General features: G+C 41.9%; 1 protein-coding gene across 3 annotated transcripts; it reads left to right on the top strand.

The window, feature by feature from the left end:
• Positions 1-43,480: 43,480 nt before the first annotated feature.
• On the top strand, positions 43,481-143,610 carry slc8a1b (solute carrier family 8 member 1b). 3 transcript variants are annotated; one of them, XM_061689739.1, is made up of 11 exons: positions 43,481-43,883; positions 55,755-56,648; positions 58,988-59,152; positions 61,600-62,390; positions 122,828-122,940; positions 128,999-129,159; positions 131,712-131,811; positions 136,807-136,992; positions 137,069-137,158; positions 143,060-143,163; positions 143,303-143,610. In XM_061689739.1, exons 2-11 carry the CDS (start codon positions 55,806-55,808, stop codon positions 143,573-143,575), a joined length of 2,826 nt encoding a protein of 941 aa, XP_061545723.1. In that variant the 5' UTR covers positions 43,481-43,883; positions 55,755-55,805; the 3' UTR covers positions 143,576-143,610. The 3 variants fall into 3 exon arrangements, with proteins under 3 accessions (XP_061545723.1, XP_061545724.1, XP_061545725.1); XM_061689740.1 differs by lacking the exon at positions 122,828-122,940 and adding an exon at positions 122,556-122,662; XM_061689741.1 differs by lacking the exons at positions 43,481-43,883; positions 55,755-56,648; positions 58,988-59,152; positions 61,600-62,390 and adding an exon at positions 122,679-122,719.
• Positions 143,611-144,179: the final 569 nt, after the last annotated feature.

Genomic DNA, 144,179 nt, shown 5'->3' with positions numbered 1-144,179 from the left:
TGCTCATATTAATCGCGCGCCACCGGTTGCCTTAGCGACGGCCGCCGCTTCTGCCACTCTGTACAGCGGGCTGCAGGTACAATCACATCTCCTCTGCCATATAATTTATATTCAGTACTACAGTACTGTGCAAAGGTCACCATTAGATGCTGCTTTAGCAGTGCTGTAATGGTCCTATATTACCAGATTGCCACTGTGTGCTAGTCTTGTCTATTTCTTGGATTTTCAACTATTTCCTTGTTGGAGGTGGACAAGGCGGTATCGAAGTGATGGGAAGGATGGACACTTTCATTGACGGTGAAAATAAATTCCGGCACTGTGGTTTTTCAAGATACGAACTGTGGTTTGGAAGATTTGTGGCTTTGACTTGTGAGCAAAAATGAGTGCCGCACGGTGGCGGTGAACTCAACTCATGTCACAACAAGCAGCAGTTTGCCAGAGAGTCTACAATTCGTCCAAAAGAGCCTTCAAGCCACTCCCGGTTTGAAGCATGCTGTCAAACTAAACGTACAACAAAGAGAATTACACGTTGCATATTTCCACAAAAAAAAAAAAAAAAAACACGTAGCTTTGGTTTAGATGAATTTTTCTCACTTAATGCCAGCAAACATTGTAAAACGCCGTAGACCACCTAATGAATAAGGGCGTTATGAACCTTTTAAGTCATGTAAATTTCAATGCAAATGTTGGAAAAACACATGTTTACAGACAATATGGCAATAGTCACAGGCATACAGTATATTCTTTATCCTCTGCGAAGAACGACTGAGGTTACTGTGGCCTCCTAAGCAAATGTGACCGTCTCCTTCAAGTATATCTCTTGGCCTGTATCATACTGCCCCCAGGTGGCAAAGGTGTGTTCACCAGCAGGAGCAGCACTCACACTAAAGTGAATTGAGTGTGGGGGGGGGGGCAGAAAATGCACATGCAAACTCCGCACAGGCGGGACCGGGGATTGAACCAGGGTCCTCAGAACTGTGTGGCAGACGCTCTAACCAGTCGCTCACCGACAGTTATCATGATCTCGTTAAATTTCTGGTGAGTGAAAACATGGCATGAACGCGCGCGCATACGCGCGCACACTTTTTATGAGGTCTCTTATTTCCCAATGGTCTCTCTCATATTGACTGAGGCACTCCTACAGTGGTAAGAAAGTATGTACATTGCGGTGTCGTGCGTGTGTGTGTGTGGTGTGTGCACTGACGAATAACGCTAATATTCATCATTCAGCCTACTTAGCTTGTCTGCGGAAACAAACACAACAGGGATCATTTTGGGGATTATATCATGTTGTGTGGTTGTCTATTAATACCAATATACTTGTACATATTTATAAATGTAAAGATGTTTAAAAAAAAAAAAAAGCATATGATAACAAGCTTGGGCCAAGAATATTTGATCACACGTGTGGAAGCTGCCGGTTGTGGTACGTAATGATGCAGAGCGTGATGTTAACCGAATCAGATACAATATAAGTGGTATTCATACACAATTTATTGCATTAACATGGGTCCTGGCGGAAAGTATTTATTTTGGTTTGAAGCCGCCATTTCGGAAGGCTTCCTTCTTTGGGACTTCGCTCAAAATGAGCCCCAATTGGAAACATCGCTGCTTGAATTCTTCTACTGATGATCGAATTGTGTCTTCTGGGGCCTCTACGTGCCGGACAACTCAGCATTTGCGGATGGATCCTGGTGAACATTTTTGTATTGTAGTGGTCCCCAAGACAACACCCCCAAAACTCGTGCAGTGCTGCTGCCGGAAAGTTTAGAAAAAAAAAATAAAAAATTGGCCCCTAAAACCAGTTTCACCAAACAGAATGAAATTCGGTGGACATGGCTGTCGTAACAGAATGCATGGAAAAGTCTCAAGGATCCATACCTTAAATTAAACACCAAGTCTGGCATTTTGGTTTGAAGCAGCTATCCCTGGCGGATTCCGAGGCCTCCGATTAGAATTGAGCATTTTCTCATTTGGAAAGTTAGAAACAAAAATGAGCCTGTTTCTCCAGTTGACACAAAATTGGGTGGACTTGTGTATTATACCAGGACGGACGAAAATGTCTCTTGGACCCATGCCTGAAATTGAGCAAGAAGTCAGCCTCCTTGTTTGGAAGCTGTCATTTCCAGCGAATTCCACAACCTCCTCCAGGGTTGGAAGCAGGAATCCGAGAGTTGTGAATCTTTTTTTTTTTGCCTACTCCATCTAAGGCGGACGCAAAACGGTGTCAAAATTTGGTGATTGTTTCAGGAATTTGCCATGGGAAACTGCGAGGGCCCGATCATCGCTGCTAACAGCTTTAATTGGCTACCGTGACTATTGGATGGCGTTCGTTTTTGCAGGTGTACATCATGCCGCGGCTGCTTTCATACAATAAACAAAGCCGATACATTCTCTATCCAAGCAGGTTGCACAGAGTCTCGTCTCGGCACGTCTCGCTCCGACACCTTTTGGCACCCGCGTCTCCGACTGCTCTGATACGGCGCCAGACGTCCGTCTTCCGGAGAGGCCGGGTCGTCCCGGAGGCCGCCCGGGGCGCAAGCGAAGACAAAACGGGCGGCCGACGCGCATCCGCCCTCGTGGGAAGACCGCAGCAAAACGAAGGAAGCGCAGAAAAAAAAAAAAGACGGCCTCCGTCATAAGATGTTCCCTTGGAGCAGTGTGACAAATGGCGTCTGTGTTCTGTACAAGGCAGTAAACGCAGCTACCTAATTAAATCCCACACCACCTGCCGGATGAAGCCAAATGAATTTTTCAAGCCTCCAAAAATACATCTTTGTGTGCTGACACAATTAATCCACAAAGCACACAAACCTTTTCCAGGGAAAAGTGCAAGCCTAGTGAGAATGTGTCAGTGTTTCCCATTAGCCGCAAACTTCTTTCTTTTAACACTAAAAGCAGCCAACACGGGTCAGCGACTGCAGCTGTGATGAGCAAATTGAATTGAAAACGCCTCCTAAAACAGATGAGGTCAACTTGCAGTGTCACAACAGGCTTTTTTTTACTTATAATAATATCATCAAAATCACCCACTGGATTGACAAAATATTGATTTTGTTGAAAAAAGAAAAAAAGATGAAATGCAATAGCACTTTCAAAAATGATGTTTCAGTTTTCATCACTGTAACATGCACAGCTTGAACATTAACACTGTGCTTAAATATAGTCCCCCCAAAAAATAAATCCTTAAAACTCCAATAAAACCTGTACATAACAAAACTTTATGAGCAACAACTGAAAGATTAAATCCAAATGTGTTGTATTAAAAAGTTAAATACAACTGAACTGTACATAGGCAGTGATTCTTTTGAGTTTTTCTCGTGCAATAGTGGTCTAAGTAAAGCATCTGTCCAATCTATCATCATTTCTTGAAAGATGGTAAAAAAAACATCGACTTGTAATAACTTCACTTTGTGGGATGTGAAGCCTTGTTTTTTTTTTGTAATGGGCGTGGCCATCCTGGAAACGGAAGTTGGCCCACTGTTGCGCTGATGAAACAGGAAACGTGCTGGGTGCAACAAACGAATGAAAGGTGTGCCTTCTTTCTAGTCATTTCCGTATTTACCTTAAAAAAAAAAAAAAAAAAAAAAATGAAAATCATAATCACGGAGTGAGCCCACTCTAGTTTTTAGTGGCTCAAGACAATAAAAACAAAAACAGTCAATGTCTTATGTTTAGATAAAGAATCAAACCGTTATTACATGATATGTTTATGATATGTTTGTTGTTGCTGCGGTAACAGGCAATGGCGGAAGTTTAAAAAACACTATGACGCCTACTTTGGGCATGAGAACCAAAGTATTTTTATTTGATGCTGTCGATAGTGTTTCTCGAGTTAGTCTTTCCATACAATCGCTTGTGTAATCGACTACTGTACACCAGCTGGTGTCAGCCATTTTGTTTAGCTACAGTTGCGCACCACATTAAGCGCGGTATGTGTCTTTTGGTGCAATATCGACAACAAGGCTGAACGGGCACTTTGTGTAGTCGAGCAATCGATCAAAGTTGATACAATGAGCAACTCATTCTGTTGTGTCACACACTCCTTTTCATTCCGTGTTTTTTTCCTTTTTTTCTTTTACAAAGAAAACACTACTAACATGATAGGAACTTATCAGCTTCAGAACTGGTCAAGTCGTGTAGAGAAATACTGTTGCTGATTTTTACTTTTGCATAAAGACAAGCCCGAACGGCCTTTTGTTTGTAGAACCATATCCATATTTGAAGTGTCTTTTTGCCCGAGGTAATGCTAGAACTGCCTTTTAGTGTGTTTTATCTGTCTTACTAAAAAAAAAAAACACTGCCAACAATTATGTAAGTTTTGGTTCAGTAGCAGTTCTGTAGTGCGATATGTGGACTGTAATTTAGCACAAAACAATTCCAGCACTGCCTTTATTAATGTATTTTATTCTGTTTTTAATAAGAAAAGGCTATCAGCATTACAGCAGCTTTCGGCTAAGTGGTTAAGAACTGGCACATTTTTGACTCCAGTGTGGTAGATGAGCAATGGGCCGGCGCTAGTAGTCAGTTTTCAGTCGGTTTACTTGGTCTTGTCACGGTCTTCGGGTGCCAATCGCTTCACTGAACGCGAACACTGTTGTTTTGTGAAACACCCGTTTTCAAATGGTAGCACATTGATGCAATTTTTATGTCAAACAAAAACCTGACTAAACAACGTTTTAGCCAACCATTTTTATTCAGCTTACACAAGCTTCACTGCACGTTTTACTCTCAGTTCTTTCGCTTTGAAAATGTAGTCGTTCGCGTGGCCATAACCACCAAGAAAGACAAAGCGCTTCCCTTCGCTAAACCGAGGCAATTGATTGTTGTTGACAATCCATAAGTAGGAAATGCCTCCGGTGGGCGCATTCCTCACAACCGTTGTAATTATGTCCTTCGATCTTCCCGGGCGTTTTACAAATGAGAAGGTGTTGCATATTCACTTGGACAAGTGGCGACACAACCTGCTTCTCCAGACTGCGTTGTCTTGTGACGAATCTCTTTGTTTGAATCTATTACTGTCACCACTGACAGATGGCAAACTCTTAACACCCGAGGAGAAGGGGGGAGGCCAAGGTAAACAAACATCGATCGCAGCTAGGGTTGCAAAATTGCGGATATTTTCAAAGTTGGAAATCGTCCATTGAAATGAATTGGAATTTATGGAAATGAATGGGAATAAACCAAGAATGTGCAAAATTGGAGATTGGATCTTAAGAGGAAAATTAAATATAGTTGGGGAAAACACTCCATTCCCAGTTAATTCCCATCATCCCCATGGAAACTTTCCAATATAGAATATTTCCAACATTACCCAGCTTAATTTTCCATCGAAATTGACTGGAAACTTATGAGATATTTTCCAACCTTTTGAAACCTCGGTCACAGCACCTGGAGGAAGGGTGATGATAACTGTTAAAATAGCTGAGGAATAGACCGTAAGATATTACCAAGAAAAGCAAACGCTATGATGTGACCCAGCAAGACATTTCCGGATGTCCGCATTCGGCCTCAAAATGTCATTTAGTCTCCTCCCAGAGCTGGATTTGTCGGCGTCTGTGCCCTTATTACTTTCCGCCCACTCCTTCCTTCCCTCCTTTGTCTCGTTTGGATAGCTAATGTGCTGTGTGACTGGCTGGCATCCACGCTAAGTAGAATTTAAGGGTTTTAGTCATTATACATTAGCTGCCAGGGCTAATGGCTACAATCATCCTCGGAAAACATGCTCAGAGGAAAAAGAAGAAAAGGAGCAAGATGTCATTCGCACAAAGGTTTCAAGCCATTTTCTTGAAATTATGCTTCGAGCATATTTTATTTCTGACATCTTTTGTTTCCTGATGGACACATGGTAGAATTTATCTCCAGTTATGAACCGGCAACCACTGCATCCCTAGCCAAGGGTTAACCACAGTCCAAGTGTCGCATCGCGTCATTATTTCATTCGGCTCTGGAAGGTGAAGTACTTCTAGGTGTGTGGTTGAGGATGGATTGTCGGTTTATTAGAGCTAATAAATAGATGTTATGCACCTGCTAGTACAAGAGGTCTGCCAATAAGCCATTATCCTTCCGCCATACTAACCGTTAACGTAAGAGTGTGCAGGCTGGGACGCAGTGGCGAGGTGCTTTTTGCTAAAGGGAGTATTCAGTTTACAAACTCGGGGTTTAATTGGATGCCAAAACTCACGGTTCAGTGCGTACCTTGGTTTTACGGTCACGGTGCGGTTCACATTGGGGAGAGTAAGGCAGTGTTTCCCAACATTTATTGCAAGTTTTACATTATCAAACACAAATGTCACAAAAAGTGCTTGCACAGGTTTATTTTCATTGATTGGAAAGTACTGGTTGGGAATCACTGCAATAAGGGACAACAAAACATTTTGTGTGACAGCAGATTTGATTAATGTCAAAACAAGCCGTTTGCAGTAAATTGTCTACTAGTCAAATTCTGAGCTGCACTGTATTTGTGGGAAACATGATTTATTTATTTTTTTATTTTTTATTTTTTTTAAACTACTCACTGTGATGGTGCGCTAAACGTGTAACGTGTAGTAGGTACTAAAAATAACAGCATTTGTCTCAAAACTGAGTACCAATAAAGCTCACATTTCCCAGATAAGATTGCGGTAATGATCGGCATGGACGATGCTAAGCAGGAGTGAATGAAATTGAAAGTCATTGGAAGTGAAAGATTGCGTTTCCGCCTGACGGAACATTTCACATTCACAGTGAATATCCTCTTTGGATTTGGCACTTGCAAGCAAACATTTGCACAATTGCTTTCTTGGGCCAAGATGGATACCAATGAAAATAAAGCAAGAGTGCAGCAGATTTAGGGAAGTTTTAATTGAAGCACGTGGGCAGGGACTATCTCCAAATGAGCCACTTGGGCGTGATCTAAGCCATCTGAATTTTTCTCTGCTACTGGAATATAAACTCTAATCCTCAGTTAAATGCCACTAATCTATCCTAATTGTTGGGCTTTGTGGCGTCATGGAGGCAGTCAGAACCAAATTCAGTGTCAACGGGAAAGTAAAGTCTTTCACGCAAGCAGTATGTAAAACTTGGACTTTTGTTACTACAAAGAACTTATGCAGAAAGAACAAAGAATGGGAACTGATTGAACATGAACAGGAACTACCAGATGAGAATGAATTAACAAAACAGGACTACTGTTTGAAACATGTAGCTTGAGGAGGAATTGTGAACAAGGACCGACAACAAACCTATGAAGGAAGAACAAACAAGGATTAGGACCAAAGAAAACCATGATTCAACAAAATTAACTCAAACAGAAACCAATCACCACAACAAGACAAGCTGGAGACACAGGGGTGGGTAATAACTGCAAAAATGGACCCAATTCAAACAAAGCAACTGAGAAACACACACAACGAAGCATTAAAACGAGGCGAATGGGAGACGCTAGTGTAGGCAAGGAGTGAGTCATGAATAAAAGCAAATATCTGTAAATGAAGATAGATAAAAAAGGATTCGGACCAAAGAATGAAAGGATACACAGAACCAATTAAGACTTGAGTTGGTGACACTTGGTTATGACCATGGACCAAAAGCAAAAGGGAAGAATGAAAAAAAAAACTAAGATTCCAATCTGCGGCAGCTCAAGGATACAACAGACCCTGAGAAACTTAGAAACACAGAACTCATCATTAAAAACAAGACTCAAGTTTTCTAAAAAGGACCAAAAGGAGTAAGAGAAAGATTGTTTCAAGAAGAACACGATCCAAAAAGACAGTAAAATCGAAGTATCACAGCCGCAGAAAGCGACTAGATTTGGAGACACCTGGGTAGGTAAGAACTGACGAAAAAAACAAAAACAGAAAACATCTGAAGAATGAAAAACACATAAGGATTAAGATCCACAGAACATCACGATCCAACAGACAGAACTGAAATGATCAAAACTAATCATGAACCCAAGAATAGTTACACACACTTGGGTAGATAAGGTGTGGTCCCTGGTTTAGAACAGAAACTATCAAAAGGACAGAATTGGTAAATAGTTTGGATGAAACTGAACAATTACGACAAAGAAGCATGAAATCAGAACATTTAAGGATGACAACCAGAGAAGGACAAGATCCAAAAAACAGATTCAAGCAGAAAAACAAGACTGTAAGAGACATTAAAAACTGGCATCGTAAAAAGCACAATTAGGATCCACTGACGATCACGATCCCCCCCCATAAAAAAACGAACACACTACTAGGGTACAGAATGTAAGACCCGTGAACGTCGATCCATTTTTGATACAGCTACGAAATTAGAAGAAACAAGGGTTGAGGAAGAAAAATCCCAAACAGAAAAATCAAGACATGCATTGACGACACAAGGGTAGGTAAGAACTGGTAGATTACAAGCATTAAAAACAAAAAGGATTAGGTTAGATCAGAGAAAAACATGATCCAAAAAACAGACAGATAGACACAAAATGTATCATATATTTATCATTTATTTCTCAATCAAATGAACTGTTTGCAAGTCAAAGACTTGAACTGTGAACAACGGTAAAAAACAATCCAAAGAAATGTAAAGAACAAAGAACAGTCGAGAGCAACAAATGATCCGACATAAAAGACAAAGACTTGGAAAGACTTGGAACAAAAATCCCCAAAATGAGCTTCAGTTCAGTGAACTGTTGATTTTTGCCGGCGCAGACAAAACCACATGAAACCGATAACCAGGCACGCGCGACTTCTTGAGTCGCTGCGGTCGGTTTCACGTTCGCATTCACCGACTCCGCAGTCCCTAATGGCTTCCGGTGATCCTTCGGTGGCCGTCTAACCGGCACGCTTTACATTTACTGAGATAGAAATAATAATGGCACCGTTCCACTTTAGTTTATTCGTGATGCTAAGAACGGCTGTAAAACAGGAACTGTGGAGTGTGCTTACACGGCTTTCAATTAGACGGCTAAAACGGGCTCAGTGTCGCGCTAATGGATTGACTCTCGCAACCATATGCGATGCTTCCAAGCATCATATAATGAATGAAGTATAATTAAAGCGAGGGGCTACGCAGGTAAAAGTTGTTTCCGCTCGCCTCAATTTTCGCTCCCCCTGTGCGGGCGTTCATTGACAAATCCTCCTCCGGTCTTGGCGTGACTTTACTGCAGATTGCCCACCACTCTGGAAAACGCCGAGCAGATCAATGACTCCGCTCCTTTTTGGAGATGGTACTTAGCGCGGATTTAAAGAGTAGCTAGCGTATGCTGTGCTCGAGCGTCTGTGGAACTGTCGTGCGGGAGAGTGGGCGGCGGGTTTCGGGGGTTAATTTGCTGGAAGCTGAAGCTGTGCTCAGCCCCGTTTTGACAGTCGGAGGTCACTCAAGGGCAACGCGGCTCTCTCGCACGAGAGTGAGCGTCGCACGCAGCGCTTCATCTCTGAAAATGCAGCCAAAGTGTAAACAGTTGTGTGTGATTCATTGTCCAAAAGAGTCTTTTTCATTGCAGTCATTAAATGGGTAAATAGTATAATTGGATTTCCATTGCATTTCAGTTTAACACAGGCCGACGACAGCTATTGCTCATTTTAAATTGTACATGTGTATTTCTTATGGTCTGGCCGCTTTCTGATAATGAGCAAAAGTTATGGAAGTGGTCCCGGATGTGTTGACAGGCGGCGGCGTGGACAGGTGGCAGGCAGTGGACAGAACAGGGGGCTGGCAGGAACGACGTGGGTCAGGAGCACTGGGAACGAGGAGACACAAGAGTTAACAAGGGAACGAGGAGTTGAGTAGCTTACATGAGTACGGTGGGCCGTGGTACCGCTAGGAGAGGCTGCGATACTTTGGCGAGGATTTCCGGGAACAGGCAGGCTTAAATGTAGGTGGTGATGAGGGTTGATTGGAGACAGATGCGTGGCTTGAGGAGAAGCTGAAACAGAGAAGGGTGGGGGGAGAGAGGACGAGAGGGTGCAAAACGCCATCCCGGCTCCAAAACGAACGTAATAGCCAATTCAGATAATATAACAATACTCACAGGCATGTATTATTTATCCTCTGCAAAGAAGGGCTAATTTGACTGCAGCATACTGAGGAGTGACCGTCTCCGCCTACTGTACCGGGTGATTGAAAAGTATCTCCCTATTTGTCATTTATTTCTGAACTATAATTCTTTCAAGAAACAAACATGAGAAGAAAGTGTATTGCATGGAGTTTTATTTAAAATTCGATATGGGCGCCAGCATTAGCCACCAGTTTCTCAAGGCGCCTGGGAACCGCATGAACTGATTTCACAAGGAACTCTTGTGGGACGGAAGACATAACTTCTCGTATTCGCCCTTCAAGGTCTTCGGAAAACACTTACTCTTTTAATCATGGAACATACACAAAAACCTTGAGAAAAATACGACAACATATGAATAAATTGTGAGTATTTTCAACTTTTCAACCACCCTGTATATCCGTATGTCTGTCTTATACTGCCCCCAGGAGGGCAAGGCGCACACAGCAGAAGGAACAGCACAGTGTCCATTGAATTGAAAAATTCAAAAAAAAGGTGGCAAAATTATTAGATTCTTTACATTTGATTTAATCATGTACTTCAAGTATTTAAAAAATAAAAAATAAACTCCAATATTATGGAGTGCTATTTCTCTTTAAAAAAACAATTTTGGGGGCACGCTGGAAAGGATTAATGGGCTTTCCATTCATTTTTTAACGGGGAAAGATGATTTGAGACAAGACATTCAATATTTTGTGCATTTGAATATGATTTCTCAGACATGTTATTTAGACGATAAAAAGGAAGTTGAACTTGTCCGGTGCTTAAATGGCCGTCTAGAGTTAGCTCCGCATGTGTAGTATCTTCATAGCCAAGTCAAAGGGCTTTTACGACCTTCAAAAGTACAATAGTTGTTCAAGGACACGTTCCACACCCACTTGAGCTATGTTGCCCCCGAGCCCAAGGAGATATCCATCCATCCATTTTCCGTACCCATCATATCTCTGGGATCCAACGACAAATTCAAAAAATAATAATACAAATTGTAAGTAGTCGTATAATGTCACTTGTGTTTAATTGTGTTTCTCTGTTGAAGCCTTGGGGAAGCCTCTTCTAAATACTTTTTTTTTAAATTCGTTTCGCTGCGTGTTGTGCTTTATTTAGACTGCATCGTGTGTGAAACTGCCTCCCTTTGTTTAATCGTGCAGGACAAGCCATTAAACGGCAAACTGAAGCGTCCTCGGCGGAATGGCAAGCGAGACTTTATGCATGGGAAACAAAAGAGGTTCTACGACTACTTCGCATTAAAGTAGACGCACAAACAGGCGGAGCAAACACAACTTTAATGTACACTGTTTAAAACAAAGTCCATTCAAGAGCAGTTTGCGGTTGTTGGATGCATTTAAATGTCGTTTTCTGGTTTTTGAGGTGCCATTGAGCCTCATTGGATGATTCAGTCAAACCTCAGTGTTCAATGGAAACAAAAAAGTTATCGTAAGAAAAAAGCCACAATGTTCTGGCTTCAAAAGTCTAACAAAACGTAATCATTGCCGGTATATTAATAAAGAAATAATTTGAGATATGATGACCCTGGAACCAAGGAATGCACTTTACATTATTTTCTACGGGATGCTTGTCTTTAACATGAACATTTTCTTGAGATTAAAACGAACGTTCGAGATTCCGCTCTGCTGAGTTGTAGGCTTTCTGCTAGTCTCCTCAAATCTCCTTTCTACGTCAATTTTTTGTGACAGGTACAAGGGTGGGGGGAGACGCCAAAACCATATTTTATGCACTTGTAGAACATCGCTGCACTCTCGTATGCTTTCGTAACAGCCCTCTGTTGTGGGGAGCGCTTTTCCGCAAGAGTTTCCAAACTGTCTGCGGCGATCTGCTCACGCCGAGCCTCGGGGGCGTCGGCGAGGTCGACAAGCCACGCCGATGTTGGATGATGCACAAATTTGTCCCGTGGGTGTTGAGGTCGGCACTCCAGCGGGCTGTTAAGTTCCTACCCGCTCGTCGCTCGCAAATGCGCCTAATTGTGAGTCGTCAAAACAATGCCACATTTTGCCCCTGTGGAATTGGAATAACGTGAATACAACAGAAAAGTACATTTAATAGTCCAAAATGTCGTAATAAAATGAACAATTAAGATTCTGGGACACCCGAGGGCTGTAGTCCGATTGATTAATTGACCCTTACAAAGCCCCATTTTTTATTTTTTTATTTGAGGCCTTAATCATCATAGAAAATGACACATAACAGCATTTAAAGGTGTAAATAATGCCACATTGTTGTTCTTAAGTACGTTTCATATCGTTGCATGTAGATAAGATAGAATTACGTAGTTTGCACGAACAACACCTGCTACAATTACGATTACAAATAAACACCCCCAAAAAATATGAAATTGATAAGAATAACCTTACCACGGAGTAAAACAAATCATGTAAATGACGTGAAGAAATAATAATACAGACAATAAACAGATCAACATCAAACAACCAATTTAAAGAATAACAAAGTTTGCACGCGATAATGCTCACCATATGCAACATTTACACTATGCAACAACTACATACAAAAATGAAATAAAATAACTATAAGCATAAGCTATACAATTTTTTTTTTTTTACATCAAACTCTACACAAACTTATTTGGCATTATCGTTTGTGTAATATCAATTCAGCCTTGCTATACATTTGAATCCATGTTAGCTTTTCCATTTTAAGATTCATTGTCATAAGTTGTTTTAATATAATTATACCGAATTACATTTTTCCCGATTTTGTGGCGCTCACTCAAGGCCTCTAATGTTCCAGCCGGTACGTATAAAAAGTTCTGGTTGGGTTGCGAGTAAATGAGCAAAACATTAATGGCTAGCCTGCTAACTAACATCAAAAGAGAACATCTGTGCCATTAAGCCAAGCAAAAGAAAAGCAAATTAATTAGCTAGTCCCTCAGTGGTCATGTTAAGCACGTCTGTGTTTCCACCATGTTGATTTTTGAATGCATTTACCTGTTGAGGTGTAAATTACAGCCGGTGTTCTGTTTTCATTGGAAGCAATTAATCTCACACGAACGGCTTCTTTTTGACTGACACTTTCGGTTTTAAAGCTAGGCTGGTAGAGCAGAAGGCTAAAATCATTATTTCTTGGTCAAATGTCATAAAAGGGTTTGTTTACTAGTGGTGCAATGGGAGTTTTGGCCACCCGGAAGTACGTTTTTGACGTTTGGCCGAGGACGTAGCCGTGATTCACGTCGGCCGCAATCCATCAGCATTTGAGCGAACGTCCTACATTATTCATCGACGTGGCGCAATCTAACGTCAGGTCACGGTCGCTTTATAAAATAGCTTAGCGATGTCCTGACGGATTCGCGGAAACATGCGCCTCGTAGAGTTTTATGAAAAATGTAGTGACAGTGTTTGTTTCATGGCAGCCCCCCAGCCAGAACGCGTCACACACTAGGTGACATCATCGTCCCCGTCGCAAGGTTACTTTAGGTCGCCGTTGCATAAGACGCTTTGAGGAAATCAACTTTTTTTCTTAAATGTCGCCTATTTTGGAACAACTCTGTAAACTACCAAAAAAACCGACATAATGCTTAGCGTGGTCTTGTCCTCGATATATGTGCAACCCACAGGGGCCACTGTCACAAAAACAATACCAACAACATAAACTGTAAAAATTTGAATTCATTACAATTTGGAAATTTCCCCCCCCCCACTTCATCGCTGTAAAGAATGAATATTTTGACTGCTTTTTTAATTTGACCTCTGACTCCTTTTGTACGACACTTACAAACAGACTGAACTTGTGTTTTAAACAAGAAGCCGATCAATAATTTAGATGGCGCACAGGGATGGAAGCCACTTACTGTCCTTTCGGTCGGCTTAATCGAATCACTCTGAATAAACGGAGTGACGGGAGAAATACACGAGCGGCCCACGCGAACGGTACAATGAGCGTATGCGCCCGCGTTGATGACGCCTATGGAAAATGTGTCGTCGCATGTTGCCGTTTGGTTAGTCAGCATACTGATGACTGCGGGAGATTAATAATGTGATTACGTGGATGGAAACATGGCGGTTTTGCGGTTACGTCAGCATGGCTTGATCTTTGTGATACGTTTCCAGTGGCGTAACGGTTTTAGTAGCAAGGTTGTGTTGTGTACGTTGAGACAAAACTTCAGACCATAATTATTACTATTTGAAATATGTCTGTGATAAAACAAAAACACTGGGGAGGAGGTCCGAAACGGTCCGTCAATTGTGGAAGAACCCTTCTGTGACATTTTTGTTCTGTGTTTTGGTTTTGTGATGGAAAATATGTCTTGATCAAGTTTGGGAAACACTTTCTTAGGACATCAGTCACTCAGATAGTTATATCGTTAGCCTCATAGCATAATTGCCCAAGTCATTTTGAACCTACTGTCACAATAGCAATAAAAAAAAACAACCTCAAATATTCTTGATAAAAATGTTGTTTTTTAATCATGTCTGTATAGATTCTGAGTCATCCCGGTCATGGAAATCTGGAAAAGTTGAATCCAAACAACTGAATTCCTCTTTTTCTTGTTTTTTCGAAAACATTGAATTATGACTAGGCAACCATGCTATTAGGCTAACAATATTTGAATGGATACCAAACCCCTCACCATCAAACCTGCACCAGGGATAAAGATAATGAGATGGGGGGTGCATTGGGGTCTTTTTAGGTTCTCAGTCTTAAGAAGTCCCGCGGTCATCTCAGTCGCTCTTCGGTTGAGCCGTCTTGGCATTTGTCCGCAGGCGTCCGCGAGGCCAGCTGTCACCGACGAACCAGGACCCCTTCAGCGACCATGCGCAGCCTTCCGAAGACTCGGCGCCTTTCCGGTGCCGTCCTTTTCTCACGAGGTGACCTTGCTTTTCTTTTGCACGCTGATAATGCGGCCACATTCGCTGGCGTCTTGTTCTCAGAAACGCTACAATCGGTTATTGCTTAATCCCTTTAGAAGCTCAAAAACAGCTTTTGTTGGGTGACCTATAGCTCATACTGTACATCATCCCACGGAACGTCTCTAGGGACAAACTGATTTTGATTTTATTTATTTATTTCTTTTGAGGCTCAGCTGTTCCGCAGTACAAAAGCAGGCCGTGTGGTCCCCAGGCAGACTGCTTATGATGCAAATGTTGCTTTAAAGTGGAAACCGCTGCTGCGTGTACTCTTTTTAATAATTCATTAATGCCGTATGGCTGCTGCCGACGATATTTAAATATAATCAACGTCGACAGCAGTTTAAATGCAATGTCTGCATATGTGACAAGCACTATAGTAAATTTTAACGCTTGGAGTCCGGAGTGACGAGTAAGACATACTGTATTTAGAACTTAAAACAGCCATGCAGTTGTACTGCCACGTGTGAGTTTGATTCATTCCAACTCAATTCACTCGAATTGAATCGAATTAAGAGGGGAGACCGACGGGTGTGTTCCGATTTAACAAGGGGGTCACACTGCTCGGCTTTCCTGGTAAGGTCTTTTTAGGGGTTTTGGAGAGGAGGATCCGTCAGGAAGTTTCAGATTCAGGAGGAGCAGTACGGTCTTCGTTCTGACCGTGATACAGTGGGCCAGTTCTGCACCCTCATCAGAATTTACAGTGGACCAGTTCTACACCCTCATCATAATTCTGGAGGGTTTTGGAGTTTGCGGCTCGGAGAAGGCGTTCGACGGTGTCCTTCGGGGAGTTCTGCGGAGGGTCATGGTCCTCTTTCGGAAAGGGGTGGCGTGCCCTCTCTGGATCAGGAATGAGATCCTGCCCCGAGTGAAGGATTTCAAGCATCTCGGAGTCTTGTTCACGAGTGAGGGAAAAATGGTGCGAAAGATCCATCAATTGTGCGGACCCCACATCGGTCTTAAACTCTATTGCCTTCTAGTACATCTGACGTCTCTTTGTCGGGCTTTCGCCGCAGTCTGTTTGTCGACCGCTCGGCTGTATTTTGTGTGTGTGTGTATGAAACAATTGCGTAACGAGTGCAGCAGCAGAGGGGGTCGAAGGGGGCTCAAGGATTAGCCGCTAGAAACACGCATGGAGCGTAGGGCTTGGCTTTTCATGGTGGGAAAAAAGGCATAGAGCCTGAAGATGGCCAATGCCGCCATCAATCAAGTCATCCCACTTTCCGATGCAGATGCTCATGGAAGGGTAGCATTCATTCATCTGTCAATTCAAGTGTAGACATCAGAGGGTTTTCGAGGTAGTATCTAAGCTTGGGTTAACTATGTTGTGTTGACAGCAATTGCTTTCCTTAAGCGCTCATTTTGCAGCTTCTCTGTGTGAGATCCAAAAGCTTCCTCCATTCGCCACTTTATCACGGAACATTCAGTTCTGTGTACACGAAGGAAAGCAAAAGAAAGAACGGGTCGTCCTCGAAGGTGACCTGTTCCTTTTAACAAGCGTTTGGATTTCATGGCAAGTCACCTCTTTTCAGGCTGAACGTGGTCTTAAAAACGACACCTTAGTCAAGGTGTGCAAATGTGCTCCATCGCTATTGCTAGAATATTTTGCGAACCCAGGATCTTTAGTTTCGCTAAGAAGTCCGCCACATGCAGCTATTATCGCATAAATCCACCCCCCCCCCCCAAGTCTGAATGACTTGGAATTTGTCACAAAAAGTTCTGGATATTCGGCTTTCGGGTGAAATTTCCGGATGACCTGTTAACTGAACTTTCACTCGAGAGAGTGTTTATGTGGTTTTCTGGGTGCTGCTGTTTTGGTTAGCAGCAACATTACTCGGTGTCTATGAATGGAGATAATTACATTCGTCCCAGTTTTGTTGCTTCCCCATATTGCCAGTCGTTTTAGAGCATTTTGACTGATCTTTCAAGAATATTGTGTTGTGTCAATATAAGCACCAAACCTACTCACAAAAAAAAGAGGAGACTCTCTTGTTTTATCAGAAAAAAGTTGGTTTATATATTTTTCTGTTCTTTATTCATCAGCAGCAGAACATTTGTTGCTTTCAACAACAGTTTCTGCCAAAACAAGCTTTTTGTGAACATGTTCAACAGAACAGTAATGCTGATGTTATTATTTTTTTTTTTTTTACTTTTGTTACAACTCAAACTACAAAACAACAAAAACAAGACAGAGAAAGGGCTTTTAATGGCAAAATGATGTATTTACAGATATACGTGGCGTTCGCCATTCACTCCATGAACTGCACAATGGCGACACACACTTTCTAGTACCTACACGCGACACATACTCTGTTTATAAATACCATACATTATACATACTCTGTTCGAGTGTGAGATGCCTAAACTTGTCCGACTTCGAAAGTGTTGGAATTTCACTCCCTCATAATTGATGTGACAAGCCAAGATTCACCGCCTAATCTTATCCTCTACTCAAAAGCTGTGCTGATGTCAAATCCGAAGAGATGCAACGCCGCCATCTACAGGGATCTGTTCGTCATCACAGTGGTTTAATAACCTGAATTTCACCGACAAGATGGGCAAGACCGTCTCTCCAAAGCCTACCGCTGAAAACAAAAAACAAAAACGTAATGAACATCTTATGACACCTCGGGATGTTTCGGAAAGAAAAACCATGAATTAGAGAGTTTTTCAGTGAATGGCTCCACAGGAAACCCCCCCCCCCCGCAAATTGTGAACTGAACCGTGGAGATTACTGTATTGCTTCTTTGAGATGAGATGTACTGATACTTCAGTATCTCTCCCATGTGATGTTGTCCCGACCTTGAATTTTCCCTTCCTAATCTCCTGTTGTCACCTCTGTTTGCTTCCGGGCATCCTCGTGTTTGTGTAAACTTGTGATTGTTGGATAAGTAGACAGCCTGCGTGTATGTATGCGTGTGTGACTTTTGGTGGAAGAGACAAAGCAAAGGGAAATGCGGGAAAAGAAAGCGCGGAAGCGAGGTGAAAAGGTGATCTGGTCCAGTCAGCATCATGGCAACGGTTGCCGTGACAGCAGTGCAGACGGAAAAGGGGATTCCTTAAAAAGAAGTGCAGTCAAAGCCTCTTTGCGGTCATCGTTCAGCCTCTCCCCCCTGGGGGCGGCCAGCCCCTCTGAGGGAAGCGAAGATTGCTGCAGTCCTCCATCACCCTCCCGCCCGCTCTCCAGATAATGGGTTGTGGCCAAGGTCACCGCTGTCATCCAATCCCCATACTTGCGTGCAAACCGGTCTTCCTGCCCTGGGGTAATTTGACCCTGACATTGTTCGTCGCGATCCGGCCCACGGCGGTAATTGCGCGGTCCCCGGCGACGCCAAAGTCAAGTTGGCGAATTGAAATTGGCCATTAGCGCTCGTCGGGGTGGCGTAGGTGATCCCCGGGTGCCGCAAACATGACAGTCGAGAGCGCGTGCGGCCTCGCGGACGTTAAGTGCTCGCAGACTTTCCCGTGCGCTTATTACATCAGATGCTATTGAATCATTAGCGCGGCGAGGAGGAGTTGAGGTGGGGTGGCGGTGTCTGCTTTGCTTTTCTGTGTCCACATCAACGCATCCGATAGCTTTGCTGCATTTATTAACAAAGGTCATTATGGGACGTAACGGGCGCGGGAGCTTATTGACTGCGAGGCAAATGCCAAGCAAGCCGATGCATACGATAAACTGCACAACGTTTGTTCAAGTTATTCTTGACCAATGTTGACTTTGGAAAAAAAAAAAAATAATAATAATCATCTGTGTTATTGTCAGGTTTCCTCCGCAACTATGGAATAATATGGAATTGGATTTTATGCATTTCCAGGTCTGAAAAAGTTTGGAAAACAAACCCTGTTGTATGGAAAATATTTGTTTCCGAGAGTCTCCCCGCTGTATTTGATTTTTTTGTGTGTGCACAAAAAAACTCCCCGAACAATACAAAACAGCAAATTCTGTGGAAATGAAACAACATACAGAGACTAACAAGACAAGAACCTCTAGTAGCGTGGCTTGCACTTCAGGTGGTTGTCATGGCGACAGTTAGCTAAAATCTAGTGCCTCGCCATTGTGATGTTTATGAGCGTTAGGAAGGAAAAAAAAGAAGGAGATGAAAAGTGCTCACGTTTGTGACTGTGGAAAAGAGCTCAATTTTGGCCATTTTCCCCAACAATTGCTCATGTTTTGTCTGTGATGACCAAGATCGCGCAGTGCACACATGAACATCCTGCCGCGTCCTTCGGAATCAGTCGTGCCGGAGCATTTGACTGTTTGCATTCTGACCGATTGGAGCTTCCGTTATGTGCCGGATAGCTGTTCAATTCGACCGACATCTTGCTCGGATGTAGGCCAATAATCCCGGAAGGTTTGGAGATAATTGCTTGCGAATTACAACCGGCAGAGCGCTAACAACAATCCCTAATGGATGCAGCGAACTGGGAGCTAATCCCGTGTTGTTTCTTCTTCTGCAAATCCTAGCCTCGTCGACAGCGTTTCTCTCCCAACAGGCTAAATATAATCAGTGGTTAAAGTCAACGGCCTAAAGGTCTTCATTGGACCGGCCAAGGCGGATAAGTCCCCAAGTCTATTCACGTGTGAAATCCGACCAGAAATGGATTGATTGACAGCATGAAACCAAATAAGTATTGAAATACTGTAATTAAATCAATACAATTTAAATCAATAAATATTGACTGACTTATAAATACTTTCATAAGGAAATTCTTCATGACACATTTGAATGATTTCTCTAATTATGTATGCGTTTGTTTTTTAATTGATCGAATTTGGTCACTCGGTGCTCCACACTAAACAGCTGCCCTCTAAATCAGCAATTTAGAGTCTACAATGACGCTAACATGAATATTTGTGGAATAAAGTAGGAAGTCCGAGTACCTGCAGAAAACCTACTGAGCTGAGATTCGAACCCAGAACCTCCGAACTGTGAATTAGATGAGCTAAACTCGTCCACCGTGCTGCCGCATTTTTTCATGTCCTTTTCTTTTTCTTTTTGTCTTTTATTTCCATTTTCTCGTTTTGCTTTTGCCAAAAGCTGACAGCCGGTTGCAGTTTCTACCAAACGCCTCATCTGCTCGTATCGGGCACGCACACCCAAACACACGCACGGCGGCCTGTGGGCCTTCGGCGATGTTGCTGAGGGTGCAGAAAAAGAATCAAAGCGCCGCATCAATCCGCCGCGCTTACTTTCACGGGCGACGGCGAACACGAGGCCGTATTTTTAATGGCGGCCGAATGAAAGGCGGAATGGAGACAAACACGAGAACGATGACGGAGGAGGTCAAGCGAGACAAGGGAGGCAGGTGAAAAAAGCCGGCGTGTGCGTGTCGGTGATTGCAAAATTGAGGTATCCGTCCTGCGGTTTTGCCATCTCGCACAAATTCAACGTCTGAAATTAACGGCGTCACAACGATTCTTTCCCCGTCCGGGCCCGTATGATTGCGTTGAAGCGGCTGGAGAGCGGCAACGTGCATAAAAGTGTCACGTATGCACAGAATTAGAGATGGATGCGAAAGCAATGGCTGCCTCTTTGCGTTAGCTTTTTGGACGTGAATCATGGGGACGAGCGAGAAATTTGTCTGCAGGAATAATGTCAAAAAAAAGAAAAAATTGGCAAACGCAAGATAACCATCGGCCCTGCCCTGTCTGCTCGTAACAGAAGCGCTGCGAAGGGATTTCATGAAGGCAAAATGCAAACGCGAGAGAGATGCTAATCGGCAGATTCTTCTGCTGATAAAAACTTCAGGCAGGGTGGCCAGAAGGGGAGAATCTTTCTGTGCAAATCTGAATTCTCCGAACCCGTCGGAAGTGACCCCCCCCCCCCCGAGAGACCCGAAGTGGACCACGAAGAGAACCGGATCGTATTTGAAAATAATCCTAATTTTTTTGTCGCGTCTCTCTAACTTCAGCTCCTTCTCTCGCTCTCTCTTGCTCCGATCAATTGACGGGTTTTGTAAACGTTTCCATTTCCGTCGTGAGACAGGTTGGTTTGAAAAGAAAGCCGGCGACACGAAGTCAACCAAGATGTTTGTTCAGTGCGAGCTTATTTGGGAGTGCGAGAGGCGGACAAAGGCAGATTCATAATAAAAATGATGAAACTTTTTGGGCCCGGTGGTTGGGGACCACTGTGTTGAGGTCATACTGCGCCTTAAAAAGTGCATTGGAAATATGCGGCGTCATACAGTACGGTCTGTTCCCCGGTTTGCTTCGTTTCCAAGGCGCCTGCGGCGCTCACGTTCGGTTTTACAGAAATGCTGCGTAATCGCTCTGAGTCTGTCACACCGTCGACACTTGCTAAGACGTGCAAAGTCACTTTCACGAATGAGGGGAGTTCGAAGTAGTCTTTAATTTATTCCTAATGGCTTCGCCAGACAGCTACGGATGAGCAACGTCGTCTGGCTCGGCTCTCGAAAGGTAACACAAACATTCCTGGCACCTCCGCTAAAGGTCGTCGGCTGCGTATAGTTACCGTGACACGGCCAGATGTCCGCAGGATGAGGTGCACTGCCCCCGCTGGTCGGCAGTTGCGGTATCCGCGTCCGGCTTCTGCCATGGAGCACGCCGCCGTCCAACAAAAGAGCATTGTTTCCAGGGAAACAGTATTTTTCTTCAAGGAGGAAATCTACTGTAAATGACGACGAGAAATGCAGTCCACAAAGGCAGGAGGTTCCCGCTGTTCTAGAACTTTCTGCCAGACTTTGGCTTTCCAGTCATGTTTCCTGTTTGCAGTCTTGAGTTTCACACTGCAAAAAGGTGAAATGTTTCCCCCCCCCTTAAAAATCTTAATAAGCGATTATAACTTGTCATTGAGGTTTTATTACAGTACTGGTCTCGTTTAAAATAAGAAATACCATAATCCTATAGCTGTAAGTAGTATAAATACACTAGTTTAAAGGCATTTTAGGAAATATTGTCAAGTAACATTTCTCTCTTCTGTTGACCATTTCAGAATGTTTTCACAATCGGCTGCAGGATAATTCGCATCTACCGCTGACATAAAGAAATCCAGTCAGCTACCGTAGACATTTGTTGAGCATTGTTGAATGAGGATTCTTTTCATTTTTTTTTTTTTTTAAAGCCCAACATGACAGCCAGCATGTGGACAGGGACTTTGCCATTTTTAGAGTGCCTCGTTGTCACGGCGTAGAAGAGATGACCCGGTGAGATATAGTCCAGCCACTGGAGGCTTTCAGTGTACATTTTCACGGCTCAAACTTGAAGTATGCGTGGGAAAAATATTCGGTGAAGTACGAGTACTGGCGTTTGATTGACAGTTGACCGTCGAGCGCAGCGTGGATTCAGCGCATTCGGCGGACACGCCCACATTGTTGAAGAGCAGAAACAACAGCTTGATTTTGAACGATTCTGATGCCTCATTTGTATATCAATATTTGTAATCATTTAATTTCGGCATCGTCGTTAACAACACTTCTGTGGTGTGTCACATTTACGAGACGTTGCACTTTAATGTATTCGTCATGTCATCATTTTTGCGTTTTGTCTTTTCAGCCCAGTTTTTGCCGAGACGTTTTCCATCAGCAGATACATGTTTATTTTGAAATACCGCGTCACCCTGGCTTTCACCAGATTCATGCTTGATTTATATTGACGCACATCAATATACATATTCTATAAGTGTACTGTAAATATCGTTATGCAGATGTTTTATTTTCAGCATCCACTTCTAAATCCGCCCACATCAGAATGAGGCCATAAAACAAAGAACGTTCCCGTACGAACGCTAGCGAGATGATTTAAGCCGTTTTTAAAAAAAATATATATATATTTTTTATTTTTGTGCCACACGCCAAACAAAAGGCGTACCCGCAGTGTCACGTTATGTAAGCGCTGTGTTTTTGTTGCGCTCGCTAAATTGCGATGTGTAGGATTAAACACCACAAGCGCACGCTTATCATCAGATTTGTCCTGTGACTAAGCATGCAACGCTAAGCCCTCTGCCAGGGAATGTTGGGTCCTGCTGAGTGCGAGATACTCCAGAGTGTTTGTACACAAGGTTTAAGGCTGAATAACCGCACAGCGCATTGAATTATTCATCCGGACGCTCATCTTATTATTGGAGAGTAAGGTAACTGCGGGCGCAATGATTTTCACTGATGCTGTCTTGACCTTAAATTGCGCCGAAACGTCCTACCTGTCGCTGGCCATTTTGCATATTTCGCAGTTATGTCTATACAGCGGAGGTCAGAATCAAGGTGTCAATAATTGATCATAACCTTCCATAACATTAGGAACATCTCCCCCCAGTTAACAACTTAAGCGCCTTCGTTAGCATCAGCGGTTATCCGGAGCAATTGCCCCATGCAGTAAACTAGCTTGCTATGCCTACTTGCTATGCCTCGAAAATACATCTTCCCTTGAATAGTTCGCTGGTATGGCCGCTTTAGAGCGCCTCGTTGCGGGCTGCGAGTGAGCGCACATTAGGCGGAAGAGTGAGGGGAGAAAAAAAATGTCTAACACATGCCGGACCAAATTACGTCACTGGGACTCATTTTAGCCACGCCCTCCGAAAAATCAGGAAGACTGAAATGGTTAAAAATTGTTTTAATGCTATAGCGCCACACTGGACCATATGCACGGCAACACATTAAGCGTTTCCAGTGGAAGGATTACGTGGTGTACGAGATTCCAACCTCGAAATGAGGTTGACTTCCTTGACTCAAAGCTGGACCGCCCGTAATGCAAAGCGAATAAAGACAGCAGCCGAAGAAGCCGACTGATCCGTTTGCCTCTTTTTAATTTTTTGGACATTTTCAGTTTTATTTCTGTGCCCCTGAGACAGAGCGGGAGAGCAGCGAAAGCGAGGAAGGCTCCCGTGCCAGCGACTTAAACACCAGTCCGGCAAATCCCCTTTCATAAATAAAGGCTGAGATAATTGCTATTGTGGCCTCAGACCTCTTCAGCGGCGAGCACTCGGACCGACGAGTCGACCGAGTGCAGCGGCGCTTAGTCGGTACCGCCGCTTGTGGACAAACCGACGAGACGTGTACGAGATGATACTGGACGATTGCGGTTATCTGTGAAGCGCAGAAATCAATCCGCTGATTAAAAGCGACAACGTGGCGCTTCGAACAACAGCCTCAAAAATGATGGTGATGACACACTGGTTTGTGATTAGGAGAAAAAAAACATCTCTATCGTTGCCAGGGTGACAGCAATTATCTACTTCAGAGGTCCATAATATTAGCATTTCTGACCAGGGTTTACTTGTGTTGTGTGTACCACATTGATGTTTCATACATTATTGGCTTTTACCAAGAAAACAACCAATCTCAAAACGCCTGTTTTTTTTTTTCCCATTTATTTTATAGTCACATAATCAGTCAAGTGCAAATAAAAGCCCCTAACAAAAAAAAAAAATCTACAGTATGGTGTTTTTTTTGGTCAACCTGCCAAATATATGTGGAACATACAGACGGTTTATATGTTCTCCCAATGACCCACAGTCTCAAAACAATACCATACAAAAAAAAAAAAACGTCAAACAATAACAACGATATGAGCTTTTTTCCCCCTCCATTCCTACATGCTCTTTGTTGTTTGAAACCTTTATGGATAAAGAAGAGATTTGAAGTCACCCTCCACCAGTGGATCATCATGTCACGATTACAGCGTGGATTGAAATGATCAAATCAGACCAAGATCCACATCCTTGGGAATTGTCATTACATTTGCATTAACACAGCTAAGATGTTTGTTTTTGGTTTTTTTAAAAAAAAGGAAGGCAAGGTGAAGACCGTTTTCCAGCTTGTAGCACAGATGTAATGCTTTGTGTGTACATTTCCCAACAATGACAACACATCAACCTTGGCGGGAGGAATCATCGCCATTTTCTCAGTCAGAGAAAAAAAACGTCGCGAAGAAAACAAGCTGCTGTAAATGCAGTCGGACTTTTTTTTATCGTTGTCCTTTGCTGTCACATCCGATTGCTCTGAGATGTGAGGAACAATCCAGGAATAGATGAGAACAATGCTTTCAAAAAGAATCTGATATGAAAAGCGCTTCCGGGCGAGAAAAGTGATGTTTTTTTGTTTTTTTTTTCCCACGGGCTGCATCGTTCTCACTTAATGTCTTAATTTTGCTCCTTGTCACAGTCGCCGTGTTTGTAAATGAAAGCTGTCGCTCCGACCAAACGTCTCAATGCCACGCAGATAAATTTGCGCTGCGTGGGTGTTTTAAAAAAATAAAATAAAAATAATTGCACTGGATGGACTGAATGTCAAAGAGATGAAGTTGTTATCGTAGAAGGAACGCGAGTCTTGTAAAAAGCTTTCATGGGTTTATTTGCCATGGAGGGCATTTATTCCTCTGATGTGCTGCCTTTAAACTACTGTCCGGCATTTATCAACGCATTTGTTTTTAACGTGCCCGGGACTCTAATCATATTACATCAATAGAAGTTTGAGTGCCCTTGTCGAAAAGTAGGCCTCATTCATAATTCATGCTACATTATAAATGCTAAGAGTAAAGGAGAAGGTTGCTTACTCCGGCCACAAAGTGAGAATGATGCACATTTTTATTGATTTATTACAAGACGCTTTCCTATGCTTTGTGTTGTTCGTGTATATTTGGGCTATTTTACCCCAAAAGGTCACATTAAAGCGAATATTAGACAATCATCCCAAAGTAAGTGAAATCTCAAATCTAATAGTATCTAATGCAAAGTGTTGGGGTGATGCTCAGTGGCATCTGTAATGCATTTCAATGCCGCATACGGAAGATGGACTTTATTTTAGCGCTTTTAGTTGGGTCTCTGAGGTGCCTGCCCGCCCATCAAGGGTGAAATTAAACAACCAAATCTTTTGTTTGGTGGTGTTACATACACACAGTGTAGGGTACCGACCACTCTATGACTGAATTTTGTTTTTTAATTGTCTCTCTCGTGTTTCTTTTTTTCATGGCGATTCGTCAACATGATCATCAAACTCTGACGCCATGCTATATTAGTGTTAGCAAAAAAGCTTGGCAAATTAGCGTCACCCAGCTGTCTGGTACACCTGCTTCGGATCGGGGCTCATTTGGACAAATTCCCAAATAGAAGTTTGCCAAAATACAAGCCCCGGATTTGACCCAAAATGCCCGACTTCCCTTTCAGTTTCAGGCATGGGCCCTTGAGACTTTTTCGTGCGACCCGTTCTAATAGACATGTCCACCCAATTTCGTATTGACGAGTGAATCTAGTGTCGGGGGCTAATTTTTTTTCTGTTTCCGAAAATCCCGAACGATCTAACATTAACGGCCAAATGGCTGCTTCAAGTCAAGATGGCCGCCTTCCTGCTCAATATCAGGCTTGGGTTCTTGAGACTTTTTTGTCCGCCCTGTTATGATAGACGAGTCCACCCAATTTTGTGTCGGCTGGTGATACCGGTGTCCTGGGCTCATTTTTTCCTACGTTTCCGATAAAACTTTTAACACCAAAACGGCCGCTTGAAGTCAAAATGACATACTTCCTGTTCAATTTTGGTGCGTCTGTTTATGATAGACATGTCCACCCAATTTTGTGTTGACCCGTAAAACTGGCGTCAACATTTCGGACTTTACAAAGGGTCCGCGACTGAGGTCTGTGAATGTACCAAGAAAAGGCAACAGCAACAAATCCAAGGAGAAGGAAGGATTTTTGGAAATTGCTTGTTGTTGTCAGTGTTTGTGCCTTCGGGACGCGCTGTCAACAATCAGACGTCAGCGTCCGGCAGACTCGTGGCCCCGGAGGAGTCTTTGTCACCGGATCAGGGCGCCTCGGGGGACGAAGGTATAGGACAGCGGGACGAGGGCTCCGCTCGGCCCTCTTGTCACTGACCCCAATCACTTCGCTCTACGCGTGTGAGGACGTCCAGGAATTTCGTAGAAGTCGAAGCTGTCACCGGCCGTCAGTGCTCGAGTGCTCAGGGCGTCGCTCGCGGTTTCTGTCAAAAACGCTGAGTGCGCTCCAAGGTTACTATAGTTAATGAAAATGAGCTCAAATAAAGAAATTCGCAAAGAAAAGCAGAAGTTTGAAAAATAATATGTGGGTGGACACAACTAAATAAAACAGACTATCAATATAGCGAAAATGTCCTTTAATTTTCATCTGTGTCAATTTATTTCAACCGTAAGCATTTGGGTTTATTTGAAATCTATTTATTTGTGCTCCACCCGCTTCATATTTGATTCACAGATAAATGAGAACTTTTATAAAATGAGAACACGAGGCGCAAGATAAGCCACGCCCCTTAAAAAGGCACACATCCCACAAACAAATACTCCAGTATGTACAGGTATTACGCTTTAGCAAACCAGTTTATTTCTTTAGTGTGTTGCTATACAGTACAGTGCCAGTTTTTAAATATTAAACCATAACGACAAATTGTGTTTTTTTTTTTCTTGTTTTTTTTTTTTTTGAGCGGGCTGGAAAGGATTAATGGCATTTCAATTCATTTCAATGGGGAAATGATGAAACTGATTTAAGAAATTGGTCCTGACGCAAATTAAATATCAAAGTATCACTTTTTATCGTGAGCTTTTTTTCCCGCTCGCAACTGATAAATACCCTACAGACAAAAACCTAAAACTATCACTAAAATGCATACAAACTAAACCCAAGAATAAAAAAAAAAAAAAATGAAAACAAAAACTTAACTGATTTTGAAAAAAAAAAAAAAAAGTCAAGATTTAATCAAAACTAAAACTAATGGAAAATCCAAAACTATTATAAGCGATATAAGAATAGAATGTTACTACACACTTCCTTTTATCGGATGTGACTCTTCGGGCAAAACGTTACTGCCTCTGAACATAGAAACTGAAAGAAACGTGGGGAAAAGATCAGAAATGCAGAAGCAGCAAATGAATTTATATATGGAGCTCATCGTCCTTTGGCGTCACCAATTCTTTCTCGTCTTTGTCACATTGTTGGAGACAAAGCCCAGTGGGAACCAAACCTTTTTGAAAGGTTAAACAACCCTCAAACTAATTCGGCGCCATGTCTGCCCGGCCTTCAAATGATCCGTCAGACAAAGTAGAAGCGCATGCATGCACAATTCATGAACTGTGATTAAAGCGAGGTGTGAAGGCCCTCTTGGAATTGAAATTTGGTAGGCATATCTACCAATGTGTAGACCTGCGAAAAAGCCTCAAGAAGTCATGCTCAAAAAGACAAAGGAAGTCTGCCATTGTGGTTTGAGGTGGCCATTTGAGAATCACTTTGGGCATTTCCAGGAGTTCTTCAGACAAACTTGTCCAATGCCATTCATTAGAAGATTCAGCCCCTTAAGCCAGTTTCACATAGGAACATGAAATTCGGTAGGCATGTGTATCATGAGTAGACCCACGAAAAAGTCTCAGAAAGCCATGCTCGAATATACAAGGGAAGTCTTCCATTTTGGTTCGAAGCGGCCATTTTAGAGTCATGTTGGGTGTTTCCAAGGGTAATGTTTTGAAAATTCAGCCCCTGAGGCCAGGTTCACGTAGCAATGTGAAATTTGGTTGGGATGTCTGTCATGCGTAGACCCACAAAAAAGTCTCAAGAAGCCATGCCTGGAGAGACACAGGGAGTCTTTTTGTTTGATGCTGACAATTTCGGTGAATTCTTCATTGTCAAACGATTCGTACTGGAATATTTGGGAACTTCAGCCCCTGAGGCCAGTTTCACTTACTGGCATCACATTTGGTTGACAGGGCTATCATAAGGAGAGCCACAAAAAAATCTCAAGAACCCATGCCCAAAGGTACATTGGTGCATTCTGGTTCGAAGTGGCCATTGTAGAGTCATGCTGGCTTTTTCCAGGGGTCCTTCAACAGTTTCCTTGTCATAGAGGTTTTGTCCAACTGCGACCAAATGTAATCCACATGTACTAAACAGATGAGTGATGCTAAATTATGACGTGTTTTAGTCTTCGGCATTGCGTGTGGGCGGCGAAGCGTGGCAAAGTTTGATGATCCGCCCCGAACTCATCTGAGAAGGTTTGTCCGACAAAACCAAACAACCACAATGTAGCAAGATGTTTAAGTTAGGGAAGGCATTCAAATGTCTTCCATATGTGTGCACATACTGTATGGAATAGCATAGAAGAGTACAGAGAGCTGACGTTCGCTGTGTGAACAGATGCCAAGACGCCATATGAGCGCCAATGCGTATACCACTCGCAGGGCGGCAGTTGGCGTGTACGTGACGCTCCCCCACGGCTACCTTTTCGACAAGACGGAGTGTGCGACATCACCGAGCTGTCGTTGCCATCCGTGCCACGTGAATGTGCGTGCATTTGTGGGTGACACTTCACGTCCAGCTGTGTCTGTCAAAAGCAGATAGGCCTCTGGTTGGAAAGAAACCAGGGAAGAGGATGAAAAGAAGAACAAGAGGAGGAATCATAGCGTGACATTTTAAATCTAACCTAGTCATCGGTTTTTACATTTTGACGAAGATGCAGAGGCGTGTAACGGTTGTAAGGCTTGAGGTGAAATACACAATCAGCAAGGTTATCTGTTTCCCTCGTCACATATATCCACGATTGGGCATTTTTTGATTCGTTAGCACCCACAAACTGGGTTGCATGTGCACGTATAATTATCAACAAAGCAAATTCATTTACATGCGACAGTCGACAAATGCGTGGCCGTGTTTGAAATGCAAACATTTACGTTTAACACGTGAAAGGGCGTGCGTACACGCGCGCGCACACAAGCCAGCCAGTCAAGCAGATGAATTCATTTACATTTGTTTTGACAACAAACCACCGCTCACTGCTACCAACGTCTGACATATTGCAGACACACAACCAGCCGCAATATTAAAGCATTGTGGTAACTTGACTTTTATTCGTTCCGTCACCAAGCTTGTAACTTTTAATTTACTCTTGTAATTTAAAATGTTTCAGTCCCCGCAAAACCACCGAACGTTTTTTTTGCTAGAGAAAAATAGCACTATACATACAGTATACACACACTGTAGTATTTGCATGTTAATGTGTGCCTTGAAGAGGCGTGGCCTAGCGAGCGATGTCAGGAGCTCAGACTATGTACGACTATCGATTCGATAACTACAAACCCCAATTCCGAAGAAGTTGGGAAGCTCTGCTCTCATTTTCAAGATCTTTAACGGGAGAGTGAGAATGTTGAGAAACGTTATTCATCGACTGTTGGACTCTTTGGTCACACTTGCTTGTGAACAACTGAGCCTTTTCGGGCATGCTCCTTTTATACCCAATCATGACACTCGCCTGCTTCCAATTTCCCTGTTCACCTGGGGAATATTCCAAACAGGTGTTTTTTTTGGAAGCATTCCCTCAACTTTACCAGCCTTTTTGTTGCCCCTGTGCCAGCTTTTTTGAGACCTGCTACAGGCATCAAAATGAGAGAATATTTGCAAATAACGTGAAATAGCTTGTCTTTGTAGCGCATTACTTACTTGCTAAATGCTAAAAATACTCTCTTAAAAAGCTCTCGGCACCGACACGATTGCCTGACGAAAAAAAGTTTGTCTAAAACCCAATGATGGACTCGGGTCAATTATAAGACACTGTAAAGGTTTCAAAACTCAAATCACAAGCGGTCCAAGCCATCAACCACTGCTGATTGCCTACTCCGTCAGCAATGAAATTCTCTAAATCTCCAATACCAATCTACTAGAAATGATTGGGATTACATCGCAACACAAGCACCCCGCTGATTAAAGCGTCTCTGTCATTTCTTCAAAAAGTCACACTTCTCGATTATTCTTCAAGCGATTCAAGCCATTGTTCCATCGGTGCGTATCTCGATCGGTTTTGTCTGATAACATCATATCGTTTTAGTAGCGCGACGGTGACAGTTCACTCCATCTCCAGTATTTTGCAAGCGTGAATCCATCCCGGTCTTGAAGTGTTGTAAAACGGGACATTACATCATTTGAATGCACACAATCTGCCAGAGAAGAACTTTATTTGTCATCATAATGGTGGACAACAAAGCCCATTTAAATTCAAAGTGTTGCTGTCCAATGGGGGGAAATGTACATCATAAGAAAACATGTTTTTTGGTTTTTTTTTTGTCTTCCATGTGTAAAATAAAATCTCTGATCCGCAGACGGTCGAACCCGCTCAGAGATGAAGTCGTCGTCGGCGCGGCCCGAGAGATTACTCGTGACGGGACAAATGACTCGGCAAAGAGTCGGCAGGCGAGACGCGATTGCTCATCGCGATCACGCGGGCCCGCGTGTGATGGAAGCAGACGGGGAAGTGTCACACTTATTATCGGAATTACCATTAGGCCGCTTACAACGTTGACGTATGAATTTGGTCGGTGTATTTGCATCGACTTGCGTGAGCTTTTTCAACACAAATAGGAAAAAAAAAATGGTATCCCTTGTAAAATCAAAGTTAAAGGAGACAGGCATCTTTTTTTTTTTTTTTTTTTTTTACGCTATTGCTTGTCTTCCTGAAATGAACTTGTTTTTGGGGGCTGGCTCTGTTTTGTATAAGCGAGCCACTGTATACCCTGTCCCAAATATTACTGGGCCAGTGGCTCTCGTTACCATGACGACCAGGGCTGGAGCCAGGGCATTGAGACTAAGCGAGCGGCTTCGACTTGCGAGAGCGGATCGGTCAAAAAGTGAACGCCCATTTGCTTGATTTTTTTATTTTTTTTTATTTCACGCTTGGTGGCTGGGGAGGCCCTCCAGAGACCCGACTAGTTTCATACGAGCCATTAAAAAAGTCAATTTTGCATAATATGTCCCATTTTATACCTTCCGGTACCTTTTTAATGGTCTTTTTGTGATTTTCATTTTTAGTTCGGCGTGTAAAAAAATAAAATAAAAAATAACAGCAGCCACCTCGTAAAAATGCTCCCTTTTGCTTAGCTCGCCAAAATATTAGAAACGGCTGCTCTCGGTGTGATGCAGTACAGTCGAACTACATCGTCAGCCTCAATAAGCAATAATGTGCTCGACAATGTCAATCAAAAGTGAGCATTGTTATCTTTGTCAAATTGCCGGGGTTAAACGCACCAAATATTACGCTGCAATTATTTCCAACAATAAGCCCGTTGTGCTTTTTTGACAAACATTTGAACCCCGTTCGCCCTGTCAACATTTTCATTTGCATGACAAAACGCCCCGATCCGGCATTGTTCAATCAATTTGGTACGAACGGGGAGTCAGACGAAACAGATTCGAGCAATTTCCTACTCAGCAGCGTGCCAGGCAGGGAAAGACGGGAAATGAAAGGGAAGCAAAGCGCGGAAATGAGAATATGCCAAAGCAGGAAGAGTGCAAAAATCATGCGCGGATGTGAGAGCCTTTGAAAAGCTCGCTGATAAAACCCGTCAAGGGTGCAATTAATTAAAACTTTTTAACTTAACAAGATTGTGTTTTCTTCATTGAATTCTGAGAAAAGAGGTTCCATTTTATGCTGAAAATATACTGCCTTTCAAAAGTATTGGAACAGTTGGTCCGTTCCTTGATTGATTGATTGATTTTTTTTTACCAAAGAATAAAGACAAATATCGGACCAGAGCGTACAACTTAGAATATACAGGAGCTTTATTTGCGATGAAAGACCATTTTGGTTCAGTTCATTGGACAAATTGGATTTCCCCCGTGAGGAGTACAACTGGTTTCGGTTTACGACAGATCTTTGTTCCTACAGCAGCAACGGAACCCCAATTGATGGCGAAAGTCACACTCCAGATGAAACCCTATAGAGCAATGTTCTTTTTTTTTCGTTCAGGAGGGGACGGAATGTATTAGCAGTTCTTTTTTGTTTTTTAAGAAGAATGCCCTCCTTCAGTTTTTCCTGGTGCAGGTAAAAATGCCTGCTCAGTAGGGTTTAAGTCTGGGGTGTGACTTTCCTCATAAGAAATAATGGAAATACGATTCAATTTAGTGATCACATGTTTGAAAAAAAAAAAAGGACGCAAATCAACGTCCAACTCTTTCATTTCACCCCATGTCCGCTTGACTAAATGTGTGTGTGTGGGGGGGGGGGGAACAAAAAACTAACAATATGCACGACATCCGCAAACGATTAAAATCTTCCCTCTGCTGCTTTTCAACAGGTTCGCGACTCTGTGCGCCAAGCAAGTGCGAGGAGAGGAACGAGACAATCAAACGTTGCAAACATTCCCGATGAAAGACGTAAGTGAACGTGACAGCAAAAAGGTGTAGCTTGCGAGCGCAGGCGCATTTGTGTGTATGTTTTGCAGCAAAGCGTGTACACAGAGGCTCATTATCTCGAAATGAAAACTGACAGTGACACTTAGATTTGCCATCAAGGTAAATGTTACACAATGGAACACACACACACACATGCATGCACACTCACTTTGAATGGAAATATGGAAATTCACCAGAAAAGGAAAAGCAAAGCACACTGACCGACGCTTTTGTTCAAATGTACCTCAATGAATTACGCCATCTGAAGCTGGACCAGACCGCTTAGCAAATGAATTAGTCGTCTTATGAAGACATTTTGGACAATTGGATTCATCCAGTTTTCCCATAGACGCGCGGGAATATCTCGTATTACGGTTTTCCCAGAAGAGTGGAAGCTGTTACGGATATGAAAAGGTGGGGAACAACTCTTTATCTTCTTCTTTTTCCTTCTTCAAGATCTATAGCTTCCCTCTTGTTTAGGATCTTTGCAGGGAGTATACTTCCATGAATATCAATTTAAAAAATGGGCAAAACAGAGAAAGGGTCAAGAGGTATATCACACTTATCCCCGAGATTTATCGGCGCAATTGGCTTTTTTGTCGTGTTTTCCTCGCAGACAAGCTTGCTTCTTCCCTGCAGTGAACAAATGCGTGTAGGAGTTAATAAGGTTGTTTTGGGTTAGCATATTTAGTGCCTTCAAAGAGGGGACAATTGAGAGATTCTCAGCACAATAATAAACTTTACTATTTTGGGGAAATTCAGCCCCTGAAGCCAGTTTTGCTTAGCAGCATAAAATTTGGTCGACACGTCTATCACGGATAGACCCACAAGAAAGTCTCAAGAAGCCAGAAATTTTGGTAGGCACGTCTATCATGAGAATATTTTCCACAATTCAGCCCGTGATGCCAATTTGACTTGGCAACACAAAATGTCACAAAAAACACAACATGTCGATCACGAGTAGAGCCCCGCCCCCCAAAAAAGTGTCAAGAACCCATGACTAAAGCCGTTAAAAAATAAAGCACACAATCACGAAGCACCATTCATGCAACCAAACAATGGGGCGATGCCAACATAATTCAATTAAATGAAGTCACTGGTGTGTAACAGATTAGCCACTCGCTTTTGAAATAATCAACACTAATTTAATTGACAGATGCAGGCACAGTACACTTCATTGTGGGATTATTCATAACTGTTATGTGCATTTGTACCCGCCCGTCGAAAGGAAACGCTTCCTGATTTCCCTTCTTTCTTTTTTACTTCACAGATGAGGCCGACTTAATGTCGTTTCTACCTTTGAGACTTTGCAATCCTTTCATGCGCGATGACTCACATTGGCCTGTAAAAGTCCTGGCCAGGAAGGTGACTCCATCCCGCCTTTTGTTGGGCTAAGACTGTTTATTCCCCCGGATGATTTAGTGAGCGCGCTCGGTTGACAGCGGGCGTCCGACCTTGTCCTCGGCAAAGCGAGCAGCACCGGCGTCGGATGAATGGGATGAAATTGGGAAAAGGCCTCTCTGGGCGGGCCCGGTTGTAATATGGTTTGCACATCCATTTATTTATGAAGTCGAGGGATTCTCGCCGGACGCAACTTCTAATTTAATGAGATCAAGAGCTCTATGAAAAGAAACATATATTTAACATATACGACTAGAATGGGGACACACACACAATTTAGCCAAGGATGAAATCATAAGTTAAAAAAAAAACTAGTCAAAGTCATAACTTTCTGTCAATACTGTTCCACTCCATACCTGTAGGTGGCAGTAATGAATTTACAAAGTAGTAGACATCTAGTATAATAAGACTACTTTGCGAATCTTTATTCTGAACTAATCCAGAGAATAAAAGGAAAAGTCTATAGCGGGGGTGTCCAACATACGGCTCGCGGGCCAAAATCGGCCTGCCCGGGAGTCCAATCTGGCCCGCAAAGATGAATTTGAAAATGAAAAAATACATCAGCCCTTGTGGTGGTGGGGACTAAGGATGATTTTGAGAATTATTATGTTCATGTACAAAATGGAATGGTAATAATTCCTCGGTCTTCATAAATTGGTTTAATTTTAAAGTGCCATACTGTATTTTTCAGTTCCAAATACCTGTGACTTCTGTTTTGCGCCTTAAAATACAATCACTGTAATCAATTATGCACACATGTAGATGACAAACTGAAGCAAAATTGTTCTCATCAAATCTGAGGTTGTTTTGTAAAATTATATATATACAAATATATATAAAGCCAATAAATCTAAAGATTTTCCTTATCTACTTGTTTTGTTTTGCCTTAAAACAAAGGAAAAAACGTATTGTAATCTATTATTATATAAAGTATGGTATGATTTTAGCGGTCCGGCCCCTTTGACATCAAATTAAGCTGTATGTGGCCCCTGAACTACGAGTTTGACACCTGGTCATGCAATATGCATGTGTCCTAAATTAATGTGATTGCAAATATTGCTAGATATTTCTGATTACCACCATCCTGAACAATAGAAATAAACTACACTCGCAAAAATCCACAGTAAAAAAAAAATAAATAAATCAAGTAATGACACGCCCAGCCTATCAGAAATGAACATTATTATTATTATTATTTTTTTTTTTTTTTGAGATGGATCCGCTTTCCACCGCACTCCATTTGACTTATCGTTTCAGAGTGTGTCTCCTAGCTTTCACTAAATCCCGAGGCGGCGACACACCTCCCCTGTGATAAATCTGCCGCCTGATTTGAGAAATGTCGCACCAAAGTGCCGGGCAAATACGCCTGGCGGCCTTTAACTTGATTAAATCCCCAGGATGCGGCACCAGGCTGCGACGTACAGAGCAACCAGACACACGTTTTGACGCCGGGGAAGCCTGAAGCGCAACTCTGTTCAAGATTAGCTCAAGCTGCCCAAAAATTATGTAATATGGAGATCATTCTTCCTCACAGCCAGACGATGTCACTTGATAGAAAGCATTTGATCTCGAATAAACACTTGAGCGTATGTGACACGAAATCTGAATGTCAAAAGTAAATATAACAGAGCAAATGTAGCGCGTTACTACCCACCGCTGTTCACAGGCATAGATTCTTTATCCTCTGCAAAAAAGACTAACATATAAATAAAATGTAATATATAATATATTGATATATGTTATACAAATAAATAAAAAAAGACTGCAGCTCACTGAGCAGTTGTGACCGTCTTCTTCGTGTTTGCAGTATGTATACGTATGTACATATTATACTGACCCATAGTGGCCAATGCATATACGACGGAAGGAGACACTATGAATTAGTCACAATGCGCAAACTTTCACAAAAACAAAATTCCTTACTTTCTTCTCAATTATGTTGTTTCTCTGAGTGCTATTTTACTCATTAAAAAACACATCTTTCTTTTTTTCTTTCTTTTTTTTTTTTTTTAGGGAGGCTGTAACGGATTAATGGAATTCCCATTCATTTCAATGGGAAAAGATGATTTGAGATGCGCGTATTTTTGTGTTCCCAGCTTGGTCATGGAGTGAATTCAACTTGTATCTCAAAGCAGCATTGTAAATAGGATAACTACAAGCAACTAATACGAATGAATAGCCAATATGATCCATGTCCCAAATTATTATAAATGGCAAAATGCCAAAATCTGAGCAAAACCACCAATTGTAAAAACAAGTACCCAGAAGAAGTAATCACGACCGTATCCATGAAATCACCAGGATATATAAATCCCCCAGATTTGATTGCAGCCGTAAAACTTTAAATCGCTCTCCTGCAAAATGACAACAATGGGGTTGGCCCATTTTAATTCTGAGTGGTTCAATTAATATGATCGCTCCTATCGCCACGTCATATAGACGTGTCGTGCAAATACGCTAATGCGACTGCTCCTTGCCAGATATTTATGGTAACACACAGACGCACACACACACACACACATACTCGTATACACACTTTGAGAGTATGACATGTCCACTTTGCGCAGATCGCCCTCAGCTCAACTCTTCCTTCTACTGCAGGCATTTTATGTCCACAGGTGACCCAGAGTCTGTGTCGGCGTGTGTCTGTGTGTGTGTGTGTGTGTTTGTCAGACTAAGCGGAAACATCATAAGGACGTGTCCTCTGAGATTAGCACTCGCGTAAATGTCAAGCGTGTTTGTGGCTGCTGCTAATGAACAAAAAGCTCCAAGGACGTCGAAAGGGGACAAAAGATGCAAAGTGGAGAAAAGAATGAAATGATGTGGCGGACTTGTTCAAAAATGGGAAATCAATAGAAAACTGATGGACTTCTCGTTTTTTTTCTCAGGGTGCCATCTGCGTTCGGAGATGGTTGAAAAGCCATTGGGACTTGCTTAGAAAGATTTATTTCAATAAAATACGTTATATATATATATATATTATATTTTCCAATATTTTAGAATAAAATTTCACTTAAAAAAAAAAAAAAGTAAATTTATACATAATAGGGCTTGGAAGGAAGCAATATATAGCAATAATCTATACCAGGAATCGGCATATGCTTATTATTATTATTATTATTAGTAGTAGTATTAGTAGAAGTAGTAATTTATTCATTATTATTATTTTTGCATTTATTGCTTTGATTCATTGTCTTATCTAGACTAATAACTAATATAAATATAATATAATGTAAATACTGGGAGACATAAAAAAGTATATTTTTTAAATGTAATGGTGCTTGAAATAAAATGAAAATGTATATATCAATAAATAACTTAAAAATATTAGTTATATTTCATTAAAAATACGAAAATACAAAAACTATTTGCACATTGTGCTTGAATTTTAATGGCGGGGGGGGGAATGGTGGTTTAATCTTTTTATCATGAGTCAATGTCCATAATATGTTGATGATAATGATTGCATATCCAAATGAAAAAAATCCATGTCAATAACATATACAGTACAGTTGTTTAAAATCATACTGTCATTATAATTCTTAGTGTTTGAAATAAAATATTTTAAACTATTTAATAAATAATAATAATAATAATTTATTTTAATGTAAATTACATACGGTGCTTGAAGTGAAATCGGGAAGGGGCGGGGTTGGAGAATTACCTTTTGAAAGAACAAAGAAATTTGTTACCGTTTGTTACCAAGCACATATGGATGTGTTATTAGTGCCGTGTTCCACTGCATTGCTGTTTTTTTTCCCTTCCTCCCTTCTTTGCCTCAGCACCAGATTTCTCTCAAGCGCCATCAGTTCCTCTCATACCTTTTCTCTCCTCTCTGCTTCTCTGCATTCAAACAAAACAAAACAGCAGACATATTTTGACTTATGGCCAGCGTTTGACACCCTGCTCCATTTTTCTTTCTTTCTTTCTTTTTTTTTTTTTTTAAATCTCTTTCCTTACCAAATGTAATTCATATTAGCAACCACTCTCAGCATGATGAAGTGCAGCTGGACACTCATACCAAGTACAACCACAATCATAATGTTTTATAATCAATAAAAACTGAGCACTTTTATCTTGGTAGAGGCAGAATTGTTGTATAACCTTTCATTAGTTTGGGCGCCAAATACTGTGACTGGAATTAAAATATAGTTTAAGTGCGTGTATTATTTTTAATTCCTATAAAATGCAATTTATATTTGCGGTTAAAATGTATCTTATTGCACAAAACAACGTCCTTCACATTTGCTATTAAAATATAGCTTTTGTTTCATTAGATTGGCTTAAATAAGCTCCCTGGCTAGCAGCAAGTTAGCATCTTAGCCAAGTATAATGACATAAGTCAAGCGTCATACTCTTGTTACAATTGATTCACCTTTGATTCAACTGGAAAGAAAGTGACATTAATATCACATCTAAAACCACAATCATTTTTCACGGTGAATCCTCAAAATAATCGTCAAACGTTGACGCCGTGCAGTCAACATTCGACGCCGTCGGCAAGAAAAGTTGAGTTGTCCACCTGTTTCCGACTGGGGCTCATTTGGATGGATTTTGGAGTCAAGAGTTCACCAATTTGGAATTTCCCCTAAATGGCTGCCTCAAACCAAAATGGCCAACTTCCTGTTCAGTTTCAGGCGTAGGTCCTTGAGACTTTTTCATGCGTCCTGTTACGCTAAACACGCCCACCCAATTTTGGGTCCAATGGTGAAACTGGTGTTGGTGGCTAATTTTTTCTCAGTTTCCAAAAATCCTTCAAATTATCCAACTTTAACGCCAAAATGGCAGCTTGCAGACAAATTGACAGCCTTCCTGTTTCAATTTGGGCATTGGACCTTGAGACTTTTTCATGCGTCCTCCTACGGTAAACATGTCGAACCAATTTTGTGTCAGAGTTCATCAAAGTACAAGTCCTGGAATTCACCCAAAATGGCTACTAACAACAAAATGGCCAACTGCTCGTTCAATTTCGGGCTTGAGTCCTTGAGACTTTTTCATGCGTCCTGTTTTGATAAACACGTCCCCCCCGAATTTTGTGTTGGTTGATGAACCTGGTGTTTGGGAATTTTTCTAAACTTTCCAAATAGTAGAAATTCTGAATTGAACTTTGCCACATTAGATTGCACAGGCTAAAAAAAAAAAAAAAAAAAAAAAAAAAAGTAGGAATTTTAGAATCGTCCATCTGTCTAGCAAACGTGCTTCCGATCGAAGCTTATTTATGGCGAATTCTGTAATACGAATTTGCCTGAAATGGAAGCTTCAAACCAAAATGGCTGACTTCCTGTTCAATAAGGTTTCCTTGAGGCTTTTTCGTGCGGCCATATCATGACCGATATGCCCACCCAATGTCGTGTCAAACAGTGAAACTGGTATCGGGGGTGTTTTTTCTCTTCAAAACGTTTCTGGCATGTCGATGTCCCCTACAAGGCCTACAAGGTCATTAATTCATCAGAAGAAGAATAAACATAACAGTTGTGCGGAGGCCTTCGCACCGCACGTTATTTAAACACCAGTGTGTTTTCCTTTACATCTTAAAATGCAATTCTAATATGTTTAATACGTGATTTTGGCTCATGTATCAGCGGTTTTCCCGAGGCGTCGCGAGCGCTGCTGTATATAAATAAACCGGCCTTGTCTTTCTCACTTCTCTGCCGCTTGTCTTTCTGATCCTATTTTCTCTGTCCTCGCGTTCTATTTCCATCCTCGCGTGTGCGCTGAATTACATGCAACACAGATACACACAAAAAAAAGGGTGATTTTTAAAGTCACACATTTTGCGTCTTGTTCTTTTTATGTTCCTGCATTGTGATCCTGGCGCCGGTATTTGCCATCTTGCTGGCTTTCATTTAGCAGCGTCATGTTAAAGCTGCTCGGGAAGAGAGGAAGAGGAGCGGAGGGGGGAAGGGTGGCGAAGGAGAAGAGCCCTGGGCTTTTTTTTTTTTTTGGCTCGGCGCACCGCCTCCCCTCCCTTCCCCGAAATGGTTCCTTTATTTTCAGCTGCCCCCAATAAGACAGGAGTGGCTGCAGGTGCAAAAGAGAGGGAGAAAAGGCGAGGGATGAGCGGCATGCGAGGCGACGGCGCGGCAAGGTGGACGCGTCATGTGATCAGTCATGTGATTCTGTCGACTCTTCTGGATATCCGTCGTTTCTCGTGTTGTTTCTCCCCTCGGAGCTGACGGCGCCGAGGGAACTGATTGCGGTGGTACTAGCGATGCCACACGTCGCAGGTGGCGTCCAGAGTGTGGAGTTTAACAGCCGAGGCTGTATCCGCATCTAATTATCTGAATAGGGGAAGCCGCGACAGCTGCGTGAATGGGCTCCTTACAATTGCCGCCCTCAAAGGCGCACGTCAACAAAGGCCCGACTCTGCGCTTCTGTTACGTCTTCGATACGGCACTTTGGCGGAAGGGCGGTGTGGAAGGGGCTACGATGATGTCATTGTTTTGGGGATGATGTCACGGTCGCTTTCTCGCTCCAAGTAGACGAAGAGAAACGAGACGGAGGAAGTGTCGCATATATAGAGATATACGTGCCGAAGCCGAGTGACTCAGCTTTGCATTTGTACGTGTCCCCGTTGGCCACGTTACTCAGGCTCGCCGTACTCCACGTAACCTCTCTGCGTGTGTTTGCGCACGTTCTAGTGCGAGCGTGTTCAAATATTTACTCGTCTCTGTGCAAAATTAGCCATGACATAAGGCAGAAGTCAACGGCAGCTTGTGACTCTGCGGCGAGATCCTCGATGTATGAATGAATTGTCCGAGTGTATACGTGTGTGTGTGTACCTCCCTTTTCCCATCTGCAAGTTATTATTATTTTTAGATATCTCAGTTCGCAAACACGGATATTAAAGAGTCGAGTGCCTCCTGTTGCTAACCAAAAAAAGCAGCACCCGTCGAGGACCTGATAGCAATGAAACACTTCCCTCAAATGCACGCTTAACTTCCCAAACAAATCAGTGGAATCAAACCACTAATAAATCTACAGGAATTATCTTGCTTATGATTGGCACACGGACATGAAAGTGTTAACTGCCCAGTTCATTTGAAGTCTGTTGCTAACCATAAGAACAGCACCCATCGAAGACATTGTGACAAAAAAAATGGACTTCATCGGTAGTAAACAAAACAAAACGAGCAACTAGTTATCTCAGTTCCAGAAGCTACCTTATCGTTTGTGTTCAAGCGTGTTTGAACACAGTTGCTAGCCAAAACAGCAGCACCCATGGTAGTGTCCGCCATCTGGGAGAAAACAAGAAAAGACTCATTATCTATATACCAATGAAATGAATGGAGATACTTTATTTGTAACTTATCCTTCCATATTTCCACTTACTCCATTTTTATTCAAACAATTCCAACTTGAAAATGTTCAGTTCATTTGTGACATATTAGAAAGTACTTTTCACATTCCCCAAATTGCCACATTTTTCAGTATTTCACATTTCCCATGCCAAATTTTCCAAATTAATGCAGAAATTTTACAATTTGGAGGCATCATTTCCACGTTTCTCGACCATTTTAAACCAATCCAAATTCAAATTGTAGAACTATTTTTGACATTCCCCAAATTCAAACATTCTCCCAGTTTGAAGTGGTTGAGAAATGTGGAAGGAGTAAGTCAAGACTGGAACATATATATATATATATATATATATATATATATATATATATATATATACTTTTTTTTGCAGTGTTTACATAATTTTTGTCCTGTTCTTTTGTCCTATCTATGTTTTTTTTGTTGGTTTTTTTGGAACATATGAAAAAATCAGTAGGTTGATTTCTGTATTTTGGTTTAACTTGCAGACTTTTTTAACAACAAAAATGGTCACATCGCCAGCTAGAGGCCTGGCATGCACATGACATTGTATTTTTGTTGTTGCGGTTCTGACTTATTTTTTTCTCCCCTATTCATAGTCTTATGTTTTGTGTTGTGTGTGTGTGTTTTTTTTTTTTTTTTTTACACACGAACACAACACTAGGTTGAATATTTTTGTATAGTTTGCATACTTTTTCCACCAAAAATTATTAAATCCCCAACGACTGCCTTGGCATGCAAATCCCATCATATTATTTATTTATTTATTTGCGGTTTTTTTTCATGTTTCTTGTCCTGTATTTGTAGTCTTATTGTATTTGTTTTATATGAAAACAAACAATAAGTTGATTATTTTGGTATAATTCATATACTTTTTTCCCCATTTTTTTTTTAAAATGATCACACCGCCAACGACTGTCTTGGCATGCATATTACATCATATATAGATATATATATTTTATTTAATGATTTCAGTTTTTTCATGTTTCTTGTCCTGTATCCTTCTATGAAAACAACAGTCGGTTGATTATTTTGTTGTAATTCACTTACTGTTTTTCCCATCAAAAATTATTCAATCGCCGACTGCCTTGGCATGTATATTACATCATATTTGTTTTCAGTTTTTTCATGTTTCGTGTCCCGTATTCGTCGTCTTACTGTTTTTTTTTTTTTTTTTTTTTTTTACTTATGAAAACAGCAATAGGTTGATTACTTTGGTATAACTTGCATACTTTTTTTCAACAAAAATGTTCACATTGCCAACTACTGGCCTAGCATGCACATTACTTTTTTTATGTAAAAAATGTTTTTTTTTTTTTTAAATCACAGATTATGTGGAATACCATCCTTTTTTCATTCTTCTAAAGTAAAAAAAAAAAACGTCAATTAGGTTTTTGTTAGCTTTTTGTCATGCCCATGTATTCTTACATTGATTACTGTAGGCAACATAAAAGAAAACAACACAAGGTTTATTTCTACAATTTGTATACTGGAAAAAAACAAACATAAAAAAACAACAACATCCCAGAGTAAATTGTCCTGTCGGCTCATGTAACCCCAGCTGTTATCAAGACATTGGAGAGATAGAGAAAGTAAGACGAAGAGGGGGGAAAAAAGGCGTGTGAAGGAAAAAGGAGTGCTCGGGAGAGCAAGGGAGAGAGAGAGAGAGAGAGAGAGAGAGAGAGAGAGAGAGGGAGGGTGGGGGTGAGTGGAAGAGGAAGAATGAGGAAGACGATCCTCCCTCTCTCCACTCCGGTTCCAACCCGAGCACACATGCGGGCTGTGCTGATGAGGCTCCGCCGCCGCGGTCATTCAGGTCGCTCCGGGGCCGCTCCATGGAAACACGCCGACCACGCTCCCGCCACCAACAACAGATAAACAAACAAACAAAAGAGGAAGCAGCGGCAAGAAGAAGAAGAAGAAGAAGAAAAAAGTGCCCGTGTGCATGGGAATCCGGACTGGTCTGCCTCCCCTCCACCACCACCACCACCACCACCTCCTCCTCCTCCTCCTCCTCCTCCTCCTCCTCCTCCGACTTGTGTGCGCCTTCGCTCGGGGGCTCCGTCCGCCGCCTCGGTGGTTATAAGAGGAGCTCCACTCGGCTCACCTCCACTCCAATCGCCTCAACAGCTCCCACGGAAGGTAGGAACTTTTCCCCGCACTGCAATATTTATTTAGTTATTTATTGATTTTTGGAGTGATTGAAAACAGAAATGAAGCACCTGGAGGGGATCCCCTCTCCCCGGTTGGCTCGACACCCGCACTCAGTTCGCACCGGGCTTTTCTCTCGCTTCTTTTTGTGCAGGAATGACAATTACGCACGCTGAGCACGTCCTTGTGCCTTTTTTTGGGTGGGGGGGGGTTCTTTTTAAATAGACTTTCACCGTGCAAGTTATTGGGCTCCAAATTGGACCCACCCCACCACCACCACCACTACCACCACCCCCTTCTCCATCCTCTAAATGTGAATGGAGCACTGATGCACTCAATCCCATTTGAGTGCATTTTCATTGCACAACAGCGTGCAAATCGCTCAGATGATGCTCTTCTCTTTTGGAGAAAAAAAAAAACAAAAACCAAAAACGGTCAATCTTCAACATTAACACACTATGCGGTACCTTCAGTGGTCCTATTATGGAGTTAGATTGCAGAGCAGATTCGACTCAAATAAAGTCAAGGGGTGGAAAAACAACAACTTGTTGTGCCTGTAGAAATGAATCTTTCTTTAAATGACGGCGTCCCGATTGGAATAACGTAAACGCTTTCACGATGCCAACGACGCGTGAGGTTATCGTAGCATGCTTCCCCGTCGTAGAAATCCTCTAACGGTTGGCGTTCGTGCCAAAATAATCATAATGATAGAGTGAGATGCTGTGGATGACAAATACGAGTGTGTTTGCTTTAACACTGACAATTGTTTGAACAGCTTTGAGCGCCTCCACCAGTGCATAAAACCCGCTGTTTACGGTAAACACGAGAAAAAAAGGGTCAGGGATCGCAGGTGTTAATGGATAACTGAGTAAGGGGGATAAAGAAGCCGTAGTGGAGATTGGTACCACAGATACAAACAATTATTCCATCGCCCGACATAGAATAAGTGCTTGCTTGCATTAGTATCTATCCGTCCCGCAGGAGGAGTACAGTAGGTTACCAGTACCCGTGTGTATGAAATCGATTCGCCGATTGAACGCATCGGTCGTTCATCATTGCCGATCAGTGGCGGCAGTGTCGCCTCATCGCGAAAAATGGAAACAAATGATTCGTTGCCTGCGGTACAGGCCGGAAGACCTCAAGGTTCATTTTCTTCATGGAAGTCAGGAAATGTACCAAAAAAAATGACATTCGATTGATGGGACTTTTTTTCCCCCCACCCGATTATCCTCGATTGTGGCACAAACTGTTCAAAGACAAACTGCTTGTTTTAATCGGAAGTTCATTGAGATGGGAAATTGGACAGATGACTCCTTGTTTTAAGACTTTTACAATGGTGACAATGGTGAGTCTGTCATGAGGGGCAGTGCCCCACGGGAACTGGTAGATGGCACTTAAAGAGAGTTTTGATTCAATTATGAAATACATGAATTTTTCTTGAGTTATTTTTATAACATCTGTGTTTTTATTTTGTTTTATTTTTAGTGGGACAATGGGGCACTTATAGTTGAGCCCTTCGAACCCTTGGAAACCCGACCAACAAGAATACGATCCCTGATCGTGACACAAAGTGCTGGTTATAATCAGATTTCATTGGGATCTGGAACATTGGTCCAATGACTCCTTGTTTTAAAGATTGTTCTTTGAAATCTAACATTGCACATTAACTAGGACAATTATGATTTGATTTGGCGGGGCAGGTGCACCTCTGCCCCACCATAAACAGAAGAGAGCAACTCGATTTAAAGATTTTACTCGATAAAGAGTAGAGATTCAATGGTGAAAAATGGGTTTTATTTGTTTGTTAATTCCAAAGTATGTCGACTTTTCATTGGCCAGTGTGGCAGTTATGGTTGAGCCCTATGGAGTCTGCTTAGGAACAAGTTGAATGGCCCTGATTGGGGAGCAAACATTGAAAAGAAAATGCTTGTTGTAATCTGAATTTCATTTGTCGTGGAATATAATCTGATGACTCCTTGTGTTAAGAGTTTGCTTTGAACTTGAACAACGGTGATGTCGACATTCATGAGATGATGTTGGGTTAGAAGCTTTTCATCTGTATTTAATTGGAACATTGACCCAATGACTTGTTTTAAGATTGTGCTTGGAACTTTACAACAAAAACAAGATGATTCGATGTCAACAGGGGCAGTGCCCCACGCTTGAGTGAAGTGGTTTTATTTCTTACAGTTGTGATTTAATTGTGAATGACTTTTACTTGTATTACTTGATTGCTTTTTTTATTTTATTAAAAATATAATATAAAATATTAAAATATATAATATTAAAACATTTATTATATTTTATTATTTCCCGAGTATGCTGGCATTTTTCAATGGTCCGCAGGGCAGTTGTGACTTAGCCCTATTGACTCCGCCTAGCAACAAGTGGATTGGCCCTGATTGTGGCACAAATTGTTGTTTTAATCTGAATTTCATTGGCATGTGGAACATTGGTCCGATGACTCTCCACGTTTTAGGTGTGTTTTGAACTTACTCATTTGCAAAATACTTTTTCTCACGCTATTTCCTGAGAATGTCAGTTTTTCATTCGCCGGTGGGGCAATGATGATTGAGCCCTATGAACTCTGCCTAGCAACAAGAACATGGGCCCTGCCCGAATTGCGGCACAAACTAATTGTTTTAATTTGGAACATTGGTCCAATGACTCCACATTTTGTGCCTGCAACTTTACCTTGTGTGACAATTGGAACATTGGCGGTTCATTGTCAACGGGGGCAAGTGGGGCAGTGCCCCACTAGAGCCAGTCGATAGGTTTGGGCTAAAAAGCTTGTTATATTTGCTTTGTAATGCGGAGTGATTTAATCTTTTAAAAATAATTTTTAATGCAATAAAAGGTGATATTGTACCGGGCAAACGCACAGAATCCACTATACGGAGTCTTCAGACTGACACAGCAGCTGCTGTCCCACACAGCTGATGGCCCCCAAACACATTTTAGTTGTTTTTTTCCGCCCGCTTGCATTCTAATCTCCTTAGACAATCCTTGTTGTCGGAATGAACAATGGTGTACTGCTGCCTATGGGGAGCATATCGTAGCTTTCGGATGACGCATGCACATAATCATTAGTCTGAATATTCATGTTTCATGCGGCTTTCTTGTTTATCTGTTTTTTATTTTTTATTTTTTGGTACCACGATAACATACATGCGTGAATAATTAAACACATTCCTCATTTGACATCTGTATGCCTCATCATATGCGAGGACCCCGTCCCCCCTCGCTTTTCTATAAGTCAGTGGATGATGTAGTAGTACACGCACGCTAGGGCCACGCATGCTCGCTGCTAAATTATGGATGAATCCAAACAAGTTTACGTGTGAGCAATTAGCACGCTAGAGCAATAGCCTGGTTAATGTATGGCGTGTTGATGGAATTAGCTTCCTCACAGGCTGTGACTCAGATGGGCGGATGATTGTTGAAAGCAGCAGCGTGCGTTTTTGAACCGTTTTAATGCATAAAACAAAGTGCTACATTGTCAGAAATAAGGCTGCAGTAGGATTTTGTGTCCATTTTTGTTCCTCAAGATACAATGTACACTCATGTACCCCATAAGGTTTATTTTAGGACTCCATCTTGATGGTTTGTAACTATGTACCAGGTTCATTAGTACCAACTCCAAAACCAATGAACTCAGTCCGAAACAGGGATAAAGTCGGGTGTGCATTTGTGTTCCTTACGGTACAATCAAAGTTGGTGTACCTTGAACTCATTATTGGACTCCAAGTTAAGTATTTTCACCCTTTCCAGGTCCAAAATGTTTCCAAATTATAACTATGCTCATGTACAGTACCTATCATACTTCAAAATCACTTTTTATCCCTTTTACCAGGTCCAAAACGAACAAATGTGGTCAGAAATGGGTTTTAAGGCACGGTGTCCATTTGTGTACCTGATAATAGTCTCCATGAACACTCCTTGGATTAATTTTCACACTCTTAATTTTAAAGAGTTGGCACTTTTTCCAGGTCCGAAAATGAAGAGGAATTTTCCCCAAGTATACCTACACTCATGTAAAGTATCTAATCGGAATCAGAATCAGAATCATCTTTATTTGCCAAGTATGTCCAAAACACACAAGGAATTTGTCTCAGGTAGTTGGAGACAGGTAGTTGGAGTTGCAGACAGTCAATTTACTCCAGGTTAAGCACTGTCACCTTTTCTAGTCCCCAAACTGTACCTACACTCAGAGTATCTAACGCTTTGTCGCTTTTACCAGAACGAAAATAAACAAACACAATCACAAAGGGGATTAAAGTAGGGTGTCCATTTGTGTACCGTACGGTAGCCCACAGGAACGCTCCTTGGACTAATTTCCAGAATCCAAGTTAAATCCAAAAAGGTACACAAATCTTCACAAAGTGTGCCACTACTTATGTACAGTACCTGTTGGACGCCGAAGTCACAATTTGTACCTTTGTACTTTGACGATCAACTTGCGACCGGTCTCCAGTTCCAAGGTACCATTGGTATGAATCTTTCGGAATAGCTGAAGCTAGCAAGGCTAATCGCTATTCTCATCCACCACCCGCTAATTTAAGTACTCTCGGATTCGCAAAGACGTACGAAGACCGTCATCTTGTTGGCCTGGCATTTCGCCGCCCCACAGAGCGTTACAGTCCAGTGACGGCAGCAGAAGGACGAGTCGGAAGTCCTCTGTAAATTGGCCATTTGGAAGACGAGACGCCAACACCACGTGATTAGCGAATAGTCGACCTCAAGTGTTGAGTGCTGACGCGGGCTAGTAAAGTTGACTCGTCGACAACTCGGCTAATTGCGTCAGCACCTTGAATGTAGTAGGTGGCGGATGTGCTAGACATTCTCGTTTTGACCTGGCATGTTCCTAGAACCCTCTGAATGGTGGGGGAAAAAAAAACACAAAAACAACAACAGATCCCGCACCACACCGTCTGTGTATCTGCGGTCCGATCCTTTCTTTAGTTCTCCATCTCGTAGCACATTGCGGTGACTAGCTGTAGTTCCTAAACGCAACAGGTCATCATCCAATCAGGGCCGAAAAAGCTCCAGGTATGGCCGTGCTATTACAGAACAACCTTTTGTTGCTATGACCGGACCTTGAACCGACTAATGGCTACATTGAATGTCTCTACTCTATATTTAGCTCGTGTTTACCATCCGAGTTGCTGACCGTTCTGCGATCGTTTTTCGGAAGCGGCGGCTATGAAAGAAAAGATGATTAATGACAGATGTAACTGCAGGCGTGTGTAAAGCCCAAAGAGCGAGCTGACAAATGTTCTCGTCATGCAACAAGACACCGCGGGTACCCCTTTTGGACTTTCAAAATGAAATACCCCGGATCGGGCATGTAAGCAGAGATCAAGGCAAACATCATTCTCATGATGCACACTATTCATCTTGTTTTTCTAATGTACCATATCCTACTTTGCCGCATTGCCCTTTTGGTTTTTAATTTCATTCGGCTCTCCTTGCTGTTTACTTTTTCACCTACAATCCTGCCAAATATTTCCGGCGCCTCGCCTTTTTTTAATGTTTCATCATCCGTCTGCGAGGCCCATTCACTTGGACGTATCAGGTTCATCCCGACGGCCGCCGTCCTCCCGAAAACGTAATATATTTGTCTCACCCATCCCTTTTTTGTCGCCACTTTGGCTAGCTGCCTCCACCACCCCCCGGGTGTGCTGCTCTGCAGAAGTTAGCGGAGGATGACATTATGGGGGCAGAACGGGGAACAGCTGGCCTGGATGCGGTGCATGGATTTCGGTTTCCTTATAACTTTATGGATTGTTTTGTTGTTGTTTAGGCTGGCTGAAGGCGGAAAGGCTCTCTTATCCAACTTTCAAGTTTGAAGCGACATGTTTGCGTCTTGCCCCACTGCCCGCGGCTATTTTTTTTCCATGACAGTCAGACAATCTATGCCAGGTTTCTGTGCTGACGCAATACTGCATCTGTAACTCTGTTGCCCAGAGCAGTACAAGAATGACTTAAGTGTTTACTCATTGACTCCAATGATCCACATGATGTCACTTGGGTGGGTGTTGAGACACACCTACAGTATATCGATATTGATAACCTATATTGCCCCAAAAAACAGCATGTGATTAAATTGAATCAAATGGAGTATATTGATCAAATGTACAATAATATTATTCGAAATATAGTGCATCGATAATCTGTGACATTTTCCCATAGTCAGCAATTTAAATAAATAAAAAAATTCACATGAACGTGGATAGTATATGATATGTGTATGTACTGTGCTGCATATTTTTGTATGTATGGTATGTTGGTAACACATATTACCCCAAAACAAACATTTTCTGAAATAAATATTTAAAAAATGTAGATTCATCAATTGAACAAAATAGAGCATATCAATAGCATCTGCAATGCTTAAAGGTTTAAAAAACAATTATAGTATGTTGATAACCTATGATAGATTTTGCAAAAAAATATATATATTTTTTTCTTTAATAAAATACAATATATTGGTAACATAATATAGTGATATGAACAATCAACTTCAATATTTAGAGCAGTAAAAAAATTAAAAATTAAATTTCAACCAATTCATTTTCAGATATATTTTTTAAGAGTATCATTCAAAATGGTACATTTTATCTTAATTATTAGTAAATTACAACACATTGTAAAACTCACTATTCCCCCAATAGTGGGGAATAGTGAGTATAGTGAATAGTGAATCATCCTTACATTTATAGTAATGTACTTACACTACATCATGACACTTAATAAACAGTTCCTTCTTCACTGATTGGCTGTGAGTAATCACATGGTTCTAGGACCTAATAGCGTGGTGTGTGGCGTCCATTTTAATTTCAAGTCACCAATTATGGTTCCAATACGTTTAAGACGCTCAATATTCATTACGTACTTTGTTAAAAAGATACCACATCTTTGATCCTGTCTTCCAAAAATCGCATCAGGTCCACTCTTACCTGATTTCCAAATCTCGACTGGCGGTCGTAGCATTTTGGCTAATTTTGATGGCAACGTGTGAAACTGAGGACCACACGAGCGTAGCGAGTCAAGCACTCGCCTCACATTTGGCTCTTTTTCCGCATGAGCTTCTTTCGTTCCACGTGTGTTCCTCTTGAACGCGAGCCCGGCCTTTTTGATGGCGGCTCATGGGGTGTATTATGGAACGTGATATTTCAATTAGAAATCAATGGAGCTGCCAGCAGTGTTCAGTGGGCCAAAGCTCTCCCGTGTTACCCACACGCGCACTTGATATTGCTATCTGCTAATGCACCGTCCCCCCCCCCCCCTCGACCAATTATGCACCACCCCCCACAATAATACAATTAGTAAATATTACAACTGTGTTGGTACGCTAAAGAAAAAAACCATCACAGTTTAGTAGGTAGCTTGTTTTTTATCTGACGGCTCGAGATACAGTGTGATGATGAGTGAGAGATACAGTCTGTATTGGCTCAACATGAAATTGTGTTGTAATTGAATTTGGGATGAGAAGTCGGGATGAGCGTCGGAATCGATTCAGTGATCGTTAAGAATTCGGGTGGGATTGTTGATTAATCGTGTCTGGCCGAATGGAGCGCATTACTCGGCCTCGTAGATTCAATCTCAACTAGTTTGCCATCTCAAGAAGCACAAAAAGGCCAGCTGTGGCAAGGAAACAGGAGGTCAGAACATTCTCAATTGTTAAATTGAGCAAATGTTTCTGGAAGAACCGTACGCACAACTCTAAAACGGTCGTGTTTGCATTAGTGCTAGCGCTATGTGAGCTATATGTGTATTTAGTTGACTACTATATTGTAGATCTGAGGCCACTAGGTTGGTCTGTCCCTTCAGCTTTTTCTTTGGATATTTGTGGCTGTTTCACAAAACTTATTCTGACCTTAGTTTGAGCGTCAAAAGGAAGAGCTTGGTCTGTCTGTTTTGCTTTTTCTTTGGCTCTTTTTTTTTTTTTTTTTTTTCTTTGACTCTTATTCAGACTTCAATTTGGCAAGCATTGTAGGAATAGCTCGGTCCGTCTAGCGTTTTTCTGTCCGTTTTTGTTGGTGTTATTAAGAGAAGAACAATATAGTTTCTACGTGTGTCTATGAGTCGCCTACAATTGTCTTTGAGTCTGTAAACAAGTTGCCCACTAGTGACTATGAGTGTCTACGAGTCTGCCTGTGACTTGCTAATGGGTGTCCACAAGCGTCAATGGCTATGGGCTACGTCATGTCCATGGCCACGGGAGGTGTTTGTGTTTAGGAGTCGCCCACTGGTGTCTACACGTGTCTTCCGGTCTCCCACGGGTGTCTTTGAGTCTTTCAGCAAGTTGCCCACCGCTGTCTACAAGTTGCCCCAGGTTTCTCCTTGTCGGCCACCGGTGTCTACGAATGTCTATACGTTTTTATTTCTTTATTTTTATTATATTTTTTTTTTAAACAAATCTCATGAGACTTTAGCGTACCCCAGTAAAGAAAAAATATCAAGAAAAACTCTTGGGTGGGTATTCAGCTTTTTCTTTGGCTTTTCTGTGGCAGTTGTTGCGGCACTTATTCCCAAAGACGGACCACTGTCGCGAATCAAGTCAAACGAGACATTAGCACAGTCAGTCAGTTCAGTTAGCTCTCAAAGGATAAAAATTAAGTTCCACTGTCATTTGATGAAGTAAACCCTTTAGCTACATCTGTTAAATACAAGTCATGCAAAATGATGTGGACTTCGATATCTACAGATCTCCAACTAGCTAATTTGCACAAACACACTAAATCCTTTAAGGAAGCAATCGATAGCAAAGCCCGACACAGAGAACGTCATTTATTGGTGGTATAATTAACGGTCACGCTGTAGCACGCTGGAAACAAACAACCAAATATTGACAACTGCATCAGCATTTTGCTGCTCTTGTTGCTGCCACGTGGTCAACAATTGTTCATTGGTTTTAATAGTCTTCCAACATACTAGCTGTAATCAGTGCGTACATGCACAATGATTTCGGCGTGCAAATAATTCTAATTCACCAGGTCAGGTTGTGCCAGTCATTTTCCATTGCCGCATCGGGACCTTCGGTATTCCTACACCTGCCCAAAAGCTTCTGTTCCATTAATACATGATGTTCTCACCTCCATAAATACATGATGTTCTCAGCTCCATAAATACATGCATTAATCAAATTTCTTGTTGGATATGGCCATATGATGTGTACGCCGTCTATGTAATGAAGCGTCAATCCCGCAAGCTCCCTTAAGATGACGTTTTCCCAATTTGATCCAGCACCATCTCCTTGTCTTGTGCGGTCACACCAGGCTTTGTGTGGCATTTGAAGATGATAAATAATTCAGTGTGCTTGGGATTCTTCATCCCTTTTCTTCACTTAAGAGACTATTCTTTTTTTTTTCTCATCCTCCAACAAGCAAAGGACTGAAGAGCAACCACCCCCCTGCGTGCCGGCTGCTTTAGTGGCTCACCGCTGTGCTTTAAACACGATTATTAGGTGTGAAAATTACCACATTGTTCTGTCGGGGGTGGACTGCTAAAGTGAGATACTGTCACTCATCGCTATAATTACAATTATATCAAAATCCAATGAGATGAAGCAAACAATTCCACAGTTGGGACCCAAGTACTTGTTTCAAAGAGACGCTGGAAATTGCTTACGTGTAGAAAATCGGGCCAAATCTGAGCATTTTCCCACTCTTGCAAGCAAATTTAGCAAAGGCTCCGACATGCAGAAGATTATCCTGACTGACTATCCTGTGGTGTCTGGTGTGTTAAGATTGATTTTTCCGCCCCATCTGCTCGGAAAACAGTTGGGGCCAACAATCGTCAATGTTAACGCATTCACTGCCATTTAAGCATTTTCCCTTCCTTACGATCAAAGCCAGCAAAGGCCTGATCGTCAGATGTCTCAGGAAGATTATCCTGAGTGATTGTCCTGTGTTATGGAGTGTTTTAAGTCATTTTTCTTACCTCCACTTGTTAAAAAAAAAACGGGCTGACAATCGCAAGTGTTGTTCAATAGTTGCGATCTCAAATCCTCAACACCAATGTCTGTGATTGTGACGTTAAACGAAATGATAGGCAATCAGGAAGCCCAGTGACGCTCTCACTGGTGCAAGTGGTTGTCTTGAGTTTTTATAACGTGTATCACAAGTCAGTCACCAGAAGAGAACAGTTTGCAACCGTAATGTAGCTCCAAGAAAAGCCTACAATACAGTTAGCGTAATTGCTTCTAGTTCTTCTTCTACTACTTACTATGTATTTTCTGGCAGTCTGGATGCCCTGTGGCACTATTTTACAGTTCAGTCTTGGTATTGAGACAGACATCTTTATGTATGTGGTGTGTTGTGTTGTGTTGGTCAGTCAGAACACACAAGGCAAATGTTTAATCTCTTACATTTGAAAAATCGGATGAGATGTTAAAAATCGGCACATCCGCTTCATCGTTATTCTTACGCCAAATAATCGTCATTCAAAAGTAAGGCCAGACACCTGTGCCACGTGTTACCACCGATCCGTTGTGGTGTAAACAGTGGATGTTTGCTCAGCGCTTGTAAATTCCTGACTTGTACGGCAGCTTTTGCTATCTTGCCAGCCAGATTGAAAACCCAATTTAGAATCCAGCATCACCGCCGGCCAAACATGTTCACTCTCTAACCTCATTTACTCGGCAAACCTTGTTACCACTCGTCAGCCGGAGTCGCTTATCAGGGAACGTGGGGTAGACGTCCTGCAGACGTCAGAGTTGGCTGAGTGGGGGGAAAAGCGTAAATCCAAGTTTATCTTTGGTGGAGTTATTTGAACTTGGTGCTCTTAAAGCACAATGCAAACACCTGCAAGATACCTTTTGATTGTTTGAGCTTCTGGCTCCCAATGAACTGCAGTATAAACCACATTCATTTTGCAGCACTCCTGCATCGACTGGAAGCTAAACAAATATATCGAAGACCATATGGAGGCGATGATTAATCGTTGTACCGCAACGGTGGTCATTCAATTCCAATGGAAACTCAAAACACATCTGAGTACATTCAAGTCTTATTCATAGTAAATCAATTCATTGTATGTAGCTCCGTTAAAGTATGTCAAATATATTATAAATTCATACAAAAGCAACAGTTAGTGCTATGACCTGTAAGTTTAATTTTCGCTAATTAAAAGCCCGAAAAAAGTCATTTCCAGAAATGGCACATAGTAACAATAATGCAGAATTGAGCTAAAAGGGACTCATATGTATGTGGACTTAGAGTTACCTAATACTCTTCACAAATCCATAAATAAGTGGCCATAAACCCTGAACGGTAATGTTTGCCACTCAGGAGTCCAAAGAAAGTCCTTTCCGTAAAAGACGCAATAACATTTCTGAATCGAGGAAAAGAGATATGTGTGGGCTGATAATGAAATGGAATTACTTTTCCTCTTGAATTTAAATTGACAAAAACAGGTGGTGCTGACTCAACTGGAAAGTGAGGCGACCAGGAGCATAGGAAAGACATAAGAAAAACAAAAACAATGAATTGTGCACTGAAATATTCTCATGTTTCTCCTACTCTTGAACAGAAATTTAACCAAAGAATTATGGTTAGAGTTTTTAACAGGTTTTTTTGGTTAGTTGTTCGTGTTAGGGGTTAGATGTTAGGGTTAGGATAGGATAGGGTTAGGTTTTGTGTTAGGTATTAGGGTTAGGGATAGTTGTTAGGGTTAGAGAGTAGGGTTAGGATTAGGGCTGGGAATCAGTGTTGGGTGGTAGGGTTAGGTTGAGGGTTGGGTTTAGTCATTAGAGTTACGGTAAACACTTAAATATGTCTTCTAGCCTACTGCTACTATTTATTTCCTTCTTGTGAAGCATTAAATCAAGTCTTGTTTCTCCTGTGTCCTTTCCTAAAGGTTCAACAACCTCATTGATCGTCACCTCACGTCTCTGATCCGGACGTCAACATGGCTCTGAGGCTGTCAGTCATCTCCCTCGTGCTGCTTGTCAGACTTCAGCCTTTGCTGGCCGGCGCTCCCCCCGAGCCTAGCTTAGGCGGCTCAGTGTCGGTGGTGTCCGCCAATAAGACGGACTGCAGCAAGGCGGCGGAATGCTTGCCCGGTGTCATGCTGCCCGTGTGGGAGCCGATGAACCCGTCTTTTGGCGACAAAGTGGCCCGGGCGACCGTGTACTTTGTAGCTCTGGTGTACATGTTCCTGGGCGTGTCCATCATCGCTGATCGCTTCATGGCATCTATCGAGGTCATCACCTCCCAGGAGAAGGAGATCACCATCAAGAAACCCAACGGCGAAACCAGTACCACCACGGTGCGCATCTGGAACGAGACGGTGTCCAACCTCACTCTCATGGCTCTGGGCTCCTCGGCTCCAGAGATCCTGCTGTCCGTCATCGAGGTGGTGGGCCACGGATTCAACGCCGGGACCCTGGGCCCCTCCACCATCGTGGGTTCGGCAGCCTTCAACATGTTCGTCATTATCGGGATTTGCGTTTGGGTGGTGCCTGACGGCGAGACCAGGAAGGTGAAGCACCTGCGGGTGTTCTTCGTCACCGCTTCCTGGAGCATCTTTGCCTACATCTGGCTCTACTTGATCCTGTCGGTCATCTCGCCCGGCGTGGTTCAGGTGTGGGAGGCCCTGCTCACCTTCTTCTATTTCCCCATCTGCGTTGTATTCGCCTGGATAGCCGACCGCCGCCTGCTCTTCTACAAGTACGTGTACAAGCGCTACAGGACGGGCAAGCAGCGTGGCATGATTATCGAGACCGAAGGCGACCGGCCGCTTCCTTCTAAGGTATACTTGGCGCTCGCCACCATCATCAAAGCTTCTCTTACACATATAGACTTCAGGAGCTTATCTTGAAAAGTCTAGCTCTGTTTTATTTTACTCGTCAGCTTCGTCTTTGTTGTTTCCAGGCAACCTGAAGTTTTGGTCATCTTTCCTATCAGATGTTTGTCACAGATGTCACAATTCAACCCATTAAAAATGACGTTGCACACTGGAAACATAAACAAAAGCAAAACCATAAAAGGCAGGAAACAAGAGGAAGCATAAGCCCCTTTCACACTCGCTATCTAAACCATCTTTTTTCAGGGTTCGCTGTCCTGTGTGTAAGGTACCGAAGATTGACCGACCGACCGACTCGCTTTCCGGCCCTCTGAGCCGGCTTTTTATGGTTCGCTCTATTGTCTCAGAGCCATATCGAAAGACCCGCCATGTATTTGACTTTAGCATTTGCACACTAAGCGGTGCTATCGATGCAACATTGTGCGCTTTTGCACAGCAATATGGCGTCAGATGGATCTGACACCGGGGCGGGCGAAATACGTTTCGGGTGTTCAACTTTAAACACTTGTACCCGGAATTGCGAAATTACCTTTAACTCGGGCATTGTACCAGAGGCGGTACTACTACTGATACTCCCTTAAGGTGGATAATTGCCAAGTTGACTTCATTCCGCATTCCAGAATGAAGAAAAATGCTGACTTTTAAGGCAGTCTAAAAGGGACTTACTTAAAAATTGATGCCTTGCGCATTTTCTTCAGCAAATATTCTGCTTGATGGGAATGTCGCCAATGAAAGCAGTTGTTTTTTTGTTGTGTTGTGTGTTGCGTTGAAAATAGGGTCTTCTCTTTTATGGAAGGCCCATATTGAAAAACAAAAATGTATACATTCATTGTCTTTGAATGTGGTGTTTCTTTGAGCCGTTGTAGCAAACATAATACAGTTGTAGCACAAATAGACAGGGGCGGGAAACCAAACTGCAACCTCGGAGGGTGAAGATATGCAAATTCCTACAGTGTTAAATTGCCAATTTGCTTCACGTACCAAAGGAAAACTCATTTTCAATCAAAACCTGTCCAACCTCTTGAGCCCCGATGGCTACAAAACGAAATAAAAATAGAAGATGGCCTTGTTTACGTATGATGCGCATCTGCTGGCAGCCACGTGCACGGAAACCAGTAGCACAGGTTTTTGGATTGTAGCATGTCAAAGTGAGGTGAATGTGCGTCTGCATCTGAATTACATCATCCAAAGCGGTACAACGGAGTGTAGCAGCTCTTGTAAACAAACTCAAACACCATAACTGGGATATGGTCTTAATTAGTTTATAAGTGGATATAACTAGGGGGCTAATTACCGTCCTTGTAAATCAGGGGTGGGCAAATTATGGCCTGCAGGCCACATAGGGGCAGCTTTATCTTTAATCCGGCCCACTGAGCATTTACTTTATCTGTAATATTAATTGCATTAATTTAGCCGTTAATTTACAAGAATTGTTTTACATGTATTTATTCATTCTTTGTTGTTTATCTTATTACATATGCAGTTTAATCATCATTTAAAAACATAATCATTGTAAAATAAATAATTCTATATATACATTTAACATTTTATTTTTTTCCCCTTATGATTGGTTAAATAATTAGAATTTAATCAATTATAAATAATCATATAAAACATGAGAATTAATTATTATTTTATCATTGAAATGAATTATTTTACATACATTGGAACTATTTTTAAAATTGTATTTTAATAAATAATTTCTTGATTCTAATTATGTTAATTATAAATAGTATTAATAGTACTGCCTGTATGTTTAATTTTTTAGTATATTTATTGAACTATTTGATCAGTTAATTCAATTACATACTTGAATTAATTTTGAATAGTAAAAGTAGAACATGAGAACAACATAATAATTTTTTTACTATTAAAATAAACAGTTTTTAGATTTTAACTATTTTCAAGTGTTTCATTATATGGTTATTATAATTAAATAGATTATAAAAAATAACATCAACACAAGCAAATTAATTATTTCATTAATACATTGAACTATTTTTCATATTTTACATATAAATTCCATTTATTTTATGAAATGATTTGCTAATTAATCATTATTTAATTAATTATATATAATACTATTAATACATGGGAATAAATTATTTTATTATTAAAATGAAGTACTTTATATATATTTCCATACACATTTAAACTCTTTTCCCCTCTCATCTAAGAATGACTTGCCCATGTGTCCCTTTTTAAAAATCAAATATTGACTGCTGGTCGCCCTGAAAGTTGACGTGTGCGAAAAGGAGTTAACCGTTGGCCTCATCCGTCTCAAGGTGGACATCGAGATGGACGGCAAGATGCTCAACTCTCACGGCGTGGACTTCCTGGACGGCCCGCTGGGTTTGGATATCGACGAGAAGGACCTGGATGAGGAGGAGACCCGCAGAGACATGGCCAAGATTCTCAAGGAGCTCAAGCAGAAGCACCCTGACAAAGAGGTGAGGAGTGTTTTATTAATCCTGAGGCCCTTTTCTGCGTGTCTGCGTCACTTTGTCTGTAATTGATGATGCACCTAGAACTGGTTTGGGAAGGGCCTTTCTACTCAGTCTTCTTTGTTCCGTTCAAATGAGGACCAGCACCAAAAAGCATTAGCTGTCAGAAGGACAATGTTCCTTATTTGGACAAGCAAACCCAACAATTAGCTTTTTTATGGGATTACCCTGTTGGTAAAATGTTGGATTGTTTGTATATTTTAGGCATAGACTGCTTGATGCTAACGGTTTTACTTAAGGTTACCTTACAGGAGACAGGTTTTTGTTGTTGTTGCATTTTTAACAGTTCCTAGTTGTCTTAAAACATGTTTTTGTTAAAAATACATGAAGACTGAAGAATGACAGCACAATGGACACCCACTTGTCACACTCCAGTTGATATCACTCAGTTGTGGGAGGGCGGCAAATGCACAGTATGACTTTTGTTAGAGCTAGGGCATTTTGACAAAGTGAAGGATACTCGGTGTTTAGCGACGTCTTTTTTTTTTTTTAAAGTGCTTAGTGGCGTTTTGCGGTTTTATTGGAGACTTCTGGAGACCCTAAGCCTCCCTCCAGAGCAAGTTTGACCCATTCAAATTCAATTGTATTTTCACTGGTGGAGGGAGCACTTCATCACCAAGTCGCCCAATTCGTGAATTTGAACAACGCAAGAAGGACCGTTGTGAGTGAGCCGAGTAGCTCGTCTGCCATTAGCCATTTGTGCCATTGTACTGATTTATCAAGTCAATAAATTCAACTTTTTTCCTGTTTACATTCCTGTGATCAATTAGAGAAGCGACCTTGTGTAATTTGTTTCAGACCAGAACAAGGAAGCCGCTAAGTGGAAAACCTTCCAGTTTGGGTGTTTGGCGGCCTGAAATAAAGCGTTGCAATCAACTAGTACGAATGAACAAGACGTAACGCTAAGCCGTGTTGATGAATTCCAATATTAGGCGCACTCAGAGATAAAACGCCATAAAACAGATCATGCTAGGCTTTGTGAGGCTTTACACGGCTTTCGTAGTAGAGCGTCCAAGGTATTAGTTACAGTTTTGGGCTCCTCAGCTTTTTGTTTTCCTCACGCCGCTCGCCTTCTTCCTGTACGAGCGCATCCGCGTCCCAAGATAGTCTTGTTTCCAGTACGAGTGCATCTGTGAGGTCGTCTTCACGGGATGATTTAAGATCACGAGCTCTGTTTTAGATCCTATCTGCTGACATAATACCTTTGCTATACCAGATATTTTTATGATCTGGCCTGACATGCCAGAGGGGGATACAAGGATGACGGGAAAGGGAAGAATCTCAATGATCTTATCTTTCTGCAGAAAAGCTTTTCCAAAACTTTTTAAGCTACGCAGTGACGCTTTAAAAAGCACAGTGTATCTTGTGGTGTATCTTAAAGGAAATTGACTTTTCAATTGCTTGTAAACACACAGTTGGGTCTCTGGAGTGCTTGCTCAATAATCAAGTGTGCAATTGGAGAACCAAGCACATCATTTGTTATCAGCCTTGTTCATGAAAAATATGTCTGTGAGGAAGACCTTCTGAATTTATCACAATAATCTCATCCCAATGTAAACTACGCCGTCTGAAACAGTCATATCGAGGCCACAAGGTCAGCAGAGCTGCATTGAAATTTGTTGGCTGCAAAGATCCGTGTTCGCTTCTGATAAGTGGCACGTACAGTTTCTGGAGGTGGTGGTTGGCGTGTTTGTGCCACCTACAAGGATCTGCTACACTGATTAGTAAAAATTGAGAAGTATCAGAGGCATAGTGTGTGAAGTGCTGCTTCTACAAGTGAAAATGCTTTTATTGTCCATACAGTCATGCAGTCTGCGCTCTGTTTCCGTAGTAGAAGCCACTTGCCTAGTTGCAACACCCTAAGCTTGGGCCCACTTCATCAAAAGCGCTGAACTGTCGCTCATTTTCATGACACAGGACCGCCCCTCAAAACAGACTTAGTTCTGGTAGGCTTAAATAATAGGGTGTGCTGTAATTCTTGTTCCTTCGGGTATTTTGACAAAAAGCATCACAGAGACATGTTTAGTTAGCTGGGAACTGTTTTTAGTTTCCAAAACAAATGCATAGTATTTCATCTCTGTGGCTAAAACGTCTGCCTCACTAGTTGAGAGGCTTTGGATTTGAATCTCGGCTCACGCCCTTCCACGCGGAGTTAATATCTTCTCCCCGTGCTTGTGAGGGTTCTCTCTCTGGATATTCTAATACTCTAATTTGCCCACAGGTGTCGATGTGACTGAGAATGGTTGTATGGCTATATGTGCCCTGACGACCAGTCCAGGGTTCACCCCCGCCTCTCACTCACAGTAAACGGGGATAAACTCCAGCTTACCTGTGACTCTAATGTTGTCCAAGCACTATAGAAAAGTGATGTCGTCTTTTTGTGTTGTATCCAGGTGGAGCAGCTAATAGAGCTGGCCAACTATCAGGTCCTGAGCCAGCAGCAGAAGAGTCGGGCTTTCTATCGGTGCCAGGCCACCCGACTCATGACGGGCGCGGGCAACATCTTGAAGAAGCACGCCGCCGACCAGGCGCGCAAGGCCGTGAGCATGCACGAGGTGCGCTCCGACGCCGGCGACAACGACCCCGTCTCCAAGGTGTTCTTCGAACCAGCCACCTACCAATGCCTGGAAAACTGCGGCACAGTGGCGGTGAATGTCCTGCGGCGCGGCGGCGACCTGACCAAGACCATTTCCGTGGAGTACCGGACCGAGGACGGGACGGCCAACGCTGGCTCAGACTATGAGTTCACTGAGGGCGTGGTGGTGTTCAAACCTGGCGAGACAGCCAAGGAGATCCGCGTGGGAATCATTGACGATGACATCTTCGAGGAGGATGAGAACTTCCTGATCCACCTGTCCAACGTTAAAGTTCTGGCCTCAGAGGGCGGGGAGGCCACGGAGGATGAGTCAGCCAACCACGTGGACTCTGTGGCCTGTCTGGGCCTGCCAGCCACGGCCACCGTTACCATCTTCGACGACGACCACGCAGGTATCTTCACGTTCGAGGAGCCCGTTTTCCACGTGAGCGAGAGCGTGGGCACCATGGAGGTGAAGGTGCTGAGGACGTCGGGCGCCCGCGGTGTGGTCACACTGCCCTACAAGACGGTGGAGGGCACGGCGCGGGGCGGCGGCGAGGACTTTGAGGACGTGCACGGTGTGCTAGAGTTCCAGAACGACGAGATCTTGTGAGTAACCACGCTAACGTGTATGTTTGATGAGGAAAGGAGGTGTGATGTGGTCACAACGATGGTTCGCTCAACTCTGACACCTTCCTTCTTCATTTCAATCAATCTGTCCACTCTTCTTTGCTTTTAGTTTCCCACTCGGCCTCTGTTTTAATTTGCTGAGGGCAGAGGTGGGGGACACAAATTGACTCGAGTTAGAATTAAGTTTAAAATTTTAGAACTTTAGGCCAGTGGTGGGCAGGAACAAAGTACAAATCCAGTGGTACCTTGACTTTGGAGTGTCCCAACTTCCGAGTTTGGAGTCGCGGCTTGGACGATTTGTTTGTTATTTTTTTTAAGTGAAGTGAAAGCGCAGTTCAGGTGTCTTCATGTGGGCAAGGAGAACCACTATTGCAGATGCACTTTCAGATGTTCATTGAACGATGAGCTCTTGTGAGTAACCATGCTAACGTGTATGTATGAGGAGGAAGTGAGGTGCGAGGTGGTTACAATCATGGTTCGCTCAATTCTGACACCTTCCTCCTTCGTCTCCATCAACCTGCCCACCCTGAGGAAAGAGGTGGGGCTTAAATCAGACGTACGTCACCAATTTTAGGGACTTTGGGCCAATGGCGGGCAGTACAGTACAGTTGCCGATGTACTTTGAGCGGGACAACCACGACTTATGTTTTTTGGATAAACTCTGGAAAAGGAGAACGGCAACATGCAAGGTTTTCTACTCGACGATAAGTGATATAACAATCTAACTTTATCCATCACCGTAAAACCCACAAAGACAGATAAACTATGTTAACTTCACAGTTTAGCGCACTGATAGCAACGTCAAACATGAACTAAGCTTCTTGTCAGTTATCTGTTTAATTGAGATGACAATAGAGGACAATACGAAGACTGCTTTTGGAATCATTAAAAAAAAAATGATGTGATTGTAAATGAGTACAGCTAACTAACACAAGTACAGATTGCGTGCAATGTTGCTAATATATGTTGTAAGAGTGTGTGACCTGACCTAAGACTTGCTTAACCCAAGTGATGAATGCTCAGCTTTAGTGGGGAGTTGACTTGAATTGATTGCCACGGGACCTTGGGACTTGAAATGTGAGGATTAAGATTTGAGACTTGCTTGTGACTTGCTTGCTTCTTGCTTGCTTCTTCACATATTTTGGCTTACTCCCACCTCTGCTTTTTTTGGATTTGGATTCCACTGGACCGCTGTTTTAATCTTCTGAGGGTTGTTATCGATTGCCGGCCTCCCCGCTGTGCACCCTCAGCAGTTTCCGTGGCACGAGGGTAAAGATGTCGGAAAACTTGGTTATTTGTTGCTCAAATGTTAATCGGCGAGGAATTAAAAGCAGAAGCATTTAACGATGAATCACACGGAACCGACCGCCCTGAGAACGGGGCGGACGATCGATAAGGTTGTCAACTTGACGCACACCAAAGGCTAACCCCCTTTTTCCAGATGACTCGCGTGTGAGCTTTGCAGGGGTAATCATTTACAGTAAGGCTCTTGGTTTTAGCCATTAACGCTCCATAAAGAACGACCCTTTGTTTACCGCCGGATGCTCTTCTTCTGGCAAAATCTTGTCGTTATGTTTATTTCTATCGTGCAAGGTGGCAGTTATCATGAATGACTTGAAAGGATTTATCAAATTTCATTAGCAGTATGGCACGTGTAAGTGGCCAAGCATACATGAGTCTTTTTTTTGACTGTGTATTATTTCTGCTCGTTTTGTTTATTTCTATTGTGCAAGATGTTGGTTGTCATGATTAACTGGCAAGAGGAGCGATCACGTTAATTATAGGACACGTACAAACAACAGTTTCATTGTGTGACCAAAGTGTGCCACAAACCTTTTAATGCTCTGGATTATTTCTAGTTGTTTATTTCTATTGGGCAGGGTGTTAGTTATAAACAACTGGTGAAAAGAGACGAAGTATTAATTTTTTTAATTAAAGTATTAATTTTGTTTTTTTTTTTTGCTTCTGCGTGACAAAGCATGTCATGGACTGGTTTTTATTTTTTATTTTTTTGGGAACTTTGTGGTTTATTTCTAGTCTTCTTGTCTATTTCAATTTTGCAAGGTGTGGACTATCATCAATAAAACGCGAGGAATGATCATTTTACAGTAATTGTATGCCATGTCTACCGTACTGTATGTTGCGTGTGACTGAGCATGCAGTAGCCTGTTTTGTTTTTTAAAACTCTGTTGATTCATTGCAGTTGTTCTGTTAATTTCATTTGTGCAAGGTGGTGGTTTTCCTAATTTCCTGGCAAGGAAGGATCACATTACAGTAGTAGTACGACAAATCTACATTGCACGCGTGCATGTGCTTGTGTGTGACGAAGTACTTCCACGACTTTTTTGACAATGGATTATTTCTAGTTGTTATGTTCATTTCTATTGTGCAAAGTGGTGGTCATCAATGACTTTCAATGAACGTAATTGTATGACATCTACATTACGCGCATGTGTGCCTGTATTATGTGGACTGGTAGGATTGTGGATTATTTCTAGTGGACCAAAGTAGAAGGCAACATTGGCACTGCTGCACTAATGTGTGCTATTGACACTGAGCCTGAAACTGAATGATTACAAGGGGATTTATTTGCTCCTGCCCTGGGGATAGATTAATATATATATATATATATATATATATATATATATATATATTTCCCCCAAATGCTTTATTTCAGCCTGGACACACACAGAAGCCGATATTTAAAGGTATAAACAGTGACAGGAGAAAGCTTGTCTTCTTTTTTTAACCATAAAAAGTTTGTTTTCTGTAAAAACGCTTGTTTCAGGTTTCCTTTAAGGTGAACGGTGGGCCGTGTCTGCGTCATAAATCAGCGTTTGCGGGAAAGTCCTGCTCCTCGCTCTCGTCCGTCGGGGCTTTACTAGACTGCAATAAAGTTCACAGCTTTGAACCGATGGACCTTTCGCCATGGCGACCATTTGCTGCTTTATGGCCAAAACGCAGAACGCTGACGACCAGTTCGACTGCTCCATGATTGAAATGTTAGCTCGGTGATTATCTGTTTAAGACCGCTGCTTGGACTGTTTTTCATGGTTCCAGAGCGTTACAGATGAGTTACTGCCGCCCCCAATTTCTGCAGCATTTCTGACTTTTTGGATTATTTCTAGTCATTCTGTTTATTTCTATTGTGCAAGGTGGCGGATATCATGACTATCTTGATAGCGATCAAGCTGCGATGGCATCATAATAATAGTATGACACATCTACTTTGCGCCGTTCGTCACTAATTGTCCTGTGGCCTTCAAATAAAAAACTAATAAATTATATATATATATATATATATATATATATATATATATATGTCTACTTGTTCTGTTTATTTATTTATTTATTATATGTACAAGGTGGCGGATATCATAAATAGCTAAACAAAGAGCGATGGCATTACATAAACTGTGAGACACGTCTACATTCTAATTGTGCCAAAGGTTGTTTGTTGTTGTTTTTTTAGACTGGCTTATTTATCCCCAAGTGGCCATTGTTGGCGTGTCTGTTAAAAGCAGCAACAAAGTCCTTACGCAGGAATTAAAATACCTTCATTAAGCACTTTACTATGTTGTCACTCTCTTCAACAAGATCTACCGGAAACAAGTGCGGCAATCCGCCAGCGGTGCTTTTGTGTTGAGGGCGACTTGTGTGTATGTAAGTCAATCACATGTGAACGGCGGAAGTATGGCCGCCGCCGCCGCCGCCGCCGCCCCCGCCTTTACTCGAGGCATACTCTGTCCCTACTAGGATGAGTGTAGGAAAGCATCACCAAAAAAAAAAACCTCGGCTATTCTAAAGTAGCCAATCTGATTAGAATCAACCTCGAAGCTGACTTTAACCTGATTTGCTTGCTTAGATAAAACAAAAGGCTGCCGGAGAGAGGGCGTTGGGCTCAATTGAATGCGTGGAGACGAGCGAATGGAGACGAGGTAGGACGGATGATGGATGGACGCGGCAGGGAAACTTGAATTTATGGACCTCCCCTTGGCAACTTTTCATTTGTACATTTATGGAAGGTAGCGTGATTGGATCAGAGCGAGGAGCCTGGCTTCATCGTTGCACTGCTCCTCTTTTGTGGAACAGCAGATGCAGGAACGGCAACCTGGCCATGTCAGTATGAAAAAAGACAACAACACTGACAGCTATCATATAAACTGGGGGTGAGTGGGACAAAATGTTAATATCACAGTGTATCATATTGTTTTCACTGATGGAACACGAGTGTTAACAATATTGTCTCTGTTTAATGTCAAACTTCTGACCGTCAGTTGATGTCGTTGATATCATACATGATTTTCTTCGGCTCACTCTGATGATGATGCAATTGCTGTATTGTGATACAGTTGGTATCGTTTGTATGTGTCTCTGTGATTGACTGCTGACCACTCCAGTGTGTACCTCGCTTCTTTTGCCCAAAGTCAGCTTTCTAAAAGTCTATCGAAACGTTGTCTTTACAAGTGTAATTTGGTTGTTTGGTGATGAAGTGCTGCCTCCACCGGTGAAAATACTATCCATGAGTTTTACTTTCACCATGGGCGCTTGCTTTTTCCTTCACACTCGGCGTTAAGTTGTCATCGGCCCCGCGGAGGGGTCTCATTTTCATGAGAATGGACCACCCTTTCAAAACTGATTCCATCAAGGGAAAAAAGTGTGCTGTAATTGCTGATCCTTGAACATATTACGAAAAAATGCATAACATTATTGATTATGAATCTCTCATCCCGCATTCCAAAAACATACTTTAGCTTCATTGAAGTCTCTAAATTGTCCTTCGGTATGAATGTTTGTCTATATGTGCCCTGTGATTAGTGGACAACAAGTCCAGGGTGTACCCGCCCCTCTCCTCCATGCAGCTCCTCTCAAAAGCACAATGAATACATGTTTAAGTCCCGTATGCATCGTTGCAGCATTGAAATAATGCAATCGAAAATGAACGGATGGAATGTCTCATGTGACTCATTTCCCATTTTTTACTGGCCGTTAAATGGACATCTTGAAGGTAATGTGTAATCTTCACGCTGCAGCCTTACCATCACGCGTTTTAGCTTTTTATCGAGAGCACCTCGCGGCACACTTCAGCTTCTATTTCTATAAAGCCTGGTCCAGATGGAATTGGTACTGGAAGTGGGTCAGCGATTCTTTTTATTGAAATTAGACCCTGATGAGGACTGCCGGCTCGTTCCTCGCATGTAGCCGGCATTCAGGAGTGACGTCTCTAATGGCTACGCGCTAATCGCGGCGCCCGCCGATACGACCGACGTATAAGCACGCGCGTGGTGTTTGTCTCGAGTCAGTTTTGGACTTTGTGAGTGAGAAAAATGCACTTGATTCCAGACGCAAACATAACATGCACAGACATTCCTCCGTGCCACTTATGCAATTATTTCCATAAAGAGGCAGGAGAAACGAGGTGCAGATTCAAATGAGGCTCCCTCCTACACACACGCGCGCGCACACAGATACACACATACACGGCAGACTGGGACTTCATACTCCAGTAAGCAGCACAGATTGGCCTTATGAGACGCAAGTTCACCAGCTACACAAGTGTTGGCGTTCTCCATGTGTGTGTGTACTGTATGTAGATATGTGCATATTTATTTTGAGGATTTTAAAGTCACGATTTATTGTTGTTCATGCACAGCTCACAATGGTCTTAAAGTTGTGACGCAAGCGCGACAACGAAGGATCGAAGAAAGTGTTTGCACAAGCAATTGCGAGGCATGTATGTCGCCACTTTGCAGCCTGTAAAAATACCAAATTACTTCTTTCCTATGAACCATTTTGTTACATTTTTTAAAATCAGTGATATACAGATACAGTATCTTCCACCTGCTTACTTTTGGCCGTCCGGCTAGCACTCTGGTGGCCAATGCTAGCAACTTCACTGCGTTTTTCAGTCAATAGTTTTAGTTATGTTCCCCATAAAAAAAAAAAGAAATAGCGAGTAGCAATCAGTGAGGCTTGACTGTACTCGTTTTCAATGAATGGGTTGAATGGGGTCAAATACTTTTTTAGAATACGTTCTCATTTTTTTCCTTTGTTTTTAGAATGTAATGGGGACCAAATCAAATGCCGTGGCAGGCCGCGTTCGGCCAGCAGAGAATTCAAAGCTGTAGCATCCTTGTCCAACTTTAAACAGGAGCAGAGAAAGCAAACTGATATGTTTACAGCTCTAAAAAGCCGCATTCATATGCAAAGTGGGAGTAGTTTTATTTTATTTGAGTTTCATACATTTTTATTAATGGACACGCCAGAGTCTTCACAGTAGACCCAGGTTGCGCCTTCCACACAGAACACATTGAATACACGACACGGCATCCCACAATCAAGACACTCGATGATGTCAGCGACAATTGCTTTCGACACAACAGCGTGAGAAGTGAATGTCGGGTGTTGAACTTCATCTTTACAGCTCTGGTGCGACCAGTTTTGACAGTGAAAAACATTTTGCCGAAGTGCAGCACGAACGGTATTCTACTATTCTGGGTCTTCTTTGCTCCTTTACAACTAATATGCATGCAAAACACATCTTGTGTGACGTGTGTGTGTTTTTTTTTTTCCTTCTCTTCATCCTGCCACATGCCGTCTTATTAGCGCAGCGTTGCTGTGGGTTACGCCGCTAATAGCGGCCAACTTGTAGTAAAAAGTTGTGAGCGTTTTCACACTCCGTTGAGCCTCTTTCTTTCTTTCTTTCTTTCTTTCTTTCTTTCTTTGTCTCTCTCTCGTGCTTACTCCATGCTGCTTATTGCACTGCGCTGACACCGAGGAGGGCCTCTGTGAAATCAATCGAGGGCTGATAGAAGAGGTGCGACAGAGTAATCAATGTGGAGAGACAGAAAAGAATGAATGCAGAGCAGAAAAGACTAACAAGTGCAGTCGAGAAAAACAATCACTGACCCAATGTGCTATTCATTTTTTTTATTCCACAGTGTATTTTGTGGCGCTATTTATGAGAAACAGCTCTGCGTGCGATGCGCCTGGGAACGGAGGTACAGTGTTCCCGTGCAATGTCACGGTTCATCATTTGCACCCCTACCATATCGCATTTTTTAGGCAATTGTTTAAAGGGGTTTTACAGTAAACTGACTTACTGTATTAGGGGTAAAGATAAGGGTTATTGTTAGGGTTAGGGTGACTTAGGTTTAGGGTTAGGATCCTGGTTTAGAGTTAGGGGTTTTGGAGTTGGGTTAGGATTAGGGTTAGGGAGTAGGGGTTAGGGTCAGGGGTTTGAGTTAAGGATGCGCAGTATATGCGATATATGGGGTAAATGGTATACATTTGGCCTACGGTATAGATTTGGACTCTACCGACCAATCGCTATAATGCTTGTTGGTGACGTCATCGAATCTGCCTCAGTGTGAAAATGTCTTCAAGCACGTCTGACCAGGGAGCTGCCAGAACCATTTTTTTAACCGGCTCTGAGCTGGTGAGGTACACTTTTAACAGAAGTCTGAACTGCGTTAGAGCGAAGAATAACCAACTATGAAGAGAGAAAGTCTGCAGTCTCGAGAGAAAATAGTTCAACAGCTACACGGTAGGCACACACAACACCATCCAGCCATCCATTTTACTGTATATACCGGGATAAAATGTATACCTTGATATAAATTCGCGATCATTGCGTCCAGCCTTCGTGAGAGGCCGAAATGCGTTGAATTTTAACAAACAAACAAATAAATAAATAAATGTTGTGTTTGGGTGGTCTTAATTCCAAATATAAAGCTCGCTTCGTTGCCAGCCCTGCTTGGAGGACAACGACACAAGCTTTTCTACCTCCTCCCTTTGGTCTCCTTTGTCTTCATTGCGGTTGGAGAGCGAGTCACTCACTGACTGCGCTTTGTTCTTAAAAATAAGCTCCTTCTTTTCTTCTTCTTCTTCTTCTTCTTCTTCAGCTCTGTCCTCCTCCTCAACTCGCTCCACTCTTTCTTCTCTCAAGCAAGAGAGCCGACAGAACCAATAATAAGTCTGCAGTGAGAGCTGCAGGACGCTAGCTGTCGTAGCGCCTACTTGATGCATTGGTACACCTCAACCTATTCCTGGTTTCCTTCCTGCTGTGTGGCCATTGTGTGTTTACAGCACGTTAGCATAGCATGCATAGTCGGTGGGCGATTCACAACGCGAGAGGAGCTTGTCCAAAAAAGGACAGGACCAGAAACGGACCCCTGGTGCAGATGTGCTCCTTGTGACATGAGATAAAAGCACAGATTGTCCAATGAGATGAAAGCACACTTGAGAGAGCGCTCATTTGTGGCTGACTATATTTGCATTCATTTTGAAAAGTGGAGACTATTCACGCTTTTTTTTTTTTGGTCACTTTGCACGAGAAGACTTCTGTCAGCAGTACCAGTCTAATGAGTACTCCAAGCAGAACAATACGAACGGTGGTTAAAAAATACACGGTCCGTAATTAATGAATTTATCAATGGGAGTGTGGTGATGCATGAACAAAAAGTCCTACAGGAAACCAGGCCACTACAGCTAAGTTGAGACTGTGGAATACTAGCTACAGCTGCAAGTCGGAACGCTAACAAACAACGAGGAGAACGAGTGTCATCTTCAATTACTTCGGAGCAGGTGGCTTCTTTATTTATTTATTTTAATCCGAGAGTTGACTGAAGGCACCAGGAAACTGGGCCACTGCAGTATAGTGAAGACTGTGGAGTATTTCCCATAGTTTCAGATTGGAACACAAAAAAACAACAACAACAACAACAGAGGAGAACAAGTGTCTTCTTTAATTAATCAGCATGTAGCTGTGTTTTATCCAAGAGGTGACCGAGGGCAGCAGCTAACTAGGCCACTGCAGCTACGTGGAGACTGCGGAGTACTTTCCACAGTTGCCAGTCAGAACACTAACAAATAACAAAAACAACAACAACAACGGAGAGTGTCTTCTTTAATTACTTCTCAGTCGGTGGCTGTTTTTATCCGAGAGGTGACTGAGCCTGCTGCCCTTACTCTCCTCTTGGATAAAACAGCCACATGCCAAGTAGAATGAAGAAAAGACTCTCATTGCCCTCTGTGTTATGTATGTTGTTTGTTAGCATTCCGGCTGGTGCCTTCAATGTAGTAAATAATCCACAATCTCCGCTTGGCTCCAGCAGCCCGGTTTTCTGCTGCCCTCAGTCTCCTTTCCGATCAAAGTACAGTAAATGCAGCAGAGACTGTTGTTATCCTCCATTGTTGTCATTTGTTAGTGTTACAGTGTGGTGAGTTCAATCTGACCAATACTCCACAGTCTCCACTTCGCTCGGGTTCCTGCTGCCCTTGGTCTCCTCTTGGATAGAACAGTCAAATGACAAGTCGTAAGTAGAGAAAACCCTAGTTCTATTCCGTAGATGTTTGTTTGCATTCCAAGTGGTGCCGTCAATGTGACGTATACTCCACAGTCTACGCTTGGCTGCAGCAGCCCGGTTTCCTGCCGCCCCTTGTCTCTTCTCGGAGAGAACACTTCTGGCACAGCTACCTGCAGTACATATGGTTGTTTTATCCAAGAGGAAACTGAGGGCAGTGGGAAAGACTGCGGGATATAATAATAGCGTTCAGACAAAGCTAAGCTCGGCGCACTTGAAAGTGTAGAAGGGGTACGTTGTTGTCCTGGCAATAGAAGCCGATTGTGACAATTTGCCCAAATGCATTCTGGGAGGTTTTTTTTTGTTTTTTGTTTTTTTACATTAGGAGCAAAAAGAACTCTTTCTTTTGTCTCTTTCTTCGTGAAGGCAGAAACTTTTTAAGATATGTCACTTCTAAACTCCGGAAGACTCGTGACTAATCAGCATGCTGAGGTAATAATAACGTCGATAAAGTTTCCGTCCTTTAAGAATCGAATGATTTGCATGCAGCTCGGCTGTCGAGATGAACTTGACATTTAGAGTTCAAAGCTGCCTATTCGGAGCTATTTCTACACGGATCTGGCATTTTCCTGTGGGCGAAGGCACGCAGCGCGTGAGGATGACGAAAGGAGCGCCGATAACTCCGCGGAGAAGCTCATTTGCGCAGCTTAGCGACCCAGATCACTGCGGTGGATCGGCGGCGAAGACGAGAGCCGGCGCTATAGATCTTACAGCCACACACACACACACACACACACACGCTGCATCATAACCTAATCTGCAGGAGCTCCGCTGCTGTGCACAATCCCAGGCTTTGCCATTTGATATCAATAAAGCTGAATCCCGGATCTTCGAAGGCTGCATTCGTACTCGTTCGAGGCGTGACCAACAGCAAACATACGGCAGAGAAGCAAGCAATTGTGAAGCCATCTTTTCTGCTTTTGAGTGTCCTCCCAGTTAAAGTTTACTGTCAAAACTAAACAAAGTCACCAGATAGCATTGTCGTAAAAAAGTTCACGCTAATAAACAATGCAAAACATCGTAGACGTGCTAACAAACGGGATCTACGTGGCGGTGTTAGGATATTTGGACACAAAGGGTGCATCAATACATGTAGACAGACAATATGACAGTACTCGCAGGCATTATTTATCCTCTGCAAAAAACTAATAATATCACTGCAGATTAGTGAGTCACTTACAGTGCTGTCGTTGACTGAAACGCTTCGTTTGTCTGCGTGCCTGTGTTATACTGCCGCCCAGTGGCCAAGTTGCGCGCCCAGACGGAGCCACAATTAAACATGGTGTACAAACTGTAAATCAAAGAAGAAGGAAATCCCTTCGACTCGGGTCAGAAGCTCCAGTGAGCGTCGCCTTAGTGAAGTGAAAGACACATTTTCGCATCTGTTGCGGCTTCACGCATTGAGATAATTTGATGCGTGGTGATGTCGGACACCCTTTTTAACCCTGACACAAGGAGACACACTTCCAAGAAGGATGAACAAGAGAGAGTTCGGCGTTCGGGGAGGTCTAAAAAAATAAAAATAATAAATGCAGCACTCCATCCGTCAGCGCCTGGCAGCTTGTCTGTACGTCGGATTGCTGAGCTATCCCACAATGCCGCTGTTCTGCCTGTCGCCGTGGTGACAATGTGTTCCCGGTGAGCTACGCTTGGACCGGCCGACTGTCAGGTCGAGTGTGTGTGTGTGTGTGTGTGTGTGTGTGTGTGTGTGTGTGTGTGTGTGTGTGTGTGTGTGTGTGTGTGTGTGTGTGTGTGTGTGTGTGTGTGTGTGTGTGTGTGTGTGTACAGAGAACTCTCGCTTTATCGCAGATCTTTAAGCCGTGGTTTTTTTTTGGGTTATTTTATGGGTTTTTACAGTACACAGGCAAGTCCGAATTTAGAGTTGCGGGCCGTCAGTGTCGTAGTTGTAAATATTGTTGCGCTGTGTGTGTAAAGCAGCAGTTTTTTTGAGGGTTTATAATTACTGTGATATCGATGCTAATTTCCATTAGCTTGTCTTTTTTTTTTTTTTTTTTGCATTATCTGTTAGCATGTTGCCTCGTGGCCTTTTGTTAATGGAAGTTATATGGTTTGGTTGAAGAGTTTTGGTGTTTTAATATACATTTTTCTTTTGTTGTACGCTTTGTTTGTACGTGTTTCTCTGCCCCGTGTGCGTAAAGTAGCAGTTGTTACAAGTTTTAGAATTACCGTGACATCAACGCTCATTTACGGTAGCCCATCTATGGTGTTTCACATTATACATGATCATTATGCTAATGATCTTATCTTAGAGGAAATGACGTGGTTTGATTGAATATTTTAGTCATAGTTAAAGTTGGTTGAAGGTTTATAATAGAGCCTGACCGATCAGGGATTTTTGGGGCTGATGCTGACACCAATATTGGGAGCTAATTAAAAAGCCCCGGTGTCCGATATATCGTCCGATAGATACAATAAGAACATTGATTTGCATACGATATGTGCAGTACATGAAGAGAAATTTGGAAAATACCCAAACTAAGATTAAAGACAACTGTTGATAATTACTGTGACATCTATGCTAATTTCCGTTACCGCTTTATGGCGTTTCCGATCATGTGTTGGCATTAAGCTAGTGGACTTTCATTCGACAATATGTCGAGTAGACATTTTAGAGTTTGAAATGTGTTTAAAGCATGTGGAAGGGGTGAGACTCTAAATGGGGGGGAAAAAAAGGATAGGGTCTCCATATGACGGGTTTGTTCATCTAGCAACGATAAATGGGGATTCACCCTACCGTCTAATTTTCACACATTCGTAGCGGATGTAAGCGATCCTCCTTTCCGAATGCATTAGACCGACTCCCGTGATGAGGAGGAGGGCGATGAAGAGGAGCTAAAGAGAAAGGCCCCGGGCTGTCTTCTTCGTCTTCCTCCCCTCTCGTAAATCCTCTTCCGCAACACGTTCCTGCTACCTCCCGCTAACTTTCTCTCAGGGGTACTTTCATCATCGACGCCTTTCATCGCTCTGCACTCATTGCCTCGTCGTCTCTTTCAACCTTGCGCGCATTTTTTTTTTTTTTTAACATGCCGCTTTAAACAGAAGTTGAGGCACGGGATGTGACAATATTACAAATGGAAAAAAATGTAAATAAATACATGTATATTTGATATAATATATGTAATGATTTAACATTTTAATATTAATATTTTATATTCATATTTAATATCATGTATTTTTTTATTAATTAAATGTAATATTATTATTCAATAATAATTTTAGTGTTATTATTATATTTAACAATGATATTTTTAAACAAATTAGACTATAACAATTAAATTATAATAATGCTCATGCCTTTAGCAAAAATGTATACATTTAACACCTTTTTAAAAAAAATAATAATAATTTCATAATGTAGAGCAGCATATACCAGCCAATAGCTGTTGTGTAATATACTGAAAAATAATACAAATTAAAAGAATTAAATGCAACTATAGCTGTTATTATTGCAAAAAAATGGGTTATTTAAAAATAATGTTGAAAAATAAATCCAAAATAGCATAACAAAAATACATTTTAAAATGTAAACAAATACTCTTGATATTCATGTAATTTATTTTGGGAGGAAATAAAAAATAAAAAATAAAATAATAGTGCAGTAAAACTGAAATATAATTTAAAAAGTAATAAATAAAATATCATAAAACAATAAAACAAATACAAGACAAAAGTCAAAACTAAACTATCTCTTTGTGTATTTTTAAATACATTTAAGATACAAATTGAATACATAAATAAAAATATGATTTATGCAATCTTAGGCATAATATGCTGTCCGTATGAATGAATACAATGCACTATAAATGCACCAAAAGTTGTAAAACGACAACAAGAACATTGCGCTTTTACTGGTTGCATTTCGATAGGTTTGCAATCAAAGCACTTTGATTTGGAAGTGCTGAGAATGCAAAGTGCATAAACATTAGCTTCTTCCGCTAGCCACTGACTGAATAGCTGCCATCCTTGTCACTTGTGATAAAAACATTCACGGACGAGCTGCAATTCCGCCCCCCCCCCACCCACCAACGTCATTTTCGTGCTTTTATTGTTTATCGTCCTTTAATAACTTCTCATTTTCGGCGCCTAACATCTGTTTGGTTTCCCCTCCAGTAAAAGCATCAACGGCGGTATCGCTCGCGCATCAAAGCTGGACAGCTGGTGCGTGAAATGAGTCTGATTTTCGCATTTGCCTTATAGTCCCCTGGCATACGCCGCCATTGCAGCGCATACAAAGTCAGTCTGGGAGGCTCACACGACGGCTCCAACACGTCTTAGATGTGCATGAAAGTGAGACGCCTTAAAACAAGCGAGACCCCTGAAGCGTTTTATAGTCAAATATTAAAGCACCAGTTGGTCTCCGGTCTCCCTTCAATCAGCACGGAATGTTTTTTTTTTTTTGTGGTTTTGTTTTCTACCGTGGGCGCCTCGGCCGTTCCATTAGTCCAGATTGCGAGCGAGTGGGAGTAAAATTACAATGGAAGCAAGCAAGAGATGAAAGAAGCCCAACTGTGGGCGGGCTACACCGGGGTTTAAAGGTCATGGTTTGGTTCACAATCAAGGAATAAAAACAAAACATCAAACTTATTTTCTTTGCTGTAAATGGGAAGACTTTAATTGCATGACTTTTAAAAATGGAAAAACTGCCAAGTGCAACTTGTAAATTCTCCAATAAATGTAAGATTCTCCCCCCCCAAAAAGTTAATGGATAAGAGTTTGATAAGAGTTTCTTTTTAAGAAAGTGCAGCATCAGTAGCGTCTTTTCCCCAAGTAGAATTTAATAATGCATAACAGCTTAAATCTTCTCCGTTTAAGAAAGTGAAACAGTCATAGTTTGTCGTCTTATAGGAAATGCAGGACGCATAAAAAGAGGAATTTGATAATGTATAACAATTTGTGTCTTTTCTCCTTAATGAAAGTTAATCGTATGTCTTCTTTTTAGGAAAGTGTAACACTGTCGTCTTCTTTTTTGGGGGGGGAAACGTGACATAGACAAGTGTAATTCGATACGAAACAAAGCTTGAGTCTTTTCTAGTTTGTCTTCTTTTTAGGAGAAGAACAATGCAGTCACGTTTAATTTAATCCTATGTTAAAGCTTACATTTTTTTTTTAGGACATTGCAACACCAATAGCTTGTCTTCTTTTTAGGAGTAATTGCTAGTAATTAGAGTGCAATTACATAATATATAATAGCTTACGTATTTGTCTTTTTAAGAGAGCAAAACAAATATGTTGTTTTCTTTTTAGGAAACAAACAATGCAAACAAGTTTAAGAGTAAGAGTCTAAATTACAATGCTATGAAAGCAATAGCATTTGTTATTAAATAGATTATTTTTTGGAATGAAAAAAAAATCTATTTAAGTTAAAAAAATATGAAATTTAATGTGAAAACATAAAACTAAGAACAATTGATGCGTCGTGTTTTTTTTTGGATCAATTGAAAAACAAATTACGTACATTCAAAATACCCGAAAATAAATTTGAACTTAAAAAAAGATTGTTTTGCTTAGTTCTGTCTTTCATAAAATCAAAGCAAATTGGAAAGAGCCACAGTCGTATTTCCATCGCTTCACCCAGAGGGGGAGAGAGAGAGAGGGAGGGAGGGAGGGAGGGAGGGAGGGGAGGGAGGGAGGGAGGGAGGGAGGGAGGGAGGGGAGGGAGGGGGGGGGGCAGCCGCGAGGAGGATGGCAAAGTGACAAACGTCTGGCCGGAAACAGGAGCCAAGAAGAGGAGGAAGGATGGAGGGATGGAGCAGAATCTGTAATTCAAGCTGTGATGAGCGAGCGGCCTCGCGAAGCGTTTCTCCCGCTCGCCGCTGGATTGAGATTGGATTGATGCTGCGAGCCTTAAGTGCACAATTGCAATTTAGCGCCGCCATCGGATTGGTTTTCAGGGCTCCGGTCCGTCCAAATAAAGAATATCAGCGAAATAATCCGTTTTACACACAAGTTTAAAGTTTGATTTATTTTATGAAATAATGGGTTGGGTAATCCCAAGTAAATTAATGATGAGAAAAATAAATGGAAATGATATAGTATTTTATTATGAAAATTCAATATCTTACAAACACAGTACCTTTATTTTTACCTCATCTATTAATCAGGCAAACCTGTATTTAAAAAAAAATCTATATTCAAATGTCTTTATTTTTTCAATTCAAAATAGAAATGAGAAAAATTATTTATCTCATTCAATAATTGGTAGCTGGGTATATTATAAATAATAATAAAAATTGGTCAATGGTAAATCTTACATGTACAAACACTTGCATTTTACATGTTTCAAATTATGTAATTCAATAATTGGTTAATTAACCATAATGTATTCATTATAAGAAAATAACATTTTAGAAAATGAGAATGAATTAGTATTTTATTATTGAAATAATTTGACATATTTTACGTAGGCATCATTAACTTATTATCTCGATGATGGTTAACATAAATTAAACAAAATTGTAATTGGTTGATAGATATATTGTATTTAATGAAATGAAAACTATTCTGAGAATAGTCGAATGAGTGGATTTTATTAAACAATAGTTCATTCGTCATTATTAAATTCATTATAAAAAAATCAATATGAGTGATTCCGTGTTTTATTAAAATTACCAAGTTTACATATTTCACTTAAAAATAAGTTTTATTTACCTCTTCTATGAAAAAGGTCCACATTTTTTAAAGTCCATATTTCTTTTATTTATTGGATAGAAATTAAAAACATGAATATAAATATAAACTATTATCTGCATGTGTATAAAAAAAAAAAACTATCCTAGTCGATAAATGAACGACGGGTCCACTTGTCCATTAAAAATTCAAATGTGGCCCTTGAGCACAAAGTGGAAAAGTCCAAATGTACAGGTTGCGCTCAGCCCGTGCGGGACTCGATCGCAGATGAATCTTAGCCGCTGCGAGCGAGCGTCAGCCGTGCAAAGTGAGCTCTTCTTAGACACGTCGCACTCAAGAGCGCTCTCAGCCTCAAGCAGCTATCAAGCCCCACTGGGTCGATCGTCATGGTAACAAAAGCCATACTCGCCTATTGGCCTCGCAGCAGATGGGGTCGGGGCGAACTGGCACACTCGTTTCTGCGAGACAGGTACCGCCCCCTCAAAACGGGCTAAGTTCCCGGAGGCTTAAACGAGCAGAGCGGCTGAACCAGACAAAGTTTGAATCGCCGGTGAAGAACAGTCCAAATACGCATAAACTTTCACCCCAAAAATGCGTTTACAGGTATAACACTGAGCCGTACCAATAGCGTACATACCGCGTACATACTGTGTTTTGCAATAATACTCAAATTTGCTATGTACCTGTGACTATAAAGCAAAGTGTGGAGAGTCTCTGTCGTCGAAATGCACGAGTGCGTGAATGCGGCAATCATTCATTGTGTACAGCCTCTAAAAATAGCCACACTCTGTCCTTTATTCTCGCCCATTTCGTCTTTGTGGCAAACGGCTTCTGCCTTGACCATCTCGGCAAGTTTTTATGGTTCAGTAAAAAAAAAAAAAAAACATTGTACGTGGAGCCTCAAAACTCGATACAGCGTCGCAGTTTTTACGTCGCAGCGCGTCGGTGGATGTTGGTCGAGTAGCCAACTGTTGGGCGATTGTGTACCGAAGTCACGTTCGGCCGCGTCGTTCGGTGTGTGTCGGGCCCGTTTTGAATTGTCGAGGGAAGCGTGACGTGTCTTCTTTAAGCGGCGCCAAACTTTCCATTTTTTTTGACAGGTCTAATCGATATGTAAAAGCACAAATGACAAGGACCGCTTTCAACTGACATTCTCAAGTCGTCCCCCGCGGTGTAAAGTGCAACCCAATTAAAGTGGGATCCCGCCTCATTGCAGACACTTTTGCGCACGGTAATTGCAATAAATTACAGACTTTACTTTCGGCGAATCGAAAAAGTGAAAGACTCCCTTCTCCTGTTACTTAAGTAACTCTTTGGATAAATCGTGTTTGCCAAAGTAGTTTTAATGCACCACACTTTTTACTTTTATGTAAAGTAAGTGTTATTGTTAAGAAGAAACACTATGGTAGTTTAACTCTGTTACGGTGAGCGACATTTCGCTCGCTACTTTTATTCGTATTCGTAGAACACGTAGAAGCAACGTTTTCAAAGCGACGAATTGAAATCTGTTACAGCTACGCCGCGCGGTCGTCAGCGTGTGCGTAAACATTTCGACATTTCAGCCTACAACAACTTGAGAAATGTTTTTTTTTTTTTTAAATTTTGATGTGATCTCTGCCTGGTGATCTTATCGTGCTGTTACGCAAGAGTAAAGAAAAAAGAAAAAAAAGATCGAAAGACCATTTCTTGTGGAATCAGAAGTTACTAACCAGTTACTCAGAACTTTCTGAGTAATTCCTCAAGTAAGTATTTGGATGACTTTTTTTTTTTTTTTTTTTTTTTTTTTTTACTTCTTTGTGCGATATTATCCTAAAGTAAGTCATTTTTGACGACTCAACCCATCTCCGTTATTGTCGGGAAAGTCCCGAGGCCCTTACAAGCAGTTTTGGCAATATTGCTATTTCCCAACTGTCATTTAGCTGCCTGCGTCTTTTTACGCACAACCATAAAAGCCGAACATGACGATTGCGACTGGGCTTAATTAAATTCTGATGATTGTTGGGTGTTAAACGTCATACCTGAGGGTTAGGGTTAGGGTTACACCCTCATACTACGTGAGGAAGTGGGAAACTTGCACGGAGCCTTCATTTTCCCATCGGGTACCTTTGACTCGGAATGGCGACGTGGGAAAAAGGTCGGCTTTGCGGGCAGTGCGAAAGGGTCCGCAGTCTGTCCCGAGTTGGATCTGCAGCAGACTTCCATTTCCCTCGACTCTCTTTGCCCCCTTTCCCGCCCTCTACCCTCAATTCGTCTCCAGGGACTCTCGCAGGAATGTTTCCATTCTCAAAGATTTAAAAAAAAAAAAGGAAGTCGCACTGGTATGCATGTGTGTGTGTGCGTGCGTATGTATGTATGAGTGAAAAAATGTTTATAAGCAGGGTTTGTCAAACTTCGAGAATCTCATGTTCTTTCTAAGAAAGCCCCCGTTATCTTAACGCCAATTAAACATAACGACCACGTGTGCCCCTAAATGCCACTGGAAGGAAAAAGTTGCCCATTTTCGAGACAAAAAAGCTGTCATGTCACAGTAACAAATTCAGTTTTATATATATATATATATATATATATATATATATATATATATATATATTTTTTTTTTTAGGAAAAAATAGTCATTTATGAGAATAAAGTTGTCATTTTTCAAGAGAATTAGTTATATATATTATATATTTTTACAATTTTGAAAAAAAAAGAAAAATGTTGGAAAAAAAAGTTGGAATTTTACGGGAATAAATTCAGATTTTTCCAAGATAAAGTTGTAATGTAAAGAGATCAAACTTTTGGCGTCCAGAGTTTTTCAAATGACCCCCTCATAATCCTAATGGAATAAAAAAAAAAAAAAAAAAAAAAAAATACAAATCCTAATGCTACAAAAACAAAATAATATTTATTTTGCGAAAAAAAAATATAATTTGACGAGGGCAAAGTCCTATTTTTTCAAGAAATAAAGTTGTCCTTTTAAGCATAGACGTATAAAAAATTAATTAAAAATATTGTTGGGATAAAAAGTCATAATTTTCCGATAATAAATTAGGATTTTTCCAGGGTAAATTCCTAATATTGTGATATTGAAGTCAAAGTTTAACAAGGGTGGAAAGTCATACTACATTTTAACTAGTGAATTTCAAAAATACAACTTTATTCTGCTAATCTTAGGGCTCTTATTCTAGAAAAGAAACCTACATTCTTTAAAAAAAAAAAAAAAAAGATGAAATCCTAAAGGAAAAGAAAATGCATAGACTCACGTTATTTCTGTAATAATCCGCCTTTTGTTTGATTTAAAAAGATATATTTTCTAAAATGATACAACATAACTAATAGTTTATTGCAAATAATTTTGCGGTCCCCTAAAATTAGGGCTGGCGGACGCCCCCGGGTCCCGCAGTTTGGCAAGCAACGTGTGTTTGTGTGTGTGTGTGTTAACGATCAGGCCTTTCTCCTTCGTCATTGGTTATCGGAGACGGCAGCACGCCGAGCACAACAGTACACGCTACTTTCACGCGCACACAAACACGCACGCACATACACGCGCCGGCAAGTCATGGATGTCTCTGTTCTCCCCATGAACAGCAAGGTAACTCCTGTAACTGCGTGATAATACTTGACCGGATGTTTCCGAGGTGCTTTTCCAAGCAACTCATAAGCCCGCAATCGCGATTCCCGTCTGATAAGCGAAAGGCGCGCCGGCCGAGGAGGTGGACGTTCACTTTTCACAGGCAATAACGAAGCCTGGCTCGTATTGTATTTCGTCACCTTCCATCTCCGACGACGCGTTGCCCGGATGAGTCATTATTACTCGGCCTTCGTGAGTCGGCTTCCCTGGGCGTTTTTATTTTATTGTATTTTTTTTCATAAACGCGGTCATAAGGTCGCGGTTGGGCCTCCCTGGTGGCCACTCGAGGAGTTTGTCACAGCTCATGGTGCATTGAGGCCACAAGGCAGTTGCAGGAGGCGCATCTTAAATGGCCCCCGCAGGTCCACCCCGATGAAAATCCCAAGTTCTCCGACTTCTCGGGATGTAAAGTGAACTTTTCCTCTTCGTGAATATCAATTGGATTATTGTCGCGTGGCGGCCACTGGATTTAGCGCGCCCAGAGGAGCCGAGAAAGTCAAGTCAAAACGTATTTTAAGTATTTGCGCTGCACTTTCAATGGCACATTTCAATGCACGGCATGAAAATCAAATCTCGTTAAATGAAGGAAATTGCCACTGAATTTCAATGACTCTTAAATGTACACAAATATTAATCAATAAATAACAATGCAAACAAATCAATAAAAAGGGCAGCCAATTAAAAATGCCATTATGATTAAAAATGGGATTAGCTGAATCCAAACTAGCAGTTTTATGACCGCTATAAAAATGTTATCAAACAAGAACTCAAAATGGAATTAAATGAAAACGTCCGATAAATAATTTAAGATGCCATTTTAAAGACAAACATGCCATTAAATAAATTAAATCTATATTGCATAAAAAATTACATTGCATGTGTAAAATGGAAATATCAATTAAACAAAAATGTCAATCAATGAAAATAAGCCATTAAATAATTAAAAATGCCATTAAATAAAACAATACTATTAAATAGGTATTTCATTTCAAAGTAAAAATGCTATTAAATGTATAAATATGAAATTAAAAACGTTAAATGGATAAATGGTAAATAAGTAGCATTTCTATTGACTCAATATTTCTATTAAATGTTTAAAAATGTTAATAAATTCACATGTCATTAAGTAAATAAAAATGTCAATGAATTATGAAAAAATCATTAAATATTTAAAAAGGCCATTAAATAAAAAATGACAGAAATAAAATTTACTTTAAATGTACAAATGCTATTCGATGTATACAAATATGATCAAATAAATACGTTTTTGTATATGTACAAATTTCATTACGTTCCAAAAACTCCTCAACATTCCCCAAATAAATTGAATTATGAAATAAAATAAATGTGTTAAAATATGTCGTGAAAGACATTACCCAAACAATGACAAATTCCATGAAATAAATAAAAACCTGATTTAAAAAATGAAAATGCTCACAAATTATAGAAAAACACTCATGAAATATCAAAAAACAGGCTCAACATCATTCAATTATTTAATGGACAGTATAATTAATGATTTCACATTTCATCCATTTATTTGGCTTCTTCATATTTATTTTTGACACAAAAATGCACAGTAAACAACAAGTGAGTTTAATTTCAGCATCATGAGCATTGGTTGCATCACTTGTTAAATGCTGTACGTATCATTTTGCCAATCCACAATGGAGGACATCTCGTCTTTCTGACTCTCTCAACTCCAACGTAGCGAAGAGGAAGCGCAGCTTTTGTATGGCGAGCACGGCGGTCACGTGATCTCTACGGTCCAGTCAAGCCACGACTCGTGACTTTTTGTTGTTGTCTCGCCAGCACTCTGCGCTCGGTCGTCTCCTGTCAGAGGTTAAATGTCAAGAGGCGTTCCCCAGTGAACTTTAAGCTCGTTCTTCTGCTGGGAAGCAGCGTGGAAGGACATCTGTCACAACACACACACACACACACATTCAAGTAGGTGACGGGTTTCTGCTGCAGTTCATCTTTTTTCATTAGAGCCTGAGCATGCGGTTTTGAAGGCAGAAAATTCACCCCCCCCCCCGGCGGTCGTTTTCACTTAGCAACGTGAACTTTGGTTGCCATGTTTATCGTGAGTAAACGCATACGGAAAGTCTCAAGGGGCCGTACTCAATAAGACACAGGAAAGTCTGCCGTTCGGATTCAAAACGAGCATTTTAGCGTCATTTGAAGCATTTCTGGAAATGTATTTGGAAAATTCCACCCCGTAGCCCGTTTGGAATTTGGTAGAGTCACCAAAAAAGTCTCAGGAAGCCAAGCCCCAAAATACGCAGAAAGTCTGCCATTTTGGTGTGAAGCCGCTATTTCCGACTCCTTTTGGCGATTTATCGGGATCCTTCAAAGGTTGAACTTCTCTTGTTAGAAGAATTGAAAAAAATTGAGCCACTCAAGCCAGTTTCACTTATCAGTATGGAATTTGGTAGGCCCGTCTATCATGGGAGGACCCACGAAAAACTCTTAACAAGCCATGCCCGAAAAGACACAGGGAGTCTGCCATTTTGGTTTGAATCGGCCATTTTAGGTCCCAGAGTTGTTGTCCCTTTGCCACCAAATTTGAGTAATGTATACTCGACAGTTTGACAGCTTGCCATAAAACACAAGGTCAGATCTTGACCAAATGTCTTGTGTGTGATGAAGATCGCGATGATGAGAGTCATAGGCGCCCCCTACAGGCAGACATGTACAATAACAGCTGACACTCCTGCCCCTCCACTTGAAATCTTCCTTCAAACTCTGTATCCTCGCATTGAGTCCTGTTCAAATGACCACGAAAGGTGTCCGTATTATCTCGGCCATTTTTAAATAGCTAAATTTGGTAACATCCTCCCCCCCCCCCCCCAAGTAAAACAGCAAAGGCGGATGAGTTAAGTTAAAACGCTTGGCACGCGGTTGAGGTCACAGATTTTCTCAGAGGCCGAGCGGACCTCCCGTTTCTATTCCCGCCGATCGGCCTCCGCCGATTATTCCCAGCGGGGAGGTTTTTGGGGTTTAAAAAAGGAAAGCTAGCGATCTGTTTCCCAGCGGATTCCGGCCTGCTTCCGTTCCCTACTTGCGCTGTCCTGGTTCAGGCGGGTAATAATAGAATCTCTACCTGCGGCCATGTCTGCCTATGCTGAATGTGGAACGGGGAAATGTCATCTTTTAGAGTATCTGTGACATCATCTATTTCGTTAGTGCTGCATAACTTTTAGCTTACAGGTTGTCACGGCCGCATTGTTTCAACAAAAGCTACTTGACCGAGTTGTTGGAAACTTTGTTGAGGGTTTGAGCGTCAAATTTATAATTTGACTAGTGCATAGACTATTATGAGTATCCAATAATTGAGGATACTTTCTGATAGTTTCACGTCGTAACTTTGGACTTAGGAATGGACGTTTGACCAGATTTCTGGGATCGATGATAAGGAAATGAACAATCAATTTGTTAAATGGTTTTCATTTAAATATTACTTGAATCGAATCCCTTAATGATCGTAATCCTTGTTTCCAGGCCGTATGATGAGTTTCGCCAGTTTCCCATACATTTCCCAAACGGCTTCATGACAAAATCAATCACCAATCAACTCCGCACAATCGACCTGATTCTTCATGATCAATTCATGGAGTAAGCCATTGTTTGCGCCACAGTTGGGAATTCCCACATTTTGTTTGTGTCTGAGCAATTTTTCCATCGTCCCTGCTGCTGTTTGTTTGTATCACGATTAATTTATTGGTTTTGTTTGTTCATCTCTGTCACAAGTTCCGCAACTGTCTCATCACGGAGACACATTTACTTTTATTTTAATTCATCTGTGACGCAAGTGGAATTTTTCTTAGCTATTATTTGACAAACCAAGATATGGCAAGTTTTTGTTCATGGCCAACCCTCTTTATTATAAATGGAATAGCAATATGCTTGCCGCCATATTTCCTTTGACTTCTGCTTACCAAGTTATCCATAAAATCATAATTTCACACGCATATTCCTTCCTTATCGGATGTCTTTGAATGATTAGCCTGTGGTGTGCTGGTGTCGGTCAGTCAAGCGTCTTCTATTTCTTCTTCTACTACTACTTCTTCTTCTTCTTTGATGCCCAGTGGCGCACGCCGCCTCTCACAGGTCAATCGTGGTACTACGACGTGTGCCGTGCCGGTCATCTCGATTGCGTACAGCACACACGATGGTAGAAGTAAGAACGCACATTGCTGTTTTTCCTCGTCCGTTGTGCGATAAAAATGGGGTAAGATGTTAGAAAGCGGTATGCGCGTACTGCATTTTATACGCTGTGGTGGGTCTGGCCTCACATAAGCGCTTTGGTCTGACGAGTGTTCGAGCGGGGTGGCTTCATGTCAGAGTTTAAGTACATCTTTGGGAAATGACTATAAATCAGCCGTGGTAATACGTTATCACGGCGTGGAAGCACGCACGCTGGCTCCTCGGTCTATTGTCCTTTGACCTCTAGCGCGCTAACTCTCGGGGTGCACGCAGCGTGTTTTAGCAGGACGCAAACACACGCGGCTACGTCGCCGCTCACGGCCGAGCTTAATGAGGGAAGGCGCTAAAGCCGCTTAAAGCGTCGCACCCTCCCATCGTGAGCGCAGTAGCCTACTCTTGTGACACAAAAATTCATAATCTTAAGAAGGTCAATTCCACAATGTCTGACCCACTTAGGAGATATCGGTGTACTTAATAAGAACACACACTCCTTTTAAAAGCGACCTGCTTATTATTAGGCTACTTGGATTACATTATTATTATTCTGGTGAATTAATCGCCTTTTGGGGGCCTCAATACGCCCGGAAACTTTACAAGTTTATGCAAGCGCGTGTGTCCCGCTGGAATTTGTTTTGATTTTAACCACCAAAACTCACTAAGTAGTCATCTGGAACATTATTGAAAAATTATTGCTTCACTGATTGACATGAAATTGCATACCGAGACGCATGAAAAAGTCTGAAGAACCCATGCCTGAAATTGAATAGGAAGTCAGCCATTTTGTTTTGACTCAGCCAAATCCAGGGCTTGTATTTTGTGTCTAACTTTGGAACGTTTGGAGGATTCGCCGTGAAAAAGGGTTTGCAATGGCCTGTTCATCACAGCGTTGCTATACACGTGTGCACTGTGGTCAAAAACAGTTTTTCGTCGCTCCAGGACAACTTCGAGCACTTGTGGAATCCAAGCAAAGGCGTGAAGAAGGAGCTCGTGTTGACCGAAGACATTTGAATGGAGCAGTTTCTTTGAAATTGACGCCCTTGTCTTTCTCTTAGTTCCCGTTCCCTCCCTCCGGCCATTGTTTTCCCCTCTCTGCACCATCTCGGCGTTATCAGCGCTAATCATCTCTCGACACCGACTTACATAAAGCACCGCCCGCTGAGACCGGGGCCTCGTTCTAAATGCACGCTCAAGGCTACGAAGGGAAAGGGAACGGGAATGAGTGTCCTAGCAAAGGGCGACTGCGACATGTCACATCAATGACGGCCGTGTGATTCAAAAAACTGCAACACTATGGCCGAGTGAAAAAAGCCTGCAGCCAAAAAAACCAAAGCAAACATGTTTTGTGATGCCGTCTTCATACCGCTGAAGATTAAAGTCGATCGTAGCCACTTAATGAAATAAGTATCAATGAGATTGTTGGTGTACTGAAAACGAACTTAACCCCGAAACTATGAATTAAGCTAATGTATTTTGATAAACCTTCAAACTGTGTTGAATGGCCCCTCTCATTTGACAGCATGCTCTGCTCACATTACATTTCCGAAAAAGTTCGGCAATTTAGCTTACTTCCGATTGGCTCATTTGGATGAATTTCAGAGTGGACTTGGAATTCGCCCAAAATGGCTTCTTCAAACCCAAATGACCGACTTCCTGTTCAGTTGCAGGCGTCCGTCCTTGAGACTTTTTTGTGCGTCCTGTTAGGTCGCGCCATTCACTGAAACCCGTGTGGCTGCAATATTTTTCTCACGCTCCAAGACCTCGAAATGATCATCCAACTTTGACGTCACGATCTGCCCACTTAATTTAGCGTTGCCCATCTGTTTGGGGCAAATTTCCTAGTCGGTGTCTGAGTAGGAGCCCTGAAATTTGCCCGAAAATGGCAGCTTCAAGCCAAAATCGCTGACTTCCTGACGAAACAGCGTGGCTATCAAACTTTGCCCATATGTCAGGTATACCTGCTTCCGAATGGCTCTCATTTGGACGAATTTTCTAGTAGGTGTTTGTCCAAGTAGTTCAGGAAACTCGCTCAAAATGGTTGCTTCAAACCAAAATGATCGACTTCCTGTTCAGTTTCCAGCATGGTTCCTTGAGACCGTTTTCTGCATTGATCAATTACCTGGTGTCAGGGGATATTTTTACTTCACATTCATGTCCTGCTCTAATTTCTCATCTGGCTTTTGCCCTCCCCCCCATAAAAAGTCTCACCAGAGATGATTATTACCTACTAGACAGACTTATTTTTGAGAATATCATTTCTTCATCTTTGTCTCTTTCCAGTGACCCTCTTCCGTCACACACCTTCACTTTCATCTTGTTGAATCAGCATCAACAGACCTTCTCCGCGATCCTTCTAATCTTCGCGACATTTGAAAAAAGTCTCCTCGCCCCTCGGGTTTTTTATCTCCCCGAAAAGAACTTTTGATGTGTTCCAAAGCAGCGAGCATCCAGTTCTCAGTGATGTTCCGGTCTCTAAATTTTAAAGTTTTATTTCCACGTCCATAAATTACCCCGGCAAGTGCGGGAGCTGCTACGAATGCAAACATTTCCGACAAAGATGGAGGAGTTGTCGGCCGACTGGGAAGGCGAACGAAAAGCGCAAGAGAGTACGTTTGCGTTGGCCGGTGTTGCCAGGGGAGACGGCCGCAACGTTACCCCGGGCGCCGACATTAAAATTCAGCCTCCCCTGGCGCGAGAGCGAAACCTTACAAAAGACCCTTTGACTTTAAGTCGCGGTAATGCTGAAATGGATTGTGGTCTTGGCGAGAGAAATTATGATTAGCTCCGTGTGTGTTTTTTGCCCAAAGAAATCATAGGCCGCTCGCTACATTGTTGTTGCCGTGACGACTGTCTTGCCCAGAAAGGTAGAGTTTTTCCATTTCTTCTGATCTTCGATAGAGGACCATTTTTAAGGCTGTAGCGTGCATGCCAGGCCAGTAGTTGGCGGTGTCTACATATGTTGCGATGAAACACTACTGATAAACCACGAGAAGACTCAAAACGTTTAGTGAATCGTGGATAAATAAAGTATCTATCGATCAATCTAATCTAATCTAATCTAATCTAATCTATCTACTTGCGTAGCATGTCGGACTAGGAGTTGGTACGTCTGCCTTACACTTCTGAGGTTTTGGGTTCGAATCTCAGCTGGGATCGCCTCCAGCTCACCAAATACCCACCTTAATGAGGACCGTGGGTATAGAAAATGCATCAATTGTAATATCGTTCTATATTATAATCATCGTTTCGACTGCATTTAGTGTCTCTGAGGGTAAAACTGTGCTGTTTTTACAATTTGTAATGGGTACAATGTTCATGGGGCTGCTGATTTTGTATTTTTATGATTCAAAATCCAAATTAAAAATGCTTTAGATGCTTGAATCTGTATTTTCATTTTTTGTTCACATTTCTTCTAGCAATATCCCAGTAGCACCGATAACTATGGTCATTTTGGTCATGATAATTGTAATCATCAAAGATTACATAGGTAGTTATGTAGCGCTATACAATAAACACCTGAACTTGCCATTTTTTCCCCCCCTCCTGTATGATGCAAACCTGCGCCACAGAAGAAGAAATCTGCTGAGTCAGCATCATTCTCCCAACATAACACGGGACAAGGGACCAGCTCTGTAGTGTGTGGATGTAAGTGTGTGTTTGTGTGTGTGTGTGTGTGTGTGTGACATGTTTGCAAACATGTGCCATTATTCCGTAGCGAGAGCTAACAGAGCGTGACCGAAGCGAAGCAATTTGTGTAATTGAATAGGTTGAAAGACTGCATATCCCCAGAATGCGTGCGCTTGTGTGTATGTGTGTGTGTGTGTGTGTGTGTGTGTGTGTGTGTGTTGGGAAGTAAAGAGACAAAAAGAGAGACATACATAAATATGGCAGACTGAAGTAGAGTGCATGCTTGAAAAGGCCAAATTTTCTCTTCCACGGGTTTTTATGGCAGAAAATGCATTTGTGTTCAATGGCTAGCACAAAGCGATGGTTATTACATTAATTACTGCGAGTTGCTATTGATACTCAACCACGTTGGGATTACTTATTGGCCTTTTTATTCGGGATCAAAGGCAGATGTTCATCCAGATGTCAGTACTTGCGTGTGTGTGTGTGTGTGTGTGCACTTGAGTTTGTTTACAGTCATCCTTCCATTCAGTCTCTAAAATTCCTCAATGTTCGCTAGTTTATTTGCCGTTTGATTAGTTTTGTATTCATAGGAAGTCGTTTGCTTATTTCCTGATCATTTCCGTAACATTCTGTAATGTATTTATTAGCACAGTACACAACAGTCATTTCTCCATTGCTTTTTTTTTTTTTTTTTTTTTTTTTTTTTAACTGGCAAGCACAAGTTGTGACACATTCATGATTATTTTTTTTTTTAGAATTTGGGCCCGCAGCCGAGCACGCCTCCTCCGTTGTTGTTACCGTTCTAAATTATTCTGCATTTTGTACGTTTTCCCCACGTTCAAAAACTCACCAAGTTTTACGGTCATATTCATCCGGGTCAGGTAGCATTTGTAGCTTGACTCCCAAAAATTAGCTCAAGCAGTCCCCCACGGAATCTTTTGAAAATTCAGCCCCCAACGCCAGTTTCAATTGTCCACATGAAATTTAGACGCCAAAGTCAATCATGAGAAAACGCACAAAAAAGTCTCAGGAAACCTCTACTTGGATATTTAGAAAATTCAGCCCCTCCAGCCAGTTTCACTTGGCATCATGTAATTCGGTCGTCATGTCCATGATGAGCAGACCCCCAAAAAACGTCATTAGAAGGCAGGCCTAAAAAGACACAGGAAGTCTTTGATGTGGCCGTTTGAGTGCCACTTAAACTACTTCCAGGAGGTCCTTCAAAGATGAACCAGTCATTGAGTTTTTTGCCCAAACTTGAACAACCGATACAAGACACACGCGCAATGCTACATTCATTTCATTGCTGGTGGGCGAAGCATAGCATCAAAGTTTGAGTCGCCACAAAACCGAAAGAAGCTCTTCAGACTTGCTTTGGTTGCACTGATTTTAATGGCACAAAGCACAACGTAATGTGTTCGGGGGTTACAGTGTCCACATACGCTCGATCGTTAAAACTCAGCTCAAACTCGAAGATCTCTCCGAGGACCAGATGGTCCATCAGGTTAAGAGTCGAAAGCGAGACAACTAACTGATCGTGTCTCAGCATTGTCCACATTTTGCGTCCAAAACCAAGAGTGACGCAGTTTTTACATTTTCTCTACTGTCACCTTCACCCCCCCCCCCCCCCCCCCGCCCCCCATCCTTTTTCTTTGTCTCCATCAGCCAGATGTGAACTTCCTTAATCTTCTCCTCCAAGAACCAACGTCAACACTGTGTTTATTTCCTCTGACGTAACAGTCACGGAGGTTTACGCCAGGATTATGTGATGATCCGCAGGCAGCAATAATACTGTCACTGATCTGATGTGTTATTCTCCACTCAGAGGAAAACACTGAAACCAAATTGATTCTGTTTTGAGGATAAGGCACCAAGGCCCTCTTCGAAATTGCTTCTTTGGCGTCATTCTCAGGCCACATAGATCATCATCCCGAGAGCTTTTGCATACTCGAAAACTCAACAAATTTGGCAGAAGGGTTCATCCTGGTGAGAATTTGTATTTGGTAGCAGTTGTGCGCTTGACCCAGAGAAACTGGCTCAGTAGCACACCCACCCCAGAAGTTTAAAAGAAAATTCAGCCCCCGAAACGGTTTTCACTTAGCAGCATAAAATTTGGTGGCCATGACCATCACAAGTAGACCCACAAAAAGGCCTCAAGAACCCATGCCTGAAAAGTCACAGAAAGTTTGCTATTTAGGTTTAAAACGGCCTGTTGGGGGTCATTTCAGGTGGTCTTTCAAAGATAAAACTTTTCTTTGAGAATTTGCCCAATAGCAACCAAATTTGAACCACTATATAAATTGTTCTTTCTTGTTGTTGTTGCTTGCGGTGCAGAATGCCAGCAAAGTTTGATGAGCTGCCATAAAACGTGACATTCATTTAAAAATGCACCAAGAGAGCAGTTTGACTTGGCAGCATGAAATTTGGTGGGCATCTCGATCATGAGCAGCCTCAAGCATAATTGAGCATTTCAAGCATAATTCCTTGAAAAGGCACGGAAACTGTGCCGCTTTTTGGGTCATTTGACCCTCTTGAAATGGATTCTTGGCCACTGTTATCCTTTGGCCAAATAAATGGCGCCAACTCAGGCCCCTCTGACAACCCCCCCGCTAAAATTGGTCTAGAACCGCCACTGCACCCGAAAGCCCAATATCCCTAACCTTTTGTGAGTAGTGCATATAAAACAGATGATGTAAAATTAGAAAGAAGGAGCGGGATAGCGACAGAACAAAGCTCTAATGATGACCTCTTACGCGTGACATATGATATTCAAAGCGTCAGTTCATAGATTCCCTCAGTGAAACATTTATGACAAGATTCCACTCGTGTCTGTGTGGGCCCGTGTGCCAACTTGGCGGGTGCAGCCCGGGACACCGTCGAAATGCAGCAAACTCACATGAGCTAGCGACGCACCCATCCGTTCGTTTTCTGTGGTTCTTGTTCGGATGAGCTGGAGAGAGAGAGCGGATTACGTTTTAACACGGGTGACTTATGCTGCTGCGAAACTACTTCAAAACCATAACTGACATATTCACATTTTGTTCTATATCTATATAATATCCACAACGTATTTTCTTGTGTGGCAAACCGTCATCCAGTCAGCTGTGCCGTCCACTAAAATGCTTCCATGTCCAACTAAGGGTTAATCGTCTTCCTTCTGTTCTCTCCCACACATCAAAACACACTCGCCTACCCGCGAGTCGCTATGAAATATAAATTATCGGATGAATTAAAGATGGCGGCGGAGGCGGTGCGGCGGGACCTCCTCACGGCGTCACACGTAACCCGACTCCAACGTTTGCTACCGTTTCCGTTTCTTTTCTTTCTTTCTTTTTTTTCACTTGAAGAGGAAAAAAAGCCTTCCAGCTTCTTGTGGTGGTTTGATGGACAGGTGTCAACTTCACTCAGGCGTCCGATCAGGAAAAAAAAAAAAAAAACATGAAAAGACCTGCGGGCTAAATGAAGCAGCGGCGCGTTTTTGTTGTTAGCGTCTGCTGCGTTGTTGAACTGATGATGTCACTGTATCCTCGCGTTGCCTCTTTACACGGCGATAGCGCAATGAGAAGACTTTTTCATTTTGCCTTTTGACTTATGAAGCCGTACTAATTTGACAGAAGGCCGACAGCGTTCCCTCGCTGTTTCAGTGGATTTTGTTTTCCTGTCTGTCGTGGAATTTCTGTGCTATTTTAAGGAAATAGATTTTATAGAGAGATTGTCTTTTATGGGTGTTCACAGTGTATGAAATGGACCCCCGCATACTTGTGGTTCAGCTGAATCCCCTGTTTTTGTTTTTTAATTAAAAAAAAAATAATTTTTTTTTTTACTTAATTTTCTACATTTTCTTTTTTTCCCTTCTTCTTTTAGGGGGGGGTAAACATACCCCCGAAACCGCTTATTCGTGGTTTGTCACGCCTTATTCAATAATTTTTGGGGCATTATTATTATTATTTTTTTGCAATTCAATAGCAAAGCGATTACCAGCAGATTTTCGCTATTCGTGCTCTGTCCCAGTCGCTACCCGCAGCCAATAGTGTCTCTTGCGGGTGGTTCTGGAATGTTCTCCTCGTAATGAGATCTGAGGAGCCCTAATTTTTCCACATGTATGGAAAATCCTGTAAAAGGACAAGACAAAACTTTAAAATTCGAGGCAGTGACAGAAGCGTGCAGCTCTTTCCCAGGTATGAATCATATTTGTCCTTGGCGCGCTGAATCTCTTCAGGGCGCGACCTTCATCACACACAAAATGTTCGGTCCAGCGCTGACCTTGTGGGGCTGAGTTATGAGAGTTTCACGTTTTATTTCGAGTCATCGAACTTGGTTGCCATGCTGCAGCCACTGGCGATGGCAAAAAATAAAAAATAAACAAGTGTTGTCGATCTGTCTTGTACACAAGGTTTGAATTTGGTAGCAAAATCTCAAAATCTCTCTCTGAAATTCACCAGTATTTTGCCTTTTAGCATAAGATCGAAATAAGCGGACGCACCAAGACTCAATCGAAGACTTCAAGTCAGGCCTGCACGATACTGCAGTGTAGTATTGAGCAATAGTCCAGCCAGACATGAAGTTCAAATCATTTCTTTTCCTGCCGTCGTACTGTGCAGTCATTAGCACATTCCTCACACTATTTTTTTGTTTGTAATCACTCTGTTATTTTACACCTATGTTTTAACGTATTACTATTTCTATATTTGTTTAAGCAAAGCACGTTGTTGTGCACACCTGAAGTTGGTCCGTTCAATAATGCCGTAGTTCTCCCCTCAAGTGGAATCTGTTGCGACATGCATTCGTCGGTCACATTCTGAAGAAAGATACAGTGAGGATTCCGTCCGACAGCGACAATAAGTACACAGTGTTGATGAGTTCTGAACATACTCATAGACGTTAAGCATTGTATGTCTTAAGTCTCCCATTGGTTTCCTTAAACCTTGTACATAAATTAAAACCTTGTATAGGTTAAACCCTAATTTTGTCTTCATCCATCCATCCATCCATCCATTTTCTACCGCTTATCCGAGGTCGTGTCGCGGGGGCAGTAGCTTTAGCAGGGACGCCCAGACTTCCCTCTCCCCAGCCACTTCATTCAGCTCCTCCGGGGGGATCCCGAGGCGTTCCAAGGCCAGCCGAAAGACGTAGTCTCTCCAGCGTGTCCTGGGTCGTCCCCGGGGTCTCCTCCCGGTGGGATGTGCCCGGAACACTTCACCAGGGAGGCGTCCGGGAGGCATCCGAATCAGATGTCCCATCCACCTCGTCTGGCTCCTCTCTGAGCTCCTCCTGGATGACCGAGCTTCTCACCCTCTCTCTGAGGGAGAGTCCGGACACCCTGCGGAGGAAAATCATTTCGGCCGCTCGTATCCATCCCGGATCTTGTTCTTTCGGTCACGACCCACAGCTCGTGACCGTAGGTGAGGGTGGGAACGTAGATTGACCGGTAAATTGAGAGCTTCGCCTTTCGGCTTAGCTCCTTCTTACAAAGTACGCATCACCGCAGACGCCGTAGCGATCAGCCTGTCGATCTCCCGTTCCATTCTTCACTCACTCGTGAACAAGATACTTGAACTCCTCCACTTGGGGCAGGATCTCAGCCCCGACCTGGAATCCCCACTTTACACAGTGTTGATGGTGCGCCGCTTCCCCCTCCTGAGACGCCGGATGGTGGACCAGAATTTTCTCGAAGCCGTCCGGAAGTCTTTCTCCATGGCCTCACCAAACTCCTCCCATACCCAAGTTGCTTCAGCGACCACCAAAGCTGCATTCCGCTTGGCCAGCCGGTACCCATCAGCTGCCTCAGGAGTCCCGCAGGCCAAAAAGGCCCGATAGGACTCCTTCTTCAGCTGCACGGCATCCCTCACCGATGGTGTGCACCAACCGGTGCGGGGATTGCCGCCACGACAGGCGCCGACCTCGGCCACAGCTCCGGTCCGCTCCGATCCACTCGGACTAATTTTTGTCTTTGCCAGCATTTTCCGACACTAATTTTCTCCGCGAATAATGCGCAGATGTAATGCAACATTGACGGACACGCGAGATTGGAGAAGTTATGAAGGTGTGCGTGGCTTTGATTCATGGGCCCCCTGCCACCATTTTGTTCCACACTTGGCTTTAATTTCATTATCTGCCAATCTGCTCGAGTCCTCGTGCTTCTCTTTCCATCCTCCATCCTTTCCGCAATTGCTCTGGCTGCTTGCTGCCTCCACCTCGACACCACAACACCTCCTCCTCCTCCTTCCGCTCCCCTTCCTCCATCCTGCCTGGAATGTTGCGTCGCTCTGCGAAGCATTTCATTGATCGCTCCTTGGAGGCACTGTGTGTGTGTGTGTGTGTGTGCGTGTGACGCTCTCGTCCTCTGCCCCTCGGCTTGTTATTTGCGTCCGATCACGGTGAGATGAATAGGCCCTTTCACGCTGATGGCACTCGTTGCACCAAGAACAAACCCGCTTGAAAAAGGTACAACGACAAGGAAAATGCTGGAGTAAAAATCTTGACTCCTGTGTACAACCTTGCATTTTGTTCATCTGTGCCTCCGTTCCATCCCTCGAGTAGGCGGAAGCTGTCGGAGGTGAGAAGCGAGAGCGCCGGTGTGTGCGCCGGTAACCAAGGCAACCTTCCACTTCTAATTGGCCGGCAGGCCTGGCAGCGTGATTGGCGGTCTGTTGCAGTCCAGCGTGGCGGTGGGCTTGGACAAGTCTGTTTTTTGTTGTCGTTGTCTGATAGCTGTTGTCACCTGACACACTTCCTGACGAGAGACCGACGTGCATCGCTGGCCCACAATGCATCTCGTCTCATTTCTTAGCTGAGAAAAATGCCTTTTTGGGTGGAACAAAATGGACATTTGCCAAAGAAACTCAGGCAGCATCGACTTTCGCCAAAGCCAGAAATCCTAATTTGCATCTGGAACCATTGTAAATAATATTTAAAATCATTTTGCCTCTCATATTCATGCTTTAACCATTGCGAAATTCAGGGAAATTAGAAACATTCTGACAATAATGCAGATAGAAAAATAAAAACATTTGTTTAGTATGTACTGGGTTGTTCCCTGGCTCTTGCCCCGCAAAGTTTTGTTGAAATCAGTTGTAGCATAATCGTCCGAAATAGCCAAATAAAAATCTGTATGAAAACTCCTTGGATACACAGTTTTTACTTCCTGTTTGAAAAGTGACAAATGTGCACCTTTGAATTAAAAAAAAAAAACGGAAGTGCAAGTGACCATTCAGTTGTCATTTGCATGATTCTGAAAAATGGAGGAAGAATTGCCTGATGTGGCAATTATTCTCATAAAAAATAACATTACAGATGCGATACCGCTGCAGGACTTTTGATTATTCAAATTCCGGCAAATGAATATCCTTGTCAAGTTGTCTGTCTGTTGTGTCTTGCATTCAGTATTTCTGGATGCCTGTCAACGATTGGCCACCGAGACCCAGCATTGCACGATGCGTTCAATGTCGTCGGATTTTCCGCTTTCCGAAGACATTTGCAGATGTTCCCTGCTGTTTGCTTCAAGTGATGTCGCATGCGTGGAAAATGGTCAAATGCCACTCGGCCTTCTTTTGACTGCAAGTCTGCTGACTTACTCACACACGTGCACGCACGCACACACACAGACACACACGCACACACACGCATACACACATTTGCACCATTTTCCAGCCAAGAAAGGGCAGACGGAGCTGATAAAAAGTTTCCCCTTGCATTACTCGTTTCTCTTTTTACAGTTTTTTCATTAGTCCTCTTGACCCCGCCCCCTTCCGACACACAATCACACACACACACACACACTACCACTGGCAATTCCTCATTGTTTAGACGAGTAGTGTAAACTGGCTGCATTTTTTTCCCATGACTTCAGGCTCTCACTGACACACACACACACACACACACACACACACACACACACACTGTTGTGTAGGCGTCATATCGCTGTAGTGAAATCACTGAGTGCGCCTGGAACACACCGGTGCGGCAGTGCGGCGTGCTCGGCGTGTCACGATACGACGAAGCCAGTGCTGTCACACGCCGCTTCACGGCTCGTAGGCCGCAGCGTTTTTTTTTTGGATCTGCCCACAGGAAGTGCGTGCCCGCAGCCAACACGCTGTTGTTGCTTGATAAATAAGCAGCACACCTGACAGGCCTCCTTAACCTCGAAAACCCATTTGGACTTCACTGTCCAGTCATGCTCACCGGTGTTGGGCACTTGCAAAATGTCATGTATTGTGTATCACTAGTCACTATCATGTCAATGTAGCATTACAATGAGTTGTTAAATTAATTGCAAGAATATCATACGCATGACACATTTTGAATGAGAAAACTCTCATAGAAGCCCCCCCCCCTCCCCCAACTCCCAAAAACAAAAAAACAAACAAAACAAAAAAATATATATATACACTTGTGCCTTAAGATGAAAACAGTGGCACCTCAAATCATCTTTCCTCATTTAAATGAATGAAAATGCAGTTAATCTGTTCCAGCCTCCCACAAGAAAAAAATTTTCTAAGAAAAAAAAGAAAAGAAAAATAGCAGTCTCTAATATTGTACTTCATAAACACATACAGTTATGACATAACTAAATAGAATGCAAAGGATTCAACCCTTTTTGCCACATTTCTGCTTCAATTAAATTGTGCCGTTTCTTCTGGTGTGCACGTCTTGGCCACCTGGGGGCAGTATAATACAGGCATAAGGACATACATGAGGGAGATGGTCGCAATTGCAGTAACATTAGTCACAGAGGATAAAGAATATATGCCTGTGACGATTGTTATATTATCTTCGTGTGTTGTCCCATCGTTTGTGTTGCCTAAAGGGTTGTAACTCAGTGACACCGATGCTATTGGCCCACCAATTTTAAATATTATAGAGGAAATGCTTATTTTAAATATTTTAATTCCTGGAAAAACACAATGTCAATGTTTGCATTATTTACCATTCCCGCCATTACCCTGCAATATATCCTATAATTTGCCGTTGTTTGCCGATTCCACTCCCGCAAACACAGGGGCCCTGTCCCTTGAAGTGTTTTGTTATGCTCCGTGTTAAAGAGTCTTGTTCCCTCACTTGGTTCTGCTTTGATGAGGAAGTGGTGCAACGCTCCATCAGGGAGCATTAATATTATATCACCACACACACGCACGCACACGATAATCCAGTATGCCTACAAGCAGATGCAGTTAAACACACACAAGGCTGGCTGCCGCATCACTTCACTGTGGAGCTATGTGGCTACCATCTTTCCATTTGTTCAACCAGTGTGTGTGTGTAAGTGCTTCCATACACCACGCACACACACACACACACGTGCACACAGGGAAAGTAAAAAGTTTCCATGTTTAGGCTAACTTTTAGCTTTAACATGACAGATGTGGGCTGCAGCACATACACAAACACAGGCACACTTACACACACACGCGCATGCACACGGTTACTATTTTTAGCCCTTTTTATGTCTTCGTGCGCATAAGTGTGAGGGACACACACACTTGGTCATTTATAAATGAGTGGAAAAGGAGTAAGCGCACACATTTCTGAACAGACACACGCACGCACGCACACACAGAAAGACAAGCTTTGCTGCTGTGTTCAGGGCTTGATTTTCCAGTGGGACTTTTCTAAATCCGGCATGCATCACTCTTTTCTGTGGAAACGCTTGCATTTCGTAGAGATGAAAAAGGCAATTTCCTATGACTCAAAACCAGGTCAAGTCATTTTTGTTGTTTTTATTATTATTTTTTTTTTAATAAACCAAAATCTGCACACTTTTATTCCTTTGCATAAAACCATAGCGGAAATCATTACGTGCGCCACCACCCCCCCCCCCCCCCCTCACCCCGCTTCCGTTTATATCTCAATTTGGTTGCCTTTTATGTTTCATGCAAAATAAATAATTGCATTATAACATATAGACAGCGAGACAAAGACAAAAGAAGGAATTTGAACCAGTCATGGTGTATTTTTTAATTGGTTTGCATTAAGTTGAGCGATGTTGCAACAAAAAAAAAAAAAAAAAAAAAAAAAAAAAGGGAAACAGTAATGTTGTGACCTAATTACTGGTTACGTAAATAGCTAGCAATTTAAATTATTATCCCCAACAATAAGCAATCAGCAAACGTGTATGTGTTCACTGTGATGGGTTAAATGCAGAGAACAAATTTTGTGTGCATGCGTGCGTGTTCATGACAATAAAAGGTGATTCTTCTTCTTCTTCTTCTTCTTCTTCTTCTCTTCCGAAGCCGTTTTAACTGGGAGCAATTTGACATTGGCCATCTGTCTAGTCATATGTGGCGGTTCAAATTTGGTAGCAGTCGGACAAAATCTGTAGGTGACGTTCGTTTTTATTTTCGAAACTATGGAAATGACCACGATGGGTTCTTGAGAACTGTTTGTGTTGACTTAAAGTGCCTCTTTCAGTTCTTGGTTTTGACATGTTGTTACCTTGTGTAGTTGAGCAATTAATTTCATGTTTTTATGGCGAGTCGTCAAACTGCGCCCACATGCAATGACAAAAACTCAAGTCTCGCAGTTTAGTATCGGCCACTTGTCTAGTATGAATTTGGTAGCGGTTAGACTAACACACTAGTGTAGTTAGCGCCGAAGAACTCCTGGGAAGGGGCCAAATATTTCTAACATGACACTAAAAGAGCTGTTTAGAACCAAAATGGCTGACTTCCTGTGTGGTTTACAGCATGGCTTCTTGGGACTTTTTTTGCGGGTCTAATTACGATAACCATGACCATCGGCTTCGAGGGCTGAATCTTCCCCAAAAAAAAAAAAAAGAAAATAATATATTCCAGGGTGCTCTACTGATCCAAACTTTGATTGTACTCAAATCCTTTTACGTCAAGCTTGACAGTTGCGTGTAAATCATTTCATAAGCTCATATTCTTTACGACGATTTGTGCAATCAGTGCATGAGGTATCCTCATTTTCATTCAACTACAAAGAGTGTCAAGGAAGCCGCCGAGACGCTAAGCTTCACCGACGACACTCACCAAGGAAAACCTGAGCGGGATCTGTTTGCGACAGATTGGGGTTGAAAACAATCTTTGAGAGGAGAGAAGGAAAAAAAAAAGAGAATGAAAAGGTGGCGCATTGAATGGAGGAGTGTGACACGGCAGCGTGTGCAAATATGTTAATAGTTTGGCGGCGGCTCGCGGTGACAGTAATTAAGAAGTCATAATTTCAACGAAGGCTGCCGCGCGAACGGGAATCGTCGCTAAAGTATTAGCGCTGCGTAGGGAATAAGAAGCAGGGGAGGCAATTGCATCCAGCGCAACAAGAGCCAGTAGAATTGCTGCTTGCTGAAAAAAAATAAAAATAATATCAATGCTTACGTGGAATAAACCAGATGGCGTCCAAAAATGTCAAATTAGCGTAAGTCATAATAAAGCAGAAAAGGCTTTATTTTCTCCACAAAATGTAAAGTTCCATGTCCCCCCCCGTGTATTTATTCAGGAACCATAAGCAGTTTTTTTTTTGAAATTATTTTGTTAATTTTTACTTAAAATACATTGCAATTTGTGCAATAAATACATTCAAATGATTACATTTATCCAAATTAGAAAAGAAATTACTATTGCTAACAAAATACATACATTAAAATGTATTAAATGTTTAAAAATGAGGACAAAAAAGATTACATCAAAATTAATACAATTATTTAGGTGAGAAAATTATAAATTACAATTTAAAAAAATACATTGAGTCTCATTGGCTCTCCAAGTAATATTAAAATACAGTAGCTAGTAGGCCTAAGTGTTCATCAAAAACCAAGAGACGAAGGCTTTATTCAAACAATATACATATTTAATATTATTGTAAACCACTTTAACATTATGCAGAGCTTGAACATTATCTATGTACTTTAATGTAGGAAAATAAAAAAAAAACTGTAAATGATTCAATGAAAATGTATCACTTGCGAAAGTTTAATAAAAATTGTACCTGAATAAAAGTTTAAAACCAAAAAAAAAACATCAATCTTAAAAAATGCAAATGTATTGGGAGAAAGAGCTAAAAACGAGGCATTATTAAACAATTGAACAGTACATACAGGAGAATCTCATCATGTCTTAAAGTGGACTTGGAAAGGTTTTAAGGTAAACGAAATATCAGGATATCAATCATATAATAATATCAATATCAGGAGATATTTGGTGAAAATGTGGCACTCGGCTGTTACATATTTTCCTGGCTTTTCATCTGCATTTTTAACCCGACATACGATAAACTAAGATCATCCTTTTATGATCCCCACGGGGGAAATTCAGAGAGGAGAACGCGGAAAATGTCATTATGCCTTAAGTTATGCTTTCAATTGGTGTTTTAACGCTACTTACAGGAAAGCGGTAAATGTGGTTTCAGTGGTTCTCACCCGTGGACACCCTGGGATCCGTCTTTCCCTTTCATTGCGAAGTCGTGACCCGCTTTTATCGCAATTCGGAACGATAAAGTGGACGTTTTGTTCAAAAATAGCCACCGGCGCCACGTGTGTAGTATACGGCGCTATATTCTCAAAAGGCTTTTGGAAATGACTTGGACGTACTGCCCAGCGACCTGTTAGCCGATCGATGAAGCTAGGCTAGCCGGCGATTTCATTTGTCCGTCCGTCAGCGCGGCAGTCTGTCAACAAGAGTCTCGTGGAATACATAAAGCGTTTTCTTCCATTCAAATTCCGAATATATCATCCCTTGTAAGCCAGTCGACGTTTTTGGTTTATTTGCATGGAGAAGGCTGATGAGTAACTGTGTGTGCGGATGTAATCAGCGCCATGACATTTGTAGTCATGCTATTATGTATTTTGCCATTTTAATTAGGATTCAAGAATTCAATGTATTTGTAGTGTTTTTAAAAGAATAATAAAACTCTTGTCGACATTTTTCGTTACTTTGGGCTTTCTATTTTTTATTATCCTGTTATAATATGGTGACACTTCATTTGTCAAAAGAGAAAAAGGAAATTGGAGTAAATTTGTTCGATTGAAGAAAATGAATCGTCTGTTTGGAAATATTATTTATCTTGGATGAGAGAAACTTTCCTTGAATGTTCTGGACTCCTGCTTCCGCACCAGTAACATGAATAAGTTGTGAGACGAAAAATCAAGTGGTGCACTCCATTTTGACTCCTTGCTTCCGGACATGATTAACCACCACTCGATTGTGCACGATTAATTGGTTTAATTCATCCGTTTGAATCCCAACGCTGATCTGGTTACAAGAAATGTAAATATAGATATTTCCATTGACAGTATGTGCTGCATGCTGTGAGCGTACATGAACCGAACCGAATAGCACTTACAGAACATCCGACATTATGATGACCAGATTCCTCCGATCGGTTTGCTTTATTTCATGGTTAATTGTTGTTATTTTATAGCGATCCACTTGCATCCTTAAACTCCCCAAAAAAGAGTTTCGGCGCTCGAACGCTGCGCTCTTTTCATCCCCGACTTCTCAGAATCTAATCGAGTGTCAAAATGCATTTCTTGAAAACGCACTAGTGCGTCAACGATGTCATCTTATCGCTGAAAAATCTCAGTCGTTCAGTAGTCTCGTCATTGCGGCGAGCGCCGCGTGGCGTCCGTGTCGGTGTACAGTATATTTCCGCAGTGAGCAGCTTTAGCCTGCGGCAATCTGAACGGACGCTGTGTAAATGTCAGTGAAAGCTGGTGTAAACAGAAGCCGCTGTGCGCAAATAAAGGTTTCAACATCTTCCCCAAACCCAATACCTGCAGATATCGTCACAACTATTTACCGCCGGAATTTACGAGCGGAGGCGCTCGCTATTTGCGTGCAATGCGAGCGCAGTCTGGCGTGAATTGAAACCGCCATTTAATTTTGGGATTTTGCTGCCAGGCTAAAATCTTGACAAGGTGCTGCTTGAACGGCAGTTTATCATTCTTGTTCAAAACTGTAGAAAACCCAGCAATGGAAAGAGTCCGCATCAAAGCAAGTCACGGTGTTCGATGGTCTCTTTTGCGTTTTTCGGAAGAGTCATGACGAGTGCTGCTTCAATGGTTTGACACCCCTCATTCCGGTTGAAAATGGTAAAGCAGATAAAGCTATTGAAAGAGTGCACATTAAAGCAATTCATGGTGCTGGATGGTCTCTTTCTTGTTTTTATGACAATGCTGATGAGTGCTGCTATTACATACCAGGTGATTTGACACACCTTGTTTCTGTTGAAAGTGTTAAAGCCTTGACATATTGAAAGAGTGTGCATTAAAGCAATCAGTCATTCTGGATGTTCTCAGTTTTTATGACAATCCTGAAGTGCTGCGGTTTGTCATTCTTGTTCAAAATGGTAAAGTGTTGAAATATTGAAAGAGCGTGCAGTAGAGCAATCAGTGATTCTGGAATTTGCCGGTTTTTAGGACAGTGCTGACCAAGTGCTGTGGTTTGTCATTCCTGTTCAACATGGTAAAGCGTCTAAATGTTGAAAGAGCGTGCATTAAAGCAATTTGGGAGGCTGGGTGTTGTTTTTAACGCCGATCCTGACCACGTGCTGCTTGAACCGCAATCTAGGTGGTTTGTCGTTCCTGTTCAAAATGTTAAATTGCCAAGATATTGAAAGCAACTGCATGAAAGCAAGCGATAGCGCTGGCTGTTCGTTGTTTTACGGCGATCCTGATGAAGTGCTGCTAAAACAGTAATCAAGGTGGTCTAAAATCCATTCCAAATTTCCAGCTGAAAGTGGGGAAAGAAGGACAAGAAATTAAGAGAGTCCGCATTAAATAAATGATTCCAGTGAGATGAGCTCTTCCAGTCGAGGTTTTGAAATTCCCGTTTCCTTAAAGAGTCTGTATTAAAGCCTGCGTGGTCCAACAAACATTGATTGTACTGTGTGTGTTATTAAGACTTCTGGGAACTGTTTTAAAATTTCCAAATAAAACAGTTCAAATGTTTCATTAAGGGGAAACGGCATTTAAATTGTACTAATGATCTAACCGCCGCTGCATTGTTACCCGTCTGCGGCTCGTTAAACCTCTCATGAAGGTCAACGTTGTTTCATTACATTTATTGCACAGCAAGCCCTATCATCAGTATCTATTCCGGCGCAAATGCAAGCGGGGCACTATCAGCTCTTGAATGCATCTAGGTGTCACAAAGCCGCTTGCTGAATAAGCTCCAGAGCCAGAAAAAAAACAAAAAACAATGAGTTGAGGACTGGCCAAGCGAGCTGCAGGTTTGAGAGGCGATCAATAGTGTGTAATGTGACACGAAACTGCCCCCGGCTTTATCGGTGGCAGATCGATGACATCGTTTCTGGACTTACTGGATGCTACTAGACCGATGGGAATTTGTCTCGGTTTCAGAGGTCCTATCAGATTTCTGCGGTCTCTCATGCAAGGATGGCGCATTCAGAGCCGAGATGGCGGCCAACAGACTTCAGCTAGCTGCTAGCCGCTAGCACGCAAACATGGGCTTCCGGTTCAACGACCTTGAAAATGAAAAATCACCGACTGAAATCTTTCTTTTTAGGAATGCATGCGCACAATCCATCCATCCAACCCCTGCGTTTTATTATTAGAAGTCAAGGAACCGTGGCAAGCTTTCACCGGCCGCTTAAATGGCACGGAGAGCCGGATCTGGCCCACGGGCCTTGAGTTGGACCCCCATGGGTTAAAGCGCTTCTACATACTGATTTGGTTGATATTAGTAATTACCAATGCTGTGTATTTAAGTCAGTTATGGCGTCGACTTTACATTGGCTGCCGGTGTGTAATACAGTCATGACGCACCTTCTATACATCTTGTACTGCAGCGGAAGCACTTTACAACCCACACATTTTTCCCACATAGCACGTTTTTGCACTTTTCTCCTAAAAAATGTAATTTTCCAGCCAATTAGCGGCGCCTTTTGCCATGCTAATTTCCTAACACCCCCCCTGTCCTGGCAGTGGCGACCTTCGCCGATCTCTCCGCCCCGCTGGGAGGCCACCTGTTTGTTCTCGCTATTACGCAGCAGAATTGCCATCATTATGCATGTAGCTCAGTTTGAAAGCAGCACCTCCATTGGTTTTCATTCATTTTTGTCCCCCCCACCCCCTTTTGTCAGGCATGAATGGATTTGCCTTCTAATTAAGAAATACATGATGCACATAGAACGTGACTGAACGCTGTCATTAAATGAATACATAATTCATTGGTAAAATGAGAAAAGCGCTGTCCACAGGGTTGGAAAAACTATTCAAAGGTTGTCAGTGAAATGTGCTAAAAGGTACTGAAAGGCGTTACACGGTGCCTGATGGAGGGCTCTGTGCGAATGTACAGAGTTTAAAGGAGTGTCAGAAGCGGCATTTTCGACATGCAGTGTTCTGCATCTGTCTCCGATACTTGCTTTGATTTAGGTAGCAATTGGACCTTTGCAGGACCCCTGAAAATGTCCAAAGGTGCCCCGAAAATTGCCAAATCAACCCAAAATGCCTCACTTACCGTTTGTTTCACAGCATGGGTACTTCAGACTTTTTTTGTGGGTCTACTCATGATAGACATGCCCACCAAAATCCACACAGCTAAGTGAAACTGGTTTTGGGAGCCAACATTTGCAGAACTTCATTTTGGTTGATTTATTTGTTTTGTGTCCAGTCGTCCCACTTCACTGCCACGTCCTGCCCGCACGCCATGACGACATTTTCGCCAATTGTGTGTCGTCCGTATGTCGAGTATACCTGCTAGCGATTGGACCAAATCTCGAGAAGCAATTTTCTCTTTGAAGGACGACTAGAAATGGCACAAAATGACCCTAAAATGACATCTTGCGTCAACTCTGACTGAAGAAAGCCAAATCCCGCACGCACGCAGCGACTGACTTTCGGCAACATTGTTTGGGAGCAATTCAACTTCCTCCTAACTCTGTTTGGCTTCCTCTCGAGGGAAATATCTGCCTGCATCATCCGTTATGTTTGCTACTTTCTGTTGTCTGCGGCCTCGATCGGGGGATTCTGCAAGAACACATTTCTTCTCCCGCACGAAATAAAAAGTGCGACTCCAAATGAAAGCATACAACCCGACGATCATCAAATGCTACCAGAGCAGAGTTGATGATGTTAATTAGTTTGTGTCTTCTTTTATTCAATAAAGTGCCTTATTTACCAACCTTATTGTCACAAATAGTATTCAGATGTGTTTATACACTCAACCGCCAATAAGAGAAGGTGTTTATTAATGCTATTAGACAATATTACCGGTACATAATGAGAATTGTGACGTGAAACTTCTAAAAAATTCTAAAAATATTTGATAGCTGCAGCCCGAAAAGAGAAGAGGGTGTTCCCAAATAACCTTGGATAACGCGCCACATGCTGCTTCACCAAGACATGGTTATCTGCTTACATGTAGCAGCCTGTTGTAAAAACATTTTGAAATACTGCGCATTTGCTAGACGCTTTAAACAAATCCGTTGACATAGGTGCTGCTGTTTTGGTTAGCAACAGCATTAAAACGGGCTATGGACAAGAGTTATGTTCTATTTTTAAAAAGCGAAAAGGTCGACATCGTCATCTGTTGCCTCATGCTTTTCTGTATTTATTTCACACAAAAAAGGTAAGTTAGCGGCCAACCACGACTCTGCAAGTCAGCCGCCGCACTTTAAATCAGCTCCGGGCGGACAATCGGGATGATTTGACTTGTTTTTCGATGACTTTGCAGCGCTTTCACACACCTTCCTTCGCGTGTCAGGGACCAGCGCCGGCGGGGTCGCGTCAGGGAATCTGGTGAGCGGTAGCGTGTTGGAGGTGGCGGTGGTAAAGGGATGTGGGGCGAGTTGAGGTTTGGGAGCAGATGGGGCGGGATCATTTTGGAGGAGCTCATGAAACAAAAGCAAAGATGAAACCATCGCTCATTCGGCGGCACGCAAATAAACAGAAGAGGGTGGACGTGACACACCTGCACACCCCCTCAGCTTGCCCACCTTGGTACCTACCGTCCATTAAGCTGCCCTCATTATGACTTGACGCACGCAAGTCGAGTTTCCAGCTGCGACGGGACAGCTGCCGCGGCCCGCGGTCGCTCGGTAAAAATAGAGGCAAAGCAAATAAACAGAAGCTTCTTTTTCAAATGGGGAGTTTCGCTCAGGTCGCCCGAGCCGCTGGAGCGAACGTTTGGAGCTCGCTTACACACTTAAGTGGCGGAAATAACTGGGGAAATGTCAGACGTTATCGACAAGCAGATGTGCTAACCACAACATTCACCTCGCTGGCCCCCAAAAGTGGATATTCGTTGATATTTAGTAGTAGTAGCATATAGAGCGGAACGTCTGAGGTCAAATACGATCCCTTCCGATAGCAACTCTTGGGAATATCCTGTAAATAATCTGTTCCAAGGTCAAACCTTCGCAATGTGTTAAGACCGATATTTGCTGCACAGGCATTTAAGGCTCGTAAAAGGAATTTTATCACTTTCAATTACAGCATGTGGAAACAATGAAATGATCAGTATTTGGTGAAACGCACAAGCTTTGGATCCAAAAAGAAGTTAACCACTGTTAACAGTAAAAACAAACAAATTGTAAAAAAAAAAAACTACTGTTTTTAGTCAACCGTAAAAAGACATTGTGAGAACAAATTTGAACTTTAATGAAGAGCTAAGATGGTGTGACGCAAGAGCCGGCATTCAGTTACTCATCTCATATTTGTACTGTGTAAAAGTGTTAAAATAAGTTCGCCACTGTACCTAGTCAAATAGAAATAAAAAATAAAAGGGTCAGAAGAAGTTGACCATGTTTAATAGTAAACTATGACAGCAATTAAACACTTAAACATGAGCTTTATTGATGCTTCAAGAAGGCGTGGTGCAAATTTGATAGTGTAAAAAGAAGTTAAACCCTGTTCGTAGTAAAGTGGAAGCAGAATGCAAGGATAAAAATACCCCAAAATAATAAATTTAAAAAAACTATAAATACAATTAAAATCTCAAATCTTAACTTCAATGGTGCTTTGCAACAAACGTGAGTCAGCATTCATACACAACTCATTTTTTTACAGCATAAAAGTGTAAAAAGAAGTTAGCCGTTTATTGGGGTGGCTGTTGCTCAGTTGGTAGAGCGGGTCGGCGGTTTGAATCCCGGCTCTGGCCGTCTGCTGTCTAAGTGTCCTTGGGCAAGACGCTGAACACTAAATTGTCGCGACGTCGCCGACCCGCGAGTGAGGCCGCCAACGTGGGTTTGATTGACAGGTGTCTGTCGACATCAGGGCGAAGGGAGCGGACGATTGGTCACAAGTGATGTCTGTCACTGTCACCTCACGGGGACCCGCGTTTTTACGCGTTGTTATTCGGTTTTTGCGTCGCTGAGGCGGTCGGCTGACAACGTTGGAAAATGCAAGTTGCAACATACAGTCCCTTCCAAAAGTATTGGAACGGCAAGGTCAGTTCCTTTGTTGTTGTTGTTGTTGTTGTTGTATACTGAAGAAGGCATTTGGGTTTCCGATCAAAAGATGAACGTGAGACAAAAGTGCAGCATTCCAGCTTTCATTTCATGGCATTTAAATCGAGATGCCTTAAACAACTCAGGACTGAGCACCCGCTTTTCAAAAGTATTGGAAGAGACATGACGAAATGAACTTAAAGTGAATAACACTTTATATTTGGTGGCATAACCCTTACTTGCAATAACTGCATCAAGCCTGCGAGCCATTGACTTCCTCGGACGGTTGCAATGCTTTTCAAGGCCTTGACTGCAGCCTCTTTCAGTTCTTGTTTGTTTCTGGGGGGTTGCCCCTTCAGTCTCCTCTTCAGGAGGTAAAATGCATGCTCTATTGGGTTAAGGTCCGTTGATTGACTCGGCCATTTTTCCCCCCCTCCCCTGATGAACTCCTTTGTTGTGTTGGCAGTGTGTTTTGGGTCATTGTCTTGTTGCATGATTAAGCTTCTCCCGATGAGTTCGGACACGTTTTTCTTAAAATTGCGATGACAAAAGTGGTCAAATCAGATTTTTTTTTTTTTTTTTCTTTTTTTGCTGACATCATGCTGATTTCTGATCTCAGAGATCGGATCGGGACACCCTTGATGAAAAGTGATAAGTTAAGTTTCAATTTTGGGTTAGAAGAAATAACTCGATTAGCTTGCGTCTCACTCAGTGACAACGCTGACTTTAATGTTTTCATGGGAATCTGCTCCATGCCATTTTCGAAAATATAAAGTTGATCCAACATGAACGTAATAATGCTGTCTTAAACTCCTGTCTGTTGGTGTATTGTGCTTGTAATCTGTTTGGAAGGAAAGTCCACTAGTTTCGTCTGTGGGGGTCGTCCGCCACACTGCAGTAATGTGGATGCGCAAGAAAAGTCAGCTAATCCCCCGTCAGCCTCTTCCCGAAGACGCTCCGCTTGACGGAGCGCAGACTCCGCCCGACGCCGAGCGGTCGATACACGGCGAAAGAGTATTTCTGATCAATAGAGAAGCTCATCTGTTCTCCCTAGCAGCAGAGGGAAAAGGAACGGCCTGTCACCGGCTCAAACGGAACCCGGAATTCACTTTTCGTTCGTCTTCGGTCGAGCGTGATGCGGAAGCGTCGCGCGGGCGCACGCGGGAGCAGGTGATGCAAGTCAATCAATGTCTCGTCGTTGGCCTCGCTGAACCTCGAAGACGAAGTCGCGCATATATTCGGCTGAAGAACATTTCACCTCGGCTTAACCTCGGCAAGGATTTGAAACGTGAGATTCATGTGAAACTGCAGCTCAAAGGTGCAGATTTTTAAAATGTTTTTCTTAAATAGAAAAGCTTGTTGGTCTCAAGACTAATTTGCATGGACTACATTAAAGGTAATTTTTTTCTTCACTTCAGCAAGATTACGCCTTAAAAAAGTGTCTTCATTATCGTGACAATTTTTTCTATTTGAGTAATATTATGATTGTTTATGTAGAAAATAATATATATATATATATATATATATATATATATATATACATACAATTTTATATATATATTATATATATATTAATGTAGAAAATTATATATATATATATATATATATATATATATATATATATAATATATATAATAATAATAATATATATATAATAATATATATAATAATATATATAATAATATATATATATATATATATATATATATATATATATATATATATATATATAATATGTATATATTATTTATATAATTTACTCTCGAGAATTTTTTTTCCTCATTAAACTACAGCTTTATACTTCAAAGATTCGAATACTTTTTGTTTAAAAAATTGTAAGAATCTGATGGTTTTCTCAGGGAATGATTGCTTTGTTCTTTTTTTTCTAAAAATAGTAAGTTTTTTTATTTTTATTTTTTTTCTAAAAATAGTAAGTTTTTTTGTTTTGTTTTTTTTACTCAAGAAACCCACATTTATTCTCAAAAGAATAATAAACCAATAAAACAATAAACAAATAAGAATATTGGTTTATTGTAACTTTTTTTTCGAAAGGGTATGATTTTTTTTTACTTTTAAAAAAAATTTTTGACTTCTTAGAAGATGATGCTTTTTTTTTCAAATAATACAAAAAAAAAGATTCCCAAAAGATTCCACATTTATTTATTATTAATTACAGCTTTACGCTTGAGTCATTCCGATTTTTCTTTTCATGAAAAATCATAAATCAACTATTTTCTCAGGAAAGTGTCCTAAAATTATGATTTTTTCTATAAAAATCATAATGGTACGAATCTGACTGTTTTCTAAAAAAAAAACTACCACTTTATTCCCGGAGGATGACGACATTTTGAATCCAAATATCTGACTTTTTCCTCATAGTATTGCAATTTATTTCCCAAAAGATTTATTTATTTATTTATTTTTTACTAAAAAATGCAGTGATATCCTTGAAAGTTAATGATTTTTTTCTCTAAAAGGTTTGACTGTTGTCTCAGAAGATTACCACTTTATTTCCACAATAGCTTCGTAACTTTTCTAGATGGCGACTTTTTTCCCATTCCAACTTTAATCTTGTCAAATTCGGGTTTTTTTTCACATAATACAACAGCTTCATCCTTCTACTAATCTGACTTTTTTTTCTTGCAAATGTTGACTTCATACACAACAATCCGTATGTTTTCGCTGGATTTTCTTGCTCCAAAACATTGTAACATTGCAAAGTTTATTCTCGTCAAATAGTGACATGTTTCTCATAAAATTCTGACTTTACTCTCAAAAGATCCAAAAATGGCTATTCTTGTCAAATGAATGACTTCCAGTCAAATTGCTCCCCCCCCCCCCCCCCCCCCCAGCAAATCCGTAACCAGTCATTTTATTCTCGTGCAAGTCCGACTATTTTTTTTTTTCACTGTAGAATTATGACTTTTTTTTTTTCTCCTAAAATTGCGACGCAGTAATTCGGATTTGCGATGCCACCAGCTGGTGTATAAATGCGAGTTTTAAGTTCAGTTCATGTCGTTTCCCATTTGCATCCGTCAATAAACAGGCACTTTTACTTGAGCCGAGTCTTTTCTGAACCCTCTTCCACCTCTCGCTTTAAATCCTTTTTTTTTTTTTTTTTGCGCCGACAATCAACATTGTGCGAGAGCACGCTTGGACCAATTCATCTTTGGTGCTACCACGACATCTTCATGTCAGAGTTGTTTTAGGATAGCTGCTGGCAAATCCTATCTGTTCTATTCGTTTGGATTGGATGGCGTTCCCCGATGCGATGGTGCGCCGCGCCGGTCCGTCCGTGGCGCGCGAGCTGCGGGCTCCATCTGTCGCCTCGGGCAGCGTAACTCGATTGCGTCTCCAGGGAAACCGCAGCCAGAGTGCTTTCTGTGCGTGTGCGCACGAAGGAGGGTTATCTCTGTTTGCTTAGCTCTTCTAACCCAGAAAACACACACGACAAAAAACAAAACAAACACACAGACACAAAAGAATGGATCAGCTTGTGCTCAGTCTTGCCTCTTTTACAGTCCAATAATTTTGGGTTTGAAATTTTCGCACCTGCATTTAAATTGCTCATTTCAGCAAAAGTGGGACTCTTCCAACTCTACGGGAAAAGTTTGGCGAAGGCACTTTTCTTTGTCAGTGACAAAGCGAAGTCGCATCCATGACATCCCGGCCGATAGTTGGATGAGAGACGTCGCTTTTCCGGAGCGATTACGTCAAAGGAGGCCAAATTGCTCCATGTCGCAGCTGTCGAATGTCCCTTTCATCTCACCCACGTTTGCCTCAGATAAGAAGTTTGGGGTTTTTTTTTTGTTTTTTTTTTGCATGTTTAGCATCGACGTTAGATTGTGTCGATTGCCAAAAGTCATTTTTCGCATCCCAGGGAACTTTGGGATGGGTTGTAGGAACATTTTATTTTCACAAGGATTACATGCGCCCAGGGTTCTGACACCAGCTAGATAAGAAGGTCCACACACACACACACACACACAAAGCCTCTTGTTGTTTGTGTGTGCGCTCATTAGCGGTTAGCTTGTACGGAAACATTAAAAGATGGCTTTGTTCCACAGCCTGACCATCTGTCACCGCTCTCCTCCTTTGCTCACCTACAGCATGTTCGCTGGCATAATTGCAATGAAAACACACGCGCAGGAAGTGTGCGTGTCTGTGTGTGCGTGTGCGTGCACTGCTCTCATCGCCGTCGACTGCAATTAAATTCGGAAAACTGTCTTCTACAATTTAAAAAATCTCAAAGCACTACTTCAGCTACAAAGTAATAATGGCAAAAGTGGATAATTAATTTAACTCACTTCAGGAGCAGATATTATTCTAAAACCAAACCGCATAACTTTCCCTTGTCCACTAGCTTAATGCTAACACGCGATACAAAACTCCATCAACGGCTTAACGGAACCAGCATCAATGTGGCGGTGTTATACCGCTTTAAGTCACGGATATTTAAACACAAACAATGCTGTAACCGACACAGACGGACAATATGCGAATATTCACAGACATATATTCTTTATCCTCTGCGACAAACAACTGATTGTTACTGCAGCCTCCTAAACAGTTGTGACCGTCTACATGCATTTACATATGTCTATATTCTACTGCCCCCCTTTTAGCAAAGGCACGCACACCAGAAGGAGCTGTACAATGAATTAAAGAATTCAATCATCATATGCATAAACTATTTCTTTACATGCTAAAATATTTTAAAAAGTACAATACCTGTATTGTCAAGTGCGACTTTATTTTTAAAAAACATAAGCTACGCATGAACCAATACCCATTACATGTCATCAAAGAACAAGTGGTTTTAGTTTATTTTAGTTATTAAGTCCAATGCAAAGTATAACTTTTTATTATTATTATTTTTATTTTTTGGCACACTTGCTTGACATAAAAATGTTCAAATGTGGCCCTTGACTCCGTGTTTACCTTCCACCGAGCTCCAAAAATCGTTGCTCGAGGGGCAACGTCGCTCGCAGCCATGTTGTTAGTGTAAGCAGTGCACATCCAAAGAGAATCATTCTGACAAAAAAAAAAACACAAATTAATCGATAAAATAGATTTTTCACCTATAGTCCTAAGTTAACTTCTTTTTTTATCCTTGCCCAACACGTAATACTATTAAAAATGTTTCCCAATTAAATATTAATGATGTGACTTCGTTATGCGCCGACCAGATGTCATCTCAACACGTCTGTGAGCACCCAGAGGTGCTCGACATCTGGACAAAACACTCCTTACACACAAATGCACACACACACACACACGCATTCACCAAAACACACACACACATAAAAGGGAGGTTACCTAATATGGACATCACTTTGAAGACACATCGGCAACTTCCTGGTAAGTTGGTGGAAGTTATCACACGTGTTTCCAATCAAAGATTTGCAAGCGTACCACTGACGTTTGCGACATATCTGTGCGTGCGTGTGTTTCTGACATGTGTGTACATGCGTGCGCGTGTTTTTTAGGGAGTCCCCGGGATGTTCCACAAGGCCTTATTTGGTTAGCGAGCTAAACTTCAGATCGGGACAAAGATAGAGAAGACATCACGGGGGAAACTCCCTGTGAAGATGAACTCAACAAAATAGTTGAAATAACACAAAGAAGGACACACACACACACACACACACACACACGCACACACACGGCAGCAGGACAAAATGGAGAGCATCTGTTTACGGCTTCATCAAGTCTTTTGTATCATGCCGTCCAATAAAGAAAGACGAGCAATTTTTCGCAACAATGTGAACGTGAGATCAGAAAACCACCACGCAAAATGGACGTCAAGGCTTTTATCTTGAAAGACAGCCAAAATGGATTTTTGTGTGTGTGTGTGTGTGTGCGTGTGTTTCCAGGTATTTTATTTTAAACGCTTGTCACCCAGTCCCGATAGTATTTCACACTCTTTCTTTGCAAGGAACAGAAAATCTCTTGGAGCTTTATAAAAGTAAATAACAAAAGATTCCCACAACGCCCAGTGTTAAAAGAAGAAAAAAAAAAAGAAAAAAAAGAGGGTAAATGAACTCAAGCGTGAAGTTGTCCAGCTGCCATGTTTAAATGAGCTCCGCCATACAGCTGCGGACACGAGATAAACACGCCGGCGTGTCGAGGAGTAAGGTAGCAAGTGTGCGCCTTAATTAATTTGGAGGTTCAACTGTAGCGTCGTGTCCCAGGTGTGAATGTTTGCTTGCGCTCACACGCGCCTTATTAGCCTCCATAAACACCACTTTGTGTGTGTGTGTGTGTGTGTGTGTGTGCGTGCGAGCTTGTTATCCCGCCGCTGTCTGACTGTTGTTGCGGTTAGCTTCTGCGGCTAACGCCATTATCAGCCTATAAAACCACACGTGAATGCAGACACGCCTGCTCTGTGAACCTTGACCTTTCACGGTTCGTTCTTCACAAATTCACCTGTTTTTTTTTTTCTTTTCCTATCCTTAGCCGTTCACTGAAAAACTCCACTTTTCACGTTTTTGTGCGCTTTCTGCAACACTCGAAGAGGCCACAAGATGGCGCCAAGACTGGCTCAATTGGAACTGGTACCAAGGAAGTACAGTAAACAGTTTTAAAACAATACAAACAATTAAACACATAATATATTGAGGGAGAACAAGAGCAACGCATAACAAAAGTGTTGTACAAACAAAAAATATATATATATGAATTAATATCTAAATATATTTTTCGCGTTTGCAGATTATGTGGAGCGCAAATGTTATTAGTGTGTGTTTTTTATACAGAACAATACTGTTGAGTGTAATTTTTTGTGAAAACAAAAAAACAAGTTTAAAAAATGTATTTTGGCATTTTTGGGGGGAGCTGGCGCGGATTAATTGCTGTTCCATTTAGTTGAATGGGGAACGATGATTTGTTTTGGAATACTTAAAAGTCAAACTAATTTTGAAATGGACAGTTTTTGTTCACCCAAGTCCACTCACAACAAATCTGTTCTGCGCTACACACACACACACACACACACATACACCCACACACACACACACACACACACACACGCGCGCACACACCAACTTAAAATAAAACCTCACTTTTTCCGATCCAAATATGTCGTGGAGGGGCGGGGTTTGCCGTGGCCAAAATTTGTAAGAATAATAATATTGTGCTTTACAACTTCCTGGGTGACTTTGTGCTCGGAAAAATGTTTACATTGATCTGCATTAGACAGTTATTGTTGTTTTTGTTTTTTGTTGTTTTTTTGTTAAGTATCTCTGGTGCAGTAAAGTGTTCATAAAAAACCTACATACACAGTGGTCTAAGACATTTTGTCACTCGTGTGCATTTTGTCTATCTGTAACCACAGCAACAGCAAAGAAAACAGGATGTAACAAAAAACGGTGAATATATATACATAATAATAACATCAATAATACAATTGTAAAATACCATCTCTGAATGGGATGCAATGAATACTGTGAATTATATTAATTAAAAATGTTCGACTGCATACAACAAGCGATAACCCAGTGCAATGTATGCACTTATTATACATTTAATGTTCATACAGTACAAAAAAAATACATATTTAATGCTGTTAGACCACGTCAAGTAATAAACATCCTGCACATTTTACACACGTAATGCTTTTCATACATTCATGATGTCATTCATTCCTATCTAATGCGGTTAATTTACGTACAAGTATTACAGATGCAGTTCAGGCAATGCTTTTAATACACAAACAACGCAATTCATATACTTATAATGCTATTATATGCATACGTCAATGCGCGTCCTGTTGATATTAATACACAAACAAATGAATTAATCCACATGAAATGGAATTCATACGCAAAAAACAACAACACAAATTTTACACATTTATTGCCATTATTACACCCACAGTGCAAATGATACACTTCATTTCCCCCCCTTTTAACCCAGACGATGACAACACGTGCTACTATAAATACCGCAAAGGTGCGAATGTGTGACAACGAGATGCGAAAGAGGAGAAGTGATGCGTCTCGGCTGCTTTGCACGAGGCACATGGCGGCCATTTGTTTCCAGCCCAAATTGTCGCGGCGGTGTGTGCGTGCACCTGTGTGCGAGGATCACCCACTGGGAATCAAATTAAAGTGGAACGTGTAAGGTCCATTCTTTTGTCCCCCCCCCCCCCCCCCCGTAGGAAATTATGGGAATTGAACTTCTTACAAGTAACTTTTTTTGGTCACTGCTCATGCAACTTTTGGCCTACTAGTACGCAATTAAACCTACTGGTTACTACCGACTCTGCTGCACTAGTAAATCTGCTAGGCATGTGTAATGCACTCGTAACACCAAAATGCCCACTTGTAGATTTGTCTCACTAGTAACCTGGAGTTGTCCTACTCGTGTGCAAAAATGTCATAGAGGAATTGAAGGCTGTAGTAGAAAAAAACTAGTGAGTCATAATACTAGTGTAATATCCATGTTATCCATGTGCTAGTATGCTAGAGTGACTGTGTCGCGCTAGTAACATTCTTTCCACTACTGGACAATTAAATTAATTCAATGCACTAGTAGAACAACTAAGATGAACTAAGTCTCGCTAGAAACTCTTTTCCCACTATTGCTTTCCACTACTGTAGCCTATGACATTTCTGCACACTAGTAGGACGACTACATCTTACTAGTGAGCGAAAACTACTTGTGTGCATTTTGGTGCTACTAGTAGGGTCCAGGCTGCTACTAGTGCGTGACAAATGCCAACTACTTGGGCATAGTAGCGCTGCTAGTACAGCACCGTAGTTTCCTAGTAAGCTTGAATTGCTTACCATTTGGCTAAAAGCGACACGACTAGTGGGGTGAAAAAGTTACTAGTAATACACAGTTATTCAACGAGTGCACCGTCGTCATTCTACTAGTGTGTTGAACTGTCCTACTAATGAGGACAATGAGCGTACTAGTGCAGGGACCTTAAGATGGATGTGAAGTAGATTTGAATAAATGCTTAAATGGTTTTTCATACACACATACACACACACACACACACACACATGTTCACACACGCGCGGCAGCAGAGTCATTTGTTTACATTGTCCTCATGGTATATATCATCACATGATTGGCTGCAGGCGCTCAGACGCAACTTAACTGCAAACAATGTAGACTACTGTCAAATAACACACACACACACACACAGCGACACAAGTTAGTGTGCGTGTGTCTGTGTGGGTGTCAAGACAGACACACACACACATTGGTCTGGAAACAATCTTCTCCGCCCCCGTTGGTGGAGCAAATAGCCCGTCACCATGACAGCGCATCACAAAACCCAGCGTGTCGGTCACGTGCAGAATATGCGCCTCAACTTTCGGGGGTTTTATTCGTGTGCGTTTTGTGCGATGATGAATGCCGGTGTGTGTGTGTGTGTGTGTGTGTGTGTGTGTGTGTGTGGGTGGTGATGTGCGATGTCTGCCAGCTTCAACTGACGAGTCACCATTCCCGAATTCAGTGCAAAAGAAAAAAAACACAGTCTGCCACCCCCTCATGGATTTCCTGCTGTGTAACTAATACGGACGCCGACCCGATTTGACCGTTTTCCACATGGCCTCACTCGATTCCGCCACGTGTTAGCTAGCGCCACCAATCACGCGGGACTGCAAGGACTGCGTTTAAAAAGTTTCGCACACTCTCATTTCAGTTCAACGTTTGCATCAACGGAAAGAAAAGTCATCTTCCTTAAATGGGGCGGCGACCCACCGCATCCAGCAGAGGGAGCCGCAGTTCAAAGATGATGTCCGTATGGACCCAGCCGCTTTGTCGCGCTCGTTACCGCCATCTACGGGATCGGAGTCGCACACGCACTTTCATGCGTTTGAACTGAGAACTGCGGTTGTGTTAGAGCTGAATGATTGAACATAAAGAACCACTCGCAGGGGAATTAAAGTATTTGCATAATAGTTTGATTATGCCTCATTAAGGGCACCCTGACGTGCGTCCTCCATTAGCTGCACGAAAACGGCATCTGTTCTTTCTCAACGCCACCTCCGTATCGTCACGGAATGTCCTCCATCCGTCCTGTGCGCGTCCCCAATTGTCCGCTTTCTCGTTTATGTTTTTTTCCATTCTTCCGCGATATGTAGCAATGTGACAAGTGGCTGCCGTCGTTTTGGAATTTTCTAAAAAATAAATAAATAAATAAATATGCAGCGGGCACTTCAAACTAGGGCCCGACCAATATGGATTTTTTTAGGTCAATGCCGATTTATTTTGGTAGAATAAAAGTCTGATAACCGATTAATCGGCCAATTATTTCAAACATATATATATATATATATATAAAGAATAAAATAACTTCTTTTTTGGTCTCTTAACGCTTACAACAATAAAGATATGGATTACAGAGGCATAACATTGGACTGCTTTACAATAGCTGACAACAGAGGGGAATTTTCAAGTCCAAAAACGTGCAAACGTTTTCGGCCTTAAATGTACGTCGTATAGAAGCAACACAATGAGTGACGTCGCCGGCAAAATATTGTTTCTGCACGATGCCGTCGAACGTTAAATCCAGTTTCTTCTCCTCCGTTATTTTCTCTGCCATGAAATGATAACTTCAAAATCGAAAACCAGAGCCGCCTTTCCCACACGTCAAAACGTGTCATCTTTGACCCGAGTTGCATTTTAAATATACAATATGATTTACAGAGAGAGTTCAACTGAGACGGGAGTCGATCTTTTTCTTTTTCGTTTTGAAAAAGTTTCCCCCAAACAAACGTGTGTGTGTGTGTGTGTGTGTCATATACATTCAGTTGCAATTCTTTCTCTATACCTTCACAAAAAGTCCTCCCTTCTTCTTCTTTACCTCCACAAATTGTCTTCCATTTCGTCTCCCCACCACCATGTTTTCCTCCACCCCTTCTCCATCGTTCCTGCGTTGGTCTTCAATCCATCCTTCGTTCCTCCGCAATCTGGCCTCCGGCCCTCCTCTATTCTCTCTCCGTTTGTCGTTGCTTCTTCTCCCATCTGTCCACAAGCGTCGTCCAACGTTTTACAGTAAGTCCTCCATCCCTCCTCCATCCTGCCACGATCCATCCATCATCCTTCCGTCCTTCCTCCAGCTACTGCGAGCGCAGCACTCTGTCAGTCGTTGGCTTCTTTGGTCCAGAAGGTGGAGAACTGTTCTCCATCTGCTCGTATGGGACCGTTCTAAACGAGCTCGCCCGCTCTAATAGGTTAATCCCCTCTGATTTGTGTGCCTCGGTGGATTGAACTCTGCTTTGTTTGGATCAAGCGGCGGAATCGAGCAACCTGTCCGCCCGTAATGAGATAATGAGCGAGCTGCTCCAAGTCTTCCGCCGCCGCCACAATTAAGTCCGATGAGGTGCCTTTACAGTGCAACGTGAACTACGTGTCTCGTCTTAACGCGCTCGTTTGTACGCTTCAGTTTCACTATGGTATGTACAAATCTGCTTTTAGGCATACAAATCTTATCTGTGCATATGATTCGAAGTCAATTGATAAGAGCCATTGTCATTTGTTGTTACCGGAAGGTTTTGTGTCCACTCGCAACATCGTGTGCATCTGCATGTGGTTTTATGTTGTTACGTCCAGTAGGCAGAATTACAAGCGTTCTTTCAGATGTCCTTTGAGTGGATTTGGATCTGCAGGGTTTTGGTCCAGATGGGGGAACGCAGATAAACGAGCACACATACAGCTTGGTGAAAAGTACTCCGTCGACCCGGCGTCGGCGTCGTCGTCGTTGCGTGACGGCTCGATGAGTGTTTTGTTACAGTTGTTCGGGCACGAAAACTATTGAAAAGCTGATGAGTTCTTTAAAGAGAAGTTGCTCCTGATTTCTTCTTCTCCTCTTCTATCTTTTCCAGCGCAATCTTTTTCGTATGAGCTTGAAGTCTTTTGTCCAAACTGTGCCGTCCACTGCTCATTCAGCCAGACAAATCCCATTACAACCGAACAGAATTTTGTTCCGAAAGCAAACCAGCCTTGAGGAGCATTACCGTCCCTGAGTGGTTCCGAGTGCCCCGCGCTCTCGTTTAATCGCATTAAGATCCACCTGAGGCTGAATCATGACCTTGCAAAACAAATGCGTCCTGCTCTCCACTGGACTGCAGTCTTAACGTGGTTAGGGTTTGATGATTTTGCTGTACAACGATGTACAAACAATTTAATTATGAGACTTACAAAAACCAGTATGGTAAATTAAGTATTACGTATTTACGGCGGATCATCAAGCTGATCCGGCAAGCTCCGCTCACATGCAATGACTGTAAAAAAAAACAACAAACAAAAAACGAATGTTTTACAAGGTAGTGTCACTGATCTCATGGAAGGATACCTAGACATGACAACTCTAAAATGACTGCTTCAAACCAAAATGGCAGACTTCCTGTTTCTTTTCAGACACGGCATTTTGAGACTTTTTGGCGGATCTACTCATGATAGACATGTCAACCGAATTTCATGTTGCTGAGTTGAACTGGCTTCAGGGGCTGAATTTTTAAATATACTCAGCTTGGGGAAGTTTGTCTTTGAAGGAGTCTTGAAAATGACTGTCAAATGGTCACTTCAAAGCTACTTTTCGCGTCTTTTCAGGCATTACTTCTTGAGACCTTTTTGTGCGTCTAGTCACGATGGCCATGTCTACCAAATTTCATGTTGCTATGTCCAACTGCCTTCAGGGGCTGTATTTTCAAAACATTCCCGCCAAAGAAGTTCATCTGAAGGAGTCCGTAAAGTGGCCACTTCAGAGCAGAATGGCAAACTGGTCTTTTTGAGCATGGCGTCTTCAGACTTTTTGGTGCGTCTACTCACGATAGACATGTCTACCAAATGTCATGTGGCTCAGCTGAACTGGCTTGAGGGGCTGAATTTCCAAAATATTTCGAAGAGAAGTACAGCTCTGAAGCCCCCGTGTAAATTGCCGAAATGAACCGAAAATGGCCGCTTTAAAGTGAAACGGCAGACTTTCTGTGTCTTTTCGGGCATGGCTTCTTGAGACTTTTTTGTGCATTTATTCATGGTAGACACGCCTACTAAATGTCATGTTGCTATGTGAAACGGGCTTCGGGGGCAGAATTTTCAAAGTATTCCAGCTCAGTTTTCATGGCTCATGCCTATGACTGCTACCGAACAAAAATGTTCACCAGGATGGGAAAGCCTTCACGAAGAAGAATTATGACACCTAAAACATACTCTTACCAAATAATAGTTTTGCTCTTTAAGGTGGGAAATCCCAAACTTCCTTGTTTCCTCTTAGTTTTCCACTTTTCCTCACTTTTCTCTTTGCTTCTCTTCCCCCCTCCTCCCATTCTCTTCCTCCTTTTCCTCCTCCCTCCTCTTCCTCTTCAGTAAAACCATCAACGTGCGAATAATTGACGACGAGGAGTACGAGAAGAACAAAACCTTCTACGTAGAGATCGGAGAACCTCGCCTGGTGGAGAGCGACGACTCCAAAGGTCGGCAGGAGCCTCATTGAGCGAATCACCGCCTTGTGCACCACATCTCCTCCTCATGTGTGTGTGTGTGTGTTTTGGTCATTCATTTGTGCCAGGTTCTATGTTTTTATACCATGCATGCATTTACCACCCTCCTATGTGTGTGTGTGTGGGTATTCCATACAGGAAGAGCATAACGGTTAGGATCTTAGACCGTGAGGAGTACAATAAGCAGTCCTCCTTCTCCATTCTGCTTCAAGCCCCCCAGTGGAGGAGATGCAACAGGACAGATTGGACAGGTGTGAGACCCCCGAAACCCCCCAATCCCCACGGCAAGGAGAACTGGGCCCAACCAGCCGCAATCAACTGGCCATCGTGTTTTATACGAGTAAACTTTCATTTGGATCATCGCTGAATAAAAACCTCCCAAATATGTTTCGTCACCGGGACTAAAAATAAATAAATAAATAAATCCCCGAATCCGCCAACCTTAATCCAAATTTGCAATAAATATGCTTTGTCATTAGGATTCGTGCATCTGTTATTGGGTAATGAAGGAGATTGTGGGGAAGGTTACATATTTGGAAAACTGGAGTAGAAATAAAACAAAAGCCCTTAAATCCAGCACCTTATTTGAAATCCGGCACAAATTTCACAACTTCTTAAATACGTACACATCACATTTTGCTTCATTAAGCTTGAGGAATTAGTCACGGGGAGAAATCATGTGGAGAAATACTATATTTGGTAGCTTGAACAGGAGTAACAACTTGAATTCCTCAATTTAATTGAGGAATTTAAGTTCTCGAGCCCGATGTTTGCCAAAATGTACACCCTCACCGATACATACCTTTTGTTATTAGATGCATTACCAAATTATGAAAATGTGAGAAACTACACTGCACTAAACTACAGAAAAACAACTCCTTCTAAATCCGACAGCTCTTTTGTCCCAAATATGTCTTCATTTTGATTCATGAAAATGTATTCTATAATTCTTAACTGGCCAATTGAACAAAAGTAAAACAAAAATCCCCGAATCCAGCACCTTAATCGAGATCTGTACCAAATTGTACAATCTCTTGAATACATACCTTTCCATGCTTTGTTATGTTATGGTGTTATTCATTGCAAAATTGTGGAATATATGGGAAAATTGTAACAATTTAAACTCAAGTAAAACAAAACGTTCTGAATGTAGTACTTCAATTCCTAAAAATCAATCATTTGAAAAGAAATATGGACGCAACAGTTTTTTAAATGTTTAACCCGCCAAAACGACTGAAATACATGACAATATTTTTTTAAATTAAGTAACCTTCACAGATTTGAGTCTCGTTTTTTTTTTTTTTTTTTTTTTACTACTGATGAAAAAGTGAAAATTATATTTAATTATAACATTTCCTTGATTATGGTGACCTTTTGTTGCTGATTGGCTGGGCAAAATCCATTTTAAAAAAGGCCTTTTGATTGAGGTTGAGCACTTGTCCCTCTTTTCTTTATTTTCAATTTTTTTTCTCCTTTTCCTCCTTTGCCTTTCTCCTGAGGTTTGCTTGAGTGGGAATCACACCTGTCCTCTCATCTTCCTCCTCCTCCTCCTCCTCGTGGCTTTTCTTTTCTTCTTTTTCCCGCCATGCAGAACCTTTCAAGGCTTCTTCTTTCTGCGAGATGTGAAATCTGCTGCCGGGGAATTTAAAATGTCACGGCTTTCTCACTGTGACATTTGTAAAGTCTTCACAGGTGGAGCGGGTATAGTGGGTGGACGCAAAAACAGACACAGAGAGGCTGGGCCTCACTCTGGCTAGGAAGTACAGTACAACCCCAATTCCAATGAAGTTGAGAGGTTGTGTTAAACATAAATACAAACAGAATACAATAATGTGCAAATCATGTTCAACCTATATTTAATTGAAGACACTACGAAGGCATACGTTTAAGACGTTTAAGAGGCTGAAAACCGACATTGAGCGCCCGTGACCTTCGATCGCTCAGGCGGCACTGCATCAAAAACATCGACATCAACGTGTAAAGGATATCACCGCGTGTCAAAACCAATGTCGGTAAATACAGTTCGGCGCTACATCCGGAAGTGCGACTTGAAACTCTACTATGCAAAGCAAAAGCATTTTATCAACCACACCCAGAAACGCCGCCGGCTTCTCTGGGCCCGAGCTCATCTAAGATGGAGCGTGGAAAAGTGTTCTGTGGTCCGACGAGTCCGCATTTCAAATTGTTTTTGGGAAATTGTGGACGTCGTCTCCTCCGGGCCAAAGAGGAAAAGAACCATCCGGACTGTTATGGATGCAAAGTTCAAAAGCCAGCATCTGTGTGTTCCACTAACATGTGTATGTGTTCACTGTGATGGGTAAAATGCAGAGAACAAATTTCGTGTGCATGCATGCATGTTCATGACAATAAAGGTGATTCTTCTTCTTCTTCTTCTTCTACTTCTTCTTCTTCTTCTTCTTGTTTTTTAAAACTCTCTTTCATATTAACTCGACCTTTGTTTGACTCCACAACTATTTAAAACGATAGGGATCTTCTTTTTTATACTGACATTTACATTTTTACAAACGTTCCAAAATGTTCAACACAATGAATCTACATTATACAGTAGTAGGCTAGTTATGAAGTCAGTACGTAGACAGTGACGACATCAGTCAGTCGACTGTGACAATACCAGTAAGCACACAGTGATGGCATTGGTAAGGTGACTGTAGTTTTTCCCCGTGACATCAATAAGTAAACTGTTCTGACACCAGTCAAAAAACAGTGACGACATCAGTCGGTAGTGTTTGACAGCACCAGTAAGTAGACACTGACGACACCAGTCAGTCGACTGTGACATCAATAATGTAAACAGTTACGACTCCAGTAAGTAGATCGCGATGACACCAGTCGACTAGTAAGTACACTGTCATGGCAGCAATAGTAGAGTGAGACGACTGTGACGGCATTAGTAATGACACCAGGAAGTAGACTGGGATGACAACCATTTGTACACTGTGACAACACAGTATGTAAACAGTGATGACACCTGTCATTAGACTATGACAAAATCAGCAAGTAGACAGTGAGGACGCGAGTAGGAAGAGTGCGACGACACCGCTAAGTACAAGTTGTAGATTGTGACACCGCCAGTAAGACTGCAACAAGGCCAGTAACTAGACAGTGACAACACCAGTAAGTCGATTGTGACGCTGCAAGTCACTAGACACTCACGACATCAGTGAGAAGACTGCGACGACACCACTCAATACATCATTGACGACATCAATAGGAAGACTGTGTAGTAAGTACTGTGATGTCAATATGTACAGTAGGCCGTTATGACATTATTAAGAAGACTGTGAGGACACCAGTAAGTAGACTATGACAACGCCCGTCAGAAGACTACTTGACAAAATGGGATTTTTGTTCAAAATGAAGAAATAAACGTTGAACGTGAAGCGGCTGGTGTCACTGCAGAGAACGAACCTTTTACTGCGCTTTTCACTTGTTGTCTGAAGGGGGATTTTATGTCTTTGCACCACCTATAACGCTACTGTGTACACTCATTAAAGTAGGTCCACACACACACACACACGCGGTGTGTGTTTACGATCGCCGTGTGCGTGTGTACTTGTGTGTCATCGGAAAAGTCATCAAACGATGTCCTCGTATATACGTCAACTGACATCTAGCCGTTTACTGCCACCGACATATTCGTCAAGTACATTTTTCAACGGGGAGACGTCGAAAAAGGGTCTCGACTAGCTCGTCTTTGAAATTCAGGTTTGCAAACAACTGTAATGACTAACACATCCCTGTAGATGGCGGCGGTGCATCGCTTTGGATGAGAGATCAGCACAGCTTTTGAGTCACAGATAAAGATTAAGCGGTGAATGTCGGCTCATCACGTTGTCGCTGAGAGAAAATCTGATGCGGTTCTTAGTGTTCTACTTCTGATTACTAAAGAATGGAAAAAGCTAGAAACAAACTTTATTTTATCTAGTGAAAGACAAGACTCTACTCTTTCTTTTGTTATGTCCACTGCTTATATTGTCACAGAACAAAATATTTTGTGGGTCTTGGAAGATCCGTCTGAAACAGCTGGTGATGTGGGGAACTCGGTTTTGGAAACGTCTGGCTGGCAGTGAATGAGTTAAACTATTCGGGGATTATATATTGGGGTATATTTAAGGTTTAAACTATTGCATTTTCGTGGGGGGGGGGTGTCATCCATTACTTGCCGATTTCTACTACTTAGGGCCGGGCCTTGTTTCCTAACCCCCCGAATATGGAGTGATCACTGTATTGCTAAATATTTAAATGTGTCTGGTTATACAAGTGCGTGCCTTCGCATCGGAGTTGCACAAGAAAGCTGACTCAGAATCTCCTTTGCGGCATCCAACACGAAGGGCTAGTTTCATTTCATTTTCAGCTCGCAGGTGAGGTCACACAAATCCGACTTGTGTGTGCGTGAGAGAGAGAGAAATGTACGCATGTCCTCGTGATATTACACGTTTATTTTGTTTTATCTTTCTTTTTTTTTCCCCGAAAAAGCCCGGGGAGCGCGAGAGGCGAGTTCACGGCGGGCCGAAAGTGCAGCGTGTGATGAAGGAACAGCCCTGAGAGGGGAAAACAGCCCAAAACACACGGGTCAAGACCCACACGCACGCACGCACGCACGCACACACACACAAACAAACTCACTGCCTCACACACACATACACACAGCAGATCTCCGTGGGAATATACGTGACAGATTTTGTCTGACAACAATGTCCTCTCGCCCTCCTTTTTCCTTGGCTCCACTCGCGTGCGCCCATGTTGTTACATAACATCAATGTTAGAATCTGCTAATTGTGTGAAATCTCCTCACTTTTTCCCACATTATATCCCTTTGCACATTTCCCAACCGATTCAAGCACATTTTGCACGTTCCTAAACTTTTCCCCGAAAAGAAAATGACATTCAAATGAATGAGACATTTTGCAAATTTCTCGACCGATTCGAACAATTTCAGCTTTAAATTGTTCAGCTCTCTTAGGACATCCTTGGAAATATTTGACACATTTACACATTTTTCAGTGTTCCACATTTTCCCTGACAAAGGTCCCAAATGAAGAAACATTTTACAAAATTAACTCACACATTTCCACATTTCATAACTGATTGATTGATTCAGGACATTTTTCACACTCACAAACTTCCCACTTTTCCCACAATTCCACATTTTCCCTGAATAGAAAAAGCCCATTCAAACGAATGACCGAATCTTTCCACATTTCTCGACCAATTCAAAGCATTCCAACTTGAAACTGTTAACATCGAGGAACTATTTTGAAAATAGTTCCCACATTTTTCAGTATTCCACCTTTTGCAGAATTACCTCCTCCTTTCACGTTTCGCCACAGATTCAAAGCATTCCAACGTCAAACTGTTTAGCTATTTCGAGAAATCTACAGAACGATTTTTGACATTCCTCCAATTCCCCTTATTCCACATTTTCCACAACAAAATTCCCAAATCATTGCAGACATATTAAAAATGTTCCTAATCCTTCCACATTTCTCAAATGATTCAATGCATACCAACTTTTAACTGTTCAGCTAATTCCTGAATAGCTTCGGTGCTCTCATTCACGTCCCCAGATTTCCCTCATTGCTCCTTATTCGATAACAAAACTCCCAAATTCATGTAGAAATTTAAAAATGTCCCCCCCATTCTTCCACATTTCTCAACCAACGAAAACCATTGCAAATTCAAACTGATCCACTCAATCAGGACATCTATGAAACTGTTTTCAAAACACCCCAAAATCTCACATTTTCAGAATTCCACTCGTTCCCTTCCAAAATTCTCAAATTAAGAAATATTTTACGTAATTACCACCTCTTCCCACAATTCAAATCATTCGACTTTAAATAGTTCAGCTCACTCGGGTCAATTGCACCTTAGTATTTGTTTTCACCACAGCGAGGTAGCTTGCTAACTGGCATGATAGCAGCGAACTGATGACTTTTTCCCCTATTTGAATGTTTTAAAATGTGGTACTTGGGTTGGAATTATTACCGGGTAGTTGCATTTCACGCTACATGAAAATGTTGCAAACTTATGACATTTGTGACAGCATTTTATGCTTCGATTGTAAGCTAACCTTAGCCTACACGTCATGTATTAGCCTCTCCCTTGATAGATCGCTACACAAAGAGACAGACAATTGATTTATACACAGATGGCTTGACCGACCGACCGACAGACAGATTTATTTTATATTTTTGATCGCGAGCAGACGTTAGCCTGTGTAACTCATTAGTTCCTCCCCAGACAGAGACGTTTTTCGAGTTAAAAGTCCGACCTGTGTTTGTGCAGAGGAGAAGCAGAAGCAAGAGGAAGCGGAGGAAGTTGCAGAGGAAGAAAAGGCCCTGACGGGGAAGGACGAGGAGGAGAGGCGCATCGCCGAGATGGGTCGGCCCATGCTGGGAGATCACGTCAAACTGGAGGTGGTCATCGAAGAATCCTACGAGTTCAAGGTAAGGTCAAACGTGGAGTCTTGTGGGACGAGTTAGCGCATTACCTCGAGTAGTGGCATCCACTCTCATGGATTTGACACCATGCCCCAATTAATCAGCGAGTCCATTGTTCACCTCAAACAAACAAATGTTTTTTCCCCCCCCCCCCCTCAGGAAACACATGTTTTTTGATATTGTTAAAAAAAATGCATTTTTGCAAATTGAGAGAAAATACAAAATTATGATGAGCCATGTATGGAAAAACAAGATGCAGGTAAGTGAATGTGTTTGGAAGGGGGGGGGGGGGGGGGGGGGGGGGGGGGGGGGAAGTAATTGCCATGGTAACAAGTAAACTATGACACCAGAGCGCTCTATTGTATTGTGATGTTATATGTTGTTATGCCGGGGCCCTTTTGTTTTTGTTTTTTTGTTTTTTGTTTTTTTGACAAAAAGTCTTTCGTAATTGCTGCACTGAAGACAATACACAACACACACACACACGCACACACGCACGCGCCGCATTCACTCAAAGTGTCACAAAGATTGAGGATGTTCGCAGGAAATAATTGTTCTTCACCCACACGCTCTTTTGACAAGTGTACGCACCATCGTGTGTGTGTGTGTGTGTGTGTGTGTATGTGTATGTGTAAAGAAAGACACAAATTAATAACAGCCATGATTTGTGGCCACTTCACCTGCCAAATAGTTGCACACACACATCCAGCATGAAACAAATGGCACACAATTTGCCCGATGTCATCTCATATTAACATATCACATCACCCACATGACTCTGTTACTGCCACCCACAGGACTGGAGTGGAACTGCATAGCTTATTTTGATTGACATTTATTTCTTGATTGCTACAAAATGGAAGGAGCAAAATTCTCACCTTTCTGTCTTTTATTCTCTCCTTCCTATTCAGACTCATTTAAAGAGTATTTATGAAGGACATAAGGAGATAGTAGTCCTCCGCACGCATCGGTGCTAATTAGCCGAGCAGCGGGACTGTTATCCTCCTCCTTTCTTTGCTCTTCAGAGGGAGAACCGGGATGCTAATTGTGTTGAATGGATCTTAGAGGGATGAAGATAAAGCCTCACACAAACACATGGCAACACACACACTTGCAAGCAGAATTGTTTTGTGTGTAATAATGTTGTTTTGCCGTAATAATGACAACGTGACCTAAATTATATTGCACCAAAGTCATATTATAAAAAACAAAAAAAGGCACACATGAAGTTCCAAGAAACTCTTGGGCTCTGCTGCACATTAGAGAGTCGCAAGGAAGAAAATCACTTCACAAAGAACACTAAGAATTTTTAGATGAGTTAATTGTATACACACAATATGACTTTATTTTCACCACAGCACCATCTGCTGGATCTGGTAGGGCAGGGGTGGCCAACCCGCGGCTCGCGAGCCTCATGCGGCTCTTTAACTAGTTTCATGCGGCTCTTCGGGAGCTGTCACATGACATGCGTCAAAAATGAACTGAGAGTTCGTGTGTGTGTGAGACAGTGCACACAATGTTAACTGTTGAAAATTACTGATATTATCATGTTGCTGTGGTTATTTTCATTAGATCTGGCTGAACAGAGGTCTGTGTATGCGTGCATACATGATTAAAAGATGATGTTCATGTGTACCCATGTGTATGATGTGGCTCTTTGCAGTAACACAGGGAAAAAAAGTGGCTCTTAGTCTCTGACTAGTTGGCCCCCCCTGTGGTAGGGCAATGTGCCACCTGCCCCGAATGAAAAATGGACCCTGGATGTTATTATTTATTTTTTTTGTCCAAATTGGAGTTATTACGACTATTACAAGTTTGTGCACAACAACCTAATAGTGGTGATAACATAAAGACTTATGTAAAGATCGCTAATGTTACATAGATTATTAAAATATTATTATTAAAAGTCCAATAACAAAAGCCATACAAAGTGACGTCATAGCAAAGGACACAGTGAAACGGTAATAAGAAAATTACAAGACAAACAGCACTATGGATTTTTAGATTATTTGTGTACATTAATTTTCACTTTGGACAGAACAAAGCACCATCTGCTGAATCTGTTGCGGCACTGTCACACTTGCCCCTGTTGCTAAATTACCACTAAGTGTTTGTTTTTTAAGAAGGTGTTTACCCAAATTTAAATTGTTATGACGGTTAAGAGTTTGTGTGCAACCAATTGCAACATGTTGGCATGAATTATTGTACACCAAAGTCTAATTAAAAAAGATACACAAACGTTACACAACTTCTTGGGCTTTCCTGCCCGTTGTAGCACACAAAGGACAGGGAGCGACGCTAGTAAGAAAATTACTCTGCAAACAATAACAAAGGAGTTTTAAAGGAGTTTTCACTTTGGAAAGAACAACACAACACCATCTACTGAATCTGTTGGGGCACTGTTCCACCTGCCCCAAAACATCCAAATCTCTGCTGAGTATTTGTTTTTTGTTGTTTTGTTTTGTTTTTTAATAATTTGTCCAAATTCAAGAGTTGTGTGCAAACAAAATGGAAAAAAACGTTAACTTTAACAATTCAATTCTTGTGGTCTTTGACAGAACACCGTTGACAAACTGATAAAGAAGACCAATCTGGCTCTGCTGGTGGGGACTAACAGCTGGAGAGACCAGTTCATAGAGGCCATCACTGTGAGCGCAGGTAATACCCACCGGATACATACAGGATCATGTACATTAAAGGTACCCTTTTTCTGCCTGTTTCCTGAATAATACACTTAACTGTTGTCAAATTGACATTAATTGACTGATAATTGATAGTGTCTTTCGGTAGGTCTCCGTAAGTTCGAAAGCGACAGCTTGGAAAAAGGCTGATGTTTGTAAATGTATGTAAAGGTCAGGCCATCTGTCTACTTTCAGAGGTGCCACTTCCTGAAGTGTGGTTAGGATGTTGTTGCCAGGCAACCAGTAGAGGATCCAAAGAACCGTGGCCGAGAAATCATCTGATGTGATGTTTAGTTCGCCTTGGAGGCGCTTCTGGTGCCTTTACATATAATTGATGTGTTCATATGAAACCTTTAGAGGTGATTGGTTCCAACACAAAAGCCTCAAATGTTGTTTGTTCTCCTCGGTTTTCTGTATTCACTAACATGCAGCAAGCAGTCAAAATTATAAATCAGCTGATTCAAATGCAAATGGATGTATTTTTACGTTGACATCATAAGTGTCTTATTCAGTTTAAATAAGTTGGACATTTTACGCAACAATTTTCTCATTACCCTTTTCTCCTAAATATCACATCAATCACCAAAAATGTGTGTTGAAATAAAAGACGATTGTCGGTACATTCCACGCATGCAACTTTTCCACAAAAATTGCCAGCTTAAGGAATATTGATTTGTTTGACCGTTATGGGGCCAAATAAGGGGAGTGACCCACAAGATCCAACAGATGGAGCCACAGTAAAGAAAGTTACTGCCACCTACAGGAGTGGAGTCTTGCCTGAGACATGTTTAGGATTCTTGGTCCTTGTCTGAGGTCTATTCTCTTAAAGCTGCACCGAAGTGACACCTAACTGCTTCTTCGGGCCTTCCGAACCTGAAGACGATTGGCTTTAAAGTTGTTTTTGAGCTTCTGTGAGTTTCTACCTTCCTGTGGCTGCCGCACCTCATTAGGCGTTTTAAGCGCAAGACGGGAGGTTAATTGCCTTTCGTGGCCAGTTAAAGTGTGTCGAATCCAGCCACCGCGTCGCGGCCGGCCCGGGTCAGGGCCATTATCTCTGAGGCTGCGCCGGGTAATTGATGGAAGACTTTGAGTAATGGCCGAGTGGATGAAGATGATCTGCACATCACCTGTAGATGAGAGGGAATAAGAAGAGAGGCGTTCCTCAGGGATGTGTTCTCCGACCTCTCGTTCGTCCAAATACTGTGCTGCTTTGAATGAAACCAGGAACATTGTAGATAATGCAACGTATCATAGATGTCATTTTCTTTTATACATAGTGTCGGTACATACAATGTCGATACTGTCATACTACAGTGTTACCTCGTTTTTCGCGGTTAATGGGGACCAGAACCCCCCGCGAAAGGTGAAAAACCGCAAAGTAGGATTTGAACCCCCCTCAGCACCACCCCCACCCCCCCCCCCCCCCCCCCCCACCCTAACTAGGAATTTTCGTGGATGTAGATGTGGGTACCAGAATGTTGAAAATATGGAAACAGTATTTATACTTTACATATTTGAGACAAAGATTACAACAGTACACGTATTTACTTAAATCTTTAATTCTAAAACCTTATGCAGTAATTAACATTCATGCTTTGGCGGCATTGTAAGGGCTTGCTTAACTAATCAAAAAAAATCATCGCTTAAACAAAAAAAGTTATTGGGAACACAACAGCGTGGACGAGACTGGCGAGACACAACAAGGGAAGATGACGGGTGAGGTTGCGATGACGCGCAGCCAATCAGCTCACGGGATAAATCCACTCGTGCGCTCATTGGTCGATGTCGCGCCGGGAACCAATCACGCGCCTTGTATGAGTGCACATACAGTACAGGCATGTAGAGGCATCTCTTTGTTTGGCATGCAGCGAAACCTTCTCTCGCGCGCATCATGAAACAACGCGTCCTTCCGCAATATGGATGCCGATATGGCTGTATTTTAAAAAAAATTACAAAAATTATGAATATTTTGGAAAAACCCACGAAGCACTGAAGCCGCAAAACGTGAAGCGCGAAGTGGCGAGGGAACTCTGTATATGGGTTTGTCTTCTTCAGTTATGTACTGTAGTGTAGTGTATCATATAACTACTGTATAACGATATTGTATCGATATAATCAAATATCGATATTGTCATACTTGTTGACGATTTTTGTTCTGTGTTTTGTCACGTATTAACAGTGTCATACGTGTCAATTTTCTGAGTTTTTTTCTTTCGCAGTTCCATACAAATCGTCATGTATCATACGTCGTGTTCTTCCGATGTATCGATTATCACACATATTGTATACTTCTATAACATCCCTATTGATGCGATTGGTACTATTGGTACACCTCGGACTGTAATTGTTCATTTCGTGTGTCCGAATACTTTTGTCCACGTATCTTGATTTGAGTGTCGGATTGTGGCGAGCGGCCGGTGTGCGTAGGATTCACACGCAGGAGGTGTTGAAGTGTTTACAGTCAGCGGTGATCGGCCGGTAGGTGGGTGCGATCGTGTAACCATGCCACCCATCGTATATAAATGAGGCCGCTAATATTACATATAAATTGAAAGGAACACATGCTTGGTCCAACTTTGCGCTTCACATTGCTTTTGCTGGACACACACATATGACGGACGCATGATCGCATGATGTCAATAAGTTTTTGTGAGTTGATTGATTGATTAGCTGCTCTTACTGATGAGTAGCTGCTTTGTTTACTCGAAACAATCAGATTAAGGTTAATGTTATCTACCTGTCTGGGTATTTTGTGTGTGTGTGTGTGTGTGTGTGTGTGTGCGTTGGTTTGTGGGTGCGGGTATTGGTTTGACTTCAAATACACTTAAACACATTGAAATAATCATGAAAAAATAATGAATAAAATAAGGATATGTGAAAAAATGGAAAGTAGCAGATCAAATTAATATTTAAAAAAAATATTATTATTAATATGAGTTTAATATATTAATGTGTGTAAAAAAAATACAGTACAATGTTTTTTTCAAAATAAAATCATCTGAAAATAAAGAATTTATAGTATTGTACAATATGTATATTCAAATATTTTTATAAAATAATAAAATACAAATATTGAAATAATACATTGTAAAAAAAAAGGAAAAATAATAATATTAATAGATGTTTTTAAAAAAAAAAACTAAAATAACAATAAAATAGGTCAAAATGTAAATAATGTAAGAAAATGGGAAAATAAAGTACGAAGGTAATGGTGAGCACCCACATGATAGAACAATGTGTGTTCAATCATGTCTACGAGTGATGGCCGTTTGAGTAAATCTTAAAAACTATTAATTGGGAAAAGGAACGATTAATATTTCATGAAATATCATTTTACATTCACTTATGTTTTTGGTGATACGTATTGATCGGAATAATGTGTCAGCAAGGCTTGCTCACAAACACCCTCTCACAAATAAACAGCTTCAAAAAAGATTTACATGGTTGTTAAATTGATGGGGGCACTGCAGACAGCCAATTTATTTGTATAATTTTATAATCATTTTTCCCTTTAAAACAGTTTATGAGGTTGGACTCGAGCCCCGAATCCTCACTCTTTACCGTACCGTGACATTTTTTGCTTGCTTCCGACTTTGTGGGAAGGGTTAGCGAAGGCCCGCTTTCTTCTGTGCGGTGTGAAAGAACACAAGAAACAAAAACATAAAGAACAGAAATGTTGTATCTAACACCAAGTAGAGTTCAACTTCGTAAATTGTGCACTCTAATCAAGATCGTGACGCATTAAAATCACTTCAAGTCAATGTTGTGAATAGATTGCAGCCAATCAGAGCGTATTCCAATGTATTGCAGCGCTTGCTTCCCTGTGGACAGACGCACCCTTCTAATTAACGCACAGAGGTACTCGAGGGGGGGGGGGGGGGGTAGCCTGACCTTCTCCTCGCCATTCTATTTATACTTAATTAGCGGATTAATGGCCATGTGCTGACCTCTCAAAAAGGAAACATTTATTTTTAAACCACATAAAAGTCTCAATGAGTTTGCCGTCTAAAGAAGGTAAACAACATGAGGTCAACTATTGGAAGTTGAGCTCCATCCACGCCGAGCTCCGCCAGGGCACAACTCCTCAGGGCCACATTATTCTGATCAATATATAGCATATACATCCATGAAAACTAATATAAATAAGGAATAGCCATCTTTTTTGTTCAATTAAATGTTCAAGGAAATTGAGTTGATGGTGCCAACCCTAGTAGGTGTGGGTGAATGTTTTAAATGTTCAATTTATTTTGTTGTAGTCATTATTATTATTATTATTATATTTTAGTTTTACTATATTTTTGAATATCGTTTTTATTTTTCATTTTATTATTTTAATATTATTATTAAAATAATGATAGTAATATATCATTGTATTAAATTATTCTAATTCGTAAAAATATTTATTTATATAATTCATATCAAAATAAATTGAAATGTTTTGTTTTATTCGTATTTTGATTTCACGTTGTTTCATTATTAAACTTGTTTTACTATTATTTTGTATTTCTATTAGCTTGTTTGGAAAAAAATGTATGATCAATTACTTATTATTACTTATTCCAATATGTTCTTTTTATTTTTTTCATGTATTTTCTTAATTATTATTATAATTATTATTTTAATGGATTTTAATATTTTTGTGTTTTTGTATAATTGTATGAGAGTTTGCAAATATATTTCAGCCTTTTATTTTTATAGGTATTTTTATTTTCTTGACTTGTTTACATTTTACTTTTCATATTATTATTTCATATTTTTTAAAGTTGATTTTTATAAATTGAATTTCATTTTTTAACTAAATGTTATTTTCATCTTGTTGTGATGTTTTCAATATTTCATATTATTTATACTTTTTATATATTTATTGTGCTCTTTTTTTTTTTTAAGGAAAACAACATGATTGTCATTTCTTCTATTTATTCAATATGAAATCTCTTTGAACCCTTCTCCCTCCTTCCTACCTTTTGCGCAGGCGAGGACGACGAGGACGACGAGTGCGGCGAGGAGAAGCTGCCGTCTTGCTTCGACTACGTGATGCACTTCCTCACCGTCTTCTGGAAAGTCCTGTTCGCCTTCGTGCCGCCCACCGACTACTGGAACGGCTGGGCGTGCTTCGTCGTGTCCATCTGCATGATCGGACTGCTCACCGCCGTCATCGGTACGACACCGCGCCGCCGCGTGTGCCTGCGCTAGCGTGCGTTCACCATGTTACACTAACGATCGCGCGGTTACAGGCGACCTGGCGTCTCACTTCGGCTGCACGGTGGGCCTGAAGGACTCGGTCACCGCCGTGGTGTTTGTCGCGTTGGGAACGTCGGTACCAGGTGAGCTCATCCCGAATACAGTGAACGCCCGTTTATCGCACGGGATGCGTTTCAGACTCACCCACAATTGGGGAGAATTCACAATATAAAAAGACCATATCACTTTTCTTTTTTAAATTCTGAGTTTTAGCTATCCCGCATGCTTTTAAACGCATTTCAATTTATTACAAAGTATTTCTTAGCACCTGTTCTGACTCTCTCTGTGTCACGAAATGGGAGACTATCATATAACATCACTTCAAGAAAATTAAAAGAAGACTGCAAAAAATAAAGTCACACCCAGTTAAAGTTTATTGTAAAACTGACACGACACACAAAAGAGAATTTCAATTTGCACATTTAAACACCAAAATGTCAATCACGGCTCACAAAAGTCCGCTAGCTTAAAGCTAACAGAAACTAGCATAGATGTCACGGCAATTTTTAGCCTTCAAACAACCGCTGCTTTAGCACACGTGGAGCAGCAACACGTACAAACAGTAAACAACAATACTCACAGGCATATATTCTCTCTGCTCTGGAGGAACAATGACTTACTGGAGCTTCGTTGGGGACCTTCTCTGCCTTTTCTTCTTGCTCTTAGTTACGCCACACGTCTTCCAGAAGGCCTCATTGCTGCCCGGCATGTTGCGGGTGCGCGATTGTAAATTCGGACTTGCCTGGAAAGACCCATGAAAAAAACAACTGCTTAAAAATCTGCGATGAACTGTGGGCATTCGCTGTATTCCACTATTGGATTTTCTTCCCGTTTCGGCTTCACGAGGCCTTTACGAGCACAAGACTCTCCCCCAGGGTCTCTCATTTTGGAGATTTGTGTTGTATTGCACAACATTTGCCATTCAGTGCGGCCATTTTGAGCAAGAGATTTATTCCTCTCGTTTCCTTTCTGCACATTTCCGTCTGGCGGGAAAATAAAGAAGCGAGGCCACGTTGCAGTAAATGATGTATTACTAAAGCAGCCTTTTAAAAACAATCAGCCAGTGAAGTAGGGAGGTTGGGGTTGAGGCAGTGAACAGTTAGATGACCATGAAAGGAACAAACAGCTGCTAGATACAGAGCTACATGTCAGTTATTGGAGTTTGATGAACTCATTAAATCCATTTTTATTCATCAAGATCATGTTGTTGTTGCTACTGGAAGAAGTGACGACGACTACTTAGGGCTGCGCAATATGTCGTTTGAGCATCATCGTCGCAATGTACTACGTGTGCGCAGTCGTCACAACGCAAAGTCCTGCGCAATCTTGGCGTACTGATAGGCAGTCAATCAACTGGAATAATAGGTGACCAGCAGAGCGACCCGGTTGGACGTGCTCGTAAGATTAGCACTGAACAAATGCATGCGTAGGTATGGAATGACAGATTGATTAAAAACAAATGAATAGTGTTAAGAATGTGCTAATGACTCGACAGTATAAGTGGGGATGAAAAGATGTCATTTTAACTTCATGTCGGGTTGGACTATTGCTCAATACAACAGTGTATTTAAATACAGGTCGACTTCATACAAATGACTTCGTATACTTTCGTGCTGTACTGAGCATACTTTTTCTAGAGAGGGAAAAGGAGAAACGTGTGCTGGTCGAAACGTTACATTTGTGTTAACCTGTATTTTTTTATCATCGCAATATATATCGCAGGGTCAAAGTATTATTTATTTATTTGTTTATTTTTCAATATCGTGCGGCCCAACTACTACCGTACCCTTGAAATGTAAACCAAAAAGGCTTTAAAAAAAGAATTTAAACCAAAAAGGCCAAACTAGCAAGTACAATTACGTACCTATTTAGAAATCAACCCCAAATTGAATTAAAGAGGACGTGTGGAATCGGAAGTTAGGGGAGCAATACATAGACAAGCCTAATATACAGTTAAAATTGACCCCTCAACGCAAAAAAAAAAAAAAAAAAACATCAATTGGTCCTGGATTTCACCGATTTATCGATCGAGGAAATTTGTTCAAATGCAAAGAATTGACACAAAATAGTGTCACAGTAAAAAGCAGACTTTGTCAGGCAGTGTGAGAGTGGCTTTTAAAAGGCCTGTGCCACAAATAGTTTTACACTTCTGTTGATCCCTTTCCGTCCCCTCATTCAGCGTCAGTGCCGTTCACGCAGGACAAACAAATACAGACTGTAAAATATTGGATTCAACAGACAAATATTTGCTTCGTTTAATGTTTCAACACACACAAACAGGCAAACCTGCTGGAGGTGTCATGCATGTGGACAAACTACTGCGAGGCTGTGATTACACGCCGCCACCACCACAGTGTGTTATTAGCATGCGGCTATTTGTCATGTCAGGCTCAGGCGGCCTTACAAAGCTCAGGCATTAACATGATGCATGAGACACACACAGAAAAACGCGCACACCGCACAGCGTAGTGCACAAAATCGAGGCAAAGCGAGCAGCCCCTCTCGCCATTTAGTCTTATTAGCGCACACACAAAACAGACCCGCAGTTATTTGGGTTTTGCAGTTCATAAATCATGTCTTGCGCGGCGGTTTCCGTGACGATTAACCTCGTTTATCACAGTTATCCCCGCCAACACACACACACAGAGAGAAAACAATATCAACTGTTTGCGAGGAAGTAAAAAAAAAAAAAAAAAACAGTGGTTGTAAACGCCTGAGCTGGATCGTTCCACAAGTTTCGTTCGTTTTCACTGCCAAGTAAAACTCGAATCAGCAGGAAGTGTTGACAAAATAGTGTGTCCTCGAGGCCCGCTTTATGCGACGCTTAGCGACGTAGACAATCATTTTCAAGCCGGCGCAGCGTAGATTGGAAGTGGAGCGTGGATGGCAGAGTCCATTATGTTCGTTCACGTTGACCTTTTCAAGTGGCAAAAAGAAGAAAAAAAAATGCTTTGGGCCACTCAAGACATTCATGAACATTTTTAGTTTCAGACACTTTCAGATCCTGGAGATGACGGAAATGAAGCTTGCCAGAGTGTTAGCCTTCTGGGACCGCTGCTGAGTTAAATGAGCCACAATACAACTTCTGTGCTTTTGGACAAAGCGCAGTAAAGTCCTCATAAAGTGTTTTAATGTGGATCCTTTCAGGTTCCGCAACAGACAGACCCTTTTGCCTTCCCTCACATGTTGAACGTGTGTGCAGTTTTCGTCTTCAGTTTTATATGACAGAAAATGAGAACAGCTGTCATAAATATGGCAGGATACCATCCGGTATCATGAAGTGCTTTAATGCAGATGCTTTCAAGGTCCGATACAGACCCTATGGCCTTCCTCCACATATTGAACATGTGCAGTTCTCTTCTTCAGTTTTATGTGACAGAAAATGAGAACACCTGTCATAAATATGCCAAGAGACCATCCGGTATCATGAAGTGCTTTAATACAGATGCTTTCAAGTTCCGCTAAAGAGCATATTGCCTCTGATCACACGCTGGACACGGCTATGCAACTTTGTTTTTGAGTTTCATATGACAGAAAGGCGCCTGTCATAAATATGACGAGACCATCCGGGATCATGAAGTGCTTTAATGCGGATGCTTTCAAGGTCCGATACAGACCCTATGGCCTTCCTCCACATATTGAACATGTGCAGTTCTCTTCTTCAGTTTTATGTGACAGAAAATGAGAACACCTGTCATAAATATGCCAAGAGACTATCCGGTATCATGAAGTGCTTTAATACAGATGCTTTCAAGTTCCGCTAAAGAGCATATTGCCTCTGATCACACGCTGGACACGGCTATGCAACTTTGTTTTTGAGTTTCATATGACAGAAAGGCGCCTGTCATAAATATGACGAGACCATCCGGGATCATGAAGTGCTTTAATGCGGATGCTTTCAAGTTCCGCTAAAAGAGCGTAATGCGCTCTGGTCACATGTTGAACATGTCGATGCAAATTGGTTTTTGAGTGTCATATGACAGAAAGTTTTTGAGTTTCATATGACAGAAAGTCATAAATATGACGAGACCAACCGGTATCATGAAGTGCTTTAATGCGGATGCTTTCAAGTTCCGCTATGGAGCATATTGCTTCTGGTCACACGTTCAACATGTTTATGCAACTTTGTTTTTGAGTTTCATACATGACAGAAACACACCTGCCATGAATAAGACAAGAGAACATCTGGCATCATGAAATGCGTCAATACGGATACGTTTAAGTTCCGCGACAGACCCTATGCCAGAAATCCCAGTTTGGCTCCTTGGTTCTAAGTTCCTGCTTTGGTTCCCATTGGAGACGATCAAGACAAGAGCCTATCGTTGTTATTTTGTATTAATAAACCAAGTTTCCTCAACTTTGGGTGACGAACGTAAAGTTTTTATCCAATAACAGCAGTCTAAATTACACTGAGCCGAGAATGCCAAATGAAATGAAGCTTTTGCGTTTTCCTAAAAAGAAAAAGAATTAGCTGTTATATATTATTAAATATTTGTTTTTTGGTTGTCTATTTAGTATATTTAAAAATCTTGAGAATGTGCTTTTTTTTTTTTTTTTTGTATTAGTTGTATTTGAAAATCAGCTGAAGCTCACAAAAAAAAAAGAATTGCATCGCCGGTTTGTTGAAAGTCTTCACCGAAGCATGTGTTGAACCCGTTGGCGAGGCGGCGCTTGAATGTGCCCCAGAGGGAAAGAAAGTTTCCCCAATCGTCCTCCCGAGGCCACCGCGGGAGAGGAGAAGGAAATGAAGTCAACTCAACAGATTGCCGTTAGCGTCGCTCTAATGGCCGCCTGTGCTCAGAGAGAAACGGGTGGAGGTTTGATTGACAGCCAGGCGTTGGGGAAAGGCCAACGAGCACTCAATCGCATCACATCGCAACGAGCGATGTGATGCGATTGAGGCGTGGCCTCAAAATGGAGGCAGGTGACGTGCAGACACACACGTACACACACACACACACACGCACACATGAAAGAGAGCAGAAGGTCCTTGAAGCTTCACGGCGAGTTGGGAGATTTCTCTTTGCTGCCTTTTTTTTTTCTATCTTTGGCCCATTGCCTCGCAACCCTTCCGCACCGCCGCCTCCTTCGGGTGCTCCCGTCATCCTCTTTTCGTTTTTCTTCCTTCCCAGCATCATCCGTTTTGGCTGACGTTTCAAGGGAAAGCATCCCTTCTTCTTTGCCCTCTTCCTCTCGTCGGCGCACTTGTGAAAGAGTCGCTGATGGAGAGGAGCCGCTGACCTGTGACCGCCTGCTCGCTCTTTGGACGCCCGCAGATGTTGTGGAGCACAACTTTCGAACTTCAGCGGAAGTGTCGGGAAAGTTCCCAGAGTCATTCCACGGGCAGTTAGGCGAAGGAATTGTTGGACAAGTTGGACACTTTCTTTGAGACTGAATGCTATTGAATGGAAATCCACACTAAGAAAGCTGTTTTACTATACAAAAGTAATCATTTGAATATTGTTGTGGGACCGACATCAAATTCCATTTTTGTTTTCATTTCAATAATTACAGAGAAAATAATCAGTATGATGTTTTTTTTTTCTTATTTTAAAACTATTATTAGTGGGAGTACGACTAGTAGTAGCAGCAGAGAAACCACTTATTGAATTTCAACTACTGTAATACAAAAAATATTTTTACTCTATCCCCATTTTATTCATTTCACAATTGTTCTAAATTGAAACTAATACATAATACATGATTAATTTACTATAATTCATCTTTTTGTTAATTTGATTGGCCTGTGATGTGACATACAATAGCCGTAAAAATTCCATTTTTTTTTCTCATTTCATTTTTAAATATAATAAAAGTCACGCTTTCATCTCGTCTTGGTGGAAAATGAAACGTTGCAGTGCACTCAGTAGGACCATAAATCTAAAACGCGCCGTTCGAGCCTCATAATATGAAATGTGCAATTTATGCGGCTAATGAATACATCGTGTTGTCTTTTTGATGCCTTCTGCGCGTGTCCTCCGCAGACACGTTTGCCAGCAAGGTGGCGGCCATCCAGGATCAGTACGCCGACGCCTCCATTGGCAACGTGACGGGCTCGAATGCCGTCAATGTGTTCCTGGGCATCGGGGTGCGTGCCGTCCTTCGACCGATGACTGTTTTCATTCAGCTTTTCGCTAAGCTACGGCGTGGATTCGCACGTCTGAGATCCCCTTTTGAAAAAGCTCAACTTTCTTTTCTACTTTACCGCTTTCTTTTTTGCGTGGCAGGTGGCGTGGTCCATCGCCGCCATCTACCACCAGAGCAACGGCAACGAGTTCCGGGTGGACCCGGGCAAGCTGGCCTTCTCCGTCACGCTTTTCACCATCTTTGCCTTCATCTGCGTCGCCATGCTGATGTACCGGCGGCGGCCCGAGATCGGCGGCGAGCTGGGCGGGCCGCGGACTGCCAAGGTGCTGACCACCATGCTGTTCGTCAGCCTGTGGCTCCTCTACATCCTCTTCTCCTCGCTGGAAGCCTACTGCCACATCCAGGGCTTCTAGGATGGCGAAAAAGCCGGTCCAAGGGGGATTTTTAGGGGGGGGAGTTCAAGGCGGTCAGGTCGGCCTATCAGTCCCTCCCTCCCCTTTTTTTTTTTTTTTTTTTTTTTTTTGCGGATGAACTGATGGAAGAATGGATGAAGGATTGGAAAATGCGCCAGCGCGTCTAGAGACGCAAGCGAAGGAAATGTGGACACGGAATCACAGGCACTTGAATTTGAATGCATTTCTTGACTTAACTTAAAACAAAAGCCACTTCAAAAAAAAAAAAAAAAAAAAAAAAAAAAAGGTCTTTAAATTTGGCGTCCGTAGAGCTCACACAGCTGGTAGAATTTTTAAGTGGTGCGACCGAGACTGATTCGTTGTGTTTGTGAGTCCATGCATGAGCGGACCATACTGACAACACGGCCACAGGAGAGCCAGTGTGTGTGTGTGTGTGTGTGTGTGTGTGTGTGTGTGTGTGTGTGTGTGTGTGTGTGTGTGTGTGTGTGTGTGTGTGTGTGTGTGTGTGTGTGTGTGTGTGTGTGTGTGTGTGTGTGTGTGGACATCACCGCTGCTTAGGGACTTAAGTACCGAGTCGTCAAGTACTGTGAAAACAAACAGCCAA

This window comes from Phycodurus eques, chromosome 11, assembly GCF_024500275.1.
Source record: "Phycodurus eques isolate BA_2022a chromosome 11, UOR_Pequ_1.1, whole genome shotgun sequence".
Classification (NCBI taxonomy): Eukaryota; Metazoa; Chordata; class Actinopteri; order Syngnathiformes; family Syngnathidae; genus Phycodurus; species Phycodurus eques.
This window is presented reverse-complemented; position numbering and strand designations above follow the sequence as displayed.

Bases quoted from the DNA above. Each gene is read 5' to 3' on its own strand.
- slc8a1b (XM_061689739.1), top strand. From the start codon at position 55,806: ATGGCTCTGAGGCTGTCAGTCATCTCCCTCGTGCTGCTTGTCAGACTT. The intron at 136,993-137,068 runs GTACGACACCGC...GCGCGGTTACAG, and splicing joins ACTGCTCACCGCCGTCATCG to GCGACCTGGCGTCTCACTTC. The intron at 143,164-143,302 runs GTGCGTGCCGTC...TTTGCGTGGCAG, and splicing joins ATGTGTTCCTGGGCATCGGG to GTGGCGTGGTCCATCGCCGC.